This window comes from Lutra lutra, chromosome 12 (genome assembly GCF_902655055.1).
Source record: "Lutra lutra chromosome 12, mLutLut1.2, whole genome shotgun sequence".
Lineage (NCBI taxonomy): Eukaryota > Metazoa > Chordata > Mammalia > Carnivora > Mustelidae > Lutra > Lutra lutra.
The window spans coordinates 43526341-43670519 of NC_062289.1; positions in this window are offsets into that span (position 1 = coordinate 43526341).

Below are 144179 nucleotides of genomic sequence, written 5' to 3' on the forward strand. Positions count from 1 at the left end.
ATTATGTATACTCCAAAGCAGAGAGTAGTATGTGGTCAATGGCACTACGATGACAACATTTTCTCTTACCATTTGATAAATTCCACATTGAATTTCATAGAGACTCAGAAAAAAAATTGAACAGCTGAGGCTATGACCTTTAACTGGGGCCAGAAATGGTCCCTATACATTCATCATCACCAGCATCATTCTTTTCCTGCCCCTACACTGGTGGTGGAGGAGTTTCCATTAGCCAGCAATGTTATCATTGTAAGACACCAATTCCCATTCCTGAGAACTATAATGGGGACAAGAAACTGGCAAGGAAGAGATATGCATGGCTGAATAGAAATAGTTTTCTAGAGTGACAACTTCAAGAGTATTTCTTTTTTTCAAACAAGTTGATTTTTGTGCTTAATTCTTTGTTGATTTTGTCTTGTTTTATTTCTATGTCATTTGGCCTTTCCCCTGCCACTAGGAATGGTATTACTGTCTTGCTCTCCTCTCCCTGTGGGTTGCAAAATATCTGCATGGAACCTTTAATTACCCTCACACCGACATCTCTTCCCAAATCCCAGGTGGCCAGCTCTCTTCATCAGATGACCAGCTATTTAACTTGAAGTATTCATCAATGACTGGACTGTTCAGGAATGGGACTCATAAAGTAAAATATGGAAACTAATAGAAAGACATTGATTCTCTGTCCTGTCCAAGGAGAGGCCACAAATTAAGTAATAAAGCACACATTGCTACTCATGATGTTTCATTTCTGTGGAGCTGGAGTTAGCAATGCATAACCCATAGGCAGATGCATTAATCTCACAAACCATCTAGATAGGAAACCATATGTTGACAACTTGATCTTTATTGCTATTCTAACATCCCTGTTACAAAAATTGGTATTTCCAATAAACTACACCAAAAGACAACAAAGGGCATTAACTGAAACTTACAGTTTCATACGAAACAAGCCTTTATTCTGTTTTGCTTTACTGAATCTAAGTGCCAGCTTTGCCTCTCCAAATTCTACTCTGAATGATTCCAACTATGGATATAAGGATGAAGTGAAATGTCTTAAAATTTGCCTCTGTCAAACTAGCATTTCTTCATATACTTTGGCACTGAGGAACATGAATCTCAGGGAGGAATTCTCTAGATCTTCAAACAAAGAGTGATGGTTGTGCATTCTCACAAGATAGCGATGATTTTCCCAGTCAGATGAAGAAAAAGTTTGGGATGGACAGCCTTCCAAACAGAGAATATATATATATATATAGTGGTTTGATAAAACAGTGTGTGTTGGCAGGATAACAAAAACCTCAAGATGAGAGCAGTTTTGGGAATCTGAAAAATAAGTATCTAAAAATCTATGCAGGGGCCGTAAAATGAAGTGTACTTTTTTTGCTGTGCTAATCAGTGTGGAATCTATCCTGTAGAAGATGGGGAGATACTGAATATTCTAAAACCAGGAAGTGGATTTGCAGCAATTTGGATCCTAGAAGAAGTCTGTCTGGATTCCAAGGCCAGATCTTTCCCAGCGTGACCCAAGCGAAGTTAACATCTCTGTTAGATGTATCAGTTTTTTCACCTGTTAAATAAGAAAAATACCACAAATGGTGACTGTGAGGATTAAATTTTTGAATTAAAATAGTTAGGGTGCTCTGAGAAGTCCTGGCATTAAGTAAGTACTATATACATTTTTATAATAATTGTTATTATCATTTGAGTCATCCAACACTTTATTAACCCTTTTCCACATGCAAGACCCTGTAATATTGAACCCATAAGAATAAAAAGATATGCAAGCCAAGTATGTGTCCTCTGGGAGCTTCAGATATATGAATTGTACAGTGACAACCCTTAAAACAGAGGCAAACACCATAGCTGCCAGGGTTGAGGCAGAAGTATTTTTCATAGGTGGAGAAGTAAAATTTCATCTTTAAGTCTTACAAATAAATAGAAGTTTACTAGAGAGACAAGTGGGTAGGAGAAGAATATCTATGTAAAATTAGCATGGTGTCCTAGAAGAAGTTCTTTTGTTTGATATTCTGCAAACTGAGTAATGTGATTCTAGTTCAGTGGGAATGGGAGAACTATTGCAAAAATTGAACACGAGTAGGCAGATGCCAAATCATTAACGATTTTTAATGTCCAGCAAGTCGGATAGTACTTATCTTTGGGCTCTGATTAATCTTTCAAGACTTTGAGTAAGGCCATGTCAAAGCCATGGACTGCTTTAGGCATTTATTATTTTTTTCATCTGATAATTGAGGAATATATCTATAATTCAAATAAAACTGCAGGATATTGTTGAGTGGGTATTTAGTTAGAAATATCTAGGAAGAATTAATCAAATAATAGGACTATCTCAGCTACAGTCACAGGAACCCTGATGATTAAGTTTCTAAAAAGAATCACCCTTTTTATTCAATTTTAGTGTTATGCAAATGAAGAAAGAAAAGAAAAAAGGAGTAAGAAAGATGGAGAGAAAAAGGAGGAAGGATGTGAAAGGAAGTCAGGGAGAGTGGTAAGAAGGAAGAGAAGAAGGATAAAAGAAAGAAAATCAAAATGGTTTTATAAATAAAGTTGAAGAAAATTAGACATTGTAGAATAAAAACTTTTCGGGCATAGCTGAGGAAAGAATGAATATTTACTTGCAAAACTGTGACAGTGCAACCTTTTAGTGCAATGAGCTGGATACCCAAAGATATTTCCAAAACAATAGCTCCTTAGTACAATGAATCCTCTGATTTAATTTCTTTTTACATAAGAAAAACCTTGGTAGACATATGTAACTTAAGAATAAGAGATTTTTTTTTTCACCTGCAACTCTCACTTGGAAAGACATAAACAGAATCTACTACCCAGCTACTGAAAGAGTTAAAATTGACATTTGTGTATGTTAACAATAATTGACAAACTGATAAAATAGCTCTCCAATACCCCCACCATTGCCCGCATTCCAAAGATTAGACCCACCACAGGAAACAATCATTTTCTTGTTAAGTTCTTCAGCTCTTGGAGGTCTTTTCCTACTCCTCTTCCTTCTCCTCCTTCATCATTAACCTCTTCAGGTAACTCTGTGTAACCCTTGATTGGATATATCAAAATGGAAGCATCAAAGTGCAACTGTGAAGTGTTTCTGAGACGACCCATCTGACACAGCTAATCAAGAGGCTTTGGTCCATAGGCTGAGCAACATTTTCAACCAGTCATTGTGCAGAAAAGAAATTACTCTGCTGAAAAGCTGTTTAAAATTATAGTGCCTGGTTGGTGGTTGATAACAGAGGGTTGGCTCTTTTTTTGTTTTTTTGTTTTTCTAAATAAAAGCTATTTCTCTTAGTTTGAAGGATTTTTTGAGAACCATTATTGAAGCATGTGAAATGTTTTTGTATCTTGTAAAACTTTCTGTAGTCAGCAAATTAACCTGCTTAACAGAGTCATACCAGTCTAGTTACATGACACGACACTGTAAAATTCAAGTAGTACCCCCAGACCACAGCAACCCAATGAAGTAGAGTTCACCAGGACAAGTTATCTGGGAAAACATGAAAAAATGTATCTTTCATATGTATACCAAGAGGTATAGAATATAAACACAGAATTAAAATGACAGAGGAAACAGAAGATCTAATTTTTTCATAACTCCTGAGTATTTGCCACATGTTTGACTATAGACATATTCTGGGACCCAATTACATTGGATTATTTACCTATATGAATGAAACCAAGCTGATAATACTTCTATCTACTATTGGTAAATATTTGCTCATCTATTAAGTGTCATTATCACATTAAAAAATAATAATTGTTATATTTTCAGTGACAAATTATAAGTGGGAGAAATCAAATATTCTGAGGATTTTTCGTTTAATGCTTGTGACACTTGCTTGTTATTTTGGCTTTCAAATTATGAGGCCAATCCTCCATGAGGAACTTTTTTTTTTTTTAATTTAAATTTTATTTATTTTTTTAAACATATATTTTTATCCCCAGGGGTACATGTCTGTGAATCGCCAGGTTTACACATTTCACAGCACTCACCATAGCACACACCCTCCCCAATGTCCATAACCCCAACCCCCCTCTCCCAACCCCCCTCCCCCCATCAACCCTCAGTTTGTTTTGTGAGATTAAGAGTCATTTATGGTTTGTCTCCCTCCCAATCCCATCTTGTTTCATTTATTCTTCATGAGGAACTTCTTAATTCTTCCTGGGAAGAATGTAATTTGTACATCTGCTACTAGAAAGGAAGAATGAGGCTGAATGTTGTTAGCCCAGATCACCCTACTAACTTTCCTTCAAGTGAGATATAATTAAGAGAGAAGTAATATTAATCATGCTAACCATATTTTTGAATCCTAAATCAAAGTATTTTTGAAACTAAGACTCATCCCAAAATGCTCTATTTGTGGTCATCATAAACATATTACCCAACCTAAACAATGTAATCTTTTTTTACACAAATAGTTTTACTCTTATGGCTATTCACTTAATAGTTTTAAGAACTTGTATAATTAAGACCAAAATTTTAGCATTTCTGCCATGTGAGAAAAGAGGGAGAAGTTCCTGGCTGAGGATTCTTATCAGGAAGCAACCATGCTGGTACTATGATCTTGGACTTCCCAGCCTCCATAAATACAAGAACAGAGATAGACCCTCCAAATTCTAATTCTTGAGCTGACATCATCAAGATGGTGACATAAGTCTTTCCTAACTTCAGTGCCCCTCACAAGAACACCAGCTAACAACTGTCTATAGACAAGCACTATTTGGAGAATCCAAGAATCCCAGGGGTGAGGCTGAAACACCTCCGTGGGTCAGAGAGTCTACAAAGCAGTGAATTAAAAGCGTAAGAAGTGTGGATTTACTCTGAGCCATTTGATTCCCTCCCCCACCCTCAGGCCAGTTCAGCACTCACACTGAGAGGAGTGCCCTGGCACTGTTTTCTCCAGTGGATATCCCAAGATGGATATTCAGCTTTCCCAGCATTGTAAATGCTTCCTAGGAGCTCTCTTGGGTCTCTTTCCATGAGGATCAGTGAGGGAATCTATGAGCCATGACAACTGGCAATTGAATGGAAAAGAAGATAAGGGTTAGGTTTACAGTAATCAGATCTCAGATCTTGGCAGACTGCATTTTTACTAGCAGTAGTCATGAATAGAAATACTAGAAACTGGCTCTGTCTATCTGCAGAACCAAGCCAGTAGCCCTTTCTGGCCAGGCAGCCTGGATGGCAGTTCTGTCTGATTTGGGCCCCAATCCAATGGGCCATACTGGCCAGGGGGCCTGTTCTATGGTCATGGTTGGCCAGAGTAGACAAATTTTCAATCTCACCTAACTGATAAACCTCACCCTCTGTCCCACCTCTCCAGAAAACCTGGTAAGAGAACGGAGCCACAGAGCTCATCCTGTGAACTTGCTTAGGAAGTGAGCCAATCATATCAACTGTCAAAGGTTGGAAACTTTTCCTTCAAAATTAGGAATAAGACAAGAATGCACAGTCCAGGGGCACCTGGGTGGCTCAGTGGGTTAAAGCCTCTACCTTCAGCTCAGGTCATGATCTCAGGGTGCTGGGATCGATCCCCACATCGGGCTCTCTGCTCAGCAGGGGGCTTGCTTCCCCCTCCCTCTCTGCCTGCCTCTCTGCCTACTTGTGATCTCTGTCTGTCAAATAAATAAAATAAAAAATCTTATAAAAAAAAAGAATGCACAGTCCAATCACTTATAGTCAACATAGCATCAGTAGCCCTATCAGAGGAATCAGGCAAAAACTAATTAACTAACTAACTAACTAAAAAATAAATAGTGTGCATAATTTAGTAAGTAAATAAACTCCAAACTGGAAAAGAAAAAAGAAGTAAAACGGTTTCTGCAGATGGCATGTTCTTATAAATAAAACATCCTAAAGACTTCACACACATACACACACACACACAGCTGCTAGAATTGATAAATTCAGTAGAATTGTAGGATACAAAAATCAACATACAAAAATCAGGCTTTCTATACACTAACAGTAAACCCTCTGAAAGAGAAATTAAAAACAAGCCCACTTACAACAGCATTAAAAACAATAAAATATTTCATAATGAGTTTATCTAAGAAGGGGAAAGGTCTGTAACTGAAAACTATAAGACAGCAAAAAGAAATGAAAAAGACACAAATAAGTAAAAATGTTCATGGATCAGAAGAATTAATATTCTAAATGATCCATACCACTCAAAGCCATCTATAGATTCAATATAATCCCTATCAAGATTCTAATGACATTTTTTACAGAAATAGAAAAAATATTCCCAAAATTTATATGGAACCACAGAATTACCAAAACAATCTTGAGAAAGAAGAACAACGCTGAGGGCAACATCCTTCTTAATTTCAAACTATACAACAAAGATACAGTAATCAAAACAGTGTGGTGTTGGCTTAAAAATGGACACATAGACCAATGGAATAGAATTGACAGCCCACAAACAAACTCATGCATATATGGTCAACTAATATTGGGCAATGGAGTCAAGAATACTCAGTGTGGAAAAGATAAAAGATATTTATTCAATAAATAGTCTTCTGAAAACTGAATGTCCATATGCAAAATAATGAAACTGGACACCTCTCTTACACCACTCAGTAAAATTAACTCAAAGTGAATTAAAGATTTAAATGCAAGAGAAACTACAAAGCCTCTCAAAGTAAGCACAGGAAAAAGTCTCCTACACACTGATCTTGGCAATGCTTTTTGTGTGTATATGATACCAAAAGCACAAACTACAATGGAAACAATAAACAAGTGGGACTACATCAAACTAAAGAACTTTTGCACAGGAAAAAAAAATCAACAAAACAAAAAGGCAACGTATGGACTTGGACAAAGTATTTACAAAAATATTTAATAGGAGATTTCAATGTCAATTCAACATATATAAGGAACTCATATGATGCATAGCAAAAAAAAAAAAAAAAAAAAAAAAAAATCCCCCAAACAAAAAAGCAAACAAACAAACAAACAAACAAAACCCAAATCACCAGATTAAAAAATTGGCAGAAGACCTGAATAAAAATTTTTCCAAAGAAGATATACAAATAATGAATAGGTACATGAAACAGTGCTCAGCATCACTAATCATTAGGGAATCAAAACTACAATGAGCTATCATCTCATAGCTGATAGAATGATTGTTAGTTAAAAAAAGAGATAACAAATGCTGATTAAAATGTAGAGAAAAGGGAACTTTTATACACAGCTGGTGGGAATGTAAACTGGTACAGCAACTATGGAAGATAATATGGAGATTCCTGAAGAAATTAAAAATAGAATTATCTGTATGATACAGCAATTCCACTTCTGAGTACAAACACAAGGGAAATGAAATCAGCATCTTGAATACAGATCAGCATTTCTATTTTATTGCAGCATTAGGTACAATAGTGAAGCATAAGAATGACTTCAGTGTCTGTTGACAGATAAATGGATACAATAAAATGTGATCACACATTTATTGCAGCATTAGGTACAATAGTGAAGCATGAGAATGACTTCAGTGTCTGTTGACAGATAAATGGATACAATAAAATGTGATCACACACACACAGACGCACGCACGTGTGCATGCACGCGCGCGCGCGTGCACACACACACACACATACACACACAGAAGAATATTATTCAGCCATGAATGAATAAGAAGAGAAATCTTCTCATTTAGCATGGCATGGATAAAACTTGAGGGCATTAGGCTAAGTGAAATAATTCAGACATAGAAAGACAAATATCATATTATCTCACTCATATATGTCATCTAACAAAACTGAACTCATAGACAGAGAAAGTAGATTGGCTGTTGCCAGGAGTGGGGTGGGGTGGCTAGGGGAGATGGATTTAGGTAGTCAAAGTGTACATGCTTCTAATTATCAGATGAGTAAGTTCTGGGGATCTAATGTACAGCATGGTAAGTATAAATAAAAATACTATATTTTGCACCTGAAAGTTTCTAAAGGAATAAATCTTGAAAGTTCTTACCACACACACAGAAATATGGTAACTTTGTGAGGTGAAGAATATGTTAACTCAGCTGTTGTGGTAATCATTTTGCAAAACATAGGTATATCAAATTATCACATTGTATACCTTAAATTTACACAATGTTGTATGTCAATTATATCTTAATAAGCTGGAAATTTTTTTTGAAGAGCAAGATTTTTAAAATATTAGCAATGGATACACCTGAAAACAAATGCATACACTTCTAATTTTATCTTGATGAGTTTTAAAGATTTTTCTAACCATGATACTCTCTAGTACCTAAGTAGAAAAACTTAAAACTGAGAACAAAAACATATAAGCTTTTTCAGGTAAACTTTGGCACTTCAATGATTTAGAATAGGTTTTGGCTCAAAGTCTTTCAGTGGTGGATTCAAAGGGTCTTGAAACTTAAATAGCTTCATCTAGCCACTGAATCTTGATATTTTGTCAATTAAGGGTTGTGGGTGGTTTCTGGACAATATCAACTTCCCTTGCTTATGTGGCACATCCTTTATCCCAAGGAAACTGCTTGGGGTTCTATGTAGTTGGCTGCTCCAAAGGATTGTGCCTCATTTAGAAGAAGGAAATGAGAAGTCTCTGGTCACATATCTTCGACCTCCTGATCGTCCTGCTTCCAATCAGTTTGTGGAAATGTATATTTTAATCAATTCCCTCAAATAGTCTTAAAATAACTTTTATGAGACTTCCACAGTTTTAACTCTTCTTTTCCTGAAATTTTGATTAAAATTCATTTAAATTGAGCAAATTTTAGAAAATTTTGGGAAAAACAGGGAGTCCCTCACATTTCTGATGGTTGCCAACTAAAGTTAAAAGTTTAAAAAGTTTATTCCCTTGTATCTCTGATAGGTTGTAAATAATCACAACGCAAAAGAAAAAAAGAAAATAAAAAAAGGAAAAAGGTAGGCTAATATATAAAAACACTTATTTTTGAAGTTACTTTAAATTGTTTTAGATACTTTCTTTAGGAACAACTCTCACTATTTTAAGTTTTCCTTTGATTTTTTTTCTTTGTGACTAAGGAAAGAAAAGCAACATTGTTAGATTTTCTGCTCCCAGAACAGAAAATGAGGGTCCATAACTAATTTTCAGTGAATACATTTCATATTAATTCCCAGTTACTACAGTAAGGGAGGGTTCCCAGTGCTCATATAAGTGCATGGGAGAAAGGAATATATTTCCCTCAGCAGAGAAGGAATGTAAGTCTCTATCTTAATCAGTTCAGGCTGCTATAAGAGAATACCATAGACTGGGTGGCTTATACAACAGACATTTATTTCTCACTCTTCTGGAGACTGGAAAGTCAAAGGTCAAGTCACCAGCAGATTCAGCCTCAGGTGTGGTTCTGTTTCCTGGTTCCTAAGTGGCTGTCTTCTCACTGTAACTTCATAGGGCAGGAGGGGTGAAGGAGCTCTTTGGACTATTATTCATAAGGGCACTAATCCCATCCACGAGAGCTCCATACTCATGATCTAATCACCTCCCAACAGACAGCCCCACCTCTGACTACCATTATATTGGAGATTAGGTTTCAACATATAAATGTCGGGGGACACAGACATTCATTCTACAGCAATCTTTGACTTTGGACCACGGCATAGTCACAGCAGACCTAAGTCTTTTCAAAGAAGCACAGCAGGCTCACTATTGCAATTATTCCTAGAAAATTTTGGGGTGAAGAAAAGAGGGAGTATGCTCTCATTATATACCCAGCTTTGGAAGCAGCACCTAGTAACTCAAGGCTCCACTTTTTTAGTGGCGTATTATTCTCTTATCCATTCATTTACTCATTCTTCCATTTACCAGGCATTATGCAAATTATGGAATACAAAAAAAGAATAAAATACTGCCTCATCCTCAAAACCATTATCTAGTAATCCAAGAAACAAATTACACTGATTTAAGTGAACGATTAAAATTCAATATAATCACAATAAATTTTAAAACAGTATTCTTTTTATCCTCTGCTCCATAGCTTAAACCTAAACTCTACAGTCTTCAGATAAAATATTTACTTAAATAATCTTTAAGTGAGTCACTGAGTGACTTATCCACATGTCAAAATAAAATAACAACAGCAAAACTAAAACAAAACCTATTGAAGATAGAGCTAATTTACCTAATTTATTCAGACTATTTACCTCAATTAGTTGCCTATGAGACAGTCACACTAAAATCATATTTTTAAGTAACAATTAAATCCCTTCTCAAAAACACTACAAAATGTCCAAAGGGTAAAATAATTCAATGCACTAGCTAATTGTCATAGCTTTTAAAGGTGATGTATTTAATACAATAAGAATTTGAAGACATTTAACTATATGCATATCATAATATTAGATACAACAGCAGATACAAAGATAAATAAAACATAATCTCTTCACCTGGCAAGCTTACTTAATAAACCAGCTTTTAAAACCTAAGCAATAATTGAATCCTTTTTTAAAAAATCACTTGTTTCTGAGAATATGTCCTTGGACCCCCAGATTTCTAGATACCCCAGGTTGAGGGAAACTGAAGCCCACTACCATATACAGAAAGAGCAATATATGGGAAAGGACTAGAGCTCTAGCCTAGGCAATCATGATTACTACCAACATATCCCAGAGTAACTCTGAATCTTAATTTTTTTTCTTTGTAAAATGGGACTGTTGTCTACCCAATACAACTTTATAGGTATCTGTGTATTCCTTAAAGCAATGTTGTGTTGAAGATATACTCATTTAACAAATGCAGAACTATAAGCACAAAGTATTTAAATGGCAAGCATAGTCACATATGTGGCAAGTGAAAAAAAAACTGTTGCTTCTTTACACTAAATATGGAAGGACTTAAAATGATCTCTTCTTTAATAATAAAATGAGAGAACGGTGGGAAGTATATTTCATTATTATTACTTCAGTCCTCCTCCTGCTAGTGGTTGACATTGCGTTTTGGAGAAAGACTCATGTCTACTTCCTTTTGTGAATGTGTTTACATGCCCCTCACTAAGCTGCTGTAACAAAAGATCTCAAAATACAGGGACTAAAGAAGTTAATGTATTTCTTCTTGGGGCGCCTGGGTGGCTCAGTGGGTTAAAGCCTCTGCCTTCGGCTCAGGTCATGGTCCCAGGGTCCTGGGATCGAGCCCCACATCGGGCTCTCTGCTCAGCAGGGAGCCTGCTTCCCTTCCTCTCTATCTCTGCCTGCCTCTCTCCCTACTTGTGATCTCTGTCAAATAAATAAAAATAAAATCTAAAAAAAAAAAAAAGAAGTTAATGTATTTCTTCTTAATGTAACAGCTCAGAGGTACATAGTCCAAGCCATAGAAATAAATCTGCCCATCCTCAATATGTAGCTTCCATCTCAGGTTCAAGCTCCCCTATGTCTGAGCCATCGGAATGGAGAAAGGAAACAGGAGAGTGTGTGATCAATTTGTGTGTGTGTGTGTGTGTGAGAGAGAGAGAGAGAGACACCAGTCTTTTAAGGGTAAAGTGAAAGAGTCTTAAACATAACTTCTGCACATATCTCATTGATAAAATTGGTAAAAACTTGGACCATAGAAAGGTGCAAAAGATACTGGAAAACAGAGTGTCTTCCAAGGCTGGCTTCATGAAGGAGGATAAGGCCATTACAGTGAAAGAATGGAAAAATGGATATTAGCACGAGAATTCTGCCACATTAATCATTACTAAATGCCTGGGAGGTGTAGTTATTATACTAGATCCTTTGAAGTTTATAAAGTGGCATGGCAATAAACTGTTGTAGCTGAGCTTTGTTTGGGCAAGAATTCTAGTTTTCATGTTAAGAAATCAGTACAGTTTTGCCCCATCTTAATCTAATATTAAAGAATCATGAAGTGAAAAATTCAGACATGTCTCATGAATAATATTAAGCTAATGTTTCTTCTCCACAATGAGATGAAGACCCTCACGGATGGTGGAAGTTTATTGGAATACTGAGGTCTTCTGGGATACATTAATGAAGATAAATATAGATTTAAATTGTGTTTAATAGGTCTACACTGATCAAATATTCCTAAGCAATGGACAAGCCATGTGCTTTTCCGCAGGATGCAGGATATGCTGCCTTTCCTTGGCACTCGCTCCTTCAGCACTGGCCTGTCTGCCTGTCTGAGCAGATTGTTCCCGCTGCTTTTACTACCTATTTGCTAATCTTATGAATTAGAGCTCATTTCTCCAAAGTGTAGGAACCAGCAAGACTGTAGAATTTTATAGAATTTATGTCAATTGATAGGTCATTTTAGGCTGCTGGGAACTTTAGAGTATATTAGGATATTTATTAATATTTGAAAGAATTCGGAGTGCCGTTTTTACTGCTCAACAAAATAGTATATTCTGGCCTCATTATGTCTTATACAAAGATGAATGCCATGATTATAGTATTTGGCTTCTTTTAAAAGTCTGAGTTAAAAAGGCAACAATGGTTAAAACTTATTTTGCCTTTTCCTTAATTTAAAATATTACCTTTATTCTATCTCTTAAGTCCTTTCTGATACCTGTGCTATTCATTAAGAACATGGACAAAAATTGATTTTTACTCTCTTTGATTATTACTGTACATTGTTATAATATTGCCTTTGAAATTATCTAGGGAGGAGATTTATATGGTATGGTAAGATATAGCTATTAAATAAATTAAATATTTGCACAATAAATTGACACTAATGCAAAACAATAATTGAAAAGAAAATACATCTCCCTTAATTCACAATTTCTTCAACCAATTAAATGTGTGACCTTTGGGGATTTACATATCCACTACGTTTTCTTTCCTCTTCTGTTCACCAGAGATGATAACATATATTTTTATTATCTTAAGGTAGTATTCAGATAATCAACAGAAATAGTGTATATTCATTGGCTTTAAATTTACAGTAAATATTGACTGAATGAATGTTATCTATTGAACAATGTATTAATCAAGTTTAAAATGTTTACCATTCAAATACCTTTGTTGTGTTTACCAAAGCATGATCCAAAAAATTTTAGTTCTAAGGCCTATTATTAGCTATTATGGAAAAGAAAAAAAAATAAAAAAAAAACAACTATGGGCTCAAATAAATTTGGAAAAATTGTGTTAGTTCAAGTTAAACAACTTTCTTTAAGTTAGTTTATCTTAGCACTTTTAATATATTAATGTGACTGGGGAGTCTCCAAGATAATATAGTAGGCAGAATTTTCCCTTCTTATTTCAAAGGAAACCTCGTAGGACTATTGTTCTTTTGATCAAACTTTAGGAAAATTTTGTTTTATCATGAACTCAAGCTAATTTACATAAAATATAATACATCTTGGGAGAATCTTGGGAGAGATGGAAGTGATTTGAAGATAAGACTTAAATATCCCTTAACCTATTCACATATCATCATCCACTTTCACTATTTAAAATTTTAATTTTTTCCAACTCTGATTTTAAAAATAATTATCTCCTTTAATTTCTGTATTATTTTCTTATCTTTCCTTTCTCTCATGCATTTTCCTTACTGGGAATTTAAAAGTAAAAGTGCTTTCTTTGAGAAATTAATATTCTCCTGCCTTATTACAAACTCCCTAACATCTTTTCAATAAAATAAGCATAAGAAAGAGAGAAAAGTATGTTTCATATCAGGAAACTCTAAGGTCATAAAAATCATAGAATAATGTAGGCATCAAAAATTTGGATCATGGGGATCTTGAGATAAGTTACAGAACAATATTCTATTTTGCCACAAATTCAATTCTTCAAGGAAAATATGAGATCAGAAGGAGGGAAAAGCTACATGCATTGCTGGGCAAAGGCTTATGTCCTCCGATATTCTGCCAAGGACATGGAGCACACCTGGAGACTACAATGGAATTGAAGCCAGCCCATACCTGCTAGGTACCTACTTTTGTACTGAGCTCACAAACACTATCTCAATGGGCTCCGTAAATAAAAATCACAGCAAGAGTACAAAAGCTTATCTAACAATAACTATTATGTGTTCTGGAATGAGACAACCATAATCTCTCGAATAGTAGACCAGAAGTCATCTGACAATTTTTGTGGAATGCCAAAGGGACTTTGGCCAAAACTTCTAAGGTGCTGTTACCACAAAACCAATCAGGGGAGAATGTTTTTCCAGCTTAGACATAGAATTAATGCTGTCAAATCCTCCTCTTTCCTTCGAAAGTTTAGGATGGAGGGATAGATACAATTACACAGTTCTCTGACAAACTGCTTCCAAATTTCCATTCTAAGTTACTCCATGCTTTCATGATACCTACAATTATAGAAACATAGGATTGCATTAGTGACTTTGTAACAGGCAAAACAAATAGCCACTGGTTAATGTTTTTTTGAGTATAGCTGCACTTGTTAATTCTTATCTTCTCTGACCTTTAATAGTATTTGATATTGTTAAATTTCCACCTACTTGATGAAATATTTTACCCTATAAACTTCCCTAAAATTTACTTCTTTTTCCACTTTCTTTCCCTCTCTTTAATATTTTTGTTAGTTTGTTTGTTTGTTTTGGGTCCTTAGGTACAAAGGGTTGAGTTAATTACATTGCTCTTATTGTTCACATTTAAAACATTTTTCCCCTTTGAGGGATTTATCTATTATGCATGTAAGCATATTCACATGTAGATTAATATTCATATATTGTTTTATATCTTTTTATCTCTGTTCCCCATTCACGTTCTCTTTAACTTCCATAGACAATTGTTTTAATGTATTAATTGTTCATTGAATGTATACGTATTCTTCTAAAATATGTAGCTTGACTCATTTGTTATGTTTTTAATTTACTTAACTAATATTGTGTTAGACAGCTTATACTGCATTTCTTTCCTTCTTTTTTAAAAATTTTTTAAAAGAGAGAGTCTACCAGTGGGATGGAGGTAGGGGCAGAGAGAAAGGGAGAGAATCTTGAGCTGAGGTAGAGCTTGCGGGGCTCAACCTCAAGACCCTATGAGATCACAACCTGTGCAAAAACCTAAAACCAAGAGTTAGAGGCTCACCCTATGGTGTCCCCAGATACCCCATGTATTTCTTTCTTTCAATTATTTCAAATCCAAATATGAGTTTCATCTAACTACAATGAGGCATTCTGCAAAGTAACAGTCAGCTTTTAAGAGGTTGCACTCAAAGAAAACACATGACCTGAATTCTAGTGACTTATAAAAACAAAAGTTTAATTCTTATTTGCATTATATGTTGTTTGTGCCTCTGTTCTATATACTCTTCACAACAGGATCTACTGAAGGAAGAGCTCCTATCTACAAAAGAGCCATTCCTGTGACAGAAGAAAAAGAGAAACAGGAGACCCATGTTCTGGTTCTTAAAGCTTCTGCTTAGAGAAGGTACATGCCATTTCCACTCATATTTCAATGGCCAACATAAGTTACATTTCCAAGTGTGATGAGGATTGGGTAGGGAATATAATCTTTTTACAGGATGTACCCAATGAGGAGGATCTTATGAGTAGTACAGTGAGTATTTTAACAATAGTGCATCTGCCACACATGCTATGTACTTCTCATACTATCTATTGCCTCACGTTTTTGGTCTTAGTTTGTTTCTAACCCCTCACTTTCACAGATAACAATTTGATAAATATCCCCTACTTGTCCCATAAGTATCAGGCAAACATTTATCTGGAATATAAACTCTGAAGTGTAATTACTAAATTATAAACATATACTTGAACTGAGGGAGAACAGAGATTACTCTGCAAAAAGACTATAAATGTTTATACTTTCAATATTAGTACATAAAAGCACCTGATGCTCTGTATGGCAAGCATAATTATTCATTATTCAACTTTACAATGTTTGAAAATCTGATAAACAATTGTTTTAATGTGTATTTTTTCTTATCTCCAGTGATTTTAGGTACTTAAAATATAAGTATAAATGTTTCTTATATTTTTTTATGTCATTTTGCTCATCCATCATATCCTAATATCTCTATGAATAATTTCGTTGTTTCTCCAGGTTTTATCTTTGGGACTTTTTTTTTATCTCCTAAATATCTCAGAAGTGTCTCATTCTACTCATCTGTCTTCAGCATCCATTTATACACATATAGCCCTCTCGTTTATTTCTTTTTTTTTTTTTTTTGCTCCCAGCTGTTATCAATCTCTTCACTCATGGGTTGTTGAGTACCAATAGGTCATCCTAACAGGTCTCTTTATCTCCAGGACTCTGGTTATAATCTCCCCTGTTTGTGCCTTTATCTATACCACTTTCCTCTGATGATGGAGGGCTGCTGTAGATGTGCAGCTCTATGGGTTAGTGGGTCAGAAGCATTCAGTTCATGATGGGAAGCTCAGGTCACATGTTAACTTGATGGCCTGTGGCTAAGTATTCAGGCTCTACTAAGGCCCAGTGGAATTCAAATATGATTTCTCAAAAGGAGGGTAGTGGCAGGCTTTTTCCCCAAAATTCTAAGGGTCTGCATTGTGATTCATATGCAAGGACCCACCAAAGGCTTCAAACAGTGTCCTTATCTGCCACCAACACTTTAAGCAACTTTGGATCTTCTGGATATATGACCCAAGTGGCAGAACTGCTCACATAGCAGTCAAGACCCATCATAGAATCCTCTCTTTTTCTGGACCCCATTGGAAACTAATAGCTTTATGGGTCACTGAGGTAAATAGGACAGAGTAACACACACATATAAGGAATATGTTGCCTCAAAAATCCAGAGAGGTCCATTAAACATTGTGACTCTTTTTAGATTGTAGGAGAGATCAGATACAATAAGTTATTCTTCAACTTAGAAAGGTTATCTTCACACACCCAACATCACTGGACACCTAGACATTTTACTGAGGTGCAAGGCCTCTATGTTTTTGTAGATTTTTCTCCCCCAACCCTCAACATGTAAATATCTTTCCAATAAGTTTAGAGTAGTTGTGGCTTCTTCCTCATTAAGTCCAAGGATATGGACCAATGTGATATCTTGGGGAAATAGACAATTAACACCCCTGTAAACTAAATTTTGACATAGGACTAGAGAATCAGTGTTATACACTGAACTTTGTCCTCTAAAATCCTTATGTTGAAGCTCTAATCTCCAACATGATTGTATTTGGAGATATGGCCTTTAAGGAAGTCATTAAGGTTACATAATGTCTTAAAGGTGAGGTTCTTATTCAATAGGGCTGGTATCCTTATAAGAAGAGAGAGAGAGATACCAGGGATGCATTAGCACTTGGAAGGGGCCATCTGAAGACACAGTGAGGAGGCAGCATTTTTGCAAGCCAGGGAAAGAGATCTCAAGAGCACCAAACCTGCTGACACCCTGACTGCCAGCTTTCAGAACCATGAGAAAATAAATTTCTATTGTTTAAGCCACACAATCTGTGGTATATATATATATAAATGTCAGCTATAGCAGACCATACAGTTAACATACTCCTTGGGTAGAAGAATGAAGGATTCTTGACCTTGTCATCTGGCAGGAAATTGTTTCGGTGGTCTCAAATTAACAGGCATAGAGAACAAAGCGTTTGTGAGATCAATGGCTGTGTATCAGTTACTAGAGGATGTGTTAATTTGTTCAAGAAACAAAACCACATCTGGCACAGCAGTTTCAAATGGAGTCACCACCTATTTAAGCCTTTGATAATCCACTGTTGCTCTCCAGGATATATCTGTATTCCTCACAGGCCAAATGGGCAAGTCTCCCTCATCTTTCAAGTCCTTAATGGTGGCACTAAAGTTTTCAGTCCTTCCAGGAATTAACTATTGCTTTTGGTTTACTATTAACCTAGGTAAAGGCAGTTTCAATGGCTTCCATTTAGCATTTCTCAATATAGCAGTCCTCACAACATAGGTCAAGGAATTGATGTTTGGGTTCTGCCACCTATTGAGTGTGTCTATTCTAAATACTTATTTTGGAATAAGGAAAATAACCACAGGATATGGTTGGGGACCACTGAGCTCACTGTGAGGCATAAATCATCTAAAACTCCATCGATCATCTGACCACTATAAACCCCTTCTTTGACTGGTGAGCCATAGTGACATCTGGGGTTGTGAGAAATTAGTGTCAGTTCAGAACCAGGGTCTAGTAGTTTCTGAAATGTCTGAATATGTCCTTTCCCCCAATGCACAGTTACCCTAGTAAAAGGACATCAGTCCTTTTGAGAAAGACTGGGAGAAATATTAACAGGATAAATTTTTGTCAGTGTATCAGAGACCTTCCTCAAGGAGACCTGATCTCCCCATTCATTCAACGTGTTCTGGGTCTGTAAATTGGCTCATGTCTTGGAATGGATTAATGGGGTCATGACTATGTTTTTTATTATTCAGGTTAGACTTTTGTTCACTTAACCTAAAACTCTTTAACTTATATATATCAAGTCAAATTTTAGTAGCCTTCCTATCAATTTCACTTTTAGGAATAACCCGATCAACTAACCAATGACATAATTCTGCCTGACTCATATTATCTTGATTGATGCTTTGACTCTGCTGTCCCATTCCAGTAACTATATCTACCTTGCCTTTTGCTGTTGAGTGCCACCACTTGGCCCCTGCTACCCTTGGATCCAATTACTACTTTCACTGCATTTAAGTTTCCCAATTCAGTGACCACAGTTCTCACTGTAAGATCTGACTTACAGAGTGCCATGGGAGGAATGTTTAAAATTCATTTTTTGTAGTCATGGTGAAATGTGTATCTTCTAAATCCTCTCAGGGGGGGTGAGTAGGTCTTAAATGACAAATCTATTCTAACATTCCAATCTCCCTGCATCTTTGAATCCCTTCCTTGACAGAAAGCCAAGGCAGTTCTGGCATTTCTAAACCATTTGCTATGGGGTTACCTTTTGCTCCGTGTTTCAGTCAACCAATGAAGCAGTTAGAGACTTTTCTAACTCCCTGAGCTGGAATATTAAATGCAGAATCCCTGCTTAGTGGGCTCATATCAATAAATTTAGCCTGATTTAACTTTCTTTCTTCCAACACTATGCTACACCCTTAATATTCATTCCTGTACATTCTCTGAATTTCTGTTTGTATAAATTAGAAAATCCAAGTTATTATTTTGGAGTGTAGCACACCCCATTATAGGTCCCACATTGTATCCCACTCAGGGGCCTTCTGGGACTTGAATCTATTTGTAGGTCCAGTAGCAAAGATGCATTGTGGAGATGAGTTCTGAAGAGAATCAGAAATCTCTTGTAAGACAACAGCTTCTGGGGAGGCCATCACAGTTTCCTCAGGCAACGCAAGGTTAACTCTCTCAAAGGAGGTTGGTAAGGCAACTTCTCCTGACAAAGAAAACTCATCAGCATTTAGGAGCTCTGCATCCCCAGCTTCATCAGGTTCTTACACATCCCAGTTCTAACTCTGAGGATCCTATTCCTTCCCTATCAATGCCCTCGCTTTATAAAAGTAGATACCCTGTGAGGCTGGGAATTTAAACTGGATTTATAATTTAGCCACTTAATAGTTTATGGCTTTGGATTTGATTTTCAGCAATCTCAGCCCTATGTCTACAGTGATAAAGGTCTTTTTCAGGCCACATGGAAACTTTCAGGTCATTTATGCTGTACTTGAGCTAGGAATTCTAATTCCTGACTACATCCTTCTTACCACTTTGTTCAGAAATATTGGGAGCAACTAGCAATCTTATTTTTTAGTTTGACAAAAATGTTCAAAAATATAAAATACACTGTCACCCAGATCCTTGCTTCTTAAAAGTGTTTGATTAGGAGTGTCCAGTGGTGGTGGGGTTCCTGCATGGCTCTATTGGTTGAGTCTAACTCTTGATTTTGTATCAGGTCATGATTCTAAGGCTCTGCACTGGGCACAGAGCTTGCTTAAGATTCTCTCTTTCCTCTCTCTCTGTCCCTTCCTCCACCCCTTAAAAAAAAAAAAAAAGTGTCCAGTGGTATAAGTAAGAGCTTCTCTCCTTTGCCAAGTCATGCCATGGATTATCAGTACATTAGTATATTTACATCTGATAAAATTAGATAGCCATCCTGAAGCAATTCAGAAAACCCATCCCTAAATTTTTATTGCTCTAGAACCATTCTCTGTACCAAAACCTGTATTAGTCAGGGATCTACAGAAAAACAGAATCAGTAAGATGTGTGTGTATGTATGTGTGTGTGTGTGCATATATAGGATTTTATTATAAGGAATTGGCTTGTATGATTATGGAGCCTGGTGAATTCTAAATCTGCAGGTGGGCCAACAGGCTGGAGAGCAAGAAGAGCTATTGTTATGGTATGTGTGTGAAGGATGACAAGCTGTTGTGAGAACCAGGAAGACCTGATGTTGCAGACGAAGTCCAAAGACAGTCTTCTGGAAAATTCTCTCTTGCTCAGAAGAATTCAGACTTTTTTTTTTTTTTTTTTTGTATTCAAATATTTGATTCAATGAGTACCACCCATATTATAGAGGGCAATCTGTTTCAGCTGAAGTGCACTGACTAAAACATAGAGACCATGATCTTAGATTTGACAATAGAATCTTAGATAAGACACCAGAAAACACAAGCATCTAAAGAAAACATAAATGAGCTGGACATCATCAAATTTAGTAACTTTAGTGTTTCAAAAGATAACATGAAAGAAAACCCACAGAATGAGAGAAAATATTTATAAATCATATATCTGATAAGGCATTTATATCAAGAATATATATCAACTTCTTATAACTCAGTAAAAAGACAACATAATTTAAACATGAACTAGGGCTCTGAATCAACATTTCTCCAAAGAAGGTATATAGATGATCAATAAGGATATGAAATGATACTAGACATCATTAGTCATTAGGGAAAAAGAAATCAAAACTACACTGAGATATGACTTCACACCCACTAGGATGGCTAGACTCAAGAATATAGAAGTGAGAAGTATTGGTGAGCCCACGGAGAAATGGAACCCCCAGGACACTGCTCATGAAAATGTAAAATAATTCTTTTGGAAAACAGTATGTCAGTTCCTTCAACATGGAGTTACCAATGATCTGGTAATTTTACATCCAGGTATTTATCCGAAAGAAATGAATATATATGTATATGTAGAAACAGATACACAAATGTAGATAGCAGCATTATTCATCATATTTGAAAAGTGGAAACAAGCTAAGTGTCCATTAACTGATGAATGAATAAATAAAATATACCAAACCATGACATGAATGGATATTAAAAACATGTCAAGTGAAAGACCCCAGTGGAAAAGACCACATATTATATGATTCCATTCACATGAAATGTTTAGAATAGACAAGTCTATATAGATTGAAAGTGGATTAGTGGTTGCCCAGGGCTGCTGAGAAGGGAAATGGATGGTAACAGCAAAAGAGTCCTCAGTTTCTTTTGGAAAAATGAAAATATTCTAAAATTGTTTCTGGTGATAGATGCACAATTCTTACTATACTAAAGCTATTGAATTGTAAACTTTAACTAGGCAAAGTATATGGTATATGAATTTTATAGTAAGGTGTTAAAAATACTTAAAAACTATCTAAGTTCCAATGAGAAATCATAAAGAAAGGTTTAAAATATTTTGAATTTTATGTAAATAAAATACAAAGTGTATTTCAGATTATTAGTTATACATTATGTTTGTATAATATATATGATCTTTTAGAGAGAAAATTACACCTTAAATGTTTACATGAGATAAGAAGAAAGGTTTTTACGGAGGGCACATATTGCATGGAGCACTGGGTGTGGTGCATAAACAATGAATCTTGGAACATCGGAAAAATAAAATTAAATTTAAAAAGAGTGAAAAGAAAAAAAGAAGAAATGTTCAAAATCAAGATCTAATTTTCCAATTAAGAAGTTGAGTAGGGGGGCATCTTGGTGGCTCAGTGGGTTAAAGCCTCTGCCTTTGGATCAGGTCATGATCCCAGGGTCCTGGGATTGAGCCCCACATGGGGGCTCAGCTAGGAACCTGCTTCCCTCTCTCTCTCTCTCTCTGCCTGCCTCTCTGCCTACTTGTGATCTCTGTCTGTCAAATAAATTAAAAAAGAAAAAGAAGTTGAGTAGGGATGCCTGGTTGGCTCAGTCAGTTAAGTGTCTGCCTTCAGCTTAGGTCATGATTCGTGGGTCCTGGGATCGAATTCCACTTTGGGTTCCTTGGTCAGTGGGGAGCCAGCTTCTCCCTCTGCCTGCTGCTCCCCCACTTGTGTTCTCTCTTTCTGGTAAATAAATAAATAAATGCAATCTTAAAAAAAAAAAAAAAAGGAGAGACAAGATGGCGGGGAAGTAGGAGGAGGCGCCATTTCAACCTGTACCCTAAAGTGAGCTGATTACCTACCAAAGAACTCCAATCACCCATGAAATCAGCCTGAGATCAGAATTATACACGTCTGAATCTCTACAGGGGCAGAAGACGCCAGTGGGCAGGTAAAGCTGAGTGGGAACATCGGACTGATATCGGGAGATAATCAAAAGGGGAAGGGAGCCACCAGAGGCGACCCACTGGAAAGTAATACGCCAATACAACAGTGCCCTGTGTCTGGGGACCAGCATTAACTTGGAGTCTGGTAGAAAGCACTCAAAAAGAGCAAAAGATCGTGGGGGGAAGTGTGGGAATTGGGGTGGTTAGGGACAGGGGCTTAAGTCCCTGGACCCAGGACAGCCACCCCTGGCACTAAGCCAGAGACAGTGTGGTGGAGAAACCAGGTCTTGGTCCCTGAGCTGCCAGCAAGCCTGATAGTGTGTGGGGTCCGGCTCCCATGAGGGGCTCAGAGCATCGCCAGCAGGCAGAAGCACAGCCTTTTTGCAGTCCCCACGTGAGTGCCTTGCCATGCTATCAGAGCCTGGGCCAGGCCCCACACCCTCCCCTGAGAGACGTGCACGCAGGCACCAGCCTGGTGCTCTTGGACCCAGAAAGACCAGGCACTCCCAGCCCGGGCCAATGGGAAAATCTTGGTGTGTGATTGCTGCTTGGAACCTCTCTGGCAGTCCAGAGCTGCTCAGACAGCCACCGCTGTCATGATTTTGGGTACAAGCAGGAGTTCCTGTGTCCCCAGGGACCGTGACTTGAATGTGCTCTGCCAGTGGCTGAGGGGGAACTTATGTGCTCTGAAGTACCCAGAGGGGAACAGACTGAGGCTTCTCTCTGAGAGGGAGGTCTGGGAGCAGTTTGCTTTCCTCTAAACCTCCAAAAATCATCAAAAGCTGTCAAGGCAAAAGAAAAAAAAAAAAAAAAACGAACAAACAAACATAAAAACCTCCAGAGAAAAAAAAGCCTGAAAAACTGGTTTCCTCAGAGCCCACCCTCTTGAGGGGGGCGGGAGGACTTAACTCAGGGAATATGGTCTGAAAACCCATGTGGCGCGCCCCTCCACCAGAAAGCCAACCAGAAAAAAAAAAAAAAAGAAAAAAAAAAAGATGACAAGAGAACAACCACCACTACTTCATAGATACAAGTTTTATTTTTAATTCATTGCCACTATTCTGGTTCATTTTTTTTATATAGATAATTTTTTTAACCTATTTACCATCACAGTGAGATGTCCAGTACATCAAATTCCATAATAATGTTTTAACCTGAACTTTTTGATACATATACCTGTGTTTTTCCTTTGCTTTTCTATTTTTTAATTTTTTTAAATTTTAGTTTAGTTTGGTTTAGTTTATTCTATTTTATTTTTATTTTTTAATATTCATATAGAGTTAAACTTCAAGGTAATCCCCTTTCCCCAATCAATACTACCCCTATAGGTAAACCAGTTTTTAATCCCCCTTTACCTTAGGAAAGTTGAGTCCTTTAACAAAGACATCAAGATACATCCAGGAAGAATCAAAATAATCTTCCTCACCCACACTGAAAATTTATAACCACTCTCCCATCTTTTTCTTCCGCCAGTGTTTCTGTGTATCTGTGTTTGTCCTGATAGTATATGTCTTATACTTGGGGTTCTTTTTGACGAGGTTCTTTTTTTTTTTTTTTTTTTTTTTTGCTTTTATATATATATATATATATTTTTTCTCTTGTCATATACTTTTATCAGTCTTTTTGTTTGTCTGTTTTTGTTTGTATACATCATAAATCTTACCTTGGGGCCCATTTGGGTTGAGTCTTCTCTTTTATCTTTCTTTTTTTTTCCTGTCTCTCTCTCTCTCTTTTTCTTTTTCTTTTCTTTTTTCTTTCTTCCTTTTTTTTTTTTTTGTTGTTGTTGTTGTTTGGGTGGGGACTCCTGATTGCTCAGAAGCATTCCAGGGTGCACCTTGATAGCACCACGGTCGATACATCCAGCTACATCCATTCAGCCACCTCTCACAAAAATGACTAGGAGGAGGAATTCCCAACAGAAGAAAAATTCAGAGGATGGGCCTTCTGCAACAGAGTTAATGGCTATCAACATAGACAATATGTCAGAAAGGGAATTCAGGCTAACAATTATCCAGACAATAGCTGGGTTGGAGAAAGCCATGGATGACCAAAGAGAATTGATTAGGGCAGAATTGAAAGCCACCAGGAATGATGTTCACAATGTTAGGGCAGAACTGAAAGCCACTAGAAATGATGTTCGCAATGCTCTCAATGAGTTCCAATCTAGTCTAAATTCTCTAAAAGCTAGGGTAACTGAGACAGAAGATAGAATTAGTGATCTGGAGGACAAACAGATAGAGAGAAAGGATCAGGAGTAAGCCTGGAACAAACAGCTTAGAAGCCATGAAAACAGAATCAGGGAAATAAATGATGCCATGAAACATTCCAATGTCAGAATCATTGGAATCCCTGAAGGGGAGGAGAAAGAAGGAAGTCTAGAAGATACAGTGGAACAAGTTCTCCATGAAAATTTTCCCAATCTTGCAAATGGAACCAGCGTTCATGTACTAGAGGCAGAACGGTCTCCCCCCAAGGTTATAGATTCTCGAAAGTCCTCGAGACACCTAATAGTAAGAATGAAGAATTATAATTGTAGGCAGGCCCTCTTGAAGGAAGCTGGGACAAAGAAGCTCCTTATGTACAGAGGAAAGCCCATCAGAATAACATCAGACCTGTCCACAGAAACCTGGCAAGCCAGAAAGGGCAGGCAAGATATATTCAGGGCACTAAATAGAAGAACATGTAGCCAAGAATACTTTACCCAGCAAGACTGACATTCAAAATGGATGGAGAGATAAAGAGTTTCCAAGACCAGCAAGGCTTAAAAGAGTATGTGACCACCAAGCCAACACTGCAGGAAATAGTAAGGGGGGGTTCTATAAAAGGGGAAAAATCCTAAGAATAGCATTGAACAGAAATATAGAGACAATCTACAGAAAGAAAGACTTCAAAGGTAACACGATGTCAATAAAAACATTATCTATCAATAATCACTCTCAATGTGAATGGCCTAAATGTGCCCATAAAATGACACAGGGTTGCAGATTGGATAAAACGATAGGACCCATCCATATGTTGTCTATAAGAGACCCATTTTGAACCTAAGGATACACCCAGACTGAAAGTGAAGGGATGGAGAAGCATCTTTCATGCCAATGGGCCTCAAAAAAAGGCCAGGGTAGCGATTCTCATATCAGATAAATTAGATTTTAAACTAAAGACTGTAGTCAGAGATACAGATGGACACTACATAATTCTTAAAGGGACTATCCACCAAGATGATCTAACAATTGTAAATACCTATGCCTCCAATATGGGAGCAGCCAATTACATAAGAAAACTATTAATCAAGATAAAGAGTCATAGTGATATGAATACATTAATTGTAGGAGATCTTAACATGCCTCTCTCAGTAATAGGCAGATCATTCAAGCAGAAAATCAATAAAGAAACAAGAGAATTGAATGACACATTGGACCAGATGGACCTCATAGATATATACAGAACATTCCACCCTAAAACAACAGAATATTCATTCTTCTCAAGTGCACATGGAACCTTCTCCAGAATGGACCACATAACTGGGTCACAAATAAGGACTCAACTAATACCAAAAGACTGAGATTGTTCCCTGCATATTCTCAGATCACAATGCTTTGAAACTGGAGCTCAATCACAAGGAAAAGTTTGGAAGGAGCTCAAACACCTGGAAGCTAAAGACCACCTTGCTTAAGAATGCTTGGATCAACCAGGAAATCAAAGAAGAACTTAAACAATTCATGGAAACCAATGAGAATGAAGACACTTCGGTCCAAAAGCTATGGGATACAGCAGAGGTGGTCCTAAGGGGGAAATACATAGCCATCCAAGCCTCCCTCAAAAAAATTGAAAAATCCAGAATACACCAGGTGTCTCTACACCTTAAAGAACTGGAGAATCAACAACAAATTAAACCAACTCCACACATAAGAAGGGAAATAATCAGGATTAGAGCAGAGATCAATGAGGTAGAAGCCAGAGATACAGTAGAACGTATCAATGAAACTAGAAGCTGGTTTTTTTGAAAGAATCAATAAGATCGATAAGCCATTGGCCACACTAATCCAAAAGAAAAGAGAGAAAGCTCAAATTAATAAAATTATGAATGAAAAAGAAGAGATCACATCTAACACCACGGAAGTAGAAACAAACATCAGAAGTTATTATCAACAGTTATATGCCAATAAGTTAAGCAACCTAGATGAAATGGATGCATTCCTGGAAAACTATAAACTCCCAAAACTGAACCAGGAAGAAATTGACAACCTGAATAGACTGATATCTAGTAACAAGCTTGAAGCAGTGATCAAAAACCTCCCAAAAAACAAGAGCCCAGGACCTGATGGATTCCCTGGGGAAGTCTACCAGACTTTCAAAGAAGAAATAACACCTATTCTTCTGAAGCTCTTTCAAAAAATTGAAGCAGAAGGAAAACTTCCAAACTCTTTTTATGAAGCCAGCATTACCCTGATCCTCAAACCAGGCAAAGACACACCAAAAAGGAGAATTTCAGACCAATATCACTCATGAATATGGATGCTAAGATTCTCAACAAGATCCTAGCAAATAGGATCCAACAGCACATTAAAAAAAGATTATCCACCATGACCAGGTGGAATTCATCCCTGGTTTACAAGGATGGTTCAACATTCGCAAATCAATCAATGTGATAGAACAAATCAATAAGAGAGAAGAACCACATGGTCTTCTCAATTGATGCAGAAAAAGCATTTGACAATCCAGCATCCATTCCTGATTAAAACGCTTCAAAGTATAGGGATAGAAGGAACATTCCTGAACTTCATTAAATCTATCTATGAAAGACCCACAGCAAATATCATCCTCAATGGGAAAAAGCTCACAACCTTCCTGTTGAGATCAGGAACATGACAAGGATGCCCACTCTCACCACTCTTGTTCAACATAGCATTAGAAGTCCTAGCAACAGCAATCAGACAACAAAGAGAAATAAAAGGTATCTAAATTGGCAATGAAGAAGTCAAACTCTCTCTCTTCGCAGATGACATGATTCTTTATATGGAAAACCCAAAAGACTCCACCCCCAAACTACTAGAACTCATACAGCAATTCAGTAACATGGCAGGATACAAAGTCAATGTACCAAAAATCAGTGGCTTTCTTATACACTAACAATGAAAATACAGAAAGGGAAATTAGAGAATCGATTCCATTTACTATAGCACCAAGAACCATAAGATACCTGGGAATAAACCTAACCAAAGAGGTAAAGGATCTGTACTCAAGGAACTACAAAACATTCATGAAAGAAATTGAAGAAGACACAAAAAGATGGAAGACCATTCCATGCTCTTGGATCAGAAGAATAAACATTGTTAAAATGTCTATACTGCCTAGAGCAATCTATACTTTCAATGTCATTCCGATCAAAATTCCACGGGTATTTTTCAAAGAGCTAGAGCAATAATCCTAAAATTTGTATGGAATCAGAAGAGACCCTGAATTGCTAAGGAAATGTTGAAAAACAAAAATAAAACCGGCGGCATCACGTTACCTGATTTCAAGCTTTACTACAAAGCTGTGATCACCGAGACAGCATGGTACTGGGATAAAAAGAGATACACAGACTATTGAGAGTAGAGAGCCCAGATATGGACCCTCAACTCTATGGTCAAATAATCTTTGACAAAGCAGGAAAAAATATCCAGTGGAAAGAAGACAGTCTCTTCAATAAATGGTGCTGGGGAAATTGGTCAGCTATATGTAGAAGAATGAAACTCGACCATTCTCTTACACCGTACACAAAAATAAACTCTAAATGGATAAAAGACCTCAATGTGAGACAGGAATCCATCAGAATCCTAGAGGAGAATATAGGCAGTAACCTCTTCAATATCAGCCACAGCAACTTCTTTCAAGATATGTCTCCAAAGGCAAAGGAAACAAAAGCAAAAATGAACTTTTGGGACTTCATCAAGATCAAAAGCTTCTGCACAGCAAAGGAAATAGTCAACAAAACAAAGAGGCACCCACGGAATGGGAGAAGATATTTGCAAATGACCATACAGACAAAAGGTTGATATCCAGGATCTATAAAGAACTCCTCAAACTCAACACACATAAAACAGACAATCATATACAAAAATGGGCAGAAGATATGAACAGACACTTCTCCAATGAAGACATACAAATGGCTATCAGACACATGAAAAAATGTTCATCATCACTAGCCATCAGGGAGATTCAAATTAAAACCACAGATTCCTCAAGAAATTAAAAATAGAGATTCCCTATGACCCTGCAATTGCCCTACTGGGTATTTACCCCAAAGATACAGATGTGGTGAAAAGAAGGGCCATCTGTACTCCAATGTTTATAGCAGCGAAGTCCACAGTTGCCAAACTGTGGAAAGAACCAAGATGCCCTTCAATGGATGAATGGAGAAGGAAGATGTGGTCCATATACACTATGGAGTATTATGCCTCCATCAGAAAAGATGAATACCCAACTTTTGTAGCAATGTGGACAGGACTGGAAGAGATTATGCTGAGTGAAATAAGTCAAGCAGAGAGAGTCAATTATCATATGGTTTCACCTATTTGTGGAGCATAAGGAATAACACGGAGGACATGGGAAAATGGAGAGAAGATAGGAGTTGAGGAAATTGGAAGGGGCAGTGAACCATGAGAGACTATGGACTCTGAAAAACAATCTGAGGGTTTTGAAGTGGTGGGGGGTGGGAGGTTGGGGGAGCCAGGTGGTGGGTATTAAGGAGGGCACATATTGCATGGAGCACTGGATGTGGTGCAAAAACAATGAATTCTGTTATGATGAAAAGAAAAAAAAAAGAACAAAAAAACTAAAAACTAAAAAAAAAAAAAAAAAAAAGAACTAAAGATAGAGGTCCAAATTAAACCCATATGAAGAAAAATTTATATGTGAAGAAAATAATATTGGTAAGATTGTTAATCAGTGAAATAGAAAATGGACCACAATGAAGAAAATAAAAAATTGTTTTTTTTTTAAATGCAATTGCTCAAAGTCTAAATAGATCAATAAAAAGATAAAACATAGATTACCAGTATCAAAATTAAAAAAGGGGCCTTACTACAGTTAAAAAAGACAGCAAAATGATTGAGAGGGAATGCAATAAACATATTATGCTAATAAATTAACTAGCTTAGATGCAATTAGAACAATTTTGAAAATAAAAAATTATCAGAACTGACTCAAGAATAAATAATATCTAATTGCCCTATATCTGTTAAAGAAAATGAAGTGGTAATGAAGAAACGTTTCCACACAGAAAACTTTAAGCCAATAAGATAGCACTGTTGATTTCTATCAAATGTTTAAGGAAGAAATAATATCAGTCCTACACAATATCTTTTAGTAATCAGAGGAAGAGAGAAGAAACACTTTCCAACTGATTTTATGAGACTAGAATTACCCATGATACCAAACTGGAGAAAGACAACAGAAGGAAAAAAATATATGAATCACTTATACAAATACATGGATCATTTAAACAAAAATATATATACATGGATCACTTACACAAAAATTAAAAAAAATTTTAGGTCATCAAATCCAACAATCAAATCCAATCAAAAGGATAATATAGCAAAAATTAAATTGGGTTTATCCCGTAAATGTGAAGTTGGTTTAAAAAAATTGATAAAAAAATTAACAAAGGAATGGAGGGAAACCATGTCAGTATCTTAACAGACATAGGAAAAACATTTAACAAAAGTTAAAGTGAAGTCATGATAAAAACCCTCCACAAACCAAAAATAGAAGAAAATTTCCTCAACCTGATAATTGGTATCTAAAATTTATATGGAACTGAAAAAAAATGAAAAAGCAGACAGAAAACAGTACATGTTGTATGATTTCATTTTCATGAAATTGTTGACCTCAAAAAAATTATCTGTGGAAATGAAAATCTTAACAGTGGTAACTTACAGGTTATAAGGATTTACTGGATGAGAACTTTCTGGATTGGTGGAATGCTCTGCATCTTGTATTTATTCATTTGAGACAGAGAGAGAGAGAGAGAGAGAGAGAGAATGAGTACAAGCAGGGGGAGAGTTAGAAGGAGGGGGGAAGCAGCCTCCCCGCTGAGCCAAGAGCCAGATGCTGGGCTCCGTCCAGAACCTGGAGACCATGACCTGGGCTTAAGGCAGATGCTCAATCATCTGAGCCTCCAGGTGTCGCCTCTCTGAGCTTTTCAACACCTGTGCCTTTCACTGCACATACATTTTACATCAATAGTTTAAAAATTCGTAATTCCATGAAGGATGAGTGGAAGCAGGGCTTTGTAGGAGATTTGGTGTGTAGGTAAAGATAAGTACGGAGGAAGCATGAGTAACCCGTTAGAAACATTGATAAGCCAAAGAGCAACAAAATTAACAGCCTGTATCAAAGAGGACAGACCCTCCCGCACTGCTAGTCAAGCTCTTTATACCCTAAGACTCGGGAATTACACTGGTTGCGCCACAGGGAATATCCCTGACAACGAAAGAATGAATGATAGTTGGATTTGGGGAAATTTCGTTTATTAAGGAATGAAACTCAAGTTGCAAGCCCATTAGGACCCCACTACTAGATTGCTGGAACAACACATTAACTGGCAATAGAAAGTAAGAGGAAACGAGGGAGAGAATGTGCGTACAAGGGCCACTGGCAGCAGGAGCGGTGAAATTGTACAGAATTCTTTTTCTCTGTCATGCGGCATCATCTTTGATTCCAAGAGCCATGCTTTCCCCTTCTGTGCAAGACTGATCTCTGTCCGTGAGTTTGCTTGAGCTGCGTGGGAAACTAATTCCCAGTGCCTGCTGATTTGAAACTAAGTGCAAGTGTAGGACCGCTTTTTCAGCTTGTCAATTTCCCCCGCTTACGCTCCGCGGAGGGCTTGTGGCCTGGGTATCATAACCTCACTTAGAGATCTGCCTGAGGGGCATGGTTTCTCCAGCGGGTGATGCAGCAAGGTGCAAGGAGTCGATTTATGACACTTTTATGTTCCTAAAAGATCACAGTCAGCCCTATTTGATTTTTATGTACCCAGTGGGAGAGTAAAGGGGATAATGTTCAGGAGTACTTTGCATTTAAATGATTTCTTTATTCAAAGAGATTTACAAATGTTATATCATTAAACAAGGTTCCCTTTGAGATACATTAGAAGTAAATACAAAATTGCAATGCCTGTTTCACAGTGGGACAGTATTATGTGGTTCAGGAAGAGAGGCCTAAAGAATGTCATTCAAGAACAGTGCACCCTGATAATCAATATGTAACAATAACATCTTACATAATTTTCATTCTGCCTTTCTCACTAGCTCTAGAATTTTCTAACAAAAGCTTGATCTCTTTGAAACTACTTGCTTTTATCTTCTAAATGAGGCTAATAATAGCTTTCCTTTCTGTCTCATAAGTTGTTATGAGCAATCAAATAAGATCATTTATAGAGAGATGGACAGGTAAAAATTGTACCAATGTAAGAATGAATGAAAGGAGGACCATTTCTTGCTTATCTTCCTATCAGCATATGACCTTCAATACATTCTGCACTGCTGTTGGTTACTGAGGTATCAGGAGCCTCAAACCACATAACGTTAAGCTTTAACTTTCTACTATATGGTTTTTAATATTTAAAGACATATTAAGGTCATTCATTTTGTTTTAAAAATAAAGAGCGCATTTTCTGGATTGCTGAATGATACATGGATAGTTAAAGACAGGTTTGGAATTAGACCTTAGATAATTTGGAGCTTTATATTTAGTTCTTTTAAACTGTGGTTTAAAGGATTCTAAATTAGTTTAAGGCAAGCTTTTCAAATATTTAAATCATGTAAAGGGATTTCAAGAAAAAAAAAAGAAGTATCAGAACACTGAAAACTAGCCTCATAAATAAAATGACATAACAAAATGAGTAGACAAATACTCTGAAGGAAGAAAACACACAGGTAGATAATTACTGCTTTTTAAAACAGGAACAATAAATTTAGTCATAGAAGTCCAGAAAAGGCCTGTTGAGAAATTTAAAGGTCATACATTATACAATATAGAAGGCTACATTATTTGGTGAAATTTTCTTAGTTAGTTTCAACTAATTTGGAATTTGATAATATGTACAGTGCTTAAGCCAATTATAACTTCACTCATAGGTTTGTGGCTTTTTTTTTAAGTACAGTGAAGAAATACTTGAATTATGAAAGCAGTGGCACATATTTGCAGATAATCCATTCAGAGATACCATTGTTTATAATAGCCCTAACAGCACTAATTTGCAAGTTTAACTTAATGCTCCTTGCTAATCACCCTTTGCTTGTGAAGGCAGAATTTTGGTAGAGCACTTCAAGCTAAGCACTTATGTCTGAAAGTCATAGAAGTTCATTCATTTTTAAAAGCCCATAATTCTAATTTTTAACATTTTTAAATTGGCCAACTTCTGCTTACAAATTACCCAGAATTAGTCACCCAACTAGCTGAGCAAAGGCAGAAGAAGATGAAGGAGAACCCAAGTCTTGCAGATTTGGAAGCAGATTGATTGTCCATAAATTCAGTTAGAATTTTCAGTGCAGATTAGGAAGGGGGAAGGGATAAAGACTTGCCAGCAATCAGAATTAGAGATGTCCAGAGCATAATTGAGGAATTATAAATTTGACTTTGAAATCCTTGATGAAAAGGCACTAAAAGAAAAATAATTATTAGCATACTGTTTAATGTTTTAATTGGATGCATTTTACTGTACTGTGCCAAAGTGATTTTTGAAGTTGATTGCATTTTTGCTTTCCTTCCTATTCTGTAAAGCTCAGTCAACCTTATAAGGGAGAAAAAGAAGGTAGGTTACATAACAGAAGGAAAAAGCTAATGATTTAAGAATGTGTGGTTTCCCTTCACATGAATCATCACTCTTAAGTTTCTCATTTGGGGGCAACATCCATTCTTTTATATAGCAAAGAATATTATATTAGGCAGTAAATCACTATGGTGTTGGGTATTTAGAGGAATTCTGTTTGTTGTATTAAATTATCCTGGCATCTGCACAATACTCTACTGGCTTTGATTATAAAAGTCTTTAATCATAGATAGCATTTATTTGTTAAGTGTAGCTTTCTTTCTTTTTTTTTTCATATAAGCCCAATTGTTGGTTATTTCGTAAAAACTAAAAAGCATAATATCAATAATTTCAATATATATAATTATAATTTTAATATGTTTAACATGTTTTATCTTAATATGTTCACTTATTACTTAATATTGATCATTATGGAATTTATAGAGTATTTCCTGAAGAAAACCCCCCCAAATTTTGCAAGTATATTTAGTTTGCTTAGTAATTTTTTTTAAATCCATAAAAGCAAAATACAGTCATTGAAGACTTACCACTTTTCTCTTTCAGCCATGTAGATTATTCTTTCCAAATCACCCAGGGGAAAAAAATGTGTAGTCTCAATTCATGTGAAGCTTCTTTGATCTTCATGTAAATAAAGAGTCTGCCTTCCTCTCATAGGATTTTTCGTTAATATTAGTTCTTTCATCAAATAGTTTATCTCATCTCTGTGAACATCAAGGTAGTTTGCTTCAGAACTTCAAACAAGCATTTCCTACACATTTACAGGAAATATATAAAACAATATAAATGGCAAAATTCCTCTCAACTTCCCAGCAAGACAGAGTAGGATACATCTTATGTTGTACCCCACCTGGTAGGAGGCATATCCTACATTGTAGTCATAATATCCTAGACAAACACCAAGCATTCCTTTCCCTTGATGGCAAAAAAAGGGAAATACATATGCTGCAAAGGTGAGTTAGCTTGCAGAACATGGGAGGGAAATCAAGAACAGATGACTGAAAAGGAGGCTAAAGAATATGACAAGTTTTTAGACTAAATGTTTATGATAATATGAAAGTTTACAATAGACAGTTCAACAAAATGGGTCCAAGGGTTAGACATAGTATTGGTTTAGCTTGGGAGTCAGTAAGGATATGATTTGTTCTTATTTTTCCAAGTTATTCTAATTGCCTGAGTTCTTTACTCCCAGTTGGCTCTGAAAATTTATTATTCCTGACATTGTATAAATCTATCTTTGAGGTCTTTGAAAGTTGACCGATTTCTTACCAAATGAACCAGTCAGCCAGCTGTGAAGCCAATTTTCCTAGCATTAGCAGACAGAACATCTTTTCTTTTTCCTTTTTGTTTATTCGATAACTGAAGAATTTTTTTAATTGACTGTAAACTAGGACATGGAGCAATGATTTTTTGTCTTAATATTTAGATTATAAATTGATAGTCTTATTGAGGAAGTTTTCATCAGACTTTCTTCTTCTTTATGGCAGAATGGGACTAGTATATACTTCATTTTATGGAATATGCATAATATATATTTTTAAAATTCTGAATTCTCAAAATAGTTTAAATCATTAATAAACATATGACTATTGACAATTCTTTTGTTTACTTGGGATTTACACTTTTTCAAAATTATTCAATACCATAATCATTCATTGAGCACCTACCTATTATGAGCAAAGCCCCATATAATGAGAAAGAAGACTAAAAACCTTTGTACTGTTAGTGGGCATGAAAATTGGTACAGCTATTATGGAAATAGTATGCAATTTCCTCAAAAAATTACAAAAGAACTACCATATTATCCAACAATCCAATTCTGGGTATATATCCAAGTAGATTGAAACCAGTACCTTGAAGATAAATCTGCACTGCTGTGTTCATTAAAACATTATTCATAATAGGCAAAATATGGAAACAAACTAGGTGTTGTGGACAGATGAATGGATAAAAAATTTATGTGTATATATTCCATTGTGTATATAATAATATACATAGTTACATACATAATGTATATTCCATTATATGCGTGTATATATACACAATGGAACATTATTTAGCTTTTAAAAGAACGAAATCTTGCTATCTGTGACAATATGGATGAACCTGAAGAATATTATGCTAAGTGAAATAAGCCAGACATAGAAAGATAAGTACATGATCTTACTATTATGTCTAGTTCAAAAAAGTTAAATCCATAAAAGCAGAGAGTAGAATGGTGGTTTCAGGGGCCTGGAGTAGGGGGAAATAGGGAGATACTGGTCAAAGCATACAAAGTTTCAGTTATGCAGGATGAATAAGTTCTGGTGGTCTAAAGTACAGCTTGGTGACTATAGTTAATAACGCTCAATTGTATACTTGAATTTTGCTAAGAGTAGATCTTAAGTGTTCTCACCGCACATGCACACAAAAGGTAACTAAGGTAACAGATATGTTAAGTAGCTTGATTGAGGTAATCATTTCACAATGTATACCTATATCAAAACATCATATTCTACATCTAAATACATATAATTTTTGTCAATTATATCTCATTAAACCTGGAAAAAAGAAAAAGATGCTCATGACATCTTTCCTGCCCTCTAGGCAATCACAGTCCTATTAGATAATAGGACTATTGTCCAATTTTGGCTAAAACCTCTTAGCCAAAGGAGGTACTACTTTTATAGAAGTTATTTTTAAAGTGTTAGTAATGATTATTTAAGGACTTTTTTTAAGTATTTGTGAACTGGGGTTTCTTCATAAAGGAGATTGTATTTGCCCTAAGTCTTGAATGATAAATAGCATTTGTCTATATAGGTAGATATTAGAGATGGAGGCAATGGAAACAGTTGTTCCGTTTGGTTTTGGTTTTGGCAACAGTTTAAGTAGAACAATGAGTACCTAAATTGCATGTAGCTATCCATGGTGATTTAAATGTGACTCTCATGGGCACATATAGTGAGAAGGAATATTTTCACATATATTTTTTAGCATTAGAGAACCAGTGCTGTCTAGTGGTTAAAATCTCAGGGTCTGATGTCAGAGACTGACTTCGAATCTTCATCCAGCATGACTAGTAGCATTGCTTGGGCTAGTTATTTAACTTGGTAAGCTTCAGCTTCCATAGCTATAAAATAGTGGACATAATAAATCTTGGTTATTATCCAAAACTTAATTAAGTACTGAATTGAAGAGTTTTTCATGACTCTCAGAACATAAACTTAATCATTGTTAGCAGATTAATTACCTAAAAATTACTACTGCAGAATATTTGCTGTGTTATTTTTCTTCATTTTTTATAAACATATAAGTTCTAAATGGTGAAATGTCACTGTAATTATCTGGTAAAGTATTAGCTAGAATTCACATCTTCTAACTTTTGATCTATAGATGTTTCTAAAATAGTAGTTTGTTACCATGTAATTTTGTATTTTCCATCTTCTTAAATTTTAAATAGCTGTGACATCTCCAAGTCTTTATTCAAACTAATTCCTCTGATCGTAGTACATTCCTTTACAAAAGGTTAGGAATTTCCTCTCTTAAGCAGAAGATCATATTGAGAAAAAGCATTCATACTGTGCTAGGTTGAGGTGGGGATGCTCTTGTTCTTTTTTTTTTTTTTTTTTTTTTAAACTTTAAAACTCAGAAAGTGAAGGGACCCAGGTTAGAATCTGAAAAATGAGTTCGTGAATTCTCTTTGTATCTGTCTGAGAATAAGGTCTGTCATCAGTTCATTTTGCATGTTCTAGGAGATATTCATCAAATCATAAATCCTTCTAGTCATTTATTATTTTTAAAATACAATCTAAGCATCATTATGTTCACAAAGGGATGACGTATCCCAAAATGAGAGACATAAGTAAGCATATAATTACAATAATATGTAATATATTCCATTTGTTAAGGAAATCAGAATGTACTGGGGACATGACCAAATAATTAAAGCAAAATCCTATTGTACAGCTATACTCATTTTATCATATTTATTAAAATTTGAGGGGTACCTGGGTGGATCACTTGGTGGCACCTGTCTTTGGCTCAGGTCATGATCCCAGGGTCCTGGGATGGATCCCCATGTCTGGCTCCCTTCTTAGTAGGGAGTCTCCTTTTCCTTCTCTCTCTGCCCCTCCCTCTGTCCCACCAGTGTTTTCTTTCTCTCTCTCTCTCTCTCTCAAATAAATAAAATCTTAAAAAAAAAAAAGTAAAATTTCAGGTTAACATAGAAGATATTTTACCTCATGAAAACTTGAATTTTGACTCCTTTTAATTGAAGAAATCAAGACCTTAATTGCTTCTGGTTCTACAGGCAAATGTCCATTCATTTAGTTTTCTTCTTTTTGCTTCTTTCCACTCAGATAAGCCATTGAACTCCACATTTCTTCTTCTAGAGATCACTATGACAGAATTCTGCCATTCCACACCAATTTCACTCTTTAGAAATTATTTCATCATAAAGAGATGTTTCTTCTCAATAATTGCAACATTTCTGTTGAAAATACACTTTATTACTGAAGTTAAGTCTTTTTCTCTGTTGTCATTAACCTTTGAGAAGATAGATCATTTTCTTCTGATTCTGTGAGTAACATGAAAGTATTCTATTATTCTATTTTCAGAGTCATAAACTAGAGCTTCTTTCATATATGACTTCTTTATGTAACCTTTTACTAATCCCCCATGTGTACTAAACATGGCTGAAGCCTTTACCAGGACCTCCAAACAAACATACTCATCTAATTCATCTATTACATTTATTTTTTCTTATATTTATATGCCATATTAATTTGGTTGTAAAATCAAACTTTCTATGTATCTTGTTCTTATGAATAGATTTCATAACCATTTGACTGTACAAATATCACTAAGCAACAGTAGTTCATCTTGGGAAATTGTTTTTTCCTGATTGGGAACTTGAATTGCATAGTTCTATAAGATCATGAATTCTGTAGTTGTAATCATATACAAACTTGTGATCCCCAACTCTATATCCTAACTAAATTCTTTTTTGCATTTAAGGTCATGCCATCTGGTATACCAAATAAATCCACAAATTTCAATGACTTAACACATTAAGTACGTATTCCTCACTTATCTAACATTCAAATGCAGGTATTAATGATTCACAAGTGGCTTCCCTCTATGAAGTGATTCGGGGATCCAGGACAATTTATCTCGTCACATACTATCCTTTAGTGTTCCAGAATTCTCTACTCCTAGCTGACAAACATATAAAGAAATGGCTTGGAAATAAGTGCACTCACTTAGCCATCTGATTTTGGGAATGATACATATTACTTTCACTAAAAGTCCCATGGCAAAGGACTGTAACTGCTGGCTGGATAGTTTCTTCTTAGCCACAGTCAGAGAGAGCACAGACTTTTGGAGCTATCTACATGATTCTGCCACAGCAATTATTTCTTCCAAAAAGTTGGAATGGAATTTATTGGTTATTTATTTAGGGTAATCTTGAATACAAATTGACAATGTATTTTTCAAAAGCTGTAAATATATCCTTGGGAAACCTGTGCCTGCTTATTTTTAGTTGAATAAATTTATATTTTTCTTTTATTTGGAGCATCAAAGAAAGATAAATCTCTTTCATTTGTCAAATATTCCTAAAGTGTCTAGTGAATGCCAGGTACGCATTGACATACTTGGGATGCATTGGTGATTAAAACATTAAAAAAATCACTGCCTTTGTGAATTTATATTCTAGGATGTAGAGATAAACAGTCATAGTAGACAAAATAAATAACTGAGTTATTCTGAATATTAAAATTATTAAACTCTATAGAAAAATAAAAAGTGGGTCAGGATAAAGGGAATCAGGAGTGTAGAAATTGTGGGAGCTCGTTAAAATTTATGAAATGGTTATCATTGAAGGCCTTATCAAGAAGATAGCTTTTAAAGAAAATTAGAAGTAGATGAGGCTTCAGACACGCAGACAGCTGGCTGAAGAGAATTCCCTCCAGAGAAAGCAGTCAGCGCAAGGGTCTCTGTGTAAAGAGTTTGCACAATGTGTTCAAGGAACAGTGAGGAGCACAAAGTGTCTAGAAAGCTGTGGTGGGGGGAGAAGCACAGCAGGTGATGGTTCAGAGAATTAACAGGGCCAGATCATGTGAAACCTTGGTAGCATTCATGTTTTTATTCTTAGTGAAATGGGAGACCTTGGTAGAGTTTGAAGTAAAGAAGTGAAATAATCCTTATCATAGAAAAGAATCACTGGTTGTCACATTGAGACAGACCATAGGGTGCCAAACATCAAAGCAGAGAAGCCAAGGAAGAGGTTATTGCACTAACCAGACAAGAGATGATACTGACTGTCCCTGGATTTGTTTCTATTTCTTTTTCTCCTGTTTTTCTGCAACTAAAAATTTTGTTTCTACTACTATATCTATTCCATGATTCCTCTTTATTTCTTGATATCAAATTATTTGAGAGAAAATTGGCTGGATCATTCTATATGGTGTGTTTCTATTGGACAGCTATCTTGCGATAATCTCAAAGAACATTGGGTATCTACATAGTTAGCTGACAGATAATATTTTTGGCTAGGGCACCAATCCTCTTTAGGATACACAGTGTCTAAAAATCACAGAATTTCAAACTGACTAGAAAGAACATCTTTCAGCATAGGAACGGCCAACACTTAGAGTTGCACAAGCTTTTCTTGAGTATAAACAATACTTCTGATATGTTATCCTCATAGATGCACTACATTCCACTACACTACATCCTATCTCTCACTACATACTATCTCTTTTTATCTTTCCTTTTCTCTTAGAAACTTGTCTTCAACATTTACTTCAGTTTGACCATATATTTTTGGATATTGGAGAATTATATATTATTGATCACATAGAATTTCTTCCACAATTCTGTTCTGAGGTTATTCTTAACAGTCTTCTTGACACATAAGAGCTTTTGTAGAATGCTTAGCCTTTGTGACTGAATCATGGAGCCTGGTGTGTAGTTGTTGCTCAATCATATCTGTTAACATTCTTCTTGAGATGGCAGAGGACAGCATTTGTGATTCACTCCCATCAACTTCCTCACTCAGTGTATCTCTAAATTCATTTATAGTTCTTCTTTCTTCACTGACGTAAGAGAATAATAGTTTCTTGTTCAATGTGAAGCCTTCACCTTGAAACTTTATTCTCAATCATCTATTTCTCTTTCCTGACTCTTATTCTCAGAGTTAACGTGGGTCCCTTTCCCCAGAATTTTCTTTTTGTTTTAATTCATCAGTTGTCCTTGTCTACTACCAAACATGCTTACCTGGATTCAACTGGCCTCTGTGCTAAGTGTTTTTCTATTTTGGATAGATTTATTTTTCAGAAGCATTGTACATTACTGATGTTGTGAAAAAGAACTGTAGTTACTAGGTGGCATATTGTATGGTAATTTATGTTTTGTTTTTTTTTTTTTTTTTCATAATGCATAGTCTGAAAGTTAGTTGGCACTCATATTGCAGGTTGTTAAATATCTCATTCAGGTCACTTTTGCAAATATCGGCTATTTTTGGCATTGTTTTCCCACACTAAAGACAGACAATAAGAATCATTATTTTAAGAACATGCTTCTGGTTACTCCCTGATGTGCTGTAGTTGATTATCCTGACAGGAGACTGATGCTGGTGGCGTTGTTCCTGTGTTTTCATCTCAATTATTTTTGAACAATAAAGTAGGAAAAATGTTCTGCTGAACAGCTTTGACTATGGAAAAGAGTTAAGAGAGATATATTATCATTATTTGTTACTGTGAGCAATAATAAATGCCATTACAAAATCTACATTGCTAATAATACCCTTTTCTTCAATAACTCTTTTCTAATGTATTCAAAAGTCCTTATAAATTCCAACTGAGTTAACTTCACGGCATCATTTAAAGATAAGAACACTTTTGATGAGGTAAAATTAGTTCATCGCTGAGTCTTAATCTTTAACATTCTATTCTCTGACCACACAGACTTGCAATCCTAAATCTTACTGCACCAACACTGAGACCTTCCATTCCTGGCTCATGCCTTTTCTCCAAGTCCTATCTTTATGATCTTTGTATTGATATGAGACTCTAAGTGCACATTTAAGCCATTTGCTATTAGGCACCTCAACCTTTCCAGTCTTGTTCAAACATTGTACTTACAAGACGATATTCATGTTGCATGAGCTTATTCATTGCCAATCTCTACGAATCAATCAGGCTTAGAGTTAAGGTTTGTGAGTGAGGAGTGTTACAGTTATCTAATGCTGGATAAGTTACCTAAAATGTATGGTACAAAACAATCATTTACTATGTCCATGGACTTTGAGGGACAAAAATTTGGACAAGGCATAACAGATGATGTGCCACTCTTCCTCAGTGTTGGGGGCCTCATCTGGCTTATCTGGAAGATTCTGTGGTTGGTGGCTATAATTATCCGAAAGCCCATTCACTCATCTCTTCAGTGGTGGAGGAAAGAAATAAAACTTATTTGTTGGTTACTATGTGTTAGGTTTTCTGCTAGGCAAGTTGTATTACTGGTCTTGTTTGATCTTTATAATGAATGATTGATATGACCAGTATTAACCTCAATTTACAAATGACATATCTCAAAGGGTTGCCTGTTATTTCCAAGATCACTTCTATGAAGTGACAGATGCAGCCTCAGCTTTCTTGTTGTCATTCAACTGCTCTTTCAAAACCAATGGCACTCATTTGATGAATTATACCTTCTTTGAAATCTTTAATTTCTTTGAGTATTGGTTTTTTTCCTCTCATCTTTTCATCCCCATCCTCAGGCCATTCTCTCTAATGCTCCTCTTTTAAGAACCCATGGAAACCTCCATGATAGCACTTGGAATATTATTTTTTTTCAATTGTTCCTGTAAATATTTATTCCAGTAGACTATGGGTACATCAAGGCCAGAGACGATGTCTTCTTCATCTATCACAGAGCCTGGCATGTAGATGTTGCTCAATCATGTCCGTTGAATGAATTTTTAGAGTCATACTGAATACAAAAATTCTGACTCCTTAGAACATATCCCATCTAAAGAATCTCGTCCATTACAGTTTCAAATACCTTTAAAGTGACTGTTATATCTATCTTCATGTGAATTATGCATAGTCTTTCACAACTAATATGACATAGTGCTGCAAACATACTTTGCAAGAACTCTAGCAATGGTATGCATAATGTCTCTTAGATTTGAGTTTCAGCGTTTTCAGTAGTGTCAAAATGTAAACAGGAAGTTTTGAACTTAAGTTTGTTTAAAATATCAGGAGCAATTTGTAAATGTTATGGCTGGATTAGGCATGCCTGTTGGAAAAAATATATTTATTTTAACACATTTCATAGGCATTCAGTTGTAACCTAGAGGTTATTTCCTTATATTTTTTTGTATGTAAGGATAGTTCCTTTCCTACTTAGTGTTTAAATAAACAATATTATCCTTCCGTGAGAAGACACAATTCTATTGTCAATACCATGCTTGTTTTCTTGTAGAGGTAGTACATAGTATTCTCTATTTTACTAACCAACTTATATTTATATTTTTTTGGAAAGAAAGTATTAATGCTATTTAATGAGTAAGAAACATACTCTACTTTGAACTCTGAAAGAACACCAATAAGCTTCAAAGTTGTTTAAAGTTGAAAGGAACATAACAATATGATAGTGCAAAACTAAAAGCTAAGGTTGATCCTGTTTTACATAAAAGAAGCTTTTCAAATGATTGGAAAGATGTAGTGCACACCAAGAAAAAAAAGAAAAGTTTTGTTTTGTTTTTTTTTCAATCTCCTAAATTTACTTTTTACAATACTACCTGATGGTCATAAGACAACCTCCAATCCTCCTGAATACTCAGTATTAGCAGATGTGTGGCATGACAAATTCACAGGAATAGAGCCAGACATGCTCTCACAATTATACAATGTTTTTATGTCACAAGGAAAAATCAAGATCAAAGCCTCATACAAATTGACATGGGCATATGTTGCAACATATTTGGACACAGAAACCACTGACAGACTAGTTCTGGGTGCTGCTATTTCCTAATCTATACTGACCTATGTGTGGGCCGAGTGGACATGTCTCTAGAGGTTGCCGGAGTTTAATCCTTTGCCAAAATATTATAAAACAAAGCAAAACAAAGCAAAACAAAAGAGGACAGAATGCAAAAGCAACTATCAAGGACTGGCTTTCAAGACTAGATTCTAGAATCTGAAAATGGAAGGAAGAGAATAAGAGGGAGGGTCAGTTCCCAGCTGGAATTCAAGTTACAGCCTGAGTTAAAGGGGGAATGTGGTGTCTCTCCTGGCATCCAGGAGTCGTATTAGATTGAAAAGCTATGCAACACTTTGGACCCTCGGTCAAAAGGAAATTGTCAAGTTTGGGGGCTATTGTAAGGGCTGCTGCACAAATCATTCCTTATAGATTTTCATCTTGAGAATATGTGCATAGTTGGAAATAAAGAAGTATTTTGACATATTTGAGTGCAACTAGTTCAGTTGTGGTTTGAGCAGCATTTATTGGGGGAAAGAGAGAAGAGGAGAAAATCTTTATCTGAGAGGTAGTGTTTTACTTTTTTTATGAGGTTTTGGTTTTCTTCACTGTCAAGAAAGCAAAAGGAAACAACAGGGAATTCAACACAATCCATCGGCCTGTGAATAAGTAAGACTATCACACAGGCAAAGTGCTTGTTTTTTGCTTTGAATGTTTTAGAATTGTATCCTGGGCATAAAATAGCCAGTTACTATTAAGATAAACGATAAATATTAGAAACAGATCTTATTGCATAAGTACCTTCTGACTTAATGTATAGTTAAGTTATATTTTGCTTCATGCCGCTTCCTTATCTTAGAAAGCCCTTAACGGTCATGTGTACCTGGTAGAAATTGGAATGCCTACAAATCCATACATGGATGATTTTTATGTTTTCCCCTCTGCCACCTTTGATGAATTCTCTTTCCGTACTACTTTCTAAATCCTATTCATCTTACTTCCCTTATTCAAAGGACCCATTCCATCTGACACCGAGGGTGCTCTACTCGATACATGCAGCTGGCCTTACCACATGATTTTATAGTGCCCTATTCTACAGTGCACATCCTGACAATTGTAACGCATCTGGTATTGACCTTGGTGTCTACTTCACAACTACTCTATTTTTATTTGTATGTGCCTGTGTGTGTGTGCCTGTGAGTGCTAGTGAAAATCCATCTTAATGTTAGTAGCCATGAAAGCCCTTTATCCCTTTATTACAGAAGGGTCGAACAAAGAGACATCTCTGGATTTAATGGCAGATATTTGCTTCTCTTCTCTAGGAATCCCTTATGTCACAATGGCAATAACTCATTCCCAGAAACACCTTTTCCGAAAGTGACAGGCCATGAGTCTTACGACTCTGGGAAGAATTGTTTCATAAACATCTGGATCACAGATGTTTTTAGAACTGCATTGCCTGTCTTCGATTTTTTAAAATTCTATGTGTGCTATTTTATGCATTGGGGAAAATTATTCTAGGAAGGCTCCATTGGCTCTCGGGGATCATTAGGTAAATGAAGAGGGTAAAGAAGCTTAGTGAGTTGTAAAAACAGCTTTGCCCAAGTCAAATGTCTAAGTAGTAGAGCAACTACTACCCTACTTATGTCCTTACCATTCATGCTACATTGCCCACATGGAGCTCACTTGACTTTTTGACCACATTATGGTTGAAATTGATGATTTTGAAAACTTCTTACAGTGCTTTAAAGAGTTGTACACTCAAGATATCTTAGGCTGAGTAACATGGTTAAAAGACTGTGGACACTGATAAAAAGGTACAATGAGACTTGACTAGGTTCTAAGTAGAACTCTCCACCAGTGCCCTTCTCTCCATGTGCCAGGAGAAAGACTGCAAGGCAAGCTTCCAAAAGGAGTAGAGAAACTACTCCAAAACAATAAATCTGTCATATTAAAAAAGTTGTAAGATGTAACCGGATCACCTCTTTTTAATGTGGCATTCATGGTCAAATACAAAATTCTCTTCCCTTGTTCATATATTTGAGCTCTTTTGCAACATAAGGGCAAATGTCTATGTTATGGACCTTTATGAATATTTGCATTCTATCTATGAGAACAGTAAGATACAATTTACTGTAGTTTTCTGGGTCTTGGTTGAGGAAGAGGGCAAGGACTATTGGCCTCTTCTTTGGCACTGATAAGGAAATTGCCCTTTCTTCAGTTTAAAGTCACTTAAAAACATAAGAATGTATAGTCTCATACTTTATCTCTTTTCTTCATTTTCCACAAGTCTTTGCAAGCCTTAGTACCCAATTATTCTTTATACTTGAAATACATACTTAAAGCCTGGTAACCATGTATTTTCTTATGAAAAAAATAATCACAAGAGTTGCCATTGAAATGTTAAAAATAGGTAGTGATATTCTAACCACAAATACTACAGTTTTTCAGTCTGACACAATAGGAAAGCCAGTAAGAGGATATTTTGTCTTTGACTTCTTCCTTAAGAAAACAAAACCAATAGGCATTAATGCTGATCTGTAAATATCATGAAACATGATATTTACTGGAGAAGTTAAGGATATAAACTGAGTTTGTAGAGTTTTTTCTCCTTCTTCTCCACAGACATCATTCAACTCCAGAAACATTGTTTATAAGAGAGAGAACCTCATTGCAATTGAAATAAATGAACTTGATAATGCAAGATAAAAACTGTAAAACTTTTCATGTATTTTATGTATTTCAATCAATTTAATTCAGCTCTAGATATTTTTTCTCAAAAATATTAAACATTCCTTCTTATAAAAGATGTTAAATTAAACGCAAAAATTTTTAGAGGTTTATTTTTTAAAAAAAAAAAGACAGCCTAGTAAACAACAAAGAAAATATGACACAAAATTTAGTAACAAAAAAATTTCTTCTCTTCACTGCCTAACTAAAACGCATCAGTTCTCTGATGGAGCCATGAAGGTTTTGTTTGCTAAATTAATTCATCACAAATTCTGGAACTAGTTCACTTCACTCCCCAAATCTTTGGTTTAATATAAAGCTATTGGAAATATTAACCAAGTAGAATATCACAGACAAGCATGGTATAATATTATTGGCCTAATATTCAGGAACAAATTTAAGATTCTGCTTCCTTCCTGTCTACAGGATACCTGGCTTATAGAAGACTTATAATAACATTGAAAGAAATGAATACACAGTGAGTATATTAGTTCATTTAACCCGTACAGCTATTAGATGCAGAGGTTCTATTGTTAACCTCCTTTTATAAATGAGGATATTAAGACCTACAGATCAGATAGCCTGTATAGTAGATTTCAGATTTGAATTGAGGTAGCCTGACCCCAGAGTACAATTCCTTGACCACTATTTTTTTTCTTGTTGGCACATGGACCTTGTAGCAGTTTTGAATTATATTTGATTTTACCTTGAGCTCTGCAAATGGTTTTGGGTGTTCTTATTGGAAGAAGAGACAAATAGTAATGCATAACGTCATTAAATAAAGTATCACTTCAACATGATAAAGTTTACATATAGTCTTAGACAAACTGTGAAGTCAGCCAAATATGCTTTTGAACTTCTCACCTAGCACATTCTGTTTCCTTTCATCTATCCTTATGGGACCTTCCCAGGTGGTACAGACCTTCATGTTACCCTCCCACTTCCCAGAGGTACCTTGGTACCTCCTCCAGCTCCCAAACCCTCATACCTCAAGAACTACATACAGGCTGTGGCCTCCTGATGGGTCATCACTGTCAGGGCTGCTGCCTTCCCTAGGGAACCGAGGTCATATCCAAATATCTCAGGGACTGTTGCAAGGAGTGAGTCAGAGTTAGACCCACTCAGCATGCTTGGAGTTAAGGGATAGAGTTAGAAACCATGGGAGGAGAATTACCAAGAAATACATTTGGTCTCAGAAGAATAAACATGTAGCCAGGGTTGAAGCAAAGCTAGTGCTGCTTCTCAAGCAATGACCTACTGTGTCACTGAAAGCATTTGAGCAGTGGCTTAACTACCCCTTGGCCGGCATACTGTAGGAGGAACTCAAACATTCAAAGTGAGTCTAGATTAGATGACCTTTGAGGTCCCATTCAGATGTGAATGCCACTTCTAGATAGCTACAGGATTTTCTTTCTTTTTTTTTTTTTTAAATTATGGAAATTGTCACTTAAGACTGGTGCCTGCAAAAAGCGCAGGAGATAGGAGTCTTCAAAGTTGGAAGAACAAAAGGACCAAATCTTAGCACTTCATAATGCCCAAGGTAGGCACGGTAGAGTGAGAGAGGTTCAGTGATGCTCTCTTGACCACATATGTTGGTTTATTTGTGGCCAGACCCAGTTATAAAATCATCAGGTAGGTATCCAAACAATACTACTTTAAATAGTACAGTAGTATACTTCATTTTGTAGATAAAAACGTGATCAGATTCTTGTTAGGTGTGTAATCTGATGAAAATAAGCCTCGTCAGTTCAGTCCCAACACAACACAGGATTGTTCAAAACCAGTGCTATGACAGAAAGAGTGTGAGAAAAATAGAGACGAAGTTAAATATATCCCCTGCTACTGTTACTTTGTTCATAGACTTCTTTAATAGTCTCAAATATCAAAGGAATATGAGTTAAAACCTAAATAAATCCAATTTTTTAACCAATAATTGTTATCAGATAGTTAACTTATTTTTGTTCAGATCATATATCTGGAAAATATGTTGGACTATTTTAAGGAGTGAAGTACCTTTTACATAGCTCTAGTGAATCATTTATAAAATTTGCTAGTATGATTTTTTTTCTAAAAAAGAAAGATTTTTGCTGATTGAAATTATCCCATCAAAGTAGATGAAAACAATTTATCCAGACATTTTACATTTTAAGCAATATTTTCTTGATTAGTGATTATTTGACATAATGCAAAATTTGCTTATTTAAAAAAAACTAAGATCTGTTTCTTCTAATAGCCACACATTCTTTGAAGAATATCTTATTAAAAATTAACTGGCAATAATATATATGGTGTTACATATATACACATATAATATATAGTACAACATGTACTACATATAGTAATATATATTCTATATAGTAAATAATATAAATTATATGCTGTATATAGACATACACACTCAAAGTACACACTCAATAAAGATTTGTTGAATCAATGCCTAATTAAGTTATGTCTTGGGAATCATGTAGATCCAGCAAAAGGGCGTTCTGTATTCCAACTGAGGATTTTGCAATCTTGGTGAAAAAGAATTATGTTCAAATAAAATAATGCATTAATTAACAATAATAAAATGCTAAAATTTATATATCTAATTATAGTACATTTTATATACTACCCCACACATAGGAAGAAAGAAAATTCTTATGTATTAAAAAAAAATGTCCTGAGACATAACTATAATCCCTTTATCTGGAGAATATGTTGCTAGAACTTTATGGAATCAGAATATCTCATGGCATCAAATCTCAGGAAATACTTCCCAGTACTTAAATTAATTTTCTTTACTTAAAATCTTTTATACTTTTCTTTGCAGTGACAAAAGGAAATTTCTCTAAGTTCATGGAAGAGCTTCCAGCAATATCAATCCAGTGTTTGCATATTTCTAGAGCAAACATGCTATTTTCTATAATCTTAGCAAAAACCTTGGTAACCTTAAGATAATACCTTGGGGAAAATGAATTATGTGGAAGCTTTTTCTTTCAACTACCATTACAAAATACCTCATGAACCTTCCTCCTCTACTCGCAACTGTTAATGAACTAGGTAGCAAACACAGAAAGATTCATACCTGCACCTTGTTCATAAAAGCTATTTCTGGCATTCTCAGTCATAAATCACAGGATTCCCTGATACCAAATGTTCTGAATGACAATGGCAGTTTCTGGGCTTCATTCTCATAGCATTTAAACAACATCATCTCTAAAAGTGACCTTTCCTCTTGCACAATTGCCATGTTTTTATATCTGCAAACAGAATTCATTGATTGTAAAAGCACATCTAATGCTTTCTATGCATTTCTATGCTGATACTCTGCTCAGCCTTAGAATTGAAAAAAAAAGTGAATAAGGCAAGGTCAATGCTATCTCACAAAGGCATATAAATATATAATTGCAATGTAATGTGATAAATGCCATGATTGAAGCATTTGTAGTCTTTATGGCACAGCAGATGTATGAAGGAAAGAGGGATGCCTTTACAAAGAGGGTTTTTAGTTTTTCCCTTCCATAAATTGCCTCTGAAATGATGTAATTACTATTTTATGGACAAAAAATAAGATACAGTTTTCCATATATTGTTCACCTTATTAATGAAGAACTCCATGCACACTTAAAGAATCTGTATCTTTCCTCTCCAATAATCAGGGTTTAGAAATTTTAATTCCACCTTGGCAACTTCAGCCAAAGACATTTCTCACCCTCTTTCAGCAACCCCCTCCCTAGAAGGCAGGAATGCTTAGAATCAGCTGTACACAATGATTCAACCGCCTACTTTTAGATTATCCTTGCTCTGGACCATGCTCGGCTACTGTTAGCTCTATTATTTGTTCTATTTCAGCTCCATTTTTATAGGTCGAAGACAACCTATAAAAAGCCAGAGCTGTTATTTCAAGCAACTTCCTTTGAAATCCCTCTCCTGTGTTCTTCTTAGTTTCTGAACATTGCCTATGCCCTGAGAGCCCCCTTGTGTATGGGTGACTTGTTTGGACATCTGCCATGATTTCTTATTTGTAATCTTGGAACAATATTGATCCTCTGATTATACTGCATACTCCTCAAATGGCACCAGATTAGAAACAAAACCAACAAACAAAACAGGAAAAAGAAAAGTGTTTTCCAGTTATAGGAAATAATATATTCACAATCAGTGAGGTAGAGATACTGGCCTTCTGGAAATAGGAAGAAGAGTGAAAAACTTTAATTATGGCTGCCTGAAAATTGGCCAGGGTGACTAGATTTGTGTGAAGACAAATGATTTAAATTCTATAAAAAACATACAAAATCCCAACAATGTGTGTGTATGTGTGTGTGTACATAGTGCAATGTATATAGATATCATTCTTTTTTATTTCTTTTGCATGTATAAAAGATCACATACCATGATGTTACAACCTGTTAGTCTTCTTTTTTCTTTTCTTTTTTAAAATTTGATGTCCACTTGTGATCCAGAATCCCCTTAAGTACTTAATGGTTTCATGCTCACACATTAATTTTATTACATTTCTAATTACAGTTTAAATCTTTACTCATTTAAGATAAAAAGCAATCTAACCTAAAAGTGAAAATCTTCACTCTTCTATCTATATGAACACTTGATTTGAGAATATGAAAGACTAGTAACTTGGGTCATTACTTTATCTTAATAAATATCCTGACCTATTTGTCCTGAACTTCATATCCTGAACTACTCTCCCCACATACTTACCCCACTCTCTCAATTTCTTTTTGACTATCCAGATCTTTCATAATGCAGTTTCCCATTACGTATCTTTCCAACAACAGATCACAGTCAACTCGGAATTTCCTTTTTTTCTCACTATGTATAATTGATTCATTCATCAAACAACTACAAACTTAGAAGCTACTATAGGTCAGGTGCTATTTAGTTGCTGGAGACAAATAAAAGGTCCAGCTCTCCTGAAACACACATTTAAATGGAGGAGAAGCGCAATAAAAATGAATGTAATCATTGATAATATGAAGTATTGTTAAGAGTTATAAGCAACAGCAATAAAAGCTTGGTTGGTGGGATATTAAGAGACAGAGAGCGACTGTTTATCATAAAGTATTCCTTTATAATAAATGAGTTTTTGACTTTGTGTTATGTAATCATAACCAGATTTTGGATTTTGTTGACTCAACTTTCATGTTCTCATCTTAGTGCACTGTCTAACACAGTGCAGATCTTGGCAAAAATACATTCATATTTTACACACACTTAAACATCTAATTATTAGCAAAAGATGTATATAGCCAAGCTATTAATTTCAAAGGGTACAATTCGTTCATGCCTGGGAAAGAAATTTAGATTCTTAGAAAAATGGTATTTTTTAATGTTTAACAAAATTTTAAATTTATCTAGCATTTTTAAATTCACTTAAAGTGAGAAGAAACTCGATTTTCAAAATTTTGAACTCCTGGTTAAGTCTAGCTAAATGTAAGTCGAAAATAAGTTTAATTTGTATAAGAATTAGTCCAAGCTTGACAAATTTTAAATTTTTTGATGTGTTTAATTATAATAATGAATATCCTGTCACATATGCAGGCAGTGCTATAGAATTTTTACCTAGATTGTACCATTTGTAATCAGCTCAATTTAAGAGTTACCATTTTTATTTGTTTATTTGTTTATTGGTTGATATATTTGTCAGGGGCTAGAACAAAGATTGGCATTAAAATTTGCCCTAATAAACATACCTATCACCTATATTTTGGATTCTAAATTCTATTCCCACCAAAGGGACCAGAGATCTTTGAAGAAATGTCTGGTTTTAGAACCAGGTTAGTGATATATATATATATATAAATATATATATATATATATATATATATATATATATATATAATATATACATATGTGTAAGTCAAATTCCCCCAACAGTGTAAGATTTAAATTAGTCATGAAATGTAAGCGAAAAATTGCTTGCATAGGTTTGTTATGATAGCTAACATGCTAAAGAGTGAATAAATAACAGATTCATCAAAAGAAACATTTTACAATATAACAGAAAAATACATATATAATAATAAGCAAGAAACTGATTCAGTTAAACATAGTTTTACTAAAGAAATTTTGCCTTCCATTTCAAAGTTTCTAGTTATGTAGAAATATCAGTGGACCTCATTACATTTAGTCAAGTTTTCTAAATAGTTGCAAATACAGGGCTGATGTCAACAAGTTGTTTCTTTATATAGAAACTTTCTAGGGACGCCTGGGTGGCTCAGTTGGTTAAGCAGCTGCCTTCGGCTCAGGTCATGATCCCAGCGTCCTGGGATCGAGTCCCACATCGGGCTCCTTGCTCATCGGGGAGCCTGCTTCTCCCTCTACCTCTGCCTGCCATTCTGTCTGCCTGTGCTTGCTCTCTCTCCCTCTCTCTCTCTGACAAATAAATAAATAAAATCTTAAAAAAAAAAAAAAAAGAAACTTTCTATAGCAAATTTGCTATTTACCCTTAACTGGTTTCTTAGTAATTAGATCAACTTCAACCAGAAATGGTATTCAGATCGTTATTAGACATTGGAAGACAAGTTCATGGGACTCTCCTGGTTTCCCTTTCTACCTCTTTGTTCATTTCCTGTCTCTCACTCTCAGTGCCCTCTTCCTGGCTTCTAACTGTGAGATCTCAAGGTTGTCCAGCCCTTCTCCTTTTCTTTCTCTTGCTTCTTCCTTATCCGTTCTCATTTATGCACGTGATTTCAAATACCATCTAAATGTGTATGTCTCCTGCCTTTCCATCACCATTCCAGTCTTCATTTCTGAGGTCCAATTTTATAGATACAGTTGCCTATTTAACAACTCTTCTTGCATCTTCCAAAGAGGTCTCAATCTCTAATCCCATGATTAGTGATTTCCACCTTCATCTTTACCACTCTTTCTTCGGTTGCTGTCTTTACTTTTAAATGGCCTTCTGCTTGTCTTACTCATACCCTCCTGCACCCTTCCTTATTCCATTCCACACACTGAAACCATGAAATATAATCCAGCAGTCCTGATTAAAATGCTTCAATGGTTTTCTGAGGCTCTCAGGATTAAGTGGTTCTCATTCTGCCCTCCTTTTCCTCGTTCCTCTCTTAACTTACAACCTATGCTGCTCTGCAAGTTTCAGATATTTTGCTTGTCAGCCACTTCTATGTAATTTCATGTTACTTTCTATATGGGTTCTTTTCATATGAAGTTCTCTTATTGAAATTCCCCTTTGTCTTCACCTGGTAAATTCCAAATGAGTCTTCAAATCTCAGTGCAAGCATCATGTCTTCAGCCTCTGGGGATCCCTCCCTGACTTTATTAATGTGAAATCCAGATCTCTTTTAGATTCCTTCAAACACTGTGCTCTTCCCTTCAGAGAAATCACAAAACCGATTTAACATATATGATGATTTGATTGTCGTTCTTCAACTTTAGATTCTAGTCTCTTTGAGAACAGAGAAAATTGTGTGTTTGAATCACTATGGTGTCTTCCTACACAACAGGGTTCTTAGTGCATGTTAGGCACTCAGTAGATACTTACTAAGTAAATGAATGATCCATTTCTCTTTTCTGAGCAGTCAACCTCATTTACATATGTACTAGAATGAAGCCCAAACTGAGAAATAATATGGAAACAGGTGGGGTATCTGGCAGAAAGACGATTCGGTGAGCCACACTGAGTTGAAAGCCATCAGATTTTAATTCCACAATGAATAATATTTGCCAAGATCCTCCTTTCACATGTGAGGAGATTGCATGGCACTGGCCTAGCTCCCATGAAAACAACCATTAAGATTTGCTTTCAGAAAATCTGTAATAATTTCAAACATAATAGGCAACTTGCTAAGTGTTTATGTGCATAATATGATTGAATTAATCTAACCAGTTAAAATTGATTGATTGAGTAATACAAATTTCACAGATAAAACTGTGGCTTGTAGGCTTAAACAACTGACCAGTGTTATATATAGTTATTAAATAGCATCCAGCTTGTGTTTGCCTCATTCCCAACTCCTGTTCTTTCAAGTACGTTAAAATAGTTACCTCTATATCATTCATCTCTGTTCTCTTCAGGTGTGTCCTAAAACGCAAATCTATTTAATCACCTCTTGTTTCAGTCAGACATTACATTTCTCACCAACTCCACATCAGATCCACCTTTTATTATTTTTTAAACATAAATTCAATTGACCAACATATAGTACATCATTAGTTCCAGACATAGTGTTCAATAATTCATCAGTTGTGCATAACACCTAGTGCTCAACCCATCTCATGACCTCCTTAATGCCCATCATCCAATTATTTCATCCACCCACCCACCTCCCCTACAGCAACCCTCAATTTGTTTCCTATGGTTAAGAGTCTCATGGCTTTTCTCCTTCTCTGATGAATTCCCATTCAGTTTTCCCTCCCTTCCCCTATGATCCTCTGTGCTATTTCTTATATTCCACATGTGGGTGAAAGCATATGATAATTGTGTTTCTCTGATTGACTTATTTCACTCAACATAATACTCTCCAGTTCCATTCACGTTGATGTAAATGGTAATTATTCATCCTTTGTGATAGAGGAGTAATATTCCGCTGTATACATACCACAACTTCTTTATCCATTCATCTGTCAATGGATATTTCAGCTCTTTCCATAGTTTGGCTATTATGGATGCTGCTGCTATGAACATTGGGGTGCAGCTGCCCCTTTGGATCACTACATTTGTATCTTTGGGGTAAATATCTAGTAGTGCAATTGCTGGGTCATAGGGTAGCTCCATTTTTAACTTCATGAAGAACCTCCATACTGTTTTCCAGAGTGGCTTCACCAGCTTGCATTCCCACCAACAGTGGAAGAGGGTTCCCCTTTATCTGCATCCTCGTCAACACTTCTTGTTTCCTGTCTTATTAATTTTAGACATTCTGACATGTGTAAGGTGGTATCTCATTGCAGTTTTGATTTGTATTTCCCTGATGGCTAGTGATATGGAGCATGTTTTCATGTGTCTGTTGGCCATTTTCATGTTTCCTTTGGAGAAATGTCTGCTCATGTCTTCTGCCCATTTCTTGACTGGATTATTTTGTTCTTTGGGTATTGAATTTGATAAATTCTTTATAGATTTTGGATACTAGCCCCTTATCTGATATGTCATTAGCACATATCGTTTCCCATTCCGTAAGTTTCCTTTTAGTTTTGTTGACTGTTTCCTTATGCTCTGCATAAAAAGCAAAATTTTTTTCTTGATAAAGTCTCGGTAGTTTATTTTTGCTTTTGTTTCCCTTGCCTTTGGAGATGTTGTGTTTAATAAAAAGTTGCTGCAGCCAAGGTCACAGAAGTTGTTGTTGCCTGTGTTCTACTCTAGGATTTTGATGGATTCCTGCCTGCCATTTAAGTCTTTCATCCATTTTGAGTCTATCTTTGTGTATGGTGTAAGAAAATGGTCCAGGTTCATTCTTCTACATGTGGCTGCCTAATTTTCCCAGCACTATTTATTGCAAAGACTGTCTATTTTCCATAGGACATTCTTTCCTCCCTTGTTGAAGGTTAGTTAACTATAGAGTTGAGTGTCCATTTCTGGGTTCTCTATTCTGTTCTATTGATCTATGTGTCTGTTTTTGTGCCAGTACCATACTGTCTTGATAATTACAGTTTTTTAATAGAGCTTGAAGTCCAGGATTGTGATGCCATCAGCTTTGGTTTTCTTTTTCAACATTTCTTTGGCTATCCAGGTCTTTTCTAGTACCATACAAATTTTAGGATTATTTGTTCCAGCTCTGTGAAAAATGTTGATGGTATTTTAATAAGGATTACATTAAAATGTGTATATTGCTCTGGGTAGCACAGACATTTTAACAATATTTATTCCTCCAATCCATGAGCATGGAATATTTTTCCATTTCTTTGTGTCTTCCCCAATATCTTCATAAGTGTTCTGTAGTTTTTAGAGTACGGATCCTTTACCTCTTTGGTTAGGTTTATTCCTGTGAATATTCCTTTAATTAGGTTTATTCCTAGGTATTTTATTGTTTTGGTGCAATTGTAAATGGGATTGATTGTTTGATTTCTCTTTCTTCTGTCTCATTATTAGTGTATAGAAATGCAACTGATTTCTGTGCATTGATTTTATATCCGTAACATTGCTGAATTGCTGTGTGAGTTCTAGCAATTTTGGGGTGGAATCTTTTGGGTTTTCCACATAAAGTATGTCATCAGCAAAGAGTGAGAGTTTGACTTCTTCTTTGCCGATTTGAATGTTTTTATTTTGTTGTTGTTGTTATTGTTGTTGTTGCTGTTGTCTGATTGCTGAGGCTACAACTTACAGTACTATAGTGAACAACAGTGGTGACAGTGGGCATTCCTGCCATGTTCCTGACCTTAGGGGAAAAGCTCTCAGTTTTTCCCCATTGAGAGTGATATTCTCTGTGGACTTTTCATGTATAGTTTTTATTATATTGAGTTATGTTCCCTCTATCTCTACACTGTGGAGAGTTTTAATTAAGAAAATATGTCGTATTTTGTTAAATCCTTTTTCTGCATTACGTGAGAGGATCAAATGGTTCTTGTCCATTCTTTTATTAACATGAGATATCACATGATTGACTTGTGAATGTTGAACCACCCTTGTGGCCCAGGAATTAATTCCACTTGGTCCTGGTGAATAATCCTATCAATGTACTGTTGAATCCTATTGGCTAGTATCTTGGTGAGAATTTTGGTATCCATGTTCATCAGGGATATTGGTCTGTACTTCTCCTTTTTGGTGGGGTTTTTGTCTGGTTTGGGGATCAAGGTAATGCTTTCCTCATAAGAAGAATCTGGAAATTTTTCTTCCCTTTCAATTTTTTAGAAACAGCTTCAGAAGAATAGGTATTAGTTCTTCTTTAAATTTTTGGTAAAATTCCCCTAGGAAGCCATCCAGCCCTGGACTCTTGTTTCTTGAGGGATTTTTGATTACTGCTTCAATTTCCTTGCCAGTTATGGGTCTGTTCAGGTTTTCCATTTCTTCTTGTTTCAGTTTTGGTAGTTTATAAGTTTCCAAGAATGTATCCATATAATTGGCTTATGTAATTATTTGCTCCCAAGTTAGGAGCATGAATATTTATAATTGTTAGATCTTCTTGTTGGATAGACCCTTTAAGTATGATATAGTGTCTCTTTTCATCCTCTACGACAGGCATTGGTCTAAAATCTAATTTGTCTGACATAAGGATTGCTACCTCAGCTTTCTTTTGATGTCCATTATCATGATAAATTGTTCTCCACCTCCTCATTTCCAATCTGGAGACCTCTAGGTCTAAAATGAGTCTTTTGTAGACAGCTTTTGCATGGGTCTTACTTTTTTATCCAATCTGATACCCTGTGTTTTGACTGGAGCATCTAGCCCATTTTACATTGACTAACTACTGAAAGATATGAATTTAGTGCTGTTGTATTATCTGGAAAGTTCCCATTTTTTTAGATTGTCTCTGTTTCTTTCTTATCTATGTAACTTTTAGGCTCTCTTTTTGATTAGAGGATCCACTTTAATATTTCTTGCAGGTTTGGTTTAGTGGTCACAAATTCTTTTAGTTTCTGTTGTTCTGGAAACTTTTTATCTCTCCTTCCAATCTGAATAACAGCCTTCCTGGATAAAGCATTCTTGGCTGCATGTTTTTCTTATTTAGTACCCTGAATATATTATCCCAGCACTTTCTGGCCTGCCAGGTCTCTCTTGCCGGTCTAATGTTCCTACTCCTACAGGTTATGGAGTCTTGTTTCTAACTGCTTTCAGGATTTTCTCTTTATTTCTGAAATTGCAAGCTTCATTATTATATGTTGGGGTGTTGATCTATTTTTATTGATTTTAAGGGGGTATTCTCTCTACCTCCTAGACTTGAATGCCTGCTTCCTTTCCCAAATTAAGATAATTTTCAGCTATGGTTTGCTCAAATATATTTCCTGTCACTCTCTCTCTTCTTCCTTTGGGACCCTAATAATTCTAATATTGTTTCATTATATGATATTGCTGATTTCTCAAAGCCTCCCCTTATGTATGGTCCAATAGTTGTTTTTCTCTCTTTTCCTCAGCTTCTTTCCTTTCCATCATCTTGTCTTCTATGTCACTGACTCTCTCTTCTGCCTCATTTAGCCTAGCTGTGAGAGCATCCCTTTTAGACTGTATCTGTTATAGCATTTTTAATTTCAGCCTGATTAGATTTTATTTCTACCCTAAGAGATTCTCCAGTGTCTTTTACGGGTTTTTTCAAGCCCAGCTAATAACTTTATAATTGTTATCCTGAATTCCAGCTCTGACATTTTACTTATATCCATATCAATTACATCTGTGTGTGAATTCCTCCTTCTAGTCATTTTGCACAGAGGAGAGTGGATGACTGAAGAACAAAATAAAAAATGCCACCCATGATTCAAGAGAAATACAGACTAGACAAATCCAAAGTGGTCAGAAACAAACAAAGAAACAAAGTTGGGGGGGTGGGAAAAGGGAGAATATAGTCTCAAAGGTGAACAAACTGTGGTGATTCACTTGGTCCTAAGTGTATTTTGGTCTGTTTGTTAGAAGATACTAAATCCCAAAATTGTAAAGAAAGCAAAACTTATATATATCTATATGTGGATATATATAAATGAAATATATAGACATAGATATAGATATAGGTATATATAAAATATATTGTGTATTTTTGTGTGTATATATATATATATATATATACAAAAACATAATCGAATATAGTGAAAGAAAGCCAAAATGAAGATTTTATTCATAAAATGTAAATGTAAAAATGAACATTAAAAAAAGACTTAAAGACAAAATGTTGATAAAATAAGAAACTAGTTGAAAGGGAAAAAATAAAAAGAAAATTTTAAACTGAAAGACTAAAGACTGTTGCAAAAAAATAAACCCTCTGATTCTATATACTGTTCTTCCCTAGTGCAGGAGTTTCTTGGTTCTGAGTGATCTATAAACTTGGTATTCACCTGAGGATCCTGCTGGTCTTCTGAGGGAGGGGTCTCTTGAACTGATTCTCAGGTGTCTTTGCCTGGGAGGAGTTGCACCACCCCTTGCCAGGGCGCTGGTTCAGTGTAAGCTGCTTTGGGTTACTTTATGTGGCTTTTGTTCCCTGAAGTCTCTTCATTCAGCTTTAGAGGATTAAAAAAAAAAAAAAAAGTAAAAAATTGTGGTGCCCTGATCTCCAGCCCTGGAGCTGAATGATTGCAGCCTTCACTCTTCAGTGTAGCCTCAGGGAAAGACAGTCAATCCCTTTCATGAATGCCAAGCCCCAAGCTCCTGCAATGCGTACCTTCACCAATTCTCCCAGAGGAGGGAGGCATGTCTCACGACAGCGACAGCTCCATTGTTCACTGGGCCCCTGCCTGGGGAGTATTGGTCCAATAGTCTGTGTACCTGCACCACTCCTTTCAGGGGAAGGAGATAGATCTCTCAGTGGTTGTCTGTTGCTGTCCCCCTGCTTGGAATATAGCCACCCAAAGATGTTGCAGTTCAGTTTTATGGTAACACCTAGCTGAGAGGCCACTCTGGGGCTCATTAATTGTAGCTGGCTTTCCTGCTCCAATGCTTAGGAACTCTGCTGTATTCAGACACCCCTGTTCTTTCTGTGACCCTGGAGATCCTGAAACCATACTGTCCCACTTAGGATTCTGCCCCACTTTGACACCTGAGCACATTTCAGGCAGGGATGTCCCTTACTAGAGCAGACTTCTAAAAGTTCCCATTTTGTGCTCCACTGTTATATCAGTTTCTGGTAGCCCACTGGAGGCTTCCTTCCCCCAGGGTTTATCTTCTGCTATATCCCCTCAGATTCATGTCTGTGCACCTCCTACCTTGCAAAAAGTGGTTGATTTTCTGCTTGTTGAGTTGTGGCAATTCTTTTCTTAGATTTCAGTTTGAATTCACAGATGTTCAGAATAATTTGATAAATATCTAGCTGAATCCAAGGGACCAGATGAAACGTAGGTCCCCTGCTCTTCCCACATCTTCCCTCATTCCCAACTTTCATTTCTACTCTCTCTCAGCATTTTTTGCTGGGCCCCCTGGAGCCCAATTCCATTATAAATACTCACCTACAGCATTCACTTTTTCATTGTGCCCTAATTAACTGAAACTTGAATCTCCCCAGTGACATTCCTGTAATCTGCAGTCTATAGAGCAGAGGCTTTTCTTCCCCCTGTTGAGGACAAAAGTTTGTCAAAGGGAAGAAGAGGTAGAAGGAGAAACCAGACTCTGGGCAGTGGTGCAAAGATAGCAATAAAGCTATTTTTTGCTGTGCCCAAAAGGAAACCAAAGTGGAATTTGAAGATAAATAATATTTGGTTGAGTCTCATCCCATTCAATTAATTTTAAATGTTGTATGAAAAGAAAAGAAGATGGCAAAGCAGTATAGATGGAAAGGACCTTAGGATCCATTTTGCCAGCTCTTTAATTTTCCACATAGGGAGACTGAGGTTCAAAGTATCTATGACTTGACACATTTAATTAAGTAATCAATGGCAAAGCTGGGATTAAAGTTTAGATGTGTTAACTATGAAGAATTAAAATAATTTTGAAGCTTCTAAAAATCAAGGTAGATTAAAATATAATGACTTCTATCTTTAATATCTTCTCTATTTTAACCAAAATACTTTCTACATACGCTGTTTTTTAAATAAGTAGATCCATTTACTCAAGGTTCACAACACCATCACATTGGACACCTAAGGCTTACCATTATGTAAATTTTCTTATGCTCATAGAAACAGGCTGATTTGTTGTTGTTGATTTTACCTCTGAATCATTTTGGTATTTAATCAGTGCCACAGAAATAATGGAGAAGATCTGACTTTAAAAAAAAAAGAAGTCTCCTAACTTATAACAAGATATCTTCCTGTATATAGGAATATAAATGTGTTCTTATTTGACTATAAATGGAAAAACACTAGACTATTTCAAGTTTGCTATATAGTCCTATATTCTTTCATTTCAAGGATGAGTAGGATATTCAGAACTTCATATTTGATGATAACACTAATTAACATATGATAAATTAAGGTATGATTATTACATTGTTCTGCTTGGATGGTTATTGGTTGCACTAAATACTCATAAATTGTGTTCATTCTCCCATAAGACTATTTCTGATATAAATAGCTCTGATATGTGAATGAAATCTGAGGAAGTCAACAACTGGCCACATTGGTATTTAATAAACTTGTTTCCCATTTGTATCAACTCTAATGACATCATTTGCCTATGGCCTGAAAGAGTTTAAAATTATAGGGCTCATATTGTGAAGAGTGGTTTCCAGTTAAGAATATTGAATACTTGGGTGGCCTAGGTGGTTCAGTTGTTTAAGCGTCTGACTCTTGGTTTCAGCTCAGGTCATGATCTCGTGGAGGTAAGTGTGCTCAGCATGGAGTCTGCTTCAGATTCTCTCCCCCTCTCCCTCCTGCTCACTCTCTCTCTGTCTCTCTCTCAAATAAATAAATAAAATCTTCAAAAAATATCATCTTATGAGAGGGTTCAATTCAATACACATTATTTGAGCATTTTCTGTAATTCAGTCTAAATTTCAAATGATGAGGAGACAGACACAAGACACAGTCCATGCTCTACTAAAACTCAGAGTCTAGCAGCCAACCTGTAAAAGCAAACCAACAAGGACACTGCAGGAAAGTGCATGTGCTGAAAAATAGGGATCACAAGACACTGAGAGAACTTAGAGAAGGAAAATGCAAGCCAGCATGTAGGGAAGGAGGAGAAAGGTGAAGGAGGTGTTGAGAAGGAAAGAGAGGGACTAAATGATTCAGGCTTTGCTGTGCCAGGTGATGTAATCTGTTAAGGAGTTTCCAAAATCAGTTGTAACAGGCAGCTTAGCAGAACTGATAGCTGATTTAAAAAAAATAAAATAAAATAAAAAATCTCTAGGGAATTGCAATTTAGTAAGATCTAATGGAGCTTCATTTTGACTCATTTCTGTTATTTGTGGGTTGAAATAGAAGATAACCTCTTGAGGAAGGATTTACAATTATGGCTGTGAGTTTCTTGATTATAAGGCCTAAGATTGTGCATCTTTTCAACCCTTATACAACCTAGCAAGACACCTAAGAGGCAGCAGATGTTTAATAAATCTGGTTAAGTTAAAATATCCTTGCCAGGAAGAACATGTGTTAGCTTCGACCAAATCACTTTATCTAAGCATAGGTATCTGCCTTAACTGACAGTCTGGGGCCAGTCTAGCAAACTAACTCAAAGAAAGCAAAACTATTGTCTCTGGGATGACTGCTTTTCCATTCTGTTTCCTGATAGAATATTTCACACTGTCTAAAATCATACCTTATTCAAAGTGTCTGGATTCAAGTGTCCATGGCAGTAGCCCAAGGGAGCACATTCTATATACCATTTATTTTTCTGTAAGAGAAGTACATGTATTTTATCACTGACTAGTATTTAGAATCTATCATCTTTTTTATTTCTTCTTTTCCATTTAAGTTTTCTTTTTCCATTCTCATCCCCAAGGCCAAAAAATACTCAGAAATACATTCTTTTATAGTTTCAAAGAGGCATAAAATGTTGGACAATGGATTTAGAGCCCTTGACCAGATGTACTCATCTACAAACTCAAAAAGTCAACACATGTACAAATCTTGTTTATAAGTTATTTATACATTTGCTAACAACTTATATTTATTATGGAAATTATGTTTTATCTGGAAGGGGCCTATGAGACTATTGGCCCAAACTCTTTATTTTATCTGTGACAGAATTAAGGTCTGGGAATATATAGTTCCTATAGTTAGAATAGATTGGAAACCAAGAAGATTTCTGCACCTGCTTTGCCTACAAGCTTACTACTATACCTGTTTATGGAAAAGCCAAATTTAATTTCCCTTTCCTTAAAATGGGTGTGATCAGTCCTGCTAGCATCATTTGTTCTGAAAACATAAGTTTGTCCCAATGCAATTGACATATAAACAGAAAGGAAATAGGAACTCAGAAATAGGAATCTCAGAAACAGTTCTGCAACAAATGGATGAGTTTGGAGCAGATTCTTTGCTAAAGGAATAGGACTTCAGCTCCTTGATTTTGAAACCCAGAGCGGAGAACCAAAACTGCACTCCCACCTCTGACTCACGGAAGCTACCAAATCCATGATAAGTTTTATGTTAGCAAGGGAAAAGGAACATGCCCTCCATATGTGGTATCACAATTTCCATCTAGTTGCAGATAACAGTCCTTGTAGTATGTCACAGTAACTTCATAAGCTATAACCCTTTTGATACCTATTTTCACAAGTGAACTTCAAGGTTTTTTTTTCAGAGTAAAGTGCTATATTTATTGGGCATTTTTATATTTTTTAAATTATTCAGTACTTGTATAACTGCCTTTTTCTTTTTATTAGGCTCCTATCTTTTTGTGAGTGTCACTAATGAAGTTTTTGAGTTTCATATCCCTAACCCCATTTTTTTTTTTACAAAAACACTGTGGTTTTTACCTCATAATTTTGCATAGCATGATGATTATTAAGAATGTGTGTGTATGTGTCTGTGTGTAGTAGGTAGAGAGGAAAAAATATTTTTCCCTCTACCCATCTTAGGTTCATTGTCTGAGGCCCCGTAAATTAGGCTGACAGAAGACATATTAACAAGCAATAAAAAGTTAAAAAAAAAACTGTATTAGCATATGTGTCACCCATATACATGAGAACACTCGGTGGTGAGTAAGGGGGTGGGTGTGAGAATTTGAGCTTATATAGCATTTTGGCAAAGAACACTGAGAAAGGACAAGACAAAGGTAAAGGACTTTGAACTTCTAGAAGGCCAAATTGTGGAAAGGCAAATACTTGGGGAAAGTAAGAGTAGAACAGGGCTAGTTTTAGTAAGGTTTGCTATGTAGTTTCCTCCAGTACTATCTCCAGGCTACAAAGGTTTTAGCATTGTCTCCATGATTAGCTTCTATTCTTCCTGGTAGAGAAGGGGTAGATTACATTGACAAATTTATGTCCTGCCTTTAGGTAAATAGGGGAGGGTCAGAGAACTTTTCTTCTGTTTCTTCTCAAATGCCTTCAGCTCACGGTAATCCCTATGTTAAGGTGGTATGTTTTGAGGTGGTATATTCCTCTACTGGTTAGGTTCTTCCCAGTTCTTAGTATTGTATCTGGGAAATAGTTCTGTTGTCTCACCTCCGAAGTTATACAGTACTAATTTCAGGTCATAATTACTTCACGTAAAATATCGTGCCTCCACAGCTTTCTAGATTATTCTCCTCTGAAGTGTCATACCTCTACTCTCCAATCTCCTCAAAAATGCCTACTTAGCCTTCAGATATCTGCCAAGATGTTAAATCTCAGCAGAAGCTGTCTTTCATCCCACAAGTAAGACATGACTTCTATGAGCTTCCATGATACCCGATACTATCCACAGAATGACTCAACTCATATTTAAATTGTCCATTTGTTTTCCTGTATCCCCAATAGATTATAAGCTTTAAGAGGGAAGATAACACATCTACTTTATTTTTTCAATACTCTGCCTTAGTACCTGACATATAATAAAATGTAATGAAACTGTACTGAATGAAAATTGAATACCTGGCTGAAAATACAAATAATAGGTCATTGTTATTGTAACTGAACTAAGGTGACATCACTTGATGAGTTACAGTTAAGGCTACACCAGGTGGAATTGTCACACATAGGGAACTTTATTTGCAGCAAATAAGATTATGGTAAATCTGTGACTCCCTGAGCAGTAATGAATGAGTTCCTTTTATTTAGGGTTGGGATGAATATTTAGAAAGGGGAGCCTTGTTATCATATGTGGAGGCAAGCATAAGGTCACACATGTGTCTTAAAGAAACATGCTTATGCATACATTGTATGTTGTGTAAATGAGACTTGTGCTCCTCCATCGGCAGAGATATTAGCATCATAATGAGGCAAACATCACTGTCAGTCACTCCATGGTTCTTCTGTGCAGATGTCAGTTAGGGGTTGACCACAAATTGGTCTAGATGATCCTGCTGCTGGAACTTTTCTTCAGGGTAGTCATTGCTTGAGTTTCAGTTTCCATCACAGGATGCTATGCACATTGGGCTTTTATCTGAGTTAAGAGATAAATTAGAAAGAATTGCTTAAGGAAAAATGTGGGACAAAGCTTGGTGGGTACAAGCAGATGTACAATAAAGTTCAGGCCTTGGGGTTAGCTGGGGACAATATGTTTTTTCCTATTTTGGCACAATATGGTAGCTGAACTATAGATAGAGTAGAGCAAGCCGATAAGAAAGGGACAGTGACGGCTGGCTATGAGGAAAGTCAGAGGCTTGTCTGGACAACATTCTAAAACAAAGCCGTGAGAAGCTGCATCAAACAGGCCCAAGAGAAAGAAGACCAAAACCCCAACCAAGTAAGGGAGAAAATGTATGAGGCTCTGCTCCCAAGAAATCCTCTCCCCAAGTAATAAATATTCCACCCCCTAGCTAATAATTATCAATTAAAGATAAAGACTCAAGGGACGCCTGGGTGGCTCAGTTGGTTAAGCAGCTGCCTTCGGCTCAGATCATGATCCCAGCGTCCTGGGATGGAGCCCCACATCAGCCTCCTTGCTCAGCAGGGAGCCTGCTTCTCCCTCTGCCTCCCTCTGCCTCCATCTGCCAGTGCGCTCTCTCGCTCTCTCTCTGACAAATAAATAAAATCTTTAAAGATAGAGACTCAAAACCGTGCTCGCACCTCTACCTTGAGCTCACCTACTCTCATACCTCCAGAGTGCACTCTCACTGTAATAAACTAACTTTCTTGTACGGTTCAACTACTGTGTCTGTCTGCCCTTGAATTCTTTCTTGTGGGGAGACAAAAAGCCTCTGGCAACATCCCAGGGATGAGCTGGGCAGAGGCCTCTGAGTCAGGGGGCTCTCCACCCAGTCCACCCAGCAACAAATACAATAATGTTCCCTTTAAATTACTGGGACCATTTGTGTCAAATTCCCTTTTTATGTGAATTTAATAATTCTTTCATCAAAAATGTACCTCTGACTCTAACAAAATCAATGTATGACTAAGGGCTGTGACATGGAGCAAAGTAATCATTGAGAGACAAAACCTAGAATTTAGAATGTTGCTTATATGTATAGGTCCAATTCAAGTATACTATTTTCTGAAGCTTTATAATTGCTAAACATTGTTAAAAGATAAAATTAGCTTCCTAATTTGGCTTAGTAGCTCTTCTAAGATGGCTGTGATTATAATGAGACATACCTCGATTTATGAGCAATCCAGGCAGGATAGCTTACTCAACCTGCAAATTACTTGCAAAATATATGAAATGTTTATAGCTCAAGTTGAAAATACTGTATCAAAAATGTTTCCGGGGTCACATTAAAAATGATTAAGTGGTTTTAAAAATCTATTGGCTTTGTAGTTTGTTGCCAGAGAGAAAAGTCACATCAACGAGTTTGGTATTTTGCAAGTAGTTTTTAAGTGTCCATATGACTAGAAGCTAGAGGAAAATGTAGCATAGCATGAAAGACAGAATAGTCCAAACTTCATCCTCAATGTGTCAGGCTTCAACTATAACCCTATAGTAATTTCTATAGGCACTATGGGGTCAATATTTATATTAAATTGTATTTGTATTAATCAATTTCTATTAATTCTATCTTCAATGAGTCACAAATTGAGAATTTCTCTGTAGCCAACAGTGAGAATGGAATAGGAAAAAAAGAAGAGCCCTTCTTGGAGCATCTGTAATGTGGGAAGGGACAGAATAGGAGTCTTAGAAAGGACAGCAGCCAAGAAAGGACTGGGTTTGACTAGCAGCTAAACCGTGTGGCACAGATTCAGAAGTGATACTGGATTTGAGAGAAGAAAACAAGAACATTGAGGACTGGAATACTCAAAAAAAAAAAAAAAAAAAAAAAACAACTCTACTAGGAGATCTCTTTGCTCAGATAAAAAGCGTGAAGCCAATGGCTTGTGACTTGGACAACTGTTCACTGGGAACCCAAATGAGTCAATTAGCTTACTTTGCTACAACAACTAGCAGCTCATGAAAAACTTTCAGCTGTTACTGACCTTGATTAGAATTGAGGCTGGAGCCAAGGAAAGGGAAGTGGGGTTTCTACTTTCCAATTCCCTATTCCACTCATTCTCTCTAGATGCTGGTGTGGGCAAAGACCTGCTTAACCCCTGAGTACAGGACATAAATGCACCCTTTCAGGTATATGACAGTGACGACCATAAATAAAGGCAAACACACTTACATACCTGCAAGTAAATAGCGCTGCACAGATGGTGCAAGGGAACCTTTCTGTAGGTCTTGAGCCAGATTCCATCACTCTCTGTTTCATATAATGGCCCTGTGCAGTGACTGTGGACCATCACATTGCACAGATGGAAGACAGAGTTAGAGGGCTATTGAACATGTGAATTTTCCCAGTGCGTCACAATTACAGAAACATCTGTGCTAAATATTTTCAAGCTGATCCACTATAAAAATTGGCAATGTTCAATAGCACTCAATGTCTTCCCTTTCCCTAGTGGGAAAGCAGTCTAATGATTGCATTTGGGACTACAGCATAAGGCATGTACCTATGCTGATTGCTTGCTGTTTAAAGGGGCCTCATTTACATTACGCAGTTTGCAATTTTCTTTCTTTATTCCTCCTCTTTTCTTTTCTTCTTTTTTCCTTTTTTTGCTTGCAAATATACACTGAAAAGGAAATCAAACCATTTATTCCACTTGTCATTGAAATGTTTCCCAGGGCTCCTTTAATGGAATGGCCTGGGCACGGGCAAGGAAAAAGAGAGCAGTGAGGTCTCTTGACAGTAATTGCAGACTGTGCTGCTTGTTAATTCTGATTATATTGAAATGGATGATTGGCTGTGTCAGCACTTGCTTGCAAACATGCAACTCCATTCTAGGAATTTACTAATCAAAGCAAAGTTCCCAGCCTTTTTTATTAATATGAATTTTACCTTCAAGAAGCTTGCACTCTTGGGCACTGTTTATATAAAGAAATAAATGCTGATATTTACAAAAATTGCCTGGGATTCTCGCAGAGTGAAGATTCTGATTCAGTAAGTCTGGGATGGGACACAGATTCTGCATTTCTAACCAGCTCAGGTGGTGCTTGGGCTGTTGGTTCAAAGATTACAACTGCACAGGGCAAGGTTCTAGGCTCAGAGAAAGTAAGATGAAAATACTAGATGCATTATTTGCTCTTTTCATTGGCTAGAAATTTTAAGTGTTCCTAGTAAATACCTTAAACAAAAAAAGCAAAGCAAAACTACTTAAGCGATCCCTATCTTGATATACTGTCCACTTTCAATGGGTTGTACATTTACTCGCCAAACACCATTTCAGAAGCACGTTTTATCCACCCACTGAATGTTGGCCTTCTTTTCTGAAACTCAAAGTCAGTTGAAGACAGGTATGTAAGCAAATCACTGCAGTGATTTGTGAAGGGCAATAAAAAAAGGGAGGGATAGTATGGAACAGAGAAGAGAGGGTGACTTTGGGAATCAGAACCAGCTGCTTCACTTACAGAGTATGTGACTCTGTTCTAGGTACTTAATTACTCCAAGGATGAATTTCTCAATTAATTAAATGAACATACTAACCCTTTTCTTTCTTTCTTTCTTTTTTTTTCTTTTAAGATTTTTATTTATTTATTTGACAGAGAGAGAGATCACAAGTAGGCAGAGAGATGGGCAGAGGAGAGGGGAAACAGGCTCCCTGCCAAGCAGAGAGCCCAATGCGGAACTCGATCCCAGGACTCTGAGATCTTGACCTGAGCCGAAGGCAGAGGCTTAACCCACTGAGCCACCCAGGCGTCCCCATACTAACCTTATCTTAGAGTCATTATGTTGAAAATACACAGCACCACATCATAGTTATGTGCTAAAAATTAGTCTGCTTCTGTATTTTTGATATATGAAAAGAAAACAAAGCAAAGCAAAGTGACTAGCACTAGTGTAAAGATGGCAGCTGCTATAAAAATATGTAAGATGACTTAATCTCTAAGGAGCTTACAATTTAATAGAAGAGATAAAAAGAAGAGCACAGATGACTATTAAACTGTTCTGCAAGGCAGAATGTTATAAATTCTTTAAGATTAATTTTAAGAGATGATTGAGGAGGAGGAGTCAAGTTGGCGGAGAAGTAGCAGGCTGAGACTACTTCAGGTAGCGGGAGATCAGCTAAATAGCTTATCTAAAGATTGCAAACACCTATAAATCCAATGGGAGATTGAAGAGAAGAAGAACAGCAATCCCAGAAACAGAAAATCAACCACTTTCTGCAAGGTAGGACTGGCGGAGAAGTGAATCCAAAGCGACGGGAAGATAGACCGCGGTGGGAGGGGCCGGCTCCCGGCGAGCAGCGGAGCAACGGAGCACAAAATCAGGACTTTTAAAAGTCTGTTCCACTGAGGGACATCACTCCAGAAGCTTAACTGGGGTGAAGCCCAGGCGGGGTCAGCGCGGCCTCAGGTCCCACAGGTCACAGAAGGATCGGGGGTGTCTGAGTGTTGCAGAGCTTACCGGTATTAGAACAGGGAAGCCGGCTACAGAGACAGAGCCGAGGAGTGAGCTCTAAACTCGGGGTTGCCTTGAACCGGTCGCAGGCTCGGTCAGCTCGGAGCGCAGCTGGAGGCCAGGGTGACGGGAGTCATTGGGCGCTGTTCTCTGAGGGCGCACTAAGGAGTGGGGTCCCAGGCTCTCGGCTCCTCCAGGCTGGAGACTGGGAGGCCGCCATCTTCACTCCCATCCTCCGGAACTCTACGGAAAACGCTCAGGGAACAAAAGCTCCCGAAAGCAAACCCAGCAAACCCGAGCGGATTACTCAGCCCTGCCCCGGGTAAGGGCGGTGCAACTCCGCCTGGGGCAAAGAAGCTTGAGAATCACTACAACAGGCCCCTCCCCCAGAAGATCAACGAGAAACCCAGCCAGGACCAAGTTCACCTACCAAGGAGTGCAGTTTCAATACGAAGGAGAGCAGCGGAATTCCAGAGGAGAAGAAAGCAAAGCATGGAACTCATGGCTTTCTCCCCATGATTCTTTAGCCTTGCAGTAAATTTAATTTTTTTTTCTCTTTTTCAATTTTGTGAATATGTCTATGCTACCTAAAGCAATCTATACATTTAATGCAATTCCTATCAAAGTACCATCCATTTATTTCCAAGAAATGGAACAAATAATCCTAAAATTTATATGGAACCAGAAAAGACCTCGAATAGCCAAAGGAATATTGAAAAAGAAACCCAAAGTTGGTGGCATCACAATTCCGGACTTCAAGCTCTATTACAAAGCTGTCATCATCAAGACAGCCTGGTACTGGCACAAAAACAGACACATAGATCAATGGAACAGAATAGAGAGCCCAAAAATGGACCCTCAACTCTATGGTCAACTCATCTTCGACAAAGCAGGAAAGAATGTCCAATGGAAAAAAGACAGCCTCTTCAATAAATGGTGTTGGGAAAATTGGACAGCCACATGCAGAAAAATGAAATTGGATCATTTCCTTACACCACACACGAAAATAGACTCAAAATGGATGAAGGATCTCAATGTGAGAAAGGAATCCATCAAAATCCTTGAGGAGAACACAGGCAGCAACCTCTTCGACCTCAGCCACAGCAACATCTTCCTAGGAACATCCCCAAAGGCAAGGGAAGCAAGGGCAAAAATGAACTATTGGGATTTTATCAAGATCAAAAGCTTTTGCACAGCAAAAGAAACAGTTAACAAAACCAAAAGACAACTGACAGAATGGGAGAAGATATTTGCAAATGACATATCAGATAAAGGGCTAGTGTCCAAAATCTATAAAGAACTTAGCAAACTCAACACCCAAAGAACAAAGAATCCAATCAAGAAATGGGCAGAGGACATGAACAGACATTTCTGCAAAGAAGACATCCAGATGGCCAACAGACACATGAAAAAGTGCTCCATATCACTCGGCATCAGGGAAATACAAATCAAAACCACCATGAGATATCACCTCACACCAGTCAGAATGGCTAAAATTAACAAGTCAGGAAATGACAGATGCTGGCGAGGATGCGGAGAAAGGGGAACCCTCCTACACTGTTGGTGGGTATGCAAGCTGGTGCAACCACTCTGGAAAACAGCATGGAGGTTCCTCAAAATGTTGAAAAGAGAACTACCCTATGACCCAGCAATTGCACTGCTGGGTATTTACCCTAAAGGTACAAACGTAGTGATCCGAAGGGGCACGTGCACCCGAATGTTTATAGCAGCAATGTCTACAATAGCCAAACTATGGAAAGAACCTAGATGTCCATCAACAGACGAATGGATAAAGAAGAAGTGGTATATATACGCAATGGAATACTATGCAGCCACCAAAAGAAATGAAATCTTGCCATTTGCGATGACGTGGATGGAACTAGAGGGTATCATGCTTAGCGAAATAAGTCAATCGGAGAAAGACAACTATCATATGATCTCCCTGATATGAGGGAGAGGAGATGCAACATGGGGGGTTAAGGGCGTAGGAGAAGAATAAATGTAACAAGATGGGATTGGGAGGGAGACAAACCATAAGTGACTCTTAATCTCACAAAACAAACTGAGGGTTGATGGGGGGAGGGGGTTTGGGAGAGGGGGGGTGGGGTTATGGATATTGGGGAGGGTATGTGCTATGGTGAGTGCTGTGAAGTGTGTAAACCTGGCGATTCACAGACCTGTACCCCTGGGGATAAAAATATATGTTTATAAAAAATAAAATTTAAAAAAAAAAGATAAATTTTAAGAAAGTGCTAGAAATAAAATGAATTGACTTCTCTGGAATTTGAATGGAGACATAAAGGATAGGTAGGCTTAGAACAGGCTATGGGATAAAAGAACATTTCAGTCCTTTTCACATTCTTTAGAGAGGATAACAAACAACAACAACAAAAAAGGGAAGTTCCTTGTGGAAAACGTTCAGCTGAGCTGGAGGGTAGGTTACATTGAATAGAAATAGTAGGACATCAGAATCAGATCACAGGGAATGTGGGATAAAGCTTGAGAGTTGGAAATTTATTCCATAGGCTGGGTAAACCGGTAAAATTCATTTAGAATGGAGTAGACTCAATACATGTTAAATTTGTCAGCACTGCATATAAGTGTTCAGAGGAGAGAATCTAGTCTATGTTGGAGATGATAAAAGCCAATTACAGTAGATTGAAAAGGAAGACAGTAAGGGAGAGAGGACAACTCAACTCAGCAGGATTTGGGGACTGATTGGAAAGTAAAACTGGGTAAGACTTCAGTTTTCTAGAAGGGGTGATTAGGAATACAGCAATGTGACTTCAAAATATAATGAAGTTAAGAGAATGCATGGATCATGGATGACAGCAATGACCACTGTAGCTGCGGAACTAGAGTCTGAGAGATATTTATTTAGATGGATAAACTGAAGCTCAAACCAGATCAAAGGCAAACCTAGGACATTAACTTAGTAAATACAGTCATATGGGTAAATATAGAAATAGGCCTTTTAGGTAAAAGAAAAAAGCACTAGTGATGAGACAGTTCACAAGGAAAACACAACCAGGTAGGAGAATATTAGGAAAGCCCAGGACAAGTGAAAGCAGGTGAACAGAGGTTTTAAGAGTGATGAGTAGAGGCTGGAATTAGGACAACTATTTAGTTGAGAGGAAGAACCAGGGGCCAAGTTTTGAAGCTGCATTTGTATAGTGTGGAGGTGTTACCTAGAAAGCATATTCAAGGTGGTTTTGATACCTGTTAAAGGTTTCCAGGGTCTAGCCTGTTTCCCAAACTACCCTTTGCACTGCACTCTGCTTGGAAGAGAGGATATTATGCAACATTCTTTGTTTTATTTTGAGTAAAATAATTTACCCAGATATCTATATTCCTGAACTTACTTTAGGTTTAGATATATTTACCTTAGATATTACGGTCTCTAAATAGAAAAAAAAAATACCACAGAGATAATATACTATGTTTAGTTATCTCTCCTTGGTCAATTCACTCTCTTTGTCTCCTACTCTTGCCATTAGGAAAGCATACTATTTACAGAGAATAAAACTGTAGAACGGCAAACTATGAAATTCTATCCTGGCACTGTGACTGATACCTGATTTTAATATAAAAACAAATTCTTAGAGTAGTTATGTTGTGCTATGTTGAATAATCTCATACCAATTACTCAAGAAAGATCTGCATAATATGAAGAACAGTAGTCAGTTAAAAAAAGCAGCTTCTATGCATGCCATATACAAGCTAGCTACTTACAAAGCTAATCTCATTTAATATTGCAACAGCTGAGAGAAGTAGGTGTTCTCATCCCCATTTTACAGTGAAGAAAGCAAAGTATCACAGAGCTTGAATAGCACAGCTATTAAGTTGAAGAGCCAGGACAAAAGTAAAATCTATCTGATGCAACAGCCCTAATTTTTTTTTTTAACTATACTATAATGTGGGAGAAGACAGATCTCCTTTCCCCATTTTAGATTTTTTGACGGAGTCTCTGTAAATGGGAATGATGAAAGGTCGTTTAACAAGAGAAATGTATACGGATGTATTTTTCTGCATAAGGAAATAAAGATCTGAAGAAATGATCAAACCTGAGTGTTTTTAATACTAGGTTTGCCAAAAAGTAGAAAGTTGTGGGAAAATGTGATAGATACAATCTAAACGTAGTAAACGGGGAGAAACTCAGCAAAGCGTTTTGTTTTTGTTTTTGTTCTTCAGATTCCTGTAGGTTTTCCTCTGTCCCCAGAGATAAAGATGCTCCTTTCCTCTGAATATAGGTAGGACACTTCACACGAGGGTCTTTTGACCTATCCCGAGCAAGAAAGAAGTGGTCAAAGAGTATATTTTGCCACTACCATTTTCCTTCAGCTCTAAAGTACTCAATATGCCAAGATGCCACATTATGGGGTAGCATGTTCCCCAAACCATAAGTGGCATAGACCTTTCATTTCATAGCAACCAAGATGGAAGAATTCTGTGCCCTACTGATGGCTCTAAAAGGGGCAAGTTCAGTTACTGCCACTGGCAACACAGATCTCTATCATACATAGACCAGAATGCAAATGGACAGTGTAGCATTATAATTCTGATGTAAATTCTGGAACAATTCTATTTGAAAATAAAGATGATAAAGAGAAGCACCTAATGCAGAGCAATTTAATGTCAAATTTTCAGCTAGATCCCTAGAGGCATAAGAACTACAAGGTAGGCAAAAATATTCCTGTTCCAGAATTACAACCATTAAAATGAAATATTACACCCACAATTAGAAAGAACCTCACAAAGGTTTACCCTCTTTTTCTGTTAAAGGTTTTCCAATAAGGAGAGAATACTTTAAGCCAATGGATCATATTGGAACAATGCTAATTTCATTCATTTTACTTTGCATTTAAAATATCTATAATTGCTATGTGATTTTATACATATTAAGAAGTAGAAGCACAGGTTATATGTCAATAATAACTCAATAAAGTTATAAAGTAAATAAATTAAAATATAAGTAGAGTGTGTTTAAATATAGTGTTCTCAGTTTTGGTCTAATCTTGAGAAATTGGATATAAGATAATTTTTAAACTATGAACTCCTATACAGAAAAATTAATAAATTATGATGAACATTTTGATGTTCTCTCTGACATATCCCCATTATCATTAACCCTGCAAATGGCAGAAGTGGAAAATGTGTATGAAGAAATGATTTGATAACCGTTAGGAATTAATGAAAGTGAAAATATGAACAGTTGAAATCAGAAAGAAAGTTTAGGATTGAAGACATGAATGAAAATTACAGCTTTGTACTTTTCTTTTGCAGTGGAGGTCTCAAAGAAAACCAAAGTTCGATGGGAGTTAAAACAATAAAAACATTTTATTCAGGAACTATTGCAATAAGGGGAAAAGTAGAGCACTGGGCTTAATTCCAAGTACAGAAAATTAAAGTGGGGATTTATAACCCAGGAGCAGGCTGGGGGCTTGGTGGATGGAAAGTTACTAAGAGACATCAACAGGAGGGAAAATTCTTGCTAACCCTACCTAACAGAATTCTTGCTGTAGGCAGGCCAGGGTGATCAGATGTCACCTGGGGGACAACAGTGGAGGTGAGGAATTTGATTAGATACCAAGAATGATCAGATATCAAGGGTGAGAGATTATCTTTAAACTGGCTTAGTGGGATTCTTGCTAAAACTGGGTGATACAAGTATCAATACAGAAGTCCGAGGTGGAGGCCTAGTGAAGAAAAGGTCTCAGAGAAGCCTGAATAAAACCTGGTGAAGGACAAGTCTGTGTCCAAGTAGAGAATATGAAAATTGAGCAGTTCAAGGAAACCTGCCACTTGCTAATAGGAAAAGTCAGCAAGGTGGATAATGTAAGCCAATGACAAGGAACAGGTTAGAACAGTGAACACAAACTAAATTGGATGGATAGACAGACTTTGTTTAAGAGGTGAATAAAAGATAGTGCTAAGGGTGTGCCTGGGTAGCTCAGTCGGCTAAGTGTTTGACTCCAACTCAGCTCAGTTCTTGATCTGAAGTTTATGAATTCAGGCCCCATGTTGGACTCTGGGCATGGAGCATGGAGTCTACTTAAATAAAAAATTAAAAATTAAAAAAACCTTTAAATTTAAAAAATATAGTGCTAAGAATTGAATTTGAGAGTATAATCACTGATTAACAAAAGAGCAGGTATGTAATATTCTCAAAACCATCTTATTGGAAGGCAGTAAGAACTATGGTAAAATTCAGATGTTAGACTCTGGCAGATCTGCCTTCTAATCACCGGCACACCATTTACTTAGTGAATTTGAATGCCACAAACATTGAGCCTTTATCTTTTCATTTAGAAATTTCTAGGAGAAATGTACTAGCATAGTACCTGGAGTACAGTACCTGTTACACAACGAGCTCAGTAAGGGCCAACTAGTGTCCTCTCTTACAACCCCAACATGTTTTGTGCTTACTGGTAAGTTTATTTTCATGCATATTTTCTTTTTTTTTTCCAGTTTATTCTACCACTTTTTGGTAGGTAGTTACGTATTAATACATTCCATATTATAAAGATATATAACATCCAGTTTACCTTTAAATTTTCTGGAACTAATTTGAGAAGTGAATCACAATTTTATAATTTATGCCAAGTGCATTTTCCATTTCAATTCCTATCTGTCAAATAGGTTGCTAGGGTATAGGTTGGACTTTATCACCCCAAATCTCACATAGGCACACCTCCCTCTATATTTTTCCACCATAAGCTTCCAAAGAATTTTATGCCCTCTTCAGCTAATATTCACAGGAATATTATTTTTTAAAAAAACATATATTTCCTAAAATTCCACTATGTAAGAGGAACTGTGATTGGCATGACTCAAAAATCAAATCTAAATAAGAACAAGCCTTTGCCCTCAGGAATATCTTTGTATTGCTTAACTGTGTAAGGGAGAAAGAGAAGTCTTATTTTCTCCACCTGCATAAGAATTCTTATCAAGAGCAGGTCAATCAGTAGATGTTGAAAAAACAACTTTCTTTATACCTCTTCTAACTTGATTATATGTTGCTTTCCCAAAGTAACCTGATTTAGAATTCTACTTTGAAAGTCCAAATATTCTTACTCCTATCTAGAATTAAAGATAATTCTGATTTGAGAAAACAAATAATTACTTTTTTATATTCCCTCAGAGTCAGGTAAAAATATTATATCAAAGAGGTTGAACTCTGCCTTACACTTTAGTAATTCCAAATGTTAAGTATCTTAAGGAGCTTTTGAGTTCTACTAGATTTAGGCCAAATCCGGGTTATCAAGGGTCATACCTTAGAGAGATAGCTAATGTCCTATTCTCTTCCTCGGGAGAAATTAGAAATCAGGTGCCCTCCTGAATTTAAAAGGAGGTTAATAATCGACATACTGCTTCAAGTGTGGTGTAGCAGTTTTAGTTTTATTGACAAGTCAATTTCTCAATCCACTTAACATTCCTTGCTCTTCTGTGAACTTTTGCCCAATTGTCAACCTCTTTGAGGGCATTGAGCGAATGGAATGGAATACAATATCTTTAAAGAAAATCTCACAAGGACTAAACAAAAGAGGGCTTTAACCTCCTTACCTAATAGTTCAGTATTTGACACTCTTGGAAGCCATATCCCAGTCCAAATGATTGACTTTTTCATCTAATATATCATCATTCCAAAAAGAGTATTTGTGATACTGTGATTTATAATAAGAAATATATATATATATATTTGATCTTTGACCTTATTTTTTAGCTAAGGGATCCTACAACTCTTGGAATTTTCTAAGTAATGAGAGTAATAAATCTGTCTTTTGTAATACTGCAGGGGAGGAAAACTAATTTTCCCTCTACTCTTCTCGATTCTTGACTGAGAACCCCTGGTAATAAAACACAGGTTAACAGAAGAAAAACAAACAGAAGTTTAATAACACGTATACCTTCTGTATACATGGAAGATAACTAGGAAAACTGTGTAACTCCCTGAAATGGCCTAAGCCATCAGCTTAAGTATCTTTTGCCAAAAACAAAAGATGTTGGGAGTAGGGGAGACAGTTATGGGACATTATCAGGAAAAGCACAGTGAATGAGGGTATGTTGTTATGCATTTTTAAGTCCATGCCTTCTCTACTGATAAATTTCTAGAGTCATTTTCCTCTTTCTAGTATAGAGAGGGAGACACCTTTACAAATGAAGATTCTCGTTATAAATATAAGTGTCTCTTACAAAAGAGTAACCTCTGAAGTGCCTGTGTGGCTCAGCATATTAAGCCTCTGCCTTCAGCTCAAGTCATGATCTCAGGATCCTGACATCAAGCCTCTGGCATCAGGCTCTCTGCTCAGTGGGGAGCCTGCTTCCCTCTCTTTCTCTGCCTGTTGCTCTGTCTACTTGTGATCTCTCTCTCTCTCTTCCTGTCAGACAAATAAGTAAAATCTTAAAAAAAAAAAAAGAAGAGTAACCTCTATTCAGTTTTCAGAGCTTCTCCTGTGTCTGCTGTCTTAAAAATAATCAGCCTAAAATAATCCCTATGCCAAACAGACATATTTGGGGGTAACATATTATACTCCCCTTCATTATCTTAATGAGGTGACTTTTGGACCACACTTAAGAATAGGGACTGGTTTCCAGGAGGATCAACCATGTGATTAGAGGGTTAGAGATTTCAGTTCTATTCCTCTGACCTTGGGACCACAGAGGGGCTGGAAGATGAATCACTTGCAAATGGCCAATGATTTAACCAATCATGTCTTAAGTAATAAGTCTCCAGAAGAACCTAAATGGAGTGCATTCAAGAGCTTCCAGGTTGGTGAACACCTGGAGATTTGGGGGGAGTGTATACTAAAGGAGCACTGAAGCTCTGTCCCTTTTCTCCATTTGTTCATCTGGCTCAAATCTTTAAAATCCTTTGTAACAAAAAATCAAATCAAATTAAAAAATCCTTTGTAATAAAAATGATAAGCTAGTGAGTAAACTGGTTTCCTGAGTTCAGTGAGTCACTCTATCAATTTAATTGAACCTATGAAGGTGGCCATGATAACCTCTGATTTATAGTTCTTTGGTTAGAAGTACAGGTGACCATATGGAGTGGCATTTGAAGTGGCATCTGAAGTAGAGGGCAGTATTGTGGCAGAGTACTTAACCTGTGGAATCTGATGCTATCTCTACAGAGGTAGTGTTAGAGTTGGTTTGAATTGTAGGACACCCTAGTGGTGACAGAGAATTGCTTGCTGGTATGTGAAAATCTCCTCTCCCCACAACAGTGGACTTGGGGCCAGAATCTTAGAGGAGAATTACTTAAATACTTGGATGTATATGAATTTATGAGGTTAAGAGACATAGTTATGCCTAAATTCTAGGATCAATGTACCTAATTTTCCATAATTTTTATGCAAACACAAGTGTCCCAGATTTGTGGAAAAGAAAAAGGAAAAGAAAGAGGGAAAGGAAAAGAAAGATAATCAATTTATTTCCAAGCCAGTTCAGCAATCCCCAGCGAACAGTCCTCTTCCAATACCTGTCTCTAAGTTTTTCCTCTTCTACCAACTGTAACAACTGCCAACTTGTCAAACGATGCAGTTTTTGCTTCCCCATGGCAACAGATCCCTGCCCTGAGTGACAAGATTTCCATATTGACAACTGGAGAATGTCCCAAATAACTCTAAAAAGCACCTGGAGTTTAATTTCACATCTTAACATCCAGAAGGAGTCTTTTTTATTATTTCTCACATGTTAAAGTGAGGTTATTTATATACCTCACAACTGATGGTATGATGACAGCCAAGCTAAGCAAAGAACATTTGAAAGATTCAATAAACTTAGCTTCCCTGGAAATGGTATACTAATGTCTTTCAAAAGATTTGAATGATCTGCCTAAAATAAAAATAGAAAGGAATTTCAAGACATCTTTTGATTTAAAATAATGATAACATAACAGCATCTAGTCACCCTTACAATAAAAAAGGTGAGGTCGAAATAATTTGCCACAAAAGACCTTGAGTATTCCATGTCAAAGTGTAAGTAAATGCAACAGAACAAGTGAAAAATACCTAAGTATTTCTGCTGCAGAATAGGTGTCTTTTAACAAAAGACGGAGAACCATATTTCTTTCTCCCTAATGGCAACTCTTTATCACTAAAAATAGTGTGCTGAGAACTGACAAAGTGGAGTGTTTTTGAATAAGCCTGAATTATAGATAGTGACCTGAATAGGAGCAATGAACATGATTCAGAACCATGCTTGTTGGCAGCCTCTGCCAGGAACATAGTCATCCTTCAGTTGCCTAATTGGTGTGTGTACATGCACGCATGTGTGTAAGTGCAAAATTTCACTTGAGGGATGTCCTATTGCTTTAGCAAAAAATTTGGAGTCCTATTTTCTATCTAGTGAGTGACATAGATTTCTCTTTAGACTCTGCATCAGATTTTTCTGAAAATAGAAATAACACCGCAATAGATTTTCCTAAAACTAGAAATTACTATTCTTTCTTCATATAATTCCATGTATGACATCCTTTCTCTTCCATCTTGTTTTGAAAAAGAAATTTATGCATGTTTTTACCACATAATAACTTGTACCTATGTTTCTTATTTACACTAGCAAAGGTTTTAAGACCATGATTATGTTTTGTTTTCAGCTTGACAGAGCAACGGTTCAACTAAATTCTTTTGTATTATTTGATACTGGCTGAAGGGCTCATTGAAAAGGTCAACAAAACATATGGCCTTTCCCCTCTTCCCAAAATTAAGGTTTGAGCCCTCCTTCCCTTTCTTTTGCCTAAACTGGGAATACCCATCACTAACATTTGCTGGCCTGAGCTGCTAATGAACTGGGGAACTACTTTACTCCTTGCTCTCTGTGCTCAGGGGCAGGACTGATGCTTGAGATCCCAAAGAAAGAGTGAAAGGCAGTACATCAAAGGTGCATATCATATGAAGTCCTTCTTGTTGTGCCAAAGAGAAATCAAGATTTCAATGGTCTTTTTTTTCTCAGTTATTGTGAAACATTGGTAGGTTGTGATTGTTCTTTTAACTAATTTAAAAAATTTTAATAGAATTTTCTCATGGTGGCAGATGGTGAATTTCATCTTATGCTTTCTCTTATTAATGACAGAGAATAATGGTCTTTCCAGGGTCTATAATTGGTCTTCATATATTTCCCCTTTCTATGTTATATGCCATAATTGAATTTAATTACTCATATATCACAGCCATAGTAAAAGAAAATCTCTTTCACTCCTCATTTCATATGGAAGTCAGCTTGCTTTTTTTTTTTTTTTCTTTCCCTTCAGGGATTCAAGATTGTCTGCTGTCTGTTCCTTGAAACAAAACTACTATCCACTGGAAACTTTGTACTTTTACCCCAGGGATTTTTTCAACCCAGGGTGATTTTGCCCACTTAAGGGACATTTGGCAATATCAGGAGACATATTTGATTATCACAAGTGGGGGGGGGTTGCTAATGGCATCTAGCTTATCAGATGTCAGAAATGTTGCTAAATATCTTTCAGTGCACAGGAGATCTCACACAACAAGGGAATATCCAGTTTTAAATGTCAATAGTGATGAAGTTTAAGAAATCTTCCTTGAGGGATCTTTGCATGGCTCGGTGGACTAAGCATCTGCCTTTGGCTCAGGTCATGATCACAGGGTCCTGAGTTCAAGTCCTACATCAGGCCCCCTGCTCATGGGGATCCTGCTTCTCCCTCTCCTCCCTGCTCATGCTCCCTCCCTCTCTCTCTCAAATTAATAAAGTCTTAAAAAATTAAATCTTGCTTTAGAATAACTGATCTATGGTACCTGGAAAAACTCTTGCATAGTCCTTCTTGTGTCCTTCAAGATGTCATTCCAACCCTAACACTGAGGCATGTTATGGTGCCATCCCTGATCCCCTTTCCTCCTCTGAATTCTGATCATCTCCCCAAGCACAACACACACAACATCTGCTGAAAATGGAAAGGGCTCTTAGAGGGCTCCACTGACCTACATCTTTAACTAGATATAAATTCAAAAGGAGTCATATATGTGTATATATATATATTTTTTCTTTTTCATGGAGATCCTTGCAAATAGTAATTGTAATCATTGACCTGGATTGAGATAAGCTGAGCTTCTATGCTGTAAAAAGAAGACTTTGTTTTCTTTTTTCTTTTTTTTTTTTTAAGATTTTGTTTATTTGACAGACAGATTACAAGTAGGCAGAGAGGTAGGCAGAGAGAAAGAGAGAGAGAGAGAGAGAGAGAGAGAGAGGAGGAAGCAGGCTCCCTGCTAAGCAGAGAGCCTGATGTGGAGCTCGATCCCAGGACCCTGGGATCACGACCTGAGCTGAATGCAGAAGCTTTAACTCACTGAGCCACCCAGGCGCCCAACTTTGTTTTCTTAATAGCTAAATAATTCTGCATTTATTGGTCTTCTTGGAAGGATGGGTATTAAAAAAGCTTTACCAAAAAGAAGCTTTACCAAAACAGCTTTACCAAGAAAGAAGGAGGGAATATATTTTCTGCATCCCATTCCATGCCTCTTGAGTAAAATTTTTAACATATTCCTTACTATTTTGCATAGTTTCTTCATTGACATAAAGTCAGACATGCTTCAATTTCTCTGCCAATGAGACAGTTCATGAAATCCAGGGATGTTTGCAACAAAATGTCTAAAAGTTGAAGATACTGAAGCCCAGAGTAATTATTAATTATAACAGATTTAAGCAATGTTTTTTATGTGCAATAATTGTTCTATGAAGTAAGTATTATTATAATACTTTAATACTATAATTTAATAGATCAAGAAACAAAGACCTGGAGAGGTTAAATAACCTGTCAGAGATCATACTGCTCATCTGTGAGAGTCTGCACTTTCAAGTTAGGCCATGAAGCTTTGAACCTGTGTACTCCACTGCTACTCACTTATTTATTTATTTATTTTTCCCCATGGTCAAATGGCAATTTAGAAGGAGAACAAGAATAAAAATTCACATTTTCTCTCTCCAGACTGAGTGTTCATACCACTTTTCAGTATTGTCTCTATTACAAAAAGAGAAAAGTCTTATAGAATCAATTTTTTGGCATAATAAAACACATGTATGCTTATTGAATTAACCCCTAACACAGTTGATCACCAAAGTATCTTATAAAATATAGTTAATAACTACAAAATAAATTAATTTTTTCCTAATTCTGTTTTTAAGTGTCCTGTATCTTAAAAATTATTTATTTGGTAAATGTAAAGTTCAGGAAGATAAGCACATATCTATAATGTAAAATTTCTAGATTAAAATTGAAAAAGAAATCAATGTTCTTGAATGTGAGGTAGGTCAAGCTCTTACAGACAATACATTCAGAATACTGGCTAAAAATGTTTTTGTTTGTACTTATTGAATAATACAATTCAAGAACTCTTTGATTTGTAAAATGTCACTATTGCCAAACTCTTTGGAATACTTAGGCATTTCTCTCAGTTGTTTCTTAGACTACTCAATCCTACAACATTCTCTGTAGGAGGAAAAAAAAACAAATTCCTTAAATCAAAAAAAAATTTAGCAAACTGCAAAATATCTTCCTCTTGATGAATCAATGTGGACATGAGAATAATATGAAGTTTGGAGGGTCCCACAGTCAACAGATTTTTGTGACTTGGTCTAATCCACCATTTACCAACTTAAATTGGCTAATTTTTTCCCCATTACATAGTACATAGTAATGTACTCAATACACACACTTTTGGTTAACACAATTTTGAAAATATTAATGTAGTGTATAACATGAATAGGAGAGGCGGGTCAAGGAAAAAGAGGCAAGTAATGTAAAAAGGGCAATGTGGGAGACTGGTTCAGTTCATCCTTCCACTTAATAAAGGAAACCCCATTGCACAGCATCTGACAGGAGGCCTTCACTTCAATGTTATTAGGGACAGCCAAATTACTAGCACATGAGATAGCCCATCCACATGATAAACTCCTTAGACCATCCTTAGACAACCTCCATAATCTACCAAATCCAAATTTCTCCATTCACCTCATGATGTTTAATTCAGGCCCTTGTTCTCCTAACACTTGCTTATGTCAGATGTGAGATACCTTTTATCTATGAAATCATATTTTCTAGAAATATCTATGAAATCAGATTTACTAGATTTCTGTCTTAGTGATCTATCACATATTTTGGTATTAGATTGGATTTTCTAAATTATTCTGCTCTAATTATTTTATATGCTAATTCTCTTTCCTCCAAATCTCACATATAATTCCTCTGCAAGTTTATAAGCAATATTGGAATAGGGTTAAAGAAAGACGTATGTTTATCACTCTAGCTCAATGATAAGCACAAAACAAAAAATTAACATACATTGTCCAAGCAAATTAGGTAGATATGCTTTGAAATAAATTATCTATGTCATTTTAATAAGAACTTCAGGTATATTTCTTTCTAATAATATCATAAGATTTTCTTAATTCCTTGTTAAAAAAGAATCTTATAAACAGGAAGATGGAAAATTGTAATTATCACAGAAATGTAGCTAGAAGGAGCCAAGGTGACTTGGAATAGAAAATATATTTCCCCAATCATCTTTAAACTACCAAAATGAAATTAAGACAGGAGATTGATTTACATTTATTCTTGTTTGGTTGCTAACTAAAATGTAGTAAAATCATTTTCATGTACTACCTGTTCTCCCTGCTACCACCTAGTCCCGTATCAATGCATCATATTCCTTTCTAATTATTCTTATTTTGGTTAGGATTTGGATAGAATTTGGCTGAAATTCTTTTATTCAATTTCATTTTTGTATGTTGATTTTCACCTATTACTTAAATGGCAAGGCAGCTAAGACTTTTGAGTAATTGGATCAGTTTTGAAAGGATAGGAAAATTTTTCTGATCCTAGCTGCCCCAAATCTTTTACAAACTTTAGAAAATAAAGGTTTACTTGGAACAAACATTTCTGGGGAAAATTTGCATGAAACAATGATCCTTTGCTTATACTTCAGAGCTGCATTTAATGCAGTGGTTTAATGAAAGCACTGGGACGAAATCTTGTATGGGTTTGAACCTCCACCACTATGTCTTGGGCAAATTGTTTAACTTCTCTGGGCCTCAAGGAGCCTATACTTTTAGGGGATATTTAAATTAGATTCTTCCCGCCACCCTGACTAGTCCCTCAGGTAGCAGAGCTCTGAAAAAATAGGGCAAGAAAGGAAAATTTATATTATCTTTAGTAAACACTTGCATAATCATATGTCAGACAATGTCCTAATCACTTTACAAATGTCACCGCAGGTGATCTTAACAGAAATCCTGGGACCTATGTACTTTATAATCCACATTTTGCAGGTGAGGAAATGGGAACAGATAGGTCAATGGTAGGGCCTGGGATCCATCTTAAGCAGCCTTACTTCAGAGAACTTTTGCTTTTCTATAGCCAAAGAAATTTTAAAAACATTGGTTTAAACAGTTAAACATGTTTCTCTAGAACAAGAAGATGCAAAGCTTTTAATATGCTAATAGGCACTGGTGAATCTCCAAGAAATGTGTATGGTAATCAGGGTTTCCCAGACAGTTTGACCAAAGAATTGGGAAAAAAAAAAATCTTTCAAGAATTCGCTCATAGGAATTGTATTCTTTGGAAAAATTTCTGGGGGAAAGGAAAGAAAAATAGCAGTTTAAATCATTTAGATTTGCCTTCCTTAAAAGGGCTTCATTAACAGATTAGAAAAGAAAATAACTGAGTGACTTAATTTTTAAGTTGCTCAATACCAGCTTTGCAAATTATACTGAAAGAAATGAAATGTTTTAAGGTGAAGAAGTCCAAATTAAAAAAAAAAGAGTTTTAAAATACCAATAGGAAAAGCATTTCTCTTAGTTTGAATGAATGTAACTTTAAACATCTGTCTACTTGAACTTATTTAAGATTCCAGGACACATTTTCCAATTCTGAGCACTGTTATCCACTCTGAATAAATGTTTCCACCCACCTAACTCCCTTTAGAATGTCAACTGAAAGAGATATTTCCACTTTCTGTTGTAAACCATTATGGTTATAGTTACTATAAGACAATTGATCCATTAACTTTCAAAAGTGATGCATTCTGTTACTGGATAAAATATTTGCTCCAGATCTCTGGAGCCTTCTGAATGATATAATCTACATGAATACTGACTTAGTAATTGCGAGTGCTATGAAGGCTTAGCTGGGAAAGTAATAGACAACACAGTATTATAATCACAAGCATGTTCATAATCTTTTGGCATTTACAAAGTGTCTTCTTGAATTTAATCCTCGATCTTTGTGAAATAAGAGAAGTACAAATGTCCTCATTTGTCAATAAGAAATTTAAGTTCCGGAAAATAAGGAAATTATCAAAATTCACACAAATAGAAGTTAGTAGAAATAAGATTTGTTTTCTCTTCTAAATCTCCTACATTTCATGCTGTCTCATGATCTGTGTAAAAAAAAAAATGAATGATGATTTAGAATGATATCCTTTTCATTTTAAGAGAGGGTTATTTCCAAATACATGCATAACACAAAATACCTAGACAAAAGCAAGTAAGAAACTTTCACATATCCTATTTCTTTGTTTTTAAATACATAGGTTGGAGTGAGTAGATGATTTTCAAATTTGCTGTTTAAGTTGAGCAGTGGGTTCAAACACTTCTGACAAGGTCATATCTTTTTTTGAGTAAAATACATGTTTCTCCCCTGGATCCATGCATCTGAATCCCTAATATAATGCAGGAAAGAAGAAAGAAAGAAAAGACAGAAGGAAGGAAGAAAGGAAGGAAGGAAGGAAGGAAGGAAGGAAGGAAGGAAGGAAGGAAGGAAAATGTAGCAATGCAGAGACCTATCCTTGTCCTAAACGAGGAAATGCATTAACTGTGTCCCTCTTTCTTCCTCCCAGCCTGCCACCCCATTCTTCAAGCCCCACTCACGCAGTAGGTAAACCTTCCTCATGTGTGTTTCATTGCTGTCTATGCAGGAATCAGTTTTACTAGGCTACTGTTGTGCTCATTTCCTTGGCATATGTGACGTTTAGTGCAAAAGAAATCATTCCATGCCAAGGATATTTGTAGCTATTAGCAAAATGGACTACACATCGGGGAATTTATAGGAAAGGACACTTAACTAAGGATTTCAGACTGTACAATCCGTAGTTCTTGAACATGCTCTTGGCAGGTGCTTGATTTTGTTACCATGGCAGGCCATATGATATTTCCTCATTAAATAAATGTATTTTTCACAAGCTACCTAGTTATTTTTTAGTAAGGAGAATGGCAAAGAGTGCCTTCAATTTTTATTTTCTAGATCAACCATCCTATGTCTCTCATCACAAGTGTCAACATAAAATAAAAATGTCTAATGATGTCCAATGTGACAGGTAGTATGAGCTACTCAGGTGATAATAAATGAATAGAATCCCAAATAGAAACTAGCCTGAGAACTAGTAAGTAAGGGTCTCATTTCCATTTTAAATGTTGATTTTTTGAGATTGCATTGCTTTATATATAAAACATGATCCTTCTCTCATTATACTGAGGTTAGTCTTTTTTTTTTTTTTTAAGATTTTATTTATTTATACTAGAAAGAGATAGAGAGCATGAGCAGGGGGAAGGGCAGGGGGAGAAAAAGTGAATCTCAAGCAGACTCAAACCTGAGCACAGAGCCTGATGCAGGGCTCAATCTTACAACCCTGAGATCATGAATCTGTGATCATGACCTTGAGATCATGACCTGAACAGAAACCAAGAATCCAACACTTAACTGACTGAGCCACCCAGGTGTCCCTAAACTGAGATCTCCCTCCTCCTCCTCCTCCTCCTCCTCCTCCTCCTTCTTCTTCTTTAGGATTTTATTTATTTCAGAGAGAGTGAAAGTGAGAGAGATCACAGAAGGAGAGGGAGATGGAGAAGCAGACTCCCCACTAAGCAGAGAGATTGACGTGGGTGGGGCTTGATCCCAGGATGCCAAGAGCATGACTCCAGGTGAAGGCAGACATTCAGCTAACTGAGCCACCCAGGCACTCCCTGAGATTATTCTTTTACTAAAACATTTGGGTGGTTCAGAGGGCAAGCCCTAGCACCTAACTACCTGAGTGTGCACCTTGGTTTCCTCACTTGGATAAATCATAAACCTTACACATGTTACTTAAGTTTTATCAGTTTAAGTTTTCCTATTTCTTAAATTGTGATAATGGATTAATGCCTGCTTTTAAATAAGGTGTGAAAAAGAAATGAGCAAATGCATCAAGAACCCATGGTGATTAGTATATAATGATTAATATGTTAGTTTTTATTAATATTTTTCAAGCTAAGTTTAAATAAATTAGTATAAGTACTACAAAGGTGGACTTATGAAAGATTAATTATTAATATCACTTTATTATCAGTGAATCTTGGTTTCCCATTTCTTTCAAGTGCACCTTCCTACAGTGTAAATAGTTTTCATTAAGAAAAGAAACAGTGCTAGCCTAAACTGGGAAATATTTCTAAGATACAACACATTATTCATCAGACCAGAGAGACAGTAAAAAGAAAAGATATTATGTTTAGGAAAATACAACTCTTTTTAACATCTCAAAATATATACTGATCAAAGAAGCTATAAAAAAATAAAGCAATAATCAAAAAGTATAATAAATTTTCTGATTGGGAAGTATAGAAAGGTTTAGTGATATAAATATAAGAGCACTACATCCAGGGTGGGGGCCTGTGCTAGGGGAAATTTTAGGGAAAACTTTATAAAGAAAGTAAAATTTAAGTTAGTACCTACTGGATATACAGGAAAGAACTAGATAAATAGAACATGGTGGAGGGTGAAATTTATGGGTAGAGGCAAGGCTGATATTTCAGGAGAGTAATATATGTGGAGACTTAGAGGTAAGAGTACATGGAATTTTTTGAGAACTCAATGAATTTTAATCTTACTGAAGTAGAGAGATGGATGGGGGGGCAATATGAGAGGTGAAATGAAAAAAGAACTGACTTCAAAAGAAGTACATTCGTTTAAGAGTTTGGACACTATCCTGGTGTCAATGGTTTAATTTGCATTTTATGAAGAAGCAACACTAAAGTTGGATGAATAGACAGGAATGAGTTACAAAACAAAGTCAGCAAGATCAGTTAGGAGGTGGGAACAATAACCCAGAAAAGAGGTGATGATGGGATGAAAGAGTAATAGGTTGATGATGGTAGGATGGAGAGAAATAGATCTGATTGCTATTTAAAAGGATAGAAGTCACCCAGTATAGGGAAAGGCCTAGTGAAAGAGGAAGATTACCAATGACATGTTATTTTTGCTCTTTAAAATGAATGCAGGAGAGTGACTCAAGTGTCAGTGGTTGAACACAGAGAGAAATGAGAGATATCATGAGACTCAAAAACATGTGGAATTTTACACATGTGTTGAGGATCATGGTATGAATGAGAGAGTACAAACAAGGAGGACACCTATTATATCTTTCCAATTCTGGGGAAAGGAAGGGATAAGTCAATGAGTCTTCTTCATATGGGTAGGTTAAAAATTAATTCTCGTGAGCTCATGGTTTGCTCTGAGTCTCCAGTCCTCCATACTAGCAAACCAACATGGATAGGCTCATACTAAAAAACTTTCTCATCCCTCATTATGTAAGACTGGAGACACCGGGAGTGAAAGAACTGAATGCGAGTTTGTTCCAAATGGTACTCCATAGGCCTGGTGGGAGGGGAGGGAAGATCAACTCCTTGTCTTGCTGTTTGCTAGCTGTCAATTTTGAATATTCTTATACATTGCATTTAACGTTGACCTCAATAAGACCTCATTGCATTTAACACTGATCTCAATACCACCCAAGGTTCATTCCCTCTCAAGATCCTCAGCATCTCTTCTGGTTATATTTTTGTACTTGCCTCATTTGAGGTCCCATTGTACTATCCCTCCAAATTCCATTCTTCTCGTGCCTCTGAGTAGCTGATGTTTTTATTTCATGCAACAGTCTTCTAACTTATTTCCTTGTCTTTTGAGATTAGGGTAGATTTTGTACATAAGAAAGACTTCACAGAGTTTTATGCTTATTTTAAATTAAATTTTCTGAAGTTACAGATTCAAAACCCTTGTCAACTACTTAAGTTCAATTAGCAAATTCTATTCAACTTATAAATCTAAAAGAACTGTCATCTTTAAAGGGACTTTGAATATGACTTCAAACATTTTAAACAGAATTTATAAATACAATATATTTTAGATTTTTTTAAGCATTTTGATATCCTGAGAAAAAGGTTTATCAAGTATTAAGGAATTTTATAAATCTAAGAAATCAACTTACAAATACGGTAAAATTTAAGTTTGTATAATTGTTTATAATGTACAGTACATTAACTTAACAAGATTTTAACTTACATCACCATCTGAATCAATTACTCAATAGAATTTAAAAATTAGATTTACAGGGCTGTCACTCAAACGTGCCAAATTCTATTCAATTTCACATACACAAAAAATTATGTGTAGATTCCATCCCGAGATAATAATATCTTAATTTTCTTGAAATACCTTTGTACTTTATTCTGATTACCCTTGGAGTTGAACGATGCATACACACTAAGAAACACATGCATATGGCATAAGTGACATAAGGTCAGAAATATTTGCTGGTCATGTTATCCGGACTTTAGAAATCTGGTTCAATTCTCACTGTTTGAAATTAAATCAAATATCATCCTAGATACTTTTGAGTATTATCTTATCATTTTATTGAGTGAATTCTTGTTGGCAACCCTGATCAGATGGATGACTTTATTTGGAGTTTTTAATATTAATAGTTACATAATACTATGAAGGATATGATCCTGAGATCTCATAGCACTGACTCCTTGTTACAAACATATAATCATCTGACTCTTCTTCCTACTCATGGAAGTCTGTAGCTACCACCAGGGGTGACAACTGAGATTGAATTTTATAATTATTTATCTCTTGATGTATACACAATTCTTTTAAACAAATACTAAAGATACCTATCTTAATAACATAGTAAAATAAAATATCTTTATGACTATGCTAAAGACTGTGGAACTCAAAGAAATCCTGAATTTGTTTAATCCTTTATATTTTCAGAACCATACAACTATTATGGATAGTTGCATTTAACTCACCCACTCCTGAAGCCAAAGCTATGGTCAATAGGTTGGTAACTTACATATCTTTTCTTTTAGTCCAGAGTTCATTTATAAGATCTTGGCCCTATATTGAACTGCATAGTCAATATTTCTACTTGGATGCTTTTCAGTACCTCAAATAAAATTTTTCCAAAACTGAACTCATTACCCTTGTCTATATCTTGCTGCTTCCAGGGTTCCCAATTCAATAAATGTCACTTCACAATTCACAAATCGCTCAAGACAGAAATCTAATAGTATTTTCTCCCTCTTCCTACCTAATCTGATCTCTCAGCCTCAACTATTTCTTCCTACAACTAATACTTCTCAGAGTATAAAATACTTTTACAAAAAGGTGAATCTGATCACTGTAGCCCTGAGCTGGATTGCAAAAGTCTTTCCCTACCATTGAAAGTTGAAATCCATTTTTTCATCCTTCAAATTTGGGTTGGTTATATGACTTACTCTGTCCAATGGGACATTAATGAACACACCAAAAACAGAATCTTGAAAAGTTCTTACACACCGGAGCTTGTTTCTCATAGCTTTTGTAACACTTTCAACTCCATGTGAGAAAGTTCAGTTTAGTCTGCTGGAATGTAAGGGGACATTTGAATAAAGACAAGCCATCCCAGGACAGACCTTGTACACCAACTAGCTTCCAGCTATTACAGCAAACAACCAAAAATGCATGAGTAAGACCAGCTGAGAGCAGAGCAGGAGAAGGAGGTAAAAACTGCCTTATTGAGACCAGCCCAAATTGCCAACCCATAGAGTTGTGAACAAATTAAATGATTGCTGTTTTAACCCACTAAGATGTGGGATGGTTTGTTTCTCATTATAGCAGCAATATCCAAAACAGCCAAACTATTGAAAGAACCTAGATGTCCATCAACACATGAATGGATAAAGAAGATGTGGTATATATATATATATATATATATATATATATATATATATACATATATATGTATATACACACACACACATACATATACATACAATGGAATACTATGCAGCCATCAAAAGAAATGAAATCTTGCCATTTGCAACAATGTGGATAAAACTAGAGGGTATTACGCTAAGCAAAATAAGTCAATCAGAGAGAGACAATTATCATATGATCTCCCTGATATGAGGAATTTGAGAGGCAGAGTGGGTGGTTTGGGGGGTAGGGAAGGAAAAAAATGAAACAAGATGGGATCAGGAGGGAGACAAACCTTAAGAGACTCTTAATCTCACAAAACAAACTGAGGTTTTCCTGGGGGGAGGTGGGGTATGGAGAGGGTCATTGTGTTATGGACATTGGGCTGGGTATGTGATATGATGAGTGCTTGTGAATTGTGTAAGCCTGACGATTCACAGACCCTTTGTACCCCTGGGGCAAGTAATATATTATATGTTAATAAAATAATTTTAAAAAAGCTTAATGATACACATTCCTTGATTAAAACTTACAATTGTTTCCCATTTACCCTTTAAAATACATTGCAGACTTGTGGAAGAAAGGATAGAGAGTGAGAAATGAAAAAAGTGCTCATAGAAGTAATAGCTGAAAAAATCCCCAAATTTGGCAACAGACATGAACCTAAAGAAACCTAAAGAATCAAGAAGCTGAACAAAGCCCAAATAAGATAAAACCCAAAGAATTCTATATCAAGAAATATCATAATAAAACTTCTGAAACCAAAGATAAAGAAAAAAATCTTGAAAGCCATGAAAAAGAAATAACATATGACCTATGGGGGAACATTTTTGAATGAGAGAGGACTTCTCATCAGGAAACATAGATGTCAAAAGGAAGTGACCTGTCATGTTTCAAGTACTGAAAGAGAATTATCAATCCATAATACCATATCCAGGGAAAATATTCTCAAGGAATGAAGGGAACAATCAAAACATTCTCAGGTAAAGATATATTAAAAGACTCTTTCACCAGCAGATCTATCCTAAAAGAATGGATAAAGTAAGCTCTTTTAAACACAAAAGGAACATAAGTGAACGAATTTTGGAACATCAAAGGAAAGAAAAAATAACTTGGTAAGCAAAATATGGGTAAATGCAAAAGATTCTTCTCTTGAGTTTTCTGAGTTGTATTCAAAGAGTGATAAAAAAATATAATGCTTATTGATATGGTTCTAAAAATATATAGAAGGAATATTTAATGCAATTACAAATTTGGGAGGGTAAGGAGGCATAGATGGAGGTAAGGTTTCTATACTTTATCTGACTGGTAGAATCATGACATCCTTGGACTACATTAACTTGTGTATCTATAATGTAATACATAGAGCAACCACTAAGAAAGCAATACAAAAAATACATTCAAAAATACTTTAGATAAATCAAAATGCCATTCTAAAATATTTTCATGTAAACCACAGAAAGCAGAAAAGTTAAAACAAAGCAACCAAAAGCAGAGAGAAAACAACAAAATTAAATTGCAGATTTCAGCCTAAGCCAGCAATCACTACATAAAATGTAAATGCCTAATTTCACCAAGTAGAAGACAAAGATTGGCAGAGTAGATTAAAAATCATGACCCAGCAATATGCTATCTCACAGAAACTCACTTCAAATAGTAGAAGCAGGTTGAAAATAAAAGGAGAAAAAAGACATAATCAAACATTAATGAAAAGAGGGCATGAGGAGCTATAAAATTTTCAGATAATTTACATTTCAGAGCAAAGAAAATTATGTGGGACAGAAACATTATATATGCATATGCACCAAAAAACAAAGCAGCAAAATATGAGAACTAAAGAAGAAATAAACAAATCCACAAGTATTGTTGGAAACTTTAACACACATTTCTAAAGAAGTGATAGAACAATTAGAAAATTAGCAAGGATATAGAAGAAACCCAATAACACTGTCAGCCAACAGGATCTAACTTACACTTACAGACCACTTCTGTCAACAATGGAATACATATTCTTTTCAAGAGCTCAGGAAATATACCAAGATATACTATATACTGTACCATAAAACCTTATTAAATTTAAAGATTTGGAATCATACAGTGTATCCTCTAACCAAAATGGAATCAAACTAGAAATCAATAACAAAAAGATAACAACAATCTCCAAACATTTGGAAACTAAACAAAACCCTTATAAGTAATCCATGGGTCAAAGAGAAGACCTCAAGGGACATGAAAAATGCTTTTAGCTGAATGAAAATGAAAATACAACATGTCGAAATTTATTGATGCAGCTAAAGCAGTGTGGAGAGGGAAATCAATAGCACTAAAAATGCACATTTAGAAAAGAAGAGAAGTCTCAAATCAATAATCCAAGTTCCTACTTCAAGAACCTGGAAAAGGAAAAAGCAAAATAAATTCAAAGAATGCAGAAGGACAATAGTGAAAATCAGTGAGAGAAAGCTATTTCTTTGGAAAGATCATTAAACTGGCAAATATCTAGGAGGACTGACAAGGAATAAAAGAATGAAGACACAAACTGCCAACATTAGAAATGGAACAGAAGAGCTATAAGACAGTCCCTGTAGATATAAAAAAAAAAAAAATAAGAACATAATACTGGAAGCAACTCTGGACACATAAATTTGAAAACTTAGGTGAAATTCTTTGCAAAACACAAAACAACCGTATCTCACTAAATGTTAAGTATTTTATTTGATTGGCCTATAACTATAAAAGAAATTTAATTCATAATTTAAAAACCTCTAGGTCAGTGTGGTTTCACTTGAGAATTCTACAAAATACTGAGAGAATTAACATTAATTTTATAAAATCTCTTTCAGAAAATAAAAGAGGAAGGAACACACTTCCCAGTTCATTGTGTGAAGCTACTATTACTCTGATACCACAATTAGTAAAAGACAGTAGAAGAAGAAGAAGGCGAAGAAGGAGGAGGAGGAGAAGGGGAAGAAGGAGAAGTAGGAGGAGGAGGAGAAGAGTACAGACTAATAGCATTCACGAATACAGATGCAAGACCCTTACTAAAATGTCAGCATATATGATTCAATGGTATATGAGAAAGATTATACTTAACCAAGCAGAGTTTATGACAAGGATCCAAGTCTTTTTCAATATTTAAAAGTTAATCAGTGTAATTCTCCATATTGAAAAGCCTTTAAAGAAGGACTATTACATAATGTTAATCAGTGCAGAAAAAAACATTTGACAAAATTCAATGCCCATTCCAAATAAAATCTCTCAGAAAAAAAAATAGGAATAAAGGGTAACATCCTAAACTCATTAAAAGGAATCTATAAAATATCTATAGGATGACAGTACACTTGGTGCCTGGGAAGCATCTGCCTTCAGCTCAGATTATGATCTCAGGGTTCTGGGATCAAGACCAACATCTGGCTCCCTATTCCTCCCTCTCCCTCTGCCACTCCTCCCTGCTTGTGCTCTCTCTCTGTCTCATAAATTTTTTTTTTTAAATATGACAGTACAGTTAAAGGTAAAAGATGGATGCTTTCCCTTTAACATTAGGAACAGTGGGAGAATGTCCACATTGACCACTCTTTTTATTTTATTTTATTTTATTTTATTTTCAGTGTTTCATTGTTTATGCACCACACCCAGTGCCCCATGCAATAATGTGCCCTCCATAATACCCACCACCAGGCTCACAATGACCACTCTTATTCAACATAGTGCTGGAAATTTTAGCGAGTGCAACAAGGCAAGGAGAGCATTTCTATCAGTAATGAATAATAAACACAAAATGAAAAAGCTACTTTGTCATTTAAAATCACTGGGGGATAAAAAAGGAAAGAAAGAAATTCTTAGGTGTTAATCTAATAAACATGTATAGGATGTGAAAACTACAAAATGCTAATGAATGAAGCCAAAGATAATCCATATAAATGGAGAGACACAACATGTTCATTGTTTGGAAGATTTAACATAGGAGAGATGCCAGTTGTCCCTAAATTTATACACCAGGTTTAATGCAATCCAGTCAAAGTCCTAGCAAAATGTGTTATATGAAAAGGCAAAGGTAAAGCTAACAGTTTTGAAAGAGTAAAGGAATCAGTCTATTTAATTTCAAGACCTAATCAAGATAGTGTGTTATTGGTATAGGCATAGACACATAGTCAATGGAACACAATTTGGAACACAGAAAGCAACTCATGTAAGTATTGCTGACTGATTTTTGGAAAGATATAAAATTAATTCAATGAAAGAGAGACTTTTCAACAAATGGTACTGGAGTAATTGGGCTTCTATAGACAGAAAAAAATAAACCTTGACCAAGATTCTGATGTCATAAAAAAATTTATTCAGCTTGGATCATGAACTCAAATGGAAAATATAAAACCATAAAACTTTCAGAAAACATCACTGAAAAAAAAATTTAACATCTAGGGCTACACAAAGAGTTCTTAGACTTGCCACAAAAAAACATGATCCATAAAAGGAAAAGTTAATGTTAAACCTAAGTCAAAATGTATTTTGTTTTGCTCTATGAAAGACCCTTTTAAGAGAATAAAAAACCAAGATACAGACTGGGAGAATAAAAATTGCAAACCACATGTCTCTAGAATGTATAAAAACCTCTCAAGACACGCATTAAAATAAACCATCTAATTAGAAAATATACAAAATACATGAAAGGATATTCATATATAAAGAACATACAGACAACAAAGAAGCGTATGAAAAATGTTCAACATCATTAGCCACTTGGAAGGTGCAAATTACAGCTTTGCAGCTTTGAATTGATTTGTGAAGTCATTAATTTCATTGCCTTATTCCTCTACTCAAAAATATAACTTTGTTTACAGATAATGGTCAGACTCAGAGCCTTCCAGCACCATAAAAATCTCTTTCAGCTGCCCAAGAGACAAGCCTGTTCCTAGTATGGGTTTCTACACAGTGTGTTTTTCATTCCACTACACTCCCAAAAGTTTTGATCTGAGTTTCCTTTGCACAAGGCGTTTTTTTCTTTTCTTTTCTTTTCTTTTTCCTTTCTGAAATTATCATAAACCTTCAATCTATTTATGCAAATCCTCCAGTCCTTTAAGGCAGATCAAATCCCACCTCATTCACAAGACCTGTACTCATTGACCTCTTCCTCAGAGATTTCTTTTCCATCATAATGTAAGTTGTCATTAAGTGGTTACTATCTCCACTCTCCTGGCTTGCCAGTTGTCTGTCTCTTCGTGGTGACCACGTGGAGAGTATGACAACCGTGCAGAGTGCAGAGAGCTCACATCTGAGGATAATGACACATTATTTCAAACAGTTAAGTATAATGGAAGCCTTATTCCTAAATTGGGGCTTTTCTAGTCTGTACCAACTTTCAAGTAAGAACTGATTTTGCAGCCTTTACTATTTGAAGATACAGTGGTCATTAGTGGGGTAGGGTTCGGAGAGATTTGGAGAACTGCCTCTGTAGAATCTTAAACCCAAATAATTTGTCTTTTCTTCCTCCTTTATGTCATAGTGCAGGTAGGATATTTACTATAGCACCCCATAAAGACTTGTTACACCAAGATCATCTCCGTTGTAGTTTGGGGATGGTTTCTGAGAAAAGGGCATTGTCCCAGTTTATAATCTGGAATTTGTTACATGTGTGACCTGCAGGGGCTTCCAATGATGCCAAGGATAGGTAGAGGTAACAGAGAATATTCACAGGGAAGCATGGTGTATTCGTTATCTATTGGTGTTTAACAAATTACTCCAAAACTTGGCATTTATAAAACAAACATTTATTCTCATAGTTTCTGTTGTTCAAATACCTAGGAATGGCCTATGTAGGTATCTCTGTCTCTAGGTCTTTAATGAAGTGGCAGTCAAGTTCTCAGCTTGACTCTACTAAAGATTTGTGGCCTCTAGCAGGCTTTGGTCAGTTTCCAAAGTTACTTGTGTGGGTTCTGTTCATCATGAAATGTTAGGACTGAGAAAAATCCCTGCAGGTTCTGCACTTTCCACTGCTTATTACCTTGAATCCTTTTATATGCACATTTCCATTGGACTGCCAACCAATATGCTGCCTGGCTTCCCCTAGAGTAAGCAGCCCAAGAAAAGAAGAGAGAGAAAGAGAGAGATAATACCCTCCCCTTAGAAACTGCCCAACAGATGCCTGGGTGGCTCAGTCAGTTAAGCGGCTGCCTTCAGCTCAGATTATGATCCCGGGGTCCTGGGATCGAGTCCCACATCGGGCTTCTTGCTCTGCGGAGAGCCTGCTTCTCCCTCTGTCTCTACCTGCCACTCTGCCTGCCTGTATTCACTCTAAATAAATAAATAAATAAATAAATAAAATCTTAAAGAAAGAAAGAAAGAAAGAAAGAAAGAAAGAAAGAAAGAAAGAAATTGCCCAACTCCTGGGAATCCTAGGTGAGGTGGCTCTGACTCCAAGATTTCTAATAAGCTCATTGAAGACAGTGGGCAGCAGCTAATAGTTGAACCAACTTCCTGCTCACCCAAAGGATACTTCAGGGAGACACAAAGAAAGTGGTGCTTTCAAAGAGAATTCCCCGTGCTGGAGGAGGGCTACTGAGGCTGCACAGCTCAAGAACCATCAAATGTTCTACAAGATAGTCTGCATTATTTTTTACCTGCAACAGAGGCAATACAGAGTGGTATGAACACAACAGAGGCCCGAAGTTGCAGAAAATGACAATGAATAAACCATACAACTTCAGATTCCCTCAGCCTCAGAGGCAAAGGGCCCTTCCTCCCTGTTTTCCTTGTTTTCAGACAAAGAGCAAGCTTAGAGAACTGGGGAGGAAGCTCCAGAAGAAAACTTTGAATTGCAAGCAATGATTGAGAGAGTGATACCTGAATTTGACTGCATATTTCCTAAGAGAATCTGTTATTTTATTGCCCGGGATAGAATAAAAGCTAGTGTTCGGATCGAAATTGCCAGGTTGGTCTAAAAATAATTTCCCCTTTGCTGAGCAGGAAAGGGGGTGTAAAAATATTTTTAGTTATTAAAAAAAAAAAGACAAAGGAAGTTTTTGATCTTTCAAATTAGCTGGAGTGACTCTTCAGTCATAGTACATCATTTGGGCACTTAATTCACTGTACCGTGGCTTAACCTCATGACTTAACCTATATATATTTCAATCCCTAAGTTAAATTTATGGAAATCAACCATACAAAATAATTTTGTATGCACTCTCTCTCTTCTCTATGGCATGATATATACATATCTAATGGTCTCATAAAGGTTATGGTCAGAATAAAGTAAAAGTACTTTTTTACTTTTTTTACTTTACTCCTCCATTCTCTTTACTTGGTGTGAGTTCATCTCTCTTTGCTAGTAGTAAGGGCCACGGGGATCATTTCAGACAAAAAAGTGTCTCATTTACTGGTAACTTACGCCAAGTCACACAAGCTACTAGATAATTATGTTCTACTATTTTTAACCTAGAAATGATTTGTTAGTCATCTATTGCTGTATAACAAATTATTCCCAAATTTAGAAGCTTAAAAAAGTACTTATTGTTTTAAGTAAAAAAAAATATTTGTTATTCCACAGTGTCTGTGCTTCAGTGAGTGGTCAGGATATGGTTTAGCTGAGTACCTCTGACTCGAGATTTCTCATGAAGGGACAGTAAGCTGTCAGCCAAAGCTATAGGCCCATGTGAAGGCTCATTTGGAAGTGGAGGGATTTGATTCCAGTTTGTTTGTTGTTGTTGTTGTTGTTGTTGTTGTTTTTTAAGATTTTATTTATTTATTTGACAGACAGAGGTCACAAGTAGGCAGAGAGGCAGGCAGAGAGAGAGGAGGAAGCAGGCTCCCTGCTGAGCAGAGAGCCTGATAGGGGGCTCGATCCCAGGACCTTGGGATCATCACCTGAACCAAAAGCAGAGGCTTTAACCCACTGAGCCACCCAGGCGCCCCTTGATTCCAGTTTTGCTCATGTGGTTTCTGAAAGGTCTCAGCCCTTCACCACAGGGCTGCCTCACAAAATGGCAGCTAGATATCCCCAGTTAAGTGACCCAAGAGAGCGAAACAGAGAGAGAGAGAGACGGAGAGAGACATAGGGAGAACTAGAAAGCATTCCCGGGACAGAAGCCATAGCATTTTTCTAATAAAATATCAGAAGTAGTATATGTCACAGAAATTCTGCCCTATTCTATTCGTTAGAAATTACTACATTCATCCTACATCCAAGGGGAAGAAATTACACAAAGACATGACTATCAGGAAGCAGGGATGGTTGGGAGTCATCTTCGAGGTTGCTTACCACAAATTTCCTCCTGTAAGTGACACCCACAGTGCAACAAGGTAGAAAAAATTAACTGATAAATACTTGGTTTCACTTTGGTCACAAACACATAACAGGGAGAAAGAACCAGCTAACACCGCAACCGAGTAGTTGTTAGTGATTTCCTGTGTGATCTTATACTTTGTATTCAACTCAAATCCCTTCTGTCTTCCCGTCTGAGGATGAACTTTTAATATCATACTATGTGTCCCTCCTACACATGTTCACATTGGCCTGCGGTTTTCCTCATTATAAATGCCTTAATAAAAACAATAGGAATGGCAAACACATAATTCTGTGTGCCGTGAGGCATCCTAAGCATCTCATATTTTCAGCTGCTGCTTACCATAGCACCATGAGAGAGGTCATGTATTGCTACATGCATTTTACAAGGGAGGAAAAGGGAGGCAGAGCAATGGTGAGGCTCTTGTTCAAAATCATAGAATTAGTAACTTTAGAGCTTGTTTTGGGACCCAGGAAGACTCCCCTAAACCACTGCATTTTTCTCATGACAGAAGGTCACTCTGTGTCTAAGAAAACTGTGCTGTTTGATGTTAGCCACACCCTCTGCTCGGTTCAATTTTTTTTTTTTTTTTAAGATTTTATTTATTTATTTGACAGAGAGAGACACAGCAAGAGAGGGAACACAAGTCAGGGAGTGGCAGAGTGAGAAGCAGGCTTCCTACCGAGCAGGGTGCCCAATGCGGGGCTTGATCCCGGGACCCTGGGATCATGACCTGAACAGAAGGCAGATGCTTAACCACTGAGCCACCCAGGAGCCCCTGGTTGGTTCAAATTAAACAGCATTCTTGGGGCGCCTGGGTGGCTCAGTGGGTTAAGCTGCTGCCTTCAGCTCAGGTCATGATCTCAGGGTCCTGGGATCGAGCCCTGCATTCGGCTCTCTGCTCAGCAGGGAGCCTGTTTCCTCCTCTCTCTCTGCCTGCCTCTCTGCCTACTTGTGATCTCTGTCAAATAAATAAATAAAATCTTCAACAAAAATTTTAAAAATAAGTAAACAGTATTCTTGGCTCACCTTGATTCTTTGGCCACAAGGATGAAATCACTCAACAATCTTCTCATCATTTCTCCTGTCTCATAATGCTTCTTTCTAGGCTGGTCATCTGGGTGTCTAGCATCCACTTCCCATTGGTCCTTTATCACCCCAAATTTCCCTACCCTCAATCCATGTAGTTCAGTGGGATTGCTTGCTTCCCACCTTCAAGAATTAAGGCATTCACGTTACCCAGGAGAACCAGACTCATGTTCCGCCATGGACACCGTGATTTATTCAAGCCTGGAGATGTAACACAAGCCATTTGACACCATTTTAGGAATTTGTGGTAATTATTAAGGAAGAAATGCTTTTTCCACCTAAGAAGTCAATATAAAGAGCAGTCTAGAGCTGCCTCCTCTGTGTATAGAGACCCTGCCTAAGGATGAACCCCAAAATGTGAAAGCATAAATGGGAGATAAACAGAGTGTCCTTCAGTGTCCTGCAATATTTTAGCCTCAGATACAGGGCTTGATGGGAAGCCTTACCCCTAAAGTCATTACATTTCCACTATTCTTAAGCTTTTTGGATTAATTTCTATCCCCGACGATCACAAAGCCCTAGCTAATAAGTTTATTGGAGATGTTTTTCTCAATCCAGTTAACTCGTTAGATTCCATTTCTAATCACATCATATGCAGAACATTTCTAAACATCTGTAATCACATCATTCGAACCTATGGCCTGTCTACCTAAATATGTACTAATGACTTAACCTGACAAGCAATCTGCCTCCAAACCATTCTTTCCTCCCCAATGCTCCCACTGGTTTCTCATCTGTTATGTGTGCTTTTCTGAAAGTCTTCTATTACTTGAAGAAGTCCATCTCCACATTTCTCAAATCTTCCCTCTTGACCACTACCCTGGCAAAACAAATAAAGGAATAAAGTAACAAAATCCATCCAGGCTGATTTCTTTGTTCTCATCCCAAAGCATGAGCTCCGTGCAGAATGACAGTAACTCCAAGAAAGTTTTTGAAGAATTAACTCCACTTACCGGAACTGATTACTTCTCTGTCTGAGATAGTATGGAAGCAAGCGGAGAAAATATTCTCACACTGAGGACATTCCCAAGCTTAAAATTCAGGCTCAGTGAATGAGTGTTCTGAGATCTTGATCCAATGGCTCTTGTTGCCACGCCTGATGATGAAGGTCCCTCTGTGCCTATTAACGTTCCAGCTTCAACCAGCAAAGTTCTTGCCTGCAGGCAAGAATTAACTTCCAGGAGAATCATGTTTCTGGGTGTCTAGTGAGCCATGTGGAAGTCATGGGGTTTTAAGCTGAGCACAGGAGAGAAATGGCGAGTTGATGTCCAGAATTCATTATCTTGTTTTGCTGTTTATGGCTGCCGCAGATCCTGTCTTCCTTGTGTATTACTACTCCTGCTAATCCCAGCTACATGCTCACAGCCACTGAATATTTCCCTTATAATTTTGTTATTTTGTTTTTGACGCTTTGTGTATTCATATTTTATGATCTGAAACATTTCTTGCAGTTGTTTGCATCTATCTCCGAACTGCACTTTAGAATAGAAGGTAATTTGTTTTCATTTGTCTTTAATTAAGTAAATATTCCTGCTCACTTTATGCTCAGTTGATCTTTTTTTCCCCTTTTTTTTAGTCCCAGTAAACCATTAGGAATTTCTACTGCCTGAGTTAGCAAGGCAGAAAACATGTATTCTTCTCTCTGTACATGTAACATTGGTCCTTGTAATGGATAAGCTCATAAGAAAATATAGCTCATACACTCAACTCTCACATTAAACATACGGATATATACTGTCTGGGAAGGGAGCTGGCGCTCTTACTGGTGTCTTGCTCTCACTGGCCAGCATGTGAGTTAGTTCTCGTGAATTCATACCCTAATATCTGTTTAACACCTTCCGTGCATCCTTCTTTAACAATAAGCTGTGAATCCACAAACCACTGCTTCAAAGGATAGACAGAATGTAGCTACTGGATATTGGAAAATATTTTTAGGGGATTAAAAAATTACTGTTTGGGATTGAAAGAAGTGTTTCATACTTCTCAAGTTATGTTCAATGATTAAAGATACTCTTTTCCTTTTCCTTTAAAAATTCTTTATTTACTTACTTATTTGCGAGAGAGAGAGAAAGGGAGAGCATACAGAGGGAGAGGAAGAAGCAGACTCCCCACAGAGGGAGAGGAAGAGCAGGGAGCCCGATATGGGACTCAGTTCCACCCACTGGGATCATGACCTGAACTGAAGGCAAATGCTTAACAGACTGAGCCACAAAGGCACCCTTTTCCTTCTACTCTTATGAGAGGTTTCTTGTTTTTTTTTTTTCTTTTTCTGCCTTATTAAAACTTACTGATATTTCAGTATAATAGAAATAGTTTGAATTTTTAGATAAAGAACCCCAGATATAGATTTAATCCTCAACTACCATAAGCTGTATGACTTTGTATCAAGTTTCTCAAAACTGAGTCTCAGTTGACTCAACCGTAAATGATTATATTTATAGCTATTTAAACATGAGAAATAAATATAGCAAGTAGCAGGTGCCCAGTAAGTTGTAGTTCTTATGTTCTTGATCTTTTAAAATGAATAGATTAATTTGGTTACCAAATAAAAATATCTCTACTTAAGTAATTTTTCTATAATTTCAAAATCAAATGTATGTAACAGGATTTCAAAATTCATACTACTGATCTGCTATGCCAAGAACATGAAGCTACTTTATCTTGATTATAGCTAATGTGATCCTGTTAAGCTATTTTACCACATGTCTGAATTCATTCAGACACTAGGCAAAATATTCTTGGGTGAGCTTTACTCTTAAACATTTGCTCTTTTGTGAAACTCACATCCTCTCTTCTATAGTTTGCAACCCTTCTGAAATTTTTTCTAATCTGCCTTATCTTTCTCAGTCTTCTTTGCTGATTCTCCCTTGTCCACTCATAAATGCTGTTTCCTCAAGAGTTGGTTCTCAGCCTATTTCCCTCTTACAGTACACTTTCTTCCAATTTCTTATATTCACTTAATATTGATTATTATTCATTTGCTGGCTATGCCCAATTCATATTCTCCAGCCCATTCTTCTTGTCTTGACCCCAGACCTTTATGTTTCCAGTCAAAACCTAGATCTGCTATTTCCCAGACACTACACATACAGTATGTCTAATAATGAAACGCATGATCCTTTCCCCAAAACATCTCCTCTCCTCCAGCATTCCTGGTTCAGTAAATTGTTACATCATATAGTCAATAGCTCTTATCAGAAAACCAGGAATCATTTGACCTGTCCTTCTGCAAAACCTACATCCAGTCAAGTGCCAAGTGAACTTTACTCCAATTCATTGCCTTTCTCATTGTCAACTCTATCAATATTCTCTAACATAGAATATTATAAAGGTTTACCAATACCCTCAGTTATTTTTAAGGAAGTTTTGTTGCAAAGTTTTGGAAAATGAAAGAAGTGATTGTTTGTGCAGGGAAGTAGAAGGCAATAAAAAATGTAAATCTATTTTGTTTTGCTTTGATTTCCAAAATAACATGGCTACAACAGAGACATGGCTCCTGGACACTCTGTCATACATAGAGCCAGGGCTTCTGGACCAGATTGCAGCCTGTGGGGAAAAGAATGAGGCTTCTTTTACTGTCCTTCTGGCCACTGAGCTGGTTCTCTCTAAAGTAGCAAAGTGTGTGTCATTATAAATCATGACTGTAATTCGTCTTTCAGCTCCATTGGTTTTAGAATGTGGGAAATTCTTGGCAGGTTTTGGCAATAGGGTGTCTATCAAAGTTAATTTTCGAGCTTTAGGGTTTTTCATTTGTCATCCATCTCAGGAGGGAATTGGGAGAGGCTAAATCATGAACCACTGACCAAATGCCATCCTCACCCTAAAACAGACATCTCTTAATTTTACCAATGCATTATTTTCACAGTCCTTATCAAATTTGTAAGAAAAGAAGAGAAATATTGCTCTGTAACAGCAGATGATTGACTGACTAAATTGTTCTTCATATAGATTGCTCTGAAAGTGAAAGGACTAATTTGGTGTTTTAGTTCTGTGTATTTAATAATAATAACTAATGCCTAAGTAGCATGTCCTATATGCTAGGCATTCCTTTTTTTTTTTAATTAAATTTAATTTTTTTTCAGTGTTCCAAAATTCATTGTTTATGCACCACACCCAGTGCTCCATGCAATACGTGCCCTCCTTAATACCTACCACTGGACTCACCCAACCCCATACTCCCTCCCCTCCAAAACCCTCAGTTTGTTTCTCAGAGTCCACAGTCTCTCATGGTTTGTCTCTCCCTCCAATTTCCCCCAACTCACTTCTCCTTTCCAACTCCCAGTGTTCTCCGTGTTATTCCTTATGCTCCACAAGTAAGTGAAACCATATGATAATTGACTCTCTCTGTTTGACTTATTTCACTCAGCATAATCTCCTCCAGTCTCATCCATGTTGATACAAAACTTGGCATTCTTCTGAACACGTTCACATCGTAACTCATTAAACACTAACTCATTTAATCCTGACACAAGCCCTGTGAGGTAAGTACTATTATTATCCTCATTTTACAGATGGAAAACTGAAGCACCGAATTGTTTAGTACCTGTTACCAAGAGCAAACAATGATTATGTGGCAGAAGTGGGATTCAAAATGACACTATCTGGTCTTAGAGACCTAGCTCTAACATATAAAGCTGTACGGTCAATAGTACTCCATTTTGTAAATCTTTCACAGGCATTTGGATTTTGGCTTAAGTACATACTTCCTAAAACAGGCCTTTTTCTAGTAAAAAAATAGGCTTGCTGTGTAACTATCATTATACAGAGTAAGTGATTCACACAGGTTCTGCAATGCAGAGCTTATCAGAGTCACTTAGCACTATTTTTCAACATGTCTTAGAGATAGAATACTATATATATATATATATGTATATATATATATATATCCTTGTATCTATATATTTACATATATATGTATATATATTTTACTTTAAGGTATGTAAATATTGAATCTTAGAATTTAAAAAAAAAATCACTGTATTTAAAGAATTGTCATCTTTCCTGATCTTTAAAATTCTAACCTTAGAAAGAAGGCAATATTGAATCAATGACACAAGCTGGTGAATAGAAGTTTCTTTTGGTCAAGCTGAGGGTTGATAACAGAGTCAGAAATATTAGCAGGGCTTTGTGTCCTAATCAAAATATAAGTAAATCACTCACTGGCATCTCCAGTGTTCTCAGTGCTGGTAATCTTTAAAAACTCAAATGAAACAAAGATTAAAATAAACAAGTACAACTGTTTTAGGCTTTTGGTTTCCTGAATTCTTATATACTCAGACTCTTGGGAACCTCATTCTCCAGCTCCAGAAGCTTGTTATCTTTTCACCACATTTCACATTACCCACAAGTCTCCAAACCTTTTGTGAATGCAGTAAATTAAATAGGTAAATTAAATAGAGATCACAGCTTTTTCTCATGCATATTGAGGTCAGGGCTTGGAAATCATTTCATACTGATCAGTTCTGTAACTCTTTCCGATGTTATCTATGAAGTTGAATAATTGTGAATATCTGGACTAATCATCACTGTTTATGTGGAGAATGAAAATGGAGTAATATAATGGGTTTGTCATCTGCTTGCTGGCTTGAATTGATGAGTAAGTGAGCAATACAGGCATAGGTTACTCATTTGTGAGCCAGGTTGTATGAACACTCCCAACCAGCATGAAGGGAAAAGAACAGATATTCTCAAATAGATATTCAGGGTAGCCAGCCTCTTTTTCCTTCAATAAATGCAAAGAGATTAGCTTAATAAAATATAAAAAGTGATATTCCAGTGACTGGGAGTGAGAAGGCAGCAAATTCGTTCATTGGCAAAGACCCAAAGATGGTCTTCGTGTAAAACTTGAAATGACAGCAAGACAGACAGCATCCATGTATTTCACATATTATTATAGGGACTCCTATAATTATATTAATTAATTAACATAATTAATTAATAATAGAGGGAATGGAAAAAAAATAGAGAAACTAGAAAGGAAAAGTTTTTGTTCTTTTCCTTTGAATGTCTTAATAGAGTGGTTGTGTAATGCTACATAATGTTTAAAAATGCTATAATAAAGCAAATATATTTGAAATCATTTTATAAAGATTAACATATTACCCTAGCAGAACTGATCAGTATGAAATGACTTCCGGACCCTAACTGCAATATACATAAGGAAAACCTGTGATCTCCATGTGACTATTTGATTTACCTCATTTGTAAGAGATTTGGTGACTTGAGGGTAATGTGAAATGTAGTAAAAAAACAAACAAGCCTTCTAGAGCTGGCGAATGACGCACTTGGAAGTTTGAATATATAAGAACTCAGGAAATTGAAAACAAAACCACAACAAAACAGCACTTAGAAGCTTTGCCATCTTCCCCCCATTTTACATTAGCAATTGTGTATTGCTTCACAGTGTTAAAGGGGGAAAGGAAACACCTTGCTAACCTCTACATTGGTGCCCTGTAATATACATATTATAAGGTGTACACTGCCATAGACATATTTTGGTTTTCAAACATTAATTTTCACCCAACAATCATCTCAAGGAATGGTTATAAGTCTCCTAAAAATAGGTAAGGAACAGGTTCTCTATATTTTATTCTAGGATACCTGTAAGAGGTCACTACATTGGTTATACCCCAAAGAGCTCACCTTAGAAGCATTGTAGGTGAGGAGTAAGGAGTATTGGATCATGGGGCATGGCAGAAACATACTATATAGGGAAAAAAAGCAATAGTCCATAATAGAGAAGTTCTGGTTTCTAGTTCCAGTTCAGTTCTTTCATTAACCATGTGGCCACTTGAAAACTTAACTTAAAAAAAAAAAAAAAGGCATTTTAAAAACCCGCCATCATGCATATAAATGGAAAATTAAACATAATTTTAATACTTATTGACATTAAGTAAAGCTACAGAGTCTAGCATTATATCCATGTAAGTGTATGAAGCTACCAGTATAGGTTAGTCATTAACTGGTTGTATATTATTCCTTGACAAAGTTCTAGAAACCCAGAAAAGAGTCAGATAACTAAAATTAAAATTAAGGTTACCCAGTATCCTTTTCAAGATGGAAGCTATAAGTGATGCATGATAATAATTCAGAAATATGTTGGCCCTACTTCAGAAGTCAGATGAGAAAGAGTTAAGACTATAGGAAAACAGTATTTCATAGGGGTTAAAAGCAAGGATATTGTAATCTGATAGACATGGATTCAGGTCCCTCCTCCATCGTTGCTAACTTGAGAATTTGAGCAAAGTAATTAATCTCTCTGTGCTCCAGTTTTCTCATCCATACAATGTGAATAAAACATAGCATCCCTTGCCAGGTGGAAAGAATTAAGAGTCTCTGGTACATCGTAAGCATCAGTCATTATTTGTATCACTCGTATTTAATATTCTCAGGCATCTGTCAGTTTTAGTCTCCCCTCTCCCCCTCCCTCCACACATCAATAATCCTCATTTCTTGTTCAGAATTAGTTTCCACACTGTACCACTTTAGGAGATTTAGTCCCATTGTCTCCTGTGTGATTGATGGCTCTGTGTGACCCCAAGGCTCTATAAATTAGTATGTAAATATTTGCTCAGGGAATTCAGAAAAGTAGCTACCTAATTAGATAATTTTCATACTGATGAGATTGAAAGGAACTTGGTCTTGCTCTCTCCATACATAGCATTACTATAGTTGACCTGGTAGATATATGTGAGACTCTGTTTTGATGCCTCCTTAAAGTCTGAAAGTTTGCAAAATTAATATTATCCTGTAACAGTAAATGTTTAATTTTTGTCTGGTGCTAAACATACCCTAGGCCATTTAACCCTAGATAACTAGTATCTGCAGAATTTTTCTCCTACTATGTTCATGCCTGTCACATGTTTTGATGCATGGTATTGTTAATTGAAGAGCTGCTTCCATTCCCATGGGATCTTATTCATCCTTTATAATTTAGCTTTTTCATGAGTCACTTCTTAATCTGTGATTTATCATGTTTATATATTTTATATGGATTATATGTTGATTTATCCCTTCTCTGATCATTTACTTGCTTTTAGTTAGCAAATATTCTGTTGGCATTCTCAAATAGTTTTATGTGAGTGGAACTGTCCAGTTCCCAAGTTTTGAAGGGGGGGAGAGTCAAAGACAAAACCCATTTTCTCCCATTTCAAGAAGACCACCAAAAAAGCACAATTTGCAGTAAGTTATAGTTATTCTAAAATTCACTTATATGTCAAGTCTCTGATGTCAGAAACAAAGCATGGTCTCAAAACACCCACAACATTTGTGTAACACGATGCCATCAGTTGGTTTAGAAACCAAGAATTCATATGGTTCTATTGCTCAAGGCTAGTATTTCTCAGTCCTGGTCCTTGATCACTGAGTTCTTACAACTAGGTAGTCCAGGGCGAAAATCTTGAAATACAGCAAAGCAATCTTTAATTAGTAAAGCAGGAGCATTCAAAAACAAGTGAAGTGGAATTGACTATTATCTGGCATCAAAAAGAGTGAGAAAATTACCCACTGACCCAGATAATATGTCTTTCTGGAGTTACTGATTGCTTAAAAATCTGTATCACAGAAACCCTCAAAATTAACTTTTTCTTCTTAATTAGATAATATTTTCAAATAGACTGTATTGTATACCTCTATGTCTTTGCCATGATGAGTAAGTGATAGGCACCAGGGGCAATCACTAATATTAGCTTTCCTTCCTCTGACTCAGCAAAACAACACAACAGCCCCATGCCGTGTCTGCTTTGAGTTCAAAGACCAGGATCTCTGAGTGATGTCACTATGGCTCTTCCTGTTTCAGAGACCTCAGAACCAGAAGGATGGGCTGCCTGACCATCCACTGCAGTACACACGTGTGTGCACACATACACAACCAGAATATTCAATAGTGGAACAGATAGGTGATAATACTCAGTAAATACAATGTAATTGATAAAATTTCCATTATAATTGGATATTTAATATTCGATTCTTTTCGTGACTTCCATGTGGGAGCACTCATGTCCCTTTCTATAGATTTAATTGTGAATAACTTGAGCCTGAATGGCTTCCTTGGGAGAACCTCTGTTCCCTAAGCCATTGTTTCTCCAGCCACCTGAAATCCTTCCCTGAATTCCATGTCACTCATTTATGAACTTAGCTAAGGTTGCACGGGGCAAAATCTTGATTTTTGTCCTTGCCTGAGGCTGTCACTCAAAGAGCCCTCAGTTTTACCTTATACTGGTTTCATGAGAATCAATGGCACCTGCACGTCCCTGAATTTCTGAACTGTCAAAATGCCCTTTTATTCCTTTTTGTAAACAGGCCAATCTTTGTTTATTTCCTGAGATCACCTCTTTGTTGTATTACCTTTAAAAAAATTTTTTTCAATAGAAACAAATTCACATTATAAGCAGTCTCCTTTTCTACTTTTTTTTTTTTTTTAATCTAAATAAGCTCATTAGGGATGTTATCTACCTTTTACTTTATCTCGGGCAATAGTTTTTTCAAAATGATTTCACAGCGTAACATGAATAACCATTTTTATAACCTCACATAATACTTTTTGTCACTGCCGAAACCCCATTTCCAAGGCAAGGGCCCCATGGCATAGATTCGTTGTTGTCGCACCATCCCATTTCTGCTGCTGATTTCTGGATTTCTCGGCGGAGTAGGTGGGTTAGGCTGCAGTGATAAGCCTGTTGCACACAGCTGCTGGAAGGGTCACCTGGCCCTGGGGATGTGCTATGGCCCATCCTCTTTTAGGTTTAGGTTGCTGCAGCCTTGGACCTTAGCAGAAGTAGGATTGGGGGTCTGGCATTCCTCACCAGAAGCCAGTCTGTCTGGGGCCCTTTTGGGTTCCTGTAAGGCTGGAGATTTATGGCCTGGAGGCCGCAGTTCAATCCTCCATTCTGGCATCGGAAGTCCCTCCACTGCACCTGGCAGAGCCTCTGGGTGAGGGGCTGTATCACTCAGTGACTCTGAAGGAGCAAAACTCCTTATGGAGGAATCTGAGACAAGGGGTCTCTGGCACCTGGAGCAGGACGTGTTTCTTATACCATGGGACTTTCTTGCCAAACCCAGAAAGCTCCCAAGATGCCTCCCTTCCCTAGGAATCTGGAAAGAGTGGTCGTGGCTTCAGAGGTTCTTTCCTGATTGGCCAGTCTCTGAGCCAATCATGATGCTCAGCATCTCAGCCCATGCTCTTCTCTTCCTGCCTCTTTATTAGGACCTGAACTTTCTCCCCTGACATACCCAAAGTCAAATAACCCACCCTGTGAGTTCCAGCTGCACCTTGAATAAAGGCCTTTATTGTGGGGGTTTTTTTTTTCAGACTTTTTAAAAAAATATATTTTTATTAACATATAATGTATTATTTGTTTCGGGGTGCAGGGCTGTGATTCATTAGTCTTACACAACCACAGCACTCACAACAACACATACCCTCCCCAGTATCCATCACCCAGCCACCTCATCTACCCACCCTCCTCCCCTCCAGCAACCCTCAGTTTGTTTCTGAAGGCTTTATTTCTATGGGAAAAATTTTTAAACTGAGATAAAATTAACACATAAAATTGTTTTAGTTTTAGGTATACAGTATAATGATTTGATATTATAAAATTATCACCACAGTATGTCTAGTTAATACCCATCACCATACATAGTTGGAAATGTTTTTCTTGTAATGAGAAGTCTGAAGATCTACTCTCTGAGCACTACTCATTATAGTCACTGTGCTGTACATCTCCAGGATTCACTTATTTTGCTACTGGAAGTTTGTACTTTTTGACCACTTTCACACATCCCTGTCCCTTCTTGCCAACCACCAATATGTTTTCAGCACTTTGTATTTATGAATTTGGATTTTGTCACTGATATTGTTTGTTGTTTGTTCATTCCTAAAATCTACACATAAAGGAAACTATGCAATTTTTGTCGCCCTCTGTCTTATTTCACTTAGCATAATGCTCTTAAGGTCTCTTCATGTTGTCACAAATGGCAGATTTCCTTCTTTTTTATAAGTTCCAACAATATTATTTACAATAAAAATACATTTATTTCTTTTTTTAAAAGATTTCATTTATTTATTTAACAGACAGAGATCACAAGTAAGCAGAGAGGCAGGCAGAGAGAGAGGGAGGAAGCAGGCTCCCCACTGAGCAGAGAGCCCGAAGTAGGACTCGATCCCAGGACACTGAGATCATGACCTGAGCCAAAAGCAGAGGCTTAAATCCACTGAACCACCAAGGCACCCCACAAAAAATACATTTATTTTTCATGCACCTGGGGTTGGCTGAGACTCTGGCGTTTTCTTCACTCCAAGACATTGACAGTGATCCATTTCACCAACTCAGGATTCATTGGCTCAGATAAGTAGAATGGCGATGCGTGAGTTCAACACAGTAGGGAGACCTGACCTTCTAGAGAGAAGAGTAGTGGTACAGGGGAGCATTAACAATGGTAGACCATGTAACAAATTACCACACCTATCACATCTAACAGGACCAGATCCATTGAATGGCTCAGGATTGACTCACCATATCTCAAAGATCACATCTTTGAGGGACATCTTAAGATATGAAAAATATCTTGAGATGTGATCAGGAATATCTTCATAGAAATGCCAGACACACTTCTGCTGCAAAAGCCTTTTAAAAGCCCACATGTTTTCTATGACTCCTGTTGGCTCTCATAAAAAAATTTCCTAGTAGATGCATGTGAGTTACAACCCTGCTCTCTGTATCAGGCTCTGCCATTTCTATCATGATGATTTCTATTCTATTAGGCATGACACGAAGGAGCCTGCCTTTCCTGTGGCAATAGCAGCCTCTGCGAGTTACATGCAACAGAGTTCTATAGCCATGGAAGCAAGTAACCCTACCAACATTTTGCCTTTGCATAAAAGGACATTTTGATATATCATCTTAATATTGGTCAGTCCCCCACAAATCAGCATTTCTTCCTTCTGAAATTCCTTTTATAAAGCACATGGCATGCCCTTAATTTCCCTCTCCCATTACAATGCACAACACATCACAAATCAGAACCTTTTAGAAATTTGTATGAAATGAAGATAACATATATGATTTCTCTCACTTGGAAAATGAAATGTCAGACTTTCTTTTTTTCCCCTTTTTTCTTTTATCTTCACAAGGAATACACTGATGGACTGGCATGAGTCAGCACTTTCCAAGGCCTCATTGTGCCTGGCATCTCGCTAGTTCTTCAGAAGCTCTCGAAATGTTAATATTTAGAGGATCCAATTAAACAAATTTACAGCTACTGTACCAAACTCATTTGTGTGTTAGACTTCTAAATATTAATTTAACCAGCAGGATTCTCGATCTTTGCTTTTCAGGGAGTGATTAACTCTTGCTCTTTTCAACCTTGTACTTCAACTTTTCTCCCATTAAATTATAGCTGATTTTCTGTGTCACAAAATGTGATGCTTTTAGTCTTCAGTCCTTTTATTTCCCACTACATTCTGGTCTCCACCATGATTTGCACAAGACACCTTCATATAACTAAAGAGAGGAAGGTCACTTGATTTTAGAAAGCAGACATTAATAAGCCAGGGCAGTTCCTGAAGTTCTGGAAGAAAGTGGGATTCACAGGGCATGATTCCTTTCAAAAGATAAAATTGCAAGATTGAATTTTAAATTCCTAAATTTAGAGTAAGATGGAAATTGTTTAGCTGTACTTATTTCTTCATCCCCAAACATAATAGATGGGAGAAGAGGTGGGTACGATTTGGAAGAAGAAACCTACCTGGGGAGATCTCAGACATAACAGAGCAAAGTGCTTGCCAGAGACATGGCTCTTCTCCACACATAAATGCAACCTCATTAAGTGATTTTCATCATCAATGGAATCAAGTGTGGAAGTAACTGCAGAACCATCCATACCTGCCTGACTGAAATGTCCCTATTCTCGGCATCTCATGCATGCACTAAACTATATTTAACATGCTCTGAAACATAGTGATACATGGAAAAACAAAGGAACTTGTGTCAAAATCCTGAACCTGCAGCCTGTACTCATGTATTTTAATAACTACTTCCCAGTGGAATTTACCAACTCCCAAGTTTATTTTTGAGCATACAAGCATAGTAGTATTAGAATGCAAAAATGATTTCTCACATGTATTTGAAGTTTTTGCCTCTAATACAGACACAATAACAGCCCAATGATAACTGCAAATTACCATGTGATTGATGTTTAATGTCATTGTGCTTTGTCAAAGTTCAGGATAAACCCTACAGATCATTAAAACTCATGATCTTTCATCCATGATTAGGAAAACATTTAACCATTGAAACTATCTTTACAGTATTCAGGTACTAGAAAATGAACAATGTTGCTCTGTTAAAGCATTTTAAAGGATAAAATTGAAACTTTACAAGTGCATTGGAATGTTTGAGTTACGTGCTCTGTCAGTTAGGATAGATGAGGGTATGAAGCAGCCCTCACAAACCCAATTCCCAGTGTCTTAACACAACATGGAGTTATTTATCACTCATGATACATGTTCATCGTGGGTTGACTAGGGATCTCTCTGTACAGTTTGCCCTTAGTGGAGGACCCAGGCATATGGAAGAACCACTATTTGAAATTTGGTTGGTCCTTAGAAGAAAGAAAAAGATAAATTTGGATGGTTTCACATCAGCAATTAAATGGTCTGGCATGACACATTGGCCAGATTCAGGCACATGGGTTCATCACCCATAAGAAAGCCAGGAGCATAATGGAGAAAAATTCTCAGGAAATGCTCCCCTGGTTACAAGTAGTAGAAAATTGCTGTTTATTTTAACCCCCTGATTAAATGCAACAATGAAAAGCACTGGGGTGCCTGTTTGGCTAGTCTGTTGAGCATCCGACTCCAATTTTGACTCAGGTCATGATCTCAAGGTCATGATATTGAGCCCTGTGTCAGGCTCCATGATATTGAGCCTGCTCCAGCAGGGAGTCTGGTTCTCTCCGTCTCCCTCTGGTTCTTCCTCTGCTCATGTGCTCTGTCTTTCTAAAATAAATAAATAATTTTTTTTTTAAAACAATGAAAAACATTATACAATTTGGAGAGCTATCCTCACCTCTCCGTGTCGCCCTGCATAACCTTTTCTCTCCAATGGTTAAGTCACACCTGGTAATGGGAGAAACTTGGGACAGCATATCAGTTCTTTCAAATGTTTAGGACAATGGGTCTTTATGACTAATTCTAAGTTGAGCTTGAGACATTCCCAAATATTCAGAAGACCTTAACAGAGATTAGAGAACTCTAATGAAATGAGCTCTTCTAAGGTGAGACACCAAAATTAAATCCCTAAAATAATTTTACAAATTAATATCTTACAGGGGGGAAACTGGGAACCCCCTTTGTGCAATCACCTTGTTCTACTGAAGAATCCTGTAGCCATCCAGTGTATCTGCCTTGAAGATCCTTGGAAGTCAGTGGCCTTTCAGTTTTCCTGTCACTGCCTCATTGGAGCTCAGAGCTGCTCTCTGGTTCACTGTGTTCCTCGGTTTATTGAAGTTACTCTTTTCTCCCCCTTCCTCTCTCTTCTGGCATCCAAAAGTTCAAATGTGGGTTAATATAGAAATATGTGGAGTTTGATGACACAATATTTCAGTATTTAGAAAATAGTAAGTATCATGGCATAAAATTTAACATGAACAATGTCACTCAGAAATATATGATAAGCTTATAAACATGAGAGACTTACATAAACTAAAGCATGAGTGGGGGGAAAATGAATATCAGAGAATGCTCAAGTCAAAATAGATACTTTTATTTAAAAGGCTTTAAAATTCATTGTTAATGACTGTTATTTATTTGAAGCATGGAAACATATCACAGAAACTTGAGCTTGAGCCATACTCAAGCTAAATGTATCCTTTAATCTGTTTTTGGTTCTTTTGAATGAATCAATTAGTATATTTCCAAGCAGATTCTGAGATACTATGCGAAAAAGAGGATCTGTAAATTTAGATTGCTGGAGGAACAATGATTCGTGTGTTTTATTTTTTAAACCCTTTTATGCATAAAATCAGCTACATATTAGTGGTAAGTCGTCTTTAAATTTGCCCCCCCCCCCCTTTTTTAAAATGTTTGGGACTTCATTAAGAAATAATCAGGGAAAGAATACACATTTTCCACCCACAATGAGAATTCCATAAAAGTAATAAAATATCTGCAAACTAAATTTCTTCACACCTTCTGAGGACTTACAATAAAAATTTATAAAAATTAGTATATTTTTTCAACTCTTTAAAAAGTTTCATGTTATTTTCTAACTGGAGGAGACCACCACTTCTCCTGTTGGACATTAAGAGCTAGCTCTGCAGGAGGTATTATGCTGAGTGGACAGGCTTGACAGAAACAATTCTTTTTGTCTAAGGCTGCAAAATAACTCACAAATTAATGGACTATCCAGAAGTAAGAATAAAATGAAGTTCAAGATCAATATGCCAGGTAAGAGAAGGCAAAAAGTTCACCAAAAAATGGGGAGGGATCAGAAGTTGGTGTCTACCAAAGGAACAGGAACCAGGAAAGCAGAAAGTCAGGATGATGAGAAATGCAAACAAAAAGTAGAGGAATTTACCCCTCTGATGGTTTAAATGAGCTCACAGGACTGGGACACAGTGCTGGAGGTGTGGAAGGTGAATCCAACCAGGATTATATAGTGTAAACCTCTTCACATCAGAAGAGAGCTCTTCCCCTCTGTTCACTGAGAATTGGCACCTCCATATCTAGAGAAGCAAGGACATTGATATTTTTAGTCTTAAGTGATGTACATACACATGTGCTTGCCCTTCAACATAGCCATCTCCACTGTAGGAGCCGTGTCCTGCTGACACAGCCCTATGCTTGGGTTTCCACCAACTCTACCTTGGTTTGTGGATTCCAGTGCACTTCTGTGAGGATACACAGGACACATCAATTCTATATTCAGCTGTGGAGAACAGTGATGCTAGCTTTTCTTTACACTCCAGCACAAAAAGATGCTTTATTTAGTAATGTGGCATCTTGCATAGGGCAGAGAGAAAGGCTAAAGCCTCCTGAATTGGGGTTAAAAAAGTGAGAATTTTTTTCCTCTCACAACTAAGTTTTATTAATTCTCTGACAGACTTACTCCCTATGCATATTATGTTACATTATTTCACACTAAAATTACTGCAACATTATCAATTCAAGCAGGATTGAGAATATGAAATATTAATAAGGTTACCACTCATCTAATTTTCAAAGGAGTGGCCTATATATAGAGCAGGAACATAGTCCCAGAATAACTTTGGGCTTCTAGGCAGTGGAGAAGGACTCACACAGCAATGATATAATGGCTAGGATTATAAAATAAAGTGATTGCATAGAGTTCTAATGGGAGGTAAAAAGATTTTTTTTCTTTTTGCTTCTAAAATATATGTGTTCAGAACAAATCAGAAATCAGGAAAGAGGAAGGTGATATATTTGGTGCCATTGATTCCCAAGGCGAGTGTGTATACTAGAATGTGGATTAGTTGTGTTGTCATAGGACGTTGACTCAAGTTCTGATTCTGCCACATGATAATGTATTAACTTCATAATAAAATTGAGCTTCAGTTTTTTCATCAATGAAGTGGAATGAGAATACAAATGCTCACTTCACAGGGATGTGGCCATGAATAAATAAGATTAAATGTATGATAAGCAGTTCAGAAAGTTGAAGGATGTATAAATTCTGTTATTATTCATAGAGGTGCCACTGTATTTGTCATATAAACTTTGATTTTTCAAAAGTTTTTTAAAATTTATTTTAGAGAGAGATGGTGTGTGTGAACAGGGCGAGGGGCAGAGGGAGAGGTAGAGAGAGAATCTCAAGCAGACTCCACGCTGAGTGTAGAGTGCAATGCAGGGCTTGATCTCAAGGACCCTGAGATCATCACCTGAGCTGAAATCAAGAGTCTGTCGTTCAACTGACTGAGACACCTGAAGTCTCAACTGACTGAGACACACTTCAGGTGCCCCTGAGGTTTGATATTCTTAAGAGGTTAATGCCACTATTCATTCAAACACTTATTCAGCAACTATTTTTTGAGTACCTACCACATTCATAGTATCACATTCTTAACTCATATTTTGATGTTATAGAATAGGACTTTAGTAATGTATATAAAATCTAATTTATTTTAAAATATAAAGAGCACAGGTTCTGAAAAATGACAGACCTGGGTTCAAATTCTGAATGTGTTCCATATAATCTGTGGAGAGCCTAGGTAAGTTGTCCATACATAATATATCTCATTTTCATCGCATGTAAAAAGATAGTACTAGGGGCGCCTGGGTGGCTCAGTGGGTTAAAGCCTCTGCCTTCAGCTCAGGTCATGATCCCAGGGTCCTGGGATCGAGCCCCGCATTGGGCTCTCTGCTCAGCAGGGAGCCTGCTTCCCTTCCTCTCTCTCTCTGCCTGCCTCTCTGCCTACTTGTGATCTCTGTCTGCCAAATAAATAAATAAAATCTTAAAAAAAAAAAGATAGTACTAAAAGTACCCACTTAATTTGACCATCATGAGTATTAAATGAAAGATCATATAAAGTTCTTAAAAGTGTTTAACACATAAACATTATTCAGTTAATTTTTTTTTTTTTTAAGATTTTATTTATTTATTTGACACTGAGAGAGGGAACACAAGCAGGGGGAGTGGAAGAGGGAGAAGCAGGCTTCCAGCTGAGCAGGGAGCCTGATGTGGGGTTCAATCGCAGGATCCTGGGATCATGACCTGAGCCAAAGACAGATGCTTAATGATTGAGTCACCCAGGCACCCCTATTCAATAAATTCTTGTTATGATTTTTTAAAAAATAATAATTATTGCTGGGTTGTGTTTTCGAACACAAACTGTATCTACAAAGTATTTATATAGACATAGTTCCTGACTTAACAATGGTTCAGCCTGTGATTATTATTTATTTATTTATTTGTTTGTTTATTTTTGTACTTTATGATGGTTTGAAGCCAATATGCACTCAGTAGAGACCATACTTCAAATTCTGAATTCTGCTATTTTTTGGGCCATTGGTACCTGACACCATATCTTGTGATACCACAGCTCTCAGTCAGCCCTGAGAACGTGAGGGTGATCAATGATACACTTATAACTGTTCTGGACCCACACACTCACTCTGTTCCTGCACTTTTAGTACAGTTTTCAATAAGTTACATGAGGTATTGAACATTTTATTACAAAAAAGTCTTTGTGTTACATGATTTTGCCCAACTGCTGGATAATGTAAGTGCTCTGAGAACACTTAAGGTGGGCTAGGCCAAACTATGATGTTCAGTAAATCAAGTATATTGAACGCGTTTTTGACTTATGATATTTTCAGCTTATAATAACCCCATCACAAGACGAAGAAGATCTGTATTTGCAGTATGTTGTGAGTCTATATAAGTTGCAGTTTACTAGAAGTTAACTTTAACTTCACTATACTTCATATAATTTTTCTGAGAAATTTAAGATTACATTTCGTCCATTTCATCATAAATTGTACTTACAGTGTGGTTTTTCTCTAGAGACACTCCAACATTACTTACATTTTACCTTACATGCAGTCATTCTGTGAGAAAAATAATAAAGGAAATAATGTGAGTTCTCATTTTTATATTTCTTTTATTCTACTTCCTTAAAATTAATCATTACTCATATGTTTCATTTTTCTCCTAACAGCATTTCCCATCCTGTCTTCACCTCACTGGGATGTTCACATAAAGCAAGGCATAGTTGGGTCTGAGTCTCCACTTCCCTGCATTAAGCACATAGACTGTTATACAGCCTCATCAGGAAAAAGTCTCACATTTGAATAATAGAAAGAACATAGGCTTTGAAGTCTGGCGAACCTGAAGTTAGATTATTTCTAAGCTGTGACCCTAAGCTACTAATGTAATGTTTGGATGAACACGTGTGAGAAGTTCAAAATATGACTACTGCCCTAATGTCTGATGGTTGCTGATGATAGCCCATAAGTGAGGAGGACATCGAGCTCCCACATAGCCAACACAGAAGCCTTTTCATCATTGTGTCCAGGAGGATCCTGTCTTGACCACTCCTTTGGGAGGTAACTGAGTCCATGTGGAGAAGACTGAACAGGAACATGAGTATGACTTGCAACAAATGGTTTGTAGGTTATGTGATGACTAATTAGGACACCGCTGGGGTCTGGACTCCCCATATAGAGAATGATGCTTCCATTGTTGGTAAAATCAGTTTTCAATCACTTAAAGAGAGTAATAAGTTACATATTTGCATAGGCAGCTGACTTCCTTTAAATATATTTGATTAAGGCTGGTTTACATTCCTGAATGCATTTTATTGGAATAAGGGGGAAGAGAAGGTTATAAAAATTCTAGCTGCTGATATAAAACCTGATTCACATTTAGGAATTTATCATAGATAATCCACATATATAAGATTTACAGGGATAATTGACTATTTTAATAATTCTGTGATAGTTCCTTACTCATACAACCACTAAGAATTGAGGTCAACATACTTGAATTTCTCAGAAGATAAAAAATAATAAAAAACTCAACTGTCACTTAAAAATCATGATTATTTTCAATGCAAATATGTTACACATTTCTAACCTTTTCTTAAAGAAGAATGCTATGTAGAATTTTAATATTTTTAGTGATTACCCATCAATGTTTCAAACACAGTTATTTATCTCTGTGTAGTACATTTCCATGCTTTTTTTTAGTTTTTAATGCTTTTACTTTTGAGGATCTGTTATTTCTTCAACCATTGTGACTGCTCCACCTTTAGGAGAGGTCCTTTCTAATATGTTGAAAAACATTACAAAAATTTTGTAAAAATTTAATGTGATTTAACTTAAAAAGACTCAATAAGGTACTTAATGAAGATACGAGAAGTAATATGCTTCATTTTAAGCACAGATATTTCAAAAACCTAGTTAGCAGAACAGAGACTTAAATACACACACACACATACATATATATATATATATATATATATATATATATTCCTATATCTTTCCTTCAAGTATTTGGGTTCTCTGAAGATTACATGCACTTTTACTGAACTCAGAAATTTTATATATAAAGTTCTGTCATATCTTTTATTTTATCCTCGGAGATGTGCCGTTATGATCTAAAAGCAATTAATACTATTTTAAAAGCAAGAATCAGAATTAGAGAACAGAGAGATTAAACAATTTAATGAAGTTTATTGTTAACTATTACAAAGCCTGAACTGACACTTTGAAGGCCATTTTAGTCCTTATAAGTAGAGTGCCCCAGATTAGTCTGTACTTAATTTTATGTTTCTCCCATATTCTTTACAGATTTTTATAGATTCTTTGCTATAAGCACCTACTGTTGGGTAGATCCCACGAATCCGGCCTTCATTCCCTGAACTGAATCAAAACATCTTCCCTAATTCTTTGATCTATTAACCCCCACTGCAGTCCTCTTTTTACTTAATTTTTAATTCTCTCATATATTTCTTAGACTCTCATTATATCCAAAGGCCTAATGCTTTGGCGGGATAGAAGAGAGTCTAACTTTTCCAATGATTATGCTAGTGCTATGTCACTTCCCTAGGCAAATGTCTGCAGCTGTTTTGTATGTAATAGTAAAAGTCAAATAAATATAATAAAGTGAATCAAAAATGAAAACCTGGCCAGATCTTTGGGAAATAGGCAAAGTTCAAAGTGAGTTTAGATTCCATCAATGCTTAAGCAGGGAATGGAAGCAGCATGATACAGACCTCCAGGAGTTACTTCCTTGCTGACCCATTACTTTTGGTGTCCTCCACCTTTTGGGTTCATGTTGTTGAGGCAAAATTGTATAAAGCCTTGCAAAATCCTAAGCAGGGATTTGAAAAATATTCCCTCTTTCTGGCTTGCCACTGCTACCTCAAATAATTTTTAAATAGGCAGAGATTCCAAGGCAAGTCCTGGGTTGGGCATAGGGCAAACTAGAATCCTAAAATAGTAAAACCAAAAACAAACTCAACAAAGTAGGCAAAGTGTAATGTGTGGCTTTCATTTTTGTACATTGTCTTCTTTGGTGGTGGAAGATATATTTGCTAACTCATGCTTGTCTTGGCTTGGATCGTATAAACCACATTAGAAAAAATAAGTTTCTCATTAAATACATAAACATCCCTCCCACACAGGCATGCACACACAAGAGTATGTGTATGTACACACACTGATAAAAACAGGAATACTTTTTTTCAGATTTTTACCTCTCATAGGCATGTTTTATGTAAACAGTCAAGGGGAAAATGTGAGTTTAATTGAGTTCTTCAGAAAAAGTTGTATTTTAGTTTTGCTTGCTGAAGGTCTTAAGTGAAAGTCCCACAGTACTGCTCCAAACTGCAGAATATGTTTGTCCTGTTACTTCTCTAACCCACGGCCTACCCCCAATTTCACAGAAAAGTTTTTTTTACAAGAGGATCCAATTTATGCAGAGCCAAGTAGGAAACAGGACCCTTGTCATCGCCCCTTTACCAGTATGTTAAAAAACAATTTGTAAAACTAATCTGCCTTCAAATTATGCTGACAGTCTAGAGGTTTACAACAACCTGTCAGTTAAACAGCTTCCTCTTCTCATTCCTGGGGAAGCTCTGAAAGAAGAGGAGGGATTCTACCTAGTCACTACCTGAGATATTTTTGTACCTACGATTTTACCCATACTTCATAAAATACGGAAGTTACCATGACACTTAAAATAGATTAAATATATAAATTTATACATTTAAAAAATTGATTTGAAAATATTGAAGCATCAGAGGCTAAAAATAACAAAAGATATAGCTGGAATCCATATTTAGACACTCATATTCCTATCTTGTGTGATAACACTGAAAATTTTATTTCGTTTTATTTTTTGACACTGAAAATTTTAATGCTTGGTAAAGTGAAGGAGAGATATTAGAAGAAAAATCTTAAGTCAGAATAGAATATAAAAGTTGACACTAGTATGTATCAGTTTCTAATCTCCATCCAAAGTAGTCTTCCTTAAAGCTTTTTTTTTTAAATGAAACCTACATAAGCAACCTAGAGCTAATGAAATTGATTAATATTACATATTAATCTAAAAATATAGGTCTGAATTTGTTTGTTTGTTTGTTTTTCCTTATACAAAGGAGGATTGTCTAGCTAACATTTTGGAGAGAAAGAAAAGTGAATGTTTAATTTTATCAAGTGATATTTTGCAAAGAAAGAGAATCTGTTTTGAATTCAGATTTCCTGAAGTCATAATATTTAGTAGTGGTAAATGGCAACTGTATCTTTAGACTCCAGATGGCTATCTCCACAGTGGGGTGCAAACTCAACAGAAGTACGTGCAAACTGTTCTTTTGGGGTGTTGGAAGTAAGTGCTAGAAATTCCATTTCGATTTCTTTCCTGAACACGAGGGAAGAATGAAGCTTCATCTAATTTAATTAATACACTGACCTTAATGATCCTAACTGAAACTTTCCATAAGAGAGGAAGGGGCTGGGAGGAGTACTGAAGGTGTTGGTGGCACCCAGTCTCTCAGCCACTCCCCTCCAGCACCCGGTGGTAGCATACTACAGATTATACCAGTTTCTAGGGCTTCCTAATTCTACCAACCTAAATCATGGTATCTTTACAACACTGTGAGAAGATAAGGTGTGATTATGTAAAGTTACCTAAGGCAATTATTTCAAGTTTAGGGGCGGCCAACAGTATCTGCAGGAGAAGAAAGTATTTTCTTCACCCACCTAAGGTCCCTGGCTGGGTCTAAAATTTCAACTGACAAAGACAGAGTAACAGGAAGAAAGCATATACATTCTATCCAACTGTCGCATGTTACATGGAAACTTCACAAGAGAAGGAAGACTCAAAGGCATGACCAGAGCAAAACCTTTTACCTTTTAAACAAAGAAACAGTAAATTTGCAAAGAATTGGCAAGACAAAGGATTTGGGCAAGGAGTGATAAGTGGTGAAATAAGTATGAAGATAAGAGTTAGTTTAAAAAGGTTTTATTGTGGGGCACCTGGGTGGCTCAGTGGGTTAAGCCTCTGCCTTCGGCTCAGGTCATGATCTCAGGGTCCTGGGATCGAGTCCCATGTCGGGCTCTCTGCTCGGCAGGGAGCCTGCTTCCCTTCCTCTCTCTCTGCCTGCCTCTCTGCCTACTTGTGATCTCTCTCTGTCAAATAAATAAATAAAATCTTTAAAAAAAAAAAAAGGTTTTATTGTGCAGAGTTCTTGGCCCCCTTGCTCCATTTCTGGTGATAACAATGTTTTCTCTCCTCCTGGCATAGGGAGGGGACCTTTCAGATGGAAGTTTTGCGACCTCTTTGAGGGATGAAGGACAGAGAAGTTGGGGGGTGCTCAGAGTGACTTTACTGTTTCTGCTGGGTTTGGGGGGTTTGTTTTGTTTTTTAAATTCCAACAGCTTGATACTTAATGTATGCCAATGTGCCGTATTTCGGGGTAGCATGTCCTGAATCCCATTATATTGAACCTAGAAGATATTTAGATAAAAATTAATTTGCCCATTCAAGGTAAAAGCAACGTTTTAAAATGACAAAAAAGTAAGTTGTTTCCAAAACTACCCATGCTGTGAAGAGACCCTTTTGAAAACAGTTGTTTAGAGAAGTTTGCCTCCTTAGGTTATTAATCTCCAAAATTTACCAAAGATGTCATCGTTTATGAGTCAGTATGAAACCACTAAAAAGCAGATTTTTAAAGTGAGGAGTTTCAGAAGGGTTTAAACCCATTTGATCAAAATATAACCATTTCACCTGTTCCAGGTTGCTTGAACAAATAGTCAATGGACATTAGGGAAGATAGAAATTGATAAGCTGAACTCCAAGAAAATCCTTTCCATAATTGCTTACATAGATGAAATTTTAAAATAAATTCTATGATTTGATAAATGTCACTGGTGATTTCTTTTTGTATTTGGATCTTTATGTCAGTGCAAGGTTATCATTTTCAGCTCTGAGAGCAATGAAAGCAAACTAAGTTAACTTACAACCAGAAATTTTGTTCAGTTGTGTCACAAAGTTTTATAGCAATATTTTCCAGAAAAAGGAAAAAGTAAATAATATGGCTAGCACTAAAAGTTACTATAGTTAGGTATCGATTAATAGTGTTTTAAATATGAAAACAGGACAGAAACAAATAAAATATAATATAGAATATCTCTCAATTCATCTTTATCTCATAAGTATTTCTATTTTGACATGGTTTTTACATAATAGTAGAAGACACCAACATATATAGCATATCTGATTAGTAGAACACACCTATGACTTCTAAATAAACAGCTATGCATATGTTGTGAGTCCCAAACATTTTTAACAATGGAATGCTGTATTTTTTTTTTAAGATTTTATTTGTAAATAATCTCCACACCCAACATGGGGCTCCAGCTCACAAACCCCAGATCAAGGGTCACATACTCTATGGACTGAGCCAGCCAGATGCCCCCTGTAATGTTGTGTTAAATGTTGCCTATCAATCCTTTCAGAATTCAGATGTGCATAGAATTGAGAATTCCTTTTACGACTAAAATAGAAAATTTCATCCTCAAATATTAGAAAATAGTATTAAGTGACTACAAATAGATTTTTATGAGCTATATACCTGTAATACTTAGGAATGAAATGCTAAATTCTGAGAGATTTTTTTTCTTGAATCATATCAATCTGTTACATAGTGTTCCTTTATTCATTCATTCAACAGATATTTATAGTGTACCTACTGTCTGGAAGGCACTGTTCCAGGCTCTGAGGGTACCTGAATGAATAAGATAGAGCTCCATTGTTCGTAGAGCTTGTGTTCTAGAGATAGGGGATCCAGATTCAAAAGAATGAACAAAAATGTGAAGTAAACACAAGGCTGATATTCTGCGGGGATGGGCTGGAATGGCTGTACAGACTGAAAATATTGAAATGTTTCTGTACAACACAGCAAGCCGTTCCTCAAGTGCATTCACCTTGCATTGGTCTCCCTTGACCTTCCTGGCAAATCTCCAGGTTTCCTTTCCATCTAGGCACAGAAAGAAAGAATGTCTGACCCAGTAGGAGCCTGTCAAGCATCCATTCTGACTGATGGTATCAGCATCCCTGTGCTATCCCTGATAGTTAAATATTTTGACTTTTACCTCCGGTAAAGCATTTACCCTGGGGTGATGCTCCTCGAAAAGAGAGCGGAATAAGGAGTAAAGAAAGAACCAAGCCGCGGAGGGATGCTTTGTGGCAAGGTGGTTAAGAAAGACTTTGGTTGAGGTAACATTTGGGCAAGGAGCTGAAGGGAGAGAAAGAATGAGCCACAAATATATGTGAGGGGACAGATCACAAACACAAAGCTTAGACCTTTGTAGTTGAATGCTGGATTGTGTTCACGTAGGGCTTTTTATCAGAATTAGAAATTTTAAAAGCCACTCCATTTTATAAAAACAGTCAGAAATGTGAGTCCAAGTACTAAATGCATTACAAATGCTCCCACTTTCCAGTCAAGACTAATCTGAATGGTGCTTTCATACTGAAATTTCAAAATCAATCCTGAGTGGGCCAAGTATTTTTTTTTTTTTTTTTTTTTTTAGTTTCTAGAACCTGACTCAAATTCAGAAGACGGAAACTCTCTTTTACAAGACTTGATGTTTTCCTACTGCATCACTTGCATAGTTTCCTTCCTGAGAAAACACAGAACTGTTTAAAATGACCCAGTCGTGTGCACTTCATTCAATAAACATGTATTGAGTACTTATAGTTAGGATCAGGGAATACCAAAGACTCCTACTTTCTAGGAGTTAACAGTCTACTCAGGAGACGGTCCTGTAAGTGGATAAAAATAGAGTGAAAGTTGGCAAATCCAAAATGTGCATGTAGAAGGGTGAGTGATATAGACATTCCTCCTTATATTTTCACATAATTAAAGAATTTTTGTCACTTTTCACTATTTTCAATATAATGTAAATCTGAGGATTAATACAACACACCAATCTCATATTTTATTATACTGAACACTAAATCAAATAGCCCATAGAGTTTGAAATAGGTTTTGAAATCCCTTAACTTTGTAACCTTAATTCAATTTAATATGCTTTGTTCGACTTCAGAAGACACATACAGTGAAATTTAAATGTGTATAGACTCCCCTCTAGCATGATAGTCTGAAACAAAGCAAATTGTTTAATAATCTGATTTTACCTGCATGGTCGTTGACACTATTCACAGGTTGACTCGTCTTCATTTTCTCCCTCTCCCTTCCTCCTCCCATCCTTCCTTCCTTCCATTCTTCCTTTCTTTCTTATCCCTCTGTCTTCCAACATAATAGAATCCATTTGCCACCTACACTATAGGGTTTGATTTTGCCACATTTTACCACATCCGTCATAGTCTTGAATATTTGCAAAGTCACCCATAGCTCTTTATTTTCATGCCAGTCCTTTTTCCCCCTCCAGTTGAGAAAAGATTGTATATGTTTTACTATTTCCTTGGCACCTTTTGTACTTTTATCAAAAGCCTGTTGACTCCCAGAGTGTCAACCCTGGCTTACAAAAGGGAACGAAAGCACAGTTCACCTGGGGTAAACGAACCATTACTTCATAATATTCCACCATAATACTGTCCTTTCTGTTAGAAAACTCACTATTTTGGATTTCTTTGATTGGAGGGAGAAAAGAAGAAAAGAAATATAAGTTTTCTACTAGAAATAAATTTGAGCTGATGCTGTGAGGTTAGCACATTCTTTTACCTCTCTATCCACACTAATTCCAAGTCAATGGTCTCAATAAATTTCCTCCAAAGCAGAATACCCTGGAACTGTAATTATGGAGGTGTGGTCTGGGATCAGCAGCATCAGCAGCACGGGGTAACTGTTAAAAATGCAAACACTTCAGACCTACTAAATAAGACACTCTGGGGATGGGGCCAGAAATCTGAGTTTTAACAAAGACTTCCAGAGGATTCAAAGGCACACCAAAGTTTGAGAACCACTGAGCTAACGTGTAGTAAATAAATAAGCATGTGTGTGTGATGTCTGCCATCCTGACAGTTGTTTATCTAATGTTAGGTCACCTCATCTTTAAAGCAATAGATACATTAAGTTATATTCCAGGTAGCAGAACTATTACTATCCCTTACAAACTTAATCCTGAATCCTTTAGGCTTATCACACAGGGTCATCAAAGTGAATCATACTTAAAGGGCCCTAATATTCTTAACTTTACATTTTTCACAAAACTAACTGTAATTTATTATGTTGCATAAGGGCGAGTGAATCAAACCTGTATTGTAATTTATAATTTTAGAATTTGGTTAATAATTTTTAGTAATCTAAATTATTGGTATGCTTCCATTGACTATAACATAAAATATATAACATAAATATATATATATATACATATTTATTTATTTATTTATTCACTGGTTTCCAAGAAATTAAAAATTAAATCAAATATTGACTGAAAAATAAAAAGGAGTTTTAAAATAATTTTATATTTTAATCAGTTTTTCCTTTCCAAGTTTTTATTTATAGCCCAATAGTTAATATACAGTGTAATACTAGTTTCAGGTGTACAATTGAGTGATTCAACATTTATTGTCTTATAATCAGTTATTAAATAATCTTATAAATATATACATGAAATCAAATTTTTTTGTAAAAAATAATAAACACAGTATAAAGGCTGTTTACATATGTATATTTACTTGTGTATGTTTATATATATTTGTATATACTAATATAGAGAGACATGTATATATATATTACTGCATTGAAAAAAATAAAGGACCAGAAACTTCGGACCAAGATAATTTTATTGTTTTGCCAATCAGAAGAAAGAAAAGCTATATGATATGGGTGAAAATTAAATGTTATACAAGACAGTGTTTGAAGAGGAAAAAAGTTATGGCATAATTTTAATATGGACTATAAGAGAGTCTTATTGAACAGCCTCCTTTCATTGGCCCATTTATTTATCCATTTGGAAAGCAACTGTAAGATTGTAACATGAAAGGTGTAATTCTTATTTCTCATGTCCTGTGCCAGGTGGATGTCAGCAGATACTCAACAACACTCACAACTTCTCTGTCAGGAGGACCATAGAGAGAGCCCGCAAGAGCGGAGGTTCTCCTTAAAGGGTTTTGCATGATGGGCTTCTTTTGACCTCGTGACGCCTCCTATGATGCATCAGAGCTCTTCTCTGGTACAGTAATGCTCTTCTCCCACCAAACCGACAACAGCTCTTTGAGGAAAGTCCAATGCCACTGTACTCTATTCCTAGAACAGAGGCCAGGGTGCATAGAAATTTAGGTGATGAAAGCTAGAGTCTGAAAGTAGTTTGAACAAACAGAAGAAATTACAGAGAAGGATTTTCTGTTCAGGGACAATATTCATCTCAAATACTCCTTCCTTTCCCCAGACTCAGGTTAACTCTAAGGTTTTTCTATCTGAGCATAGGATACCAACAGAGCGAGCAGTTGTAAAGATTATGCATGTATGATATTTAGGAGCAAAATATAAGGTGAGGCGTTATCTTTTCACTGGAGAAAGTAACAGAGGACTTATTAAAATTATTCTATAATATAAAAAAGACAAGATACTTAAAAAGCAGAGAAAGAACATGGTCTCTAAAAATATATTAAACAAGAAACGAAAGTAAAATTAGAATCTGGTTTTCGCTCTAAGGAAATAGGTATACATGATATCCATGAAAAAGATTAGAATGCTTTGATAATAAATTTTTTAAAAATGGCTGAAAGAAATGGGAAAATGTCTAAGAGAACGTTATAAATTATATTAGAAAGAGCGCTGAAAGAATCAACCACGACTAAAAAAACCCCAAATCTGTCATGTAGAAAATATGTTTAAGAAGCTTTTCCAAGATGTGGGAATAAAAGGTCACAAAAGTGACAAACCTAAGAGCATGTGATAATGAAGTGATGAGAGAGATCCAACACCCAGATGGTCTATACGTCTGAAGAAAATACAGAACAAATGGAAACAAATTAATAGTCAAAAGAGAACAGGATAACAATGCCCTGGGTATGTAAGTTAGCTGAGAATGCAAGTCAAGGAAGCACAAAATGTACCAGACAAAATCAGGCAAAAAACAAGAATATAAGATCTGGCTGCTGATAAAAGCACTATCGGGGTTCCTTCAAGGATGATTTTGTCACAGGTAGGACTGTGCGGTGCGGTATTGTGATAATAGATACCAACTGTTGGAATGAATAAATTAATTGAATTAAAAACATCTTCATAACAGATTAAGTGCCAAAGATAGTTAACAAAACAGAATGTACCACACAAAGCTGTTTTTGCAAATTATGTGTGCTCATAAGAGAGTTATACAATGGGAACTTGGTAATGACATTTTCCCATTTGTTCTTGTCTATGTTCATTAAATTTTTTAGGATTTATTTATTTATTTGTGTGAGAGAGAGAGAGGATAAGAGAGAGCAGGTGGAGGAGCAGAGAAAGAACATGGTCTCTAAAAATATATTAAACAAGAAACGAAAGTAAAATTAGATAGAATCTGGTTTTAGCTCTAAGGAAGTAGGTATCTATGATGTCCATGAAAAAGATGGAGAGGGAGAGAATCTCAAGCAGTGTCCCCACTGAGCAGAGAGCCTGACAGGAGAGTTGATCTCACAACCCATGAGATCACGACCTGAGCCAAAACCAAGAATTGGACATGTTTAACCGACTAAGCCACCCAGGAGCCCCGATGTTTATTACATGTTTAATAAAATATACATTGCCTCTGTAATAAGAAAACAAGGGTATATCTTAAAATAAATCATCAGTCTGCATAGTATGCAAAATTACCTCCTGTAGGGAAGAAGTCTTTCAATCCAGTTGGGGTGATAAAGACTTGAAAGGAAGCAAAGTAAGTTAGAAATGTGTCTGAGTTGGAAACACAGCTTTGTAGCTGTTACTGAGAGGAAAAACTCTTACATAGTTGTGGCCTTTATCTTTTAGACTCATGTCTGTGATTTTTTCTTCTTTTCAATTTGTTGTTGTTATTGTCTGTATCTCATTTAATAAAGGAAAAGTGAGGAGTATTAGTTAAATAAAAGAAAATCCAATTAAGTGTAATGACTTATTTACAGAAACCTTTCATTTGTCAAAAAAAATTACTTGGCCTATGAAATAATATGCTGCATGTATATGTAAATACAGATTAGTATTAACCAAACATGCACTATTCAACACAAACCAACAAAGGTAAATACCACTTATGAGATCTATTAAGGATTTGTTTTGAAAGTTTAATGAGATCTCTTTACATGATTTTTTACTTGGAGTAGAAATTTATATTAAAAAGAAAAAACCTACAAATACCATCCCCAAATACACAAACCATCTAATTGATATTTTTCTTAGTATTTGTCTTGTGATATTTTTCTTAGTATTTGTCTTTTAGATGCAAGGGACATTCCAGAGCTAACTTGGCAAGCTAACACAGCACAGAAAACTTTAAAGGTGGGATGTAAAAAGAGATGTTTGCAGATTCAGAAGTGGTGGGGAAGACGAATGATCACTACAGCCCATAGGTACACGATTCCAGAATCTTTCTGTTTGGTAGTTTGATCTGCACCATCGCAACTGGATAATGTCAATGTTGAGATAAATTTAGTACCCATTTCAAGCCCACAAAACCAAGGAGAGATTCTAGGGAACAAAGGATCAAATTAAATTTCAGAATTTGAAGTCTTCCGATGTGATGAAGACATAGAATAAAAAGCATAAGCTCCTCATTCGCATATTTCCTGAAGCAAATTCAGTTATTAAAGGTAACTGACGCATTGGGCAGTACCTGAAAGAGCTGTTTAATTTGGAAATACAATGAAATTTTTAGCAGGGATCTGGGAGATTTCATTTTATTCCAGTATTAAACATTCATTTTTTACAATCAGGTGCTTTCTCATTGAGAGTCCAGGGCATTCATCTGAAAAAGTCCTCCCTCATTCATTCGAGAGCCTATGAAAGCTCTCACTTTCCTTTTTAGTGTTTCTTTTCCCTCTTTACTCATTAAGTTGTCACTGAGAACTAATTTGGTATATGAGGAGAAACGCTTTTCTCACTCTGAAGTTACGGACTCATACTTTACATAATTTATCCATCACTTTGGAATGAGCGAACATTCTAGAGTTTAAATGAAAGAGGGTCTAGTTATTCAATATGCCTATTTCAAATTTAGATGTGAGGCTGAAGATAGAATTAAATTCACGTGTCATCCTTACGTCGTTGAATACATTTTATTTTCTAGACAAATATTTGATAAACCACCTGGTAATACATGACACCACATTTGATCTGGTCTTCAGTATGTTTGAATTTTGCCAGATTTTCTATATGTATCCAAAAAGATTATTAAAATGCATAGAGGGAATACAATTTTTTGTATTATGTTACCATAAAAAAAAAAACACTGAACATGAAAGAAAAAACTCTATTTCTCAGGCAATTATTCCATATTCTTTGATTTTCTTAGTCTTTTGCAGCAGAGTTGAATCATTTCTTGCAGGTATATCAGCAGGGAGAGAAGGAAGGAGGCAAACCAATGAGACTCTGTTAACCACTGATATATTTACACCCCCCGGTGACTACATCAGTAGTAAATACATGTCAGCCTCAGAAGTCCTCAGGTATCCATGCATGCACTTATATAACTATATAAAACCTCGAACCTCTTCTTTCTTTGTTCTTTTGACAGAGGTTGGCATTAGGAACAACTCAGACTTTAGTCATCCAGGATTTCAAGTTCAGATACATTGCATGAAGCAATATAGGAAACAAAGCGGGTAGGGTTGCTGTTCACTTCTAACTTTAAACACAATTAGGCTGATTAAGAATCGGAAACACTTAAAATACCTCATAATTTAGAAAAATATGAATTCTTATCTATCTGTGCTTAAAGACATTAGAAACAAAGCAGGTGAAAGGCCAGAAGCCAATTTTGGAAAGTAAAGTGAATAAACAGCGTATGACTATATCCAGAGACATTCACAGGATAAAGTAAGATAAGGCACATAGATGATACAAATACGCAGTCACATTTTTTCCGTTATCATACTTGTTCAAGAACTATATGACAATCCTTCATCTTGTCTCTAGACTATCTAATAGTGGTAATATTTGAAAATGCACAGAACTTCTGAAACTTTGCTGAAATTGGGAATCTGAAATATGAGTCAGCTATAAGTTGTCATAATTAATAGCTAAGTGAATAATAAGACTAGTGACATCCATATCTCTTTGAGACTAAGTGTGCTCACATAGGTCACAGCACAACTCTAGCAGGTGTGGCCTCTGATCTCTGCTAAGTGGAAACACATTTAACCCTGCCCGCAAGTTAAAACAAGCCTATTTTGATAAAATGATTTAAAATAGCAGTAAGACAGTTACTTATTTGCTACCAACAACGTGCCAGGCAGGGTTTTATGCCAAGGAAGCCGCATTGAACAAGAAAGAAGGTAGCTGCCCTTAAAGAGATTAGATTTTACTGAAGAGAAGCAGATGATAGAACAAAAGAGGTAATGCAGTTGGACAATTTTAAGTAGTGAATAGTGCTCTGAAGAAAGCAAATGAGAAAAAGGACAACGAGGGATTCAAGGAAGAGGAAACTTTATCTGAGATGGTTAGATGCAGTTTTTGAGTAGAAACTGAGACTCAACCACTTTCTTCTCGGCTGTGCACTCTCTATTTTAAAAATATTCCTAACATACCAAAGAGGACTCTCGTTGTCAAAATAAATAAATAAATAAATAAATAAATAAATAAATAAATAATAAAAATCTCAGTAGAACTTTCTGCCAAAACTCTATTCATTTTTGAGAGTGGTAGGTGAATATAGTGAAATGATAGATGATAATGCTAGCCTAGCTCCTTGCTAAGCCCTCTGTATGTTCCTCTATATCCATTCTGTCTAAACCTTTCAGCAGAATCACATGAAATGGTTCTTGTCATCATTGTTTCTCGGAGGAGAAAACAGACTGAGATTGGTGCAGTGACCTGCCCTGGGGTCACAAGGCAAACCTAGGGTATGAACTGGTATCTGAGACCTAGGCTTGAGTTCCTGTTGGTGTTTTACAGGAATCATTCTCTTCCACATGAATCATTATCCACAATGTTTTAGAGAATGGGTCTAGTTGTTTGTTTGTTTGTTTTAAGGTAACAGGGTTGTTACCCTATCCTGGCCCTTCCCCCCAGGCCTCTGCACCCACTCTGTATTTGCTCTGAGTTATGACACACAACTATGCCCCTTCTCCAGAGACTTGCTGGATAAACTGAGATTCTTGCTAGGAAAGGTCTGGGGCTTTTCATGTTCTCCCCTTTCCCAGGAGGCCTACAGCTTATAACAGAATGATATAGGGTACAGAAGGCCAACCCTCTTGCCTCAAGAGAGAACAACGGTAAGATGCTGCTCAGAGAGCAGCTAAGGCAAGACCTCCGCTGATCACATTTACTAGTTCCTTTCTCTGCATCTTATCCTGCTTTTGCACTTTCTCCTGAGATCTCCCCTCAGCTAATCATTGCAAAATAACTTCAGTCTCAGGATCTGGTTCCAGTGAACCTGAACTAAGTCATTTATTCACCAAATATTTATTGAACCCCTACTCTGTGTCAGGTTTTATGCTAAACTCCTGGGATTCAGAAACCAGTATACCATGGTTCTTTCTTTCTGAGATTGGGTTTGGGGGAAGGACAGTTTGTAAATAGCTAATGGAATACGAAAAGGAGCATAATAGAGGCTCTCTATTAAAAAAATGCTACAGGATTAAAGGGGAAGTGTGTATCTAGGTCTGCTTGGAGTAGAGAGAAAAGAGAGATAAGGAAAGACTGCAAAGAAGATCATGAATGATAAATAGGAATTCATCAAGTTGAGAAGTGTGGGACAGATTTAAAGAGAAGAGGGACAGTCCTGTGGAAAAGATGTAATGACTTGAAGTGACAAGGCAAGACCAAGAGAATCTCAAGTCATTTTGTCTAACTAACTAGAGGTTTTTAAATGATACAGTCATGGCTATTTGGCAATCTAATTAAAAAGAGTGCTATGCTAAAGTATTTGGATTATATAAATAAAAAATATTAAAGGTGAAAAAGAAAATGCAAAAAAACTATAAATCTTGTGAATATCAGATGTGCTTTTTGTGTGAATTTAATTGCTAACTTAAAACATAACCGTATTCATAAAACGTAATTGATTAATAAGGTAGATTTACATTTCCTAACTTCATATGAGGACCAGAACTGTGTCAGTCAGAGGTCTCCTAATTTTCCTACTTATCATTGAGTATATTGCATTTTCAGAATGTTCTGGTTGAGGATTGGGCCTGCTACTTCTTTAACATCTATGTAGAAATTTGCCACTGTGGATCTATAGCAAGATGCCTTTATGAATTTAGCACAAAATCATGTATTGCTAACTAGGCACAAGTTATCTGTCATGTTCAGTTATTTTACAGTCAAGCGTGTATCCTTTGACCATATGAATCAAGCAATGATTTGATTTGCTCATTATGAAGGCTAAAAATAACCTGTCTGACCTACAGTGAACTATTTACTTTAGTCATTAAATTATGACCATTGTTGCATTGCTGTTTTTCATTTTGTATATGAAGCAAGGTCAACAGTGGGGAAAACTAAGAAGTAGGCAATATCCTCATTCTTCCTGCTTCTAGTAGTCTTTAACCAGGCAGCTAGCTGTTCTGAAATTTTTCATTTCCCCCTACTTTCATCCAAATACCATGCCCAGGCTTCATGAGCAGCAGGAGAAAACCAGTCACATGTACACAGATGTGTGAAGAGCTGATAAGCCTGGAGTTTGTCCTCCCAGGAGGAAGTGGAATGGTTATGGTACTGTCAGTCTCAGAGTGCCCTGAGATAATACACTGTTCCATGTTCAAGACGACAAAAGAAATTCCACATTTACTGAAGGTAAAACTAGAGGCTATTTGTTTCATTTAGTTGACAACATTTTTTCAAAACACAAAATCCACTGGGCTCCCAGCTCAGTGGGGACTCTGCTTCTCTCTCAACCTCTGCCCTTTCCCTTGCTTATGCTCTCTCTCTCCTGCTTGCATTCCTTCTATTTTTAATAAATAAATATAATCTCTTTAAAATATACAAAATCCGCACAACAAAAAGACAAGAAAACTGGAGTGGTTAGAAGAATTGAGAAAAACTTGTGTAACGGAAAGATCATTAACCTAGTAGCCTGAAGATGGATCTCTTGGGACGCCTGGGTGGCTCAGTTGGTTAAGCGGCTGCCTTCGGCTCAGGTCATGATCCCAGCGTCCTGGGATCGAGTCCCACATCGGGCTCCTTGCTCAGCGGGGAGCCTGCTTCTCCCTCTGCCTCTGCCTACCACTCTGTCTGCCTGTGCTCATGCTCTCTCTCTAACAAATAAAAATAAATAAAATCTTTAAAAAAAAAAACAAAAAACAAAAAAAAAAAAAAACAAGGTTTAACCTAGTAGCCTGAAGATGGATCTCTTATCCCAGCTAGGTCACTTGTCAGATCTGTAACATTATATAAGTCACATAATCTCCCCAAACCTCGTTTTTTCCCTCCTCATCAGTAACAGGAAGACAAGTAACACCCATATAACCTGATCCACTGAGTTGTTACAAGGATTATATGAACTCAAATCCACTTATTTTGTATACAGGAAAGCTCATTCAAAGTGTTTGGTCATCCAAGGTTGGAGCTTTGGCTGTGGTTCTCACTTATCGGAGACCTTTCCTGCCTATGGTAGAGCTCTGTACTGTCATGTCTACACCTTGCCCAGCATGTCTTGGGTGATCACATAGCCCATCAGAGTCACAGGTCAGCCCTGGTGGATGTTTATGAAGACCAGCATTGAAGTTGTTTAGAAAACCCTTGCCCATGTGTATAATTTTTATATTAATATTTTTATATTAAAAAGTTTCAATGAGAACATACGAATTTTCTTTCATCCTGCATTTATTTAGAGTGATGGTGCTATAAAAACCACATAAGCATCCCCATCCTTTCTGGCAAAATGGTGAGTAAATTTGAATAGTCTATTGTTTTGTCTGCTTTATCAGTATACCCCTAGGAAGAATGATAAATCAAGCCTATCTATATATAATTCTTAAACAGAAAGTAAATATTTTTTTCCAGATTAATTCCAAGCATAAGTGTCTGAATCACCCTCACACAGTTATTTTCTAGGAGTGGCAGATATTAGAAGATTTTAACACATCTCCTCTTCCCTCGAGTCTGTTTTATGTGATTTCAGATATCCTCCTGATTCTTTCTGTTGTTTTGACAAGAGAAATAAAATGCACTTTATGACCAAATCCATGTATGTTTTGGACTACTTCACTCAGAGATGTTTGGGGGAACTTAATCAAGAGAGCTTTTATAGAGTTTAATACAGAAAATAAAGCCGAGAAAGTAAGCACTGAAAATAAATTACCTTGAAAATGAAGTAAATCCTTTTTATCTGTCTGTCTATATTTAATTTCTCTCATTTTCACATGAAAGAGAATGCTGCTTTGGAGAAAAGGATTGTATCTCAAGGTTTAACATACTTATTCTGATTTCCCAGGCACTGGGATAATGTCATTGCTACAATCATCATGGTCTTTTATTGTTCACCACCCAAACCATGACTTTTGCCTCAGTTATTTTTAAATGTTTGCTGTAGAATTGCTCATATTTTCAGTAAATTGTCAATATTTCTGAACGACACCATCTAGATTGCGTGTACAAATTAGAATATATGGACAGAAAAAGTCAGTTGGAGGGGTCTAGATTCACAAATAGATGGCCAATGATCGCTCTATCCTGAGAACTGAATGTAGGAAGACAAGATGTCGCTGGGGTTTGAAAGCGATAAGCCAGAGAGGAAACTAGCCACAGCCTTTGTTTTTTTGGAAATAATTTCAACGGTTTTCAAACCCGCTTCTTTCTCAATATTTTACTTTTCTTCTTCTTACCTGTGAGAGAACTACAGCTATTATTAAAAGTTCTGAAAATCCAGAGCAACTTCTTATCTCTGTCTTTCCTTCAGAAGAGGACCCTTTTGTAAGACCATCATCCATTTAGGGCTCAAAGGATCCAGTATAGTTCCACCTTATTTTTTTTGAGAAGAGAGCATTGTCACCCTGTAGCATTTTATATGTTTTTACACTCTGTAGTACATTAAACTTCAGTTTCATTGACTGCTCCTTTTATCTCCATACCCGGGGTCAGTGGATTTGGGTCCATTTTTTTTCTTTATTTCTTTTTTTTTTCTCTTTTTCCCCCTGCCAACAATTCCAGTCCTAGCTGCTACCCAAACTCCTCAACATTTAGCAGAGGAGGCAGCATTTGGATGAGAAGTACTTCCTCGGCTTTGAGGGAAGCTGTTATTAAATTTCAAGCTCCCTAAAATGGCAAAGGAGGTAATTCAAGAAACAAGCTTTTCTCTGAAACCAGCCCCATCGGGGAATGGTTCAGCGCCATTGCTGTAATTTATACCCCTGTCTTTACAAATCCCTTCTATATCATTTTTTGTTTAGTTTAAAGGTCTAATGTGAGTTCTGTTGAATTAGACCTGAGTCCCCGGGCCATGGTGTTCTGCTCACATTTACCCTAAGCACTGCACGCCAAGCAGCTGCCACCGATGTCAATAGAGTCCTATAAAGATTAATGGGGCACCTGAAAAGCAACAAGGCCTTTGAGTGATTTCAGGGATTTCAGACTCTAGAAATCAATTTCCCTCAAAATGTGCTTGCTAATTTAATTGACAGTATTTGACACTCCTCTTGCATATTACAAGCTTTAAGTAAGTATGAGAAACACTTTATTTTGACCAAGGTATAAATTAATATACAAAGGCAGATATGTTTGTTCCAACATATGTGTATGTGTATGATTCAGTGTTGAAACTATTCACCAGTTTTCTCAAAACCAACTGTGCCTTTCTCTACAAATGTTTAAAGTATGATCATCCCTTATAGGAATGGAAGCATTCAGATTAAGCAAAATTAAAGAAAGGCTACTGCTTTTCACAGGTCATCAGCATATAGTGTGAATGATGCTCCACTATAATCTTATTATTTTGAGCTCTATTAGATTATGGAAACAAAACAACTTTGGAAGCCCAATAAAAAGGATGATATTACAATTTCATAACATATTGATAAAGGTCTAATGCATATTAAAAACTCAAAGTAGGAGAGTAAAATCACAAAATTGAGTGTTTTGTGGAAATTTTTGGAAATATTTAAGCAGTATTTGTATAAATATTTTTTAAATGTTCTCCATAATTTTGTAATTATTTAAAAATAACTATTTGTTATCTTATCTGCCTAAAATGAAAATATTGTGATTTTAAGTAGAGTTCTTCAAAAGGTGTTTGGAAAAGTCTGTATTTAAGAGGATTTTAGGTTGAGTTCATCTTAGCACCTGGGTTTAGTAACTGCCTCTCCTAATATTTGTGAACACTTTGTGAGAAGACAGTCTGAAATGAAAAAAGTTGAGAAAAACAAAGAAAGTAAGGTAAAGCTTTTGAAGCCTTATGGCCTTGTGTGCCGCTGCCAACTCTTAATAAGTATACTTTTTGAAGTCTCATTGATTCTTGATTTGAGTTCCCAGGTTTAGTAATAAAATATGACATGATTTCTCTCTCTGGTGCAGGGCAATTTACTGCAAAAGAAAATGCAAAGTCCTGTCTAGTGCAGGGTTCTGACCTATTCAGAGAATTCATGATTTCTATTATAACTCAGAACTCCCCATTTTCAATTTCATGATGACATGAAACTACAGAATGTGATTTAAGTGGCTCCCAGTCGTGAGGAGGTAATGCAGTTGACTACTGAAGCAAGTCTGTGGAAGTGAAGGATTCGACTTTACAGGACCCGGTGCCTGCCTCTCTGTCTCTCTCTTACACATTCTCCATGGACTCCCAGGGCAGTTTTCTCCTCGATCCCGTTATCAGCACGGCTGCTCTGTTCAATTACGCCGCACATATCACAGCGGTCCGCGGGCCAATGCGTAAAGCTCTCCCAAGCAGCAAATCTAGCAAAGTTCTTTGGCTTTTCTGCTTCTTCTAAGGTTCATGTGACTCGACTCTGCTGATAAAAAGTGAATGGAAATATTTTAAAGGGGGGAAGAAGAAAAGCATTTCAGAGCAGCTAGACTTCGGAACTGTTGCAGCAGTAGGGGGAAAAAAAAAGGCGCCAAAGGCCACAGAGACATAAACCATAGAGATAGTGAACTGAAGATGAAATTGGGAGGTTCACAGCCACACACCTGGGAGACTTAGGAAGGTAGCTTTCGCTGTTGTGATAGACAAAAAGTAGCTGTGCTTTGGTGCTAACGCCCCGCTTTGCTGGGTCTTCCTAGTTTTATCCTCTTAGCAGGCTGACCCGAGCAGGGAGGGAGCCGGCCATGTGCTACTCTGCTTTGTGTCATTATGGAACAAACTGTCAGATGAGGAGCTGGGGTGGTTATGGGTGCCTTTCTCATGCGTGATGGTTCACGGAGGGATTTAAACACTTCCCCACCCCCTCCTCAGAGCCCCAAGCCCCAAGCCACAGCTAACTCTTGGGGAGCCAGGCTTAATTCAAAAACGCAGCTGTTACAGATTCATGTCCCACGTTTGTAGACAAGCCAACTCCAAAAAGAGATTGCTGATAACAAAATATATTGGCTCACTAAGGTATTTCCAGGATATACTAGTACTTTGTGAAAGAGAGAAGAGCCAGCAAATATTTGGCACTGAGACTATGCTGATACCTATCGCGTTTCTATTTAAAAAAAAAAAAAAAAAGGCATTGATTTCATCTTAATTCATTCACTGGCAGCTTGTCTTAATGATATATAAATTCAAATTCGATATCACAACCCCCATACCTCGACCTTTTTTGCTCCAACGCTTAGAAATTTGCTTTTGTCCCCTTCCTTCTAGAAAATCTGGAATGAACTACAAATTCAAGGAGGAGAGAAAAATAAGACTTTATCAAAATTCAATATTCCTTTTGAAATTTTGTCATTTTTTCAATTCTCCGCCTTGTGCGCAGCCTTCCAGGGGCAGAGGCCAGATGATTCAAAGGAGGCCTGCTATAAATGAAAATACAGTCGTCCTCGAGCCCTGGGAGAAACGATCCCTTATTACAATGCAGCTGCAGGAAATGTGCCGAGCAGATAGAGAAGCTCCTGGCAGTCCTTATTTTTCTTGTTTTCCTTACTAATACAGACATTGTCCTAGCGCAGAGGATCTTTTGCGGACATTATTTCTGCATCCATTCTCCCCTGTATACAACCGCAGTTAACGTGGACACAGTCTCTTCCATGCAAATTCTGCAGAGTAGACACCAATAGGCTCCGAAATTGATAATATTTGAGAAGTTATAACCTTGGCAGTGTCCAATAGTTGGTGGCATCCCCTCTGTCCCTCATAATATATAGTCATATCTTTGGTCACTTAGTCTTTTTGCTGATCTCCTCTTAATTTTCTCAAATACATCACTTCAGTGCCTCAACAACTTTCCCAAAAAGGAGGCAAAAGGAAGAATTCAAGAGGGACTTGGGAGGATGGAGAGGAGCACAGAGCTGTGCTGGGATCCTCCCTGATTTTCACCTGCTGCCGGAGGTTTGGCCCGTGTGGTAGAGGCATCAAAAACAAAGCTTTTGTTCTGACTTGTCATTTGAGTTCCACGGTTTTATCTCTCATAGAACACAGGAGGGGAAAAAACACACTCTTTAGTAATGTGACTTTCCACCAATGATCCCAAAGTGGTTGTGGTGGCTTCCGGGGGCCAAGTATGTGGAATTTAGAATTTTGGGCCAAGTCAACACTTCCCATAGCTGGGGGCCCCAACACCTATACATAATGCTTACAAATTTGATACATACAATATTCTTTATGTCATTTTACCCGTTTTTCTGCTTATTTTACATTAAAAGATTACAACCCAATATAAAAATTTCAGTGCAATTCCTTTAAGAATAAAGAAATGATTCAAAAGTGTTGTATGGAAGCCAATCATGACAGATAACTTTGTCATTTCCTCAGGGAAACTTCTTTAGCATGGGAGTTAAGGGGTAAAAATAACTTTCCAAAAGAGGTCTTTTCAGTTAAACTTGTCATCAATCCTCTATGTAAAATCATATGTGTACATGTTTGTATATTAAATGTATATGCCTCAACACAACCTAGCAATTACATACTAGTAATTTAAAAATATGTATAAATGAATAGTTGTAACTAGTGTCTCCTTATGACTTTTTTTCATTCACATACAATAAAATTAGGAATCTTTTAAATATGTTTATCTCCTTGTCTATGAATTACTTGCTCATCCCTTTGATTTATTTGCCTATTTGTGTTTATTTCCTTCTTATTGTGAGAAAATTTTTCACTAATTCTTGCTCTTCAGTGGTGAAATTGAACAGAATATTTTATATTAGCAGCTTGTAGAGTGAGGAAAAATATTGCAAAAATTAGGGAAAATGTTATACAAACTTTTCCATAAAGTTCAATTGTTAACACTGTATAAAAAGTATGTAACAGGGGCACCCGGGTGGCTTGGTCCTTAAATGTTTGCCTTAGGCTCAGGCCATGATCCCAGGGATCAATCATTGGGATCTAGCCCAGCGTCAGGCTCCCTGCTTGGTGGGAGGCCTGCTTCTCCCTCTCCCTCTCCCACTCCCCCTGCTTGTGCTCCCCCCTCGCTGTGTTTCTGTCAAATAAAAAAATAAAACCTTGGAAAAAAAATAGAAAAGTATGTAACAGTTTTCAAAATACACAGACCAACAGAGGCTGACTAGATGACATCCATCATTGTACTTTTTAATACTATACTGACCAGAAAGAGTTACATATCCATTTAGAGAGTCCCAGAAAGCAATTTGGATACAGAGATAAAGTAATTATATATCTATGCACAATGTGGTAGGAAATGAAATTAATGTGAAGTGTTTCAAATAAAGCCATTTGGGTGTTTTTTGTTACAAATTTATATTGAAAACTTCCTCCTGAAATTCTAATAGCTAAACTTCCTAAACAATGTCAAAAATTGGTTACTTCCACTGAATACTATGTTGTAGCTATATATCAAGATACACTATATTAATTTTTCAAATTAATCTATTTTCTGCAATGACAGCTATATATGACTTTTAAATGTTTTTTGTTACCTTATCTCTTGTCTTTATTTGTTCTCAATATATTTGAACAGATGGATTTGAAATTTGTATCTCATATCACATCAAAAACAACATACATATGTATATTTTCATACATTTGTATTGCTCTAGAATTATCACATGATGAATTTGTAAATATTAGCACCATTTTCTACCTTTTTTAAGAATTGAAGTATAATTAACATACAGTGTTGTATTAGTTTCAGGTGTACAATAGAGTGATTGAACAATTCTGTACATTCCTCAGTGCTCCTCATGATACTCTTAATTCCCTCTATTTCACGCTTCTCCACCCATTTCCACCTCTATTAGCACCATTTTCTTTTTTTTTTTAAGATTTTATTTATTTATTTGTCAGAGAGAGAGAGGGAGAGAGAGCAAGCGAGCACAGGCAGACAGAGTGGCAGGCAGAGGCAGAGGGAGAAGCAGGCTCCCTGCCGAGCAAGGAGCCCGATGTGGAACTCGATCCCAGGACGCTGGGATCATGACCTGAGCCAAAGGCAGCCGCTTAACCAACTGAGCCACCCAGGCATCCCTATTAGCACCATTTTCAATATCAAAACCTAAAAAACAATGTTTAACTGTTTCCTAACCTTGAAGGACGTAATAATATTATGTATATTGACTCTTAAATTTCTACAGATCTTCTAAATCAGTTCAAGTTGTTTATATGAATACATTTTGCTCCCACTAGAGTTTGGTCTGAGTTTTTGTTTTTTTTTAATAAATATACCCACTGATGATTATTATTACAATCTATCTTATACTTTCTTCAGGCTCATAGCATTTGAAGTTTAAATACAAATTGTAAGTGCAAATCCATGCCCTCTAAAATTAAAAAACAAGCATTAAATATAGAATTTAAATCTGCTTTGAAGAAAAAAAAATAACATTATAGACCGAAAAAATCCATTTCTAATGGTGAGTTTATGTCAGTCCACAGGGAGCCCTATCAAGGCACAGTTGACTAATGACTATCATTTTCAGTTGATTTCATTAGTATTTATGTTATAGTGTAAAGTACATTCCCTTTGGTGCTCTGACAGTCAGTGATTTACATACATTAAGTATGAAGATTTTGCTTTGGATATTATAAAATTGATTTAAAAGCTAAGTAATTTTTTTTTTTTTTTTTTGCCTACCTAAATCCACTTATTCAAAAATAAATATTAACTTTTAATAAAATAGCATTTAATGCACTACGGACACCATTAAAATAAAATGTGATGCTATCAGCTGGCCATCTTCAAGCCAGGATAATACACTATTCCAGCCTTCTTTTTACCAGAAGCATTTGACCATTTTCAATGGACAGT